This window comes from Panicum virgatum, chromosome 2N, assembly GCF_016808335.1.
Source record: "Panicum virgatum strain AP13 chromosome 2N, P.virgatum_v5, whole genome shotgun sequence".
Classification (NCBI taxonomy): domain Eukaryota; kingdom Viridiplantae; phylum Streptophyta; class Magnoliopsida; order Poales; family Poaceae; genus Panicum; species Panicum virgatum.
This window is the reverse complement of record NC_053146.1, coordinates 67,464,117-67,600,148: the sequence shown is the minus strand read 5'-3', so window position 1 is coordinate 67,600,148 and position 136,032 is coordinate 67,464,117. Positions and strand designations below refer to the sequence as shown.

At 45.3% G+C, this 136,032-nt stretch overlaps 18 protein-coding genes, 1 long non-coding RNA gene and 2 pseudogenes across 32 annotated transcripts in view; 11 read left to right on the top strand and 10 right to left on the bottom strand.

Annotated features, from left to right (window-relative positions):
- Positions 1 to 3,704, top strand: part of LOC120662038 (BTB/POZ and MATH domain-containing protein 1-like) — a 4,208-nt gene extending 504 nt beyond the window's left edge. The window contains exons 1-4 of the mRNA XM_039941101.1: positions 1 to 171; positions 1,089 to 1,437; positions 1,994 to 2,270; positions 3,054 to 3,704. The exon at positions 1 to 171 is cut by the window's left edge and continues 504 nt beyond it. Of these exons, the coding sequence (XP_039797035.1) occupies positions 1 to 171; positions 1,089 to 1,437; positions 1,994 to 2,270; positions 3,054 to 3,229 (973 nt within the window). The 3' untranslated portion in view covers positions 3,230 to 3,704. The remainder of the gene's footprint in view (positions 172 to 1,088; positions 1,438 to 1,993; positions 2,271 to 3,053) is intronic.
- Positions 3,705 to 3,993: 289 nt separating this feature from the next.
- On the top strand, positions 3,994 to 7,824 carry LOC120662039 (rhomboid-like protein 19). Of its 2 annotated transcripts, XM_039941102.1 has the most exons (8): positions 3,994 to 4,358; positions 4,661 to 4,785; positions 5,226 to 5,286; positions 5,941 to 6,107; positions 6,199 to 6,310; positions 6,395 to 6,597; positions 6,681 to 6,815; positions 7,258 to 7,824. In XM_039941102.1, the coding sequence occupies exons 1-8, from the start codon at positions 4,314 to 4,316 to the stop codon at positions 7,355 to 7,357; spliced, it is 948 nt and encodes a 315-aa protein (XP_039797036.1). In that variant the 5' UTR covers positions 3,994 to 4,313; the 3' UTR covers positions 7,358 to 7,824. The 2 variants fall into 2 exon arrangements, with proteins under 2 accessions (XP_039797036.1, XP_039797037.1); XM_039941103.1 differs by lacking the exons at positions 3,994 to 4,358; positions 4,661 to 4,785 and adding an exon at positions 4,823 to 4,910 and having other exon boundaries at positions 7,258 to 7,809.
- Positions 7,825 to 11,547: 3,723 nt separating this feature from the next.
- LOC120662037 (protein HUA2-LIKE 3-like) lies at positions 11,548 to 23,126 on the top strand. Of its 5 annotated transcripts, XM_039941098.1 has the most exons (14): positions 11,604 to 11,948; positions 14,247 to 14,329; positions 15,216 to 15,883; positions 15,935 to 17,363; positions 18,011 to 18,476; positions 19,000 to 19,108; positions 19,191 to 19,303; positions 19,390 to 19,571; positions 20,422 to 20,887; positions 20,977 to 21,646; positions 21,913 to 22,077; positions 22,221 to 22,270; positions 22,401 to 22,485; positions 22,596 to 23,126. In XM_039941098.1, exons 1-12 carry the CDS (start codon positions 11,817 to 11,819, stop codon positions 22,262 to 22,264), a joined length of 4,527 nt encoding a protein of 1,508 aa, XP_039797032.1. In that variant the 5' UTR covers positions 11,604 to 11,816; the 3' UTR covers positions 22,265 to 22,270; positions 22,401 to 22,485; positions 22,596 to 23,126. The 5 variants fall into 5 exon arrangements, with proteins under 5 accessions (XP_039797030.1, XP_039797031.1, XP_039797032.1 ...); XM_039941096.1 differs by having other exon boundaries at positions 11,548 to 11,948; positions 15,216 to 17,363; XM_039941097.1 differs by having other exon boundaries at positions 11,603 to 11,948; positions 15,216 to 17,363; positions 21,928 to 22,077; positions 22,596 to 23,083.
- Positions 23,127 to 23,509: 383 nt separating this feature from the next.
- On the top strand, positions 23,510 to 24,218 carry LOC120662956 (annotated as a pseudogene).
- Positions 24,219 to 24,670: 452 nt separating this feature from the next.
- On the top strand, positions 24,671 to 26,274 carry LOC120662036 (golgin subfamily A member 6-like protein 2). Its single transcript, XM_039941095.1, has one exon. It carries the CDS (start codon positions 24,972 to 24,974, stop codon positions 25,935 to 25,937), a length of 966 nt encoding a protein of 321 aa, XP_039797029.1. The 5' UTR covers positions 24,671 to 24,971; the 3' UTR covers positions 25,938 to 26,274.
- A 4,256-nt stretch (positions 26,275 to 30,530) lies between these two features.
- On the top strand, positions 30,531 to 35,867 carry LOC120662034 (TVP38/TMEM64 family membrane protein slr0305-like). The gene is made up of 9 exons (XM_039941094.1): positions 30,531 to 31,076; positions 31,366 to 31,427; positions 31,683 to 31,737; positions 31,840 to 31,938; positions 32,289 to 32,375; positions 32,527 to 32,643; positions 33,095 to 33,187; positions 33,994 to 34,024; positions 35,434 to 35,867. Exons 1-9 carry the CDS (start codon positions 30,981 to 30,983, stop codon positions 35,607 to 35,609), a joined length of 816 nt encoding a protein of 271 aa, XP_039797028.1. The 5' UTR covers positions 30,531 to 30,980; the 3' UTR covers positions 35,610 to 35,867.
- A 2,438-nt stretch (positions 35,868 to 38,305) lies between these two features.
- LOC120662955 (protein trichome birefringence-like 11) lies at positions 38,306 to 38,868 on the top strand. The gene is made up of 2 exons (XM_039941998.1): positions 38,306 to 38,424; positions 38,532 to 38,868. Exons 1-2 carry the CDS (start codon positions 38,306 to 38,308, stop codon positions 38,866 to 38,868), a joined length of 456 nt encoding a protein of 151 aa, XP_039797932.1.
- Positions 38,869 to 39,214: 346 nt separating this feature from the next.
- On the bottom strand, positions 39,215 to 39,971 carry LOC120662954. Its single transcript, XM_039941997.1, has 2 exons — positions 39,783 to 39,971; positions 39,215 to 39,679 (listed from the first exon to the last, which is right to left on the bottom strand). Exons 1-2 carry the CDS (start codon positions 39,969 to 39,971, stop codon positions 39,215 to 39,217), a joined length of 654 nt encoding a protein of 217 aa, XP_039797931.1.
- Positions 39,972 to 46,753: 6,782 nt separating this feature from the next.
- Positions 46,754 to 51,887, bottom strand: LOC120662953. The gene is made up of 5 exons (XM_039941996.1): positions 51,610 to 51,887; positions 51,308 to 51,395; positions 50,326 to 51,223; positions 47,987 to 49,149; positions 46,754 to 47,494 (listed from the first exon to the last, which is right to left on the bottom strand). Exons 1-5 carry the CDS (start codon positions 51,831 to 51,833, stop codon positions 47,066 to 47,068), a joined length of 2,802 nt encoding a protein of 933 aa, XP_039797930.1. The 5' UTR covers positions 51,834 to 51,887; the 3' UTR covers positions 46,754 to 47,065.
- A 5,743-nt stretch (positions 51,888 to 57,630) lies between these two features.
- LOC120662033 lies at positions 57,631 to 61,556 on the bottom strand. Its single transcript, XM_039941093.1, has 3 exons — positions 61,209 to 61,556; positions 58,740 to 60,999; positions 57,631 to 58,267 (listed from the first exon to the last, which is right to left on the bottom strand). The coding sequence occupies exons 1-3, from the start codon at positions 61,526 to 61,528 to the stop codon at positions 57,839 to 57,841; spliced, it is 3,009 nt and encodes a 1,002-aa protein (XP_039797027.1). The 5' UTR covers positions 61,529 to 61,556; the 3' UTR covers positions 57,631 to 57,838.
- A 1,512-nt stretch (positions 61,557 to 63,068) lies between these two features.
- LOC120662031 (DEAD-box ATP-dependent RNA helicase 57-like) lies at positions 63,069 to 67,322 on the bottom strand. Its single transcript, XM_039941090.1, has 11 exons — positions 67,030 to 67,322; positions 66,796 to 66,932; positions 66,409 to 66,500; positions 66,231 to 66,327; positions 66,051 to 66,131; positions 65,745 to 65,977; positions 64,845 to 65,039; positions 64,672 to 64,762; positions 64,194 to 64,316; positions 63,921 to 64,071; positions 63,069 to 63,504 (listed from the first exon to the last, which is right to left on the bottom strand). Exons 1-11 carry the CDS (start codon positions 67,247 to 67,249, stop codon positions 63,302 to 63,304), a joined length of 1,623 nt encoding a protein of 540 aa, XP_039797024.1. The 5' UTR covers positions 67,250 to 67,322; the 3' UTR covers positions 63,069 to 63,301.
- A 192-nt stretch (positions 67,323 to 67,514) lies between these two features.
- LOC120662032 (E3 ubiquitin-protein ligase SP1-like) lies at positions 67,515 to 72,607 on the top strand. Of its 2 annotated transcripts, none has more exons than XM_039941091.1 (11): positions 67,515 to 67,741; positions 67,834 to 67,886; positions 68,583 to 68,707; positions 68,802 to 68,897; positions 69,335 to 69,472; positions 69,547 to 69,612; positions 69,726 to 69,838; positions 69,909 to 70,019; positions 71,523 to 71,566; positions 71,652 to 71,757; positions 72,138 to 72,607. In XM_039941091.1, exons 1-11 carry the CDS (start codon positions 67,665 to 67,667, stop codon positions 72,238 to 72,240), a joined length of 1,032 nt encoding a protein of 343 aa, XP_039797025.1. In that variant the 5' UTR covers positions 67,515 to 67,664; the 3' UTR covers positions 72,241 to 72,607. The 2 variants fall into 2 exon arrangements, with proteins under 2 accessions (XP_039797025.1, XP_039797026.1); XM_039941092.1 differs by having other exon boundaries at positions 67,524 to 67,741; positions 68,625 to 68,707.
- Positions 72,608 to 75,376: 2,769 nt separating this feature from the next.
- On the top strand, positions 75,377 to 79,738 carry LOC120662028. 6 transcript variants are annotated; one of them, XM_039941081.1, is made up of 5 exons: positions 75,377 to 75,642; positions 75,748 to 76,158; positions 76,377 to 76,735; positions 76,816 to 77,602; positions 77,703 to 78,910. In XM_039941081.1, exons 3-5 carry the CDS (start codon positions 76,379 to 76,381, stop codon positions 77,738 to 77,740), a joined length of 1,182 nt encoding a protein of 393 aa, XP_039797015.1. In that variant the 5' UTR covers positions 75,377 to 75,642; positions 75,748 to 76,158; positions 76,377 to 76,378; the 3' UTR covers positions 77,741 to 78,910. The 6 variants fall into 6 exon arrangements, with proteins under 6 accessions (XP_039797015.1, XP_039797017.1, XP_039797016.1 ...); XM_039941084.1 differs by lacking the exon at positions 77,703 to 78,910 and adding an exon at positions 79,422 to 79,738 and having other exon boundaries at positions 75,379 to 75,642; XM_039941085.1 differs by having other exon boundaries at positions 75,379 to 75,642; positions 78,068 to 78,910.
- A 584-nt stretch (positions 79,739 to 80,322) lies between these two features.
- Positions 80,323 to 82,277, bottom strand: LOC120662030. Its single transcript, XM_039941089.1, has 3 exons — positions 82,131 to 82,277; positions 80,754 to 80,910; positions 80,323 to 80,642 (listed from the first exon to the last, which is right to left on the bottom strand). Exons 2-3 carry the CDS (start codon positions 80,907 to 80,909, stop codon positions 80,595 to 80,597), a joined length of 204 nt encoding a protein of 67 aa, XP_039797023.1. The 5' UTR covers position 80,910; positions 82,131 to 82,277; the 3' UTR covers positions 80,323 to 80,594.
- Positions 82,278 to 83,312: 1,035 nt separating this feature from the next.
- LOC120662027 (BSD domain-containing protein 1-like) lies at positions 83,313 to 85,200 on the bottom strand. The gene has a single exon (XM_039941079.1). The coding sequence runs from the start codon at positions 85,197 to 85,199 to the stop codon at positions 83,658 to 83,660; it is 1,542 nt and encodes a 513-aa protein (XP_039797013.1). The 5' UTR covers position 85,200; the 3' UTR covers positions 83,313 to 83,657.
- Positions 85,201 to 85,852: 652 nt separating this feature from the next.
- LOC120662029 (39S ribosomal protein L45, mitochondrial-like) lies at positions 85,853 to 92,050 on the top strand. Of its 2 annotated transcripts, none has more exons than XM_039941088.1 (12): positions 85,853 to 86,071; positions 86,176 to 86,237; positions 86,330 to 86,409; positions 86,490 to 86,582; positions 86,672 to 86,754; positions 87,562 to 87,613; positions 88,193 to 88,285; positions 89,299 to 89,367; positions 89,456 to 89,557; positions 89,725 to 89,793; positions 90,660 to 90,716; positions 91,623 to 92,050. In XM_039941088.1, the coding sequence occupies exons 1-12, from the start codon at positions 85,986 to 85,988 to the stop codon at positions 91,707 to 91,709; spliced, it is 933 nt and encodes a 310-aa protein (XP_039797022.1). In that variant the 5' UTR covers positions 85,853 to 85,985; the 3' UTR covers positions 91,710 to 92,050. The 2 variants fall into 2 exon arrangements, with proteins under 2 accessions (XP_039797022.1, XP_039797021.1); XM_039941087.1 differs by having other exon boundaries at positions 86,330 to 86,415.
- A 2,520-nt stretch (positions 92,051 to 94,570) lies between these two features.
- Positions 94,571 to 97,898, top strand: LOC120659025 (cytochrome P450 734A5-like). The gene is made up of 2 exons (XM_039937103.1): positions 94,571 to 94,982; positions 96,503 to 97,898. Exons 1-2 carry the CDS (start codon positions 94,679 to 94,681, stop codon positions 97,759 to 97,761), a joined length of 1,563 nt encoding a protein of 520 aa, XP_039793037.1. The 5' UTR covers positions 94,571 to 94,678; the 3' UTR covers positions 97,762 to 97,898.
- A 458-nt stretch (positions 97,899 to 98,356) lies between these two features.
- Positions 98,357 to 104,930, bottom strand: LOC120662026 (calcium-binding protein 39-like). Its single transcript, XM_039941078.1, has 11 exons — positions 104,559 to 104,930; positions 103,342 to 103,506; positions 103,148 to 103,266; positions 102,867 to 102,941; positions 100,553 to 100,646; positions 100,387 to 100,446; positions 100,120 to 100,185; positions 99,948 to 100,046; positions 99,128 to 99,172; positions 98,918 to 99,020; positions 98,357 to 98,732 (listed from the first exon to the last, which is right to left on the bottom strand). The coding sequence occupies exons 1-11, from the start codon at positions 104,664 to 104,666 to the stop codon at positions 98,656 to 98,658; spliced, it is 1,011 nt and encodes a 336-aa protein (XP_039797012.1). The 5' UTR covers positions 104,667 to 104,930; the 3' UTR covers positions 98,357 to 98,655.
- Positions 104,931 to 105,764: 834 nt separating this feature from the next.
- On the bottom strand, positions 105,765 to 107,439 carry LOC120662025 (probable galacturonosyltransferase-like 4). The gene has a single exon (XM_039941076.1). The coding sequence runs from the start codon at positions 107,277 to 107,279 to the stop codon at positions 106,236 to 106,238; it is 1,044 nt and encodes a 347-aa protein (XP_039797010.1). The 5' UTR covers positions 107,280 to 107,439; the 3' UTR covers positions 105,765 to 106,235.
- A 9,109-nt stretch (positions 107,440 to 116,548) lies between these two features.
- LOC120662024 lies at positions 116,549 to 118,143 on the bottom strand. The gene is made up of 2 exons (XR_005670168.1): positions 118,016 to 118,143; positions 116,549 to 116,782 (listed from the first exon to the last, which is right to left on the bottom strand). It is a non-coding gene; the product is annotated as an uncharacterized LOC120662024 (long non-coding RNA).
- A 653-nt stretch (positions 118,144 to 118,796) lies between these two features.
- On the bottom strand, positions 118,797 to 134,363 carry LOC120662023 (annotated as a pseudogene). Its single transcript, XR_005670167.1, has 2 exons — positions 133,274 to 134,363; positions 118,797 to 121,216 (listed from the first exon to the last, which is right to left on the bottom strand). The product of XR_005670167.1 is annotated as a disease resistance protein RGA5-like (transcript).
- Positions 134,364 to 136,032: the final 1,669 nt, after the last annotated feature.

Here is a 136,032-nt window from a genome sequence, read left to right as displayed (position 1 = left end):
CGCCTACGTCTCCCTCTTCATAGCCCTCGCCAGCGAGGGCACGGATGTGCGCGCGCTCTTCGAGCTCACGCTCGTCGACCAGAGCGGCAAGGGGCAGGACAAGGTGCACACCCACTTTGGGAGGTCGCTCGAGAGCGGCCCCTACACCCTCAAGTACCGCGGAAGCATGTGGTGAGTCTTCCGAAGCCTGTGCATTTGTTAGATGGGCTTGCACGTCTTAGATGGCTGTGCATGTGGCATGGTTCCTTCTCTTAAGTAGGAACTGCTATATGGGCTGTAAGATACATGATATGTTGGTGAAACTTTGTTGTATGCTGGAAACTTTAGAGATGCTGATGTACGTGGTAGGCTGGTAGCCCTTCTAAGTTTATCAGTTAATCTGTGTTTATAGGCACTAGTGCCTGGTAGACCTGCTAGGTTTATCACTCAATTTGTATTTGATGCATGTCCTTAGGTGAATTCTTCTTATTTTTAATCCCTCAAAGTTCAATTTGAAATCTAACTGCTCCAGATTCAAGGAGCTCTGTCACCATATTCATGGTTTTTCTCTGCAAATTTGGCAATTGTGTGTTATATTACCATAGTCCGATGGGGCTATATCTGTCATGAAGGGGTTGTTTTACCATCATGTTCTCATTGTTAACATGCAATTTTGATGTTACTTGTGCTAATGTGAACTTATTGTAATGTTTGTATCAGAATATGAGGGCTACTGTGTGAACATTTTGTTGAATGAGATTGTTTTGCATTTGTAGTTATGCAGTTTCATGTTTCTTAAATTGCTTGCACCTTCTGTCCTTATATCTGGCACTCGGATTTGTAATATTACTTTACTGGTGAGTTATAAGTTATTGCTAGTGTGCTACATATATTAGGCGATGATCAATTGAGATAGCACAGTAAGTATTACTTTTATTTTCAGTTTTTTATGTACGTATTGATCATTGGTCTCTAGTGATTCCCTGATTGCTCATTATTTCATCTGTTATCCTATTGAACTGGCTGTGTGGTTGTTTTGTGGCTTCTTTCCTGGATTATTCATTCTGTTCACTAGTTATTGGGAGTAACTTATCTTCCTGTGCATGCAGGGGCTACAAGCGTTTCTTCAAACGGTCTGCCCTGGAAACCTCAGACTATCTTAAAGATGATTGCCTTTTAGTGAACTGCACTGTTGGTGTTGTTCAATCACATACTGAAGGACCAAAGATATACACAATACCTGTACCGCCATCTAACATGGCTCAACATATTGGTCAGCTACTGACATGTGGAAAGAGAACTGACATTACATTCGAAGTTGATGGCGAGATGTTTCCTGCCCACAAGGTTATTCTTTCAGCCCGATCTCCAGTTTTCAGGGCACAACTTTTTGGTCCTATGAAGGATAAGAATATGAAGTGCATTAAGATTGAAGACATGGAGGCTCCAGTATTCAAGGTACCCCTCTGGCTCCCTGTTTCACTTTGTTACATCCTTTTTGTGCCACCCATTTTCTTCTGTTTTATTGCATTATATTTGGTTAAAAAAGCGCGTGCACATTGCTATGGACAGCATATATAATATAAACAACAAGAACATAAACATCATTTAACTATGCCCAACCTGTAAAATTCTTAAATCAGTACTCAAGCAAACAAAGGTTTTCCTTATATTGCTTTTAGAATGTTTGAGGAAGGAAATAAAGCAGAATATGCCATTGATGTTCTGTTTGATGGTTACTTACTGATGTTGCATGGTGTGCACCATTTTTAGGATATTTCAGTGATGCAATATATGCTACTAGCAAGCATTTCTCAGTTTCACTTAATAGCTATAGCGAAGGGGTCAAGTTCATCTAATTTTACAGGTTCCATTGTATGATACATTGTTTCTAGGTCCGTTGTATGTCCACTTAGCTTAGCAGTCCTTTGTTCCACAGAAGCATGTTGTACATGTTTTTCTTGATTGTCAACATCTAGCAACTTACTTGATCTAAACACATTGAATATTGCAGGCTTTGCTCCATTTCATGTACTGGGATGAGTTGCCAGATATTGAAGAACTTACTGGTGTAAATACAACTTGGGTGTCCACCTTGATGGCTCAGCATTTGCTTGCTGCTGCGGACCGTTATGCATTGGAGAGATTAAAGTTGCTCTGTGAACTTAAGCTGTGTGAAGATGTTGCAATAAACACAGTTGCAAACACTTTGGCGCTGGCTGAACAGCACCACTGTTATCAGCTAAAAACTGTTTGCTTGAAATTCGTAGCTCTGCCTGAGAATTTGAAAGGTAAGTAACAAATTTTTAAATCTTGACTTGATTTTATATTGATTTCTCATGGAAGCTTTAGCTCTAGAATATGAAATAGAGGATGTAGCTGTCTTGCATGCTAAAAAGTTTTATGAGTGTATGAATAGTCATCCTTACTCTAAGGTCACATTCATATGATCTGCTGGAAAACTAAAAAGTAACTGTAGATTGCAGTTTCTAAGCCATGTGCCACTGAAATTGGGCCCTAGGCTAGCATGTTGTAGACTTGTAGCTATTTGCAGGATAGTTACTGCTTATATCATTTGTCACAACTCACATGTGATACTTGCTGCAAAATAAATGGAGAGGGCTCTCCATTTAGTCTTAAACAAAGAACCCTCAAAACTTTCCTAAAATGGCAAATCTGATCCCACCGTATTTCTAAAGGAAAGTTTGTTTATTTGCAATCCTAAGAAAATTAACTTTGTACTCTGTGGAAGTTAAAGAAAAAGTAACTTTGCAGTATTAATGTAACTTTGTGATCCATGCCTGTATTAAGAATAATAGTATCTTTGTACTCCGCGAAAGTTAATAAAAAGTAACATATGTTAGAAAATTTAATAATAATTATAACTGTTTGGCCTGGATATGTTTCAATACCATCTTTTAAAAGTCAAATTGTAGTGCACGTTGTTGCTGTGAAGTGTGAACACAGTAATGGCATCATGGACTGTTTACTGGCATATCACTTCTATGGTGACCATTAATAGATACTTGATTCCATATATCAACATCTGATTAACCATGTTTTTTTTGTTGCAGCTGTCATGCAAACCGATGGGTTTGATTATTTGCAGCAAAGCTGCCCGTCCCTTCTAACCGAGCTTCTTGAGTATGTGGCAAAGGTAGGAGAGCACTCTGTCACTCCCTGCTTGTATTCAACCGAAGTTCTTGATGGCGGCGATGCCAATGGAAGACGCGTGAAACCAAGAATCTAACGGCTTCCCAGATGAGCCTAGAAGAGGAGATACTTATGTCTTTTTCATTGTAAAGTGTTTTCTTATATCGGTGCTTTTGTGGTGCCATATCAAGAATGTTGTAGCGAGTGTTTGTGTGTGCTGTGACTTCCACTCTCTCTTCCTAGCCTTATTGCTGCAACTGTGGAGCGAGTTATGGCTAATATATATCCTACTGACTAGTGTACTCCAATTGTATTGCTGCGAAGCATGGTTGCTTCGCAGCCTGTGGTCATAAGTGCAAACAGGTGGCACGGCAAAGGTGGTTTGGCGCAAGGTTTGATCAAGTGGGGATGACGACGCAGAATGTTATTTTTACTAAGTTTTCACCTTGTGCTAGGCCAGATTTGTCGATTCGTAGTCATCTGTATTTGACTCTATTTGACTGTATTCAATTGAAATGATGAAATGCAATGAAATATGTATCTGTGGAGTCATGCTTGGACTTTCACTGGCATACTCTGATCTTCTTTTGCCCTTGCGCCTGTGCTAGTCCGATATCTGACGAGTAGCTGTGTGGTGTGCGATATTCTCATATTCATGTGATCTGTGAGGAAATTAGATGCTGAATCTACAGGTGGCAAAAACACTGGCATCCCTGGCACGTTACTGTTGCAGCTGAACACTTTCGTGGTTTTCTGTCTAGCTTGTCATTCTTTTCTAGTCTACTAGTAAAAATTAGCTTCTGGGTACTTTTTTTTGTTACCCTTCTGATTCAAGCGCAAAACCAATGAGGCATTAACCATATGCAATTAAGCTCGCAGAGGGGGAATGGGAATCCAATCCATGCATTTGGCCCGGCCGACAGGCTCTGCAGTTCACATTGGGAAGCATCGATCTGAAATTCTGAATTCTGAACGTCTCCGAACCCCCAAGGCCCCAACCCAACCACCTGCTTTGCTTGCTCGGCACTCCGGCGCCGCCAATTCTCGACTGTAGAGTCTTCCACTGCGATCCCGAGCGAGAAATCCATCAGTCAGCTAGTCTCCCGAGTCGCCGGGGCGGCAAATCGCAGCAGCGGGTGCAGGAGCGGCGTTCCGGATCTCGTCGGGCAACGGCCGCCACCATGATGAGCGGCAGCTCCCCTCCCGCGCCCTCGCTTCCGGCTGGGGTACCTCAACCTCCCTCCCTCTCCCATGCCATCTCTCTTCTCTCTCTCTAGATCCGGTGACATGCCCGTCTGTTTCGGGCGCTTCGAGCCGGGCGCCTCCTTTGCCGTCTGATCTGATAATATTCTGTCATGTATAAGATCAATCCGATTCAAATTTCGAAGTGTGTTGGCGTTCTCTCCTCTACAGTTCAATAGATTTGTTTGCTACGTGATGTATAGCGACGGAATTGTATGGTAAAAAAAAATCACGGGATGTCTCTGCGTTTGCCACTGATTAGATGCGGCGTGTTTCACAAATGCAGGGTGGGAGCTTCTTCAGAGGATACACGAAGCTGTGCAAGGGCCTCGCCGTCATATTGCTTCTTGTACACCTTGTAGTCCAACTGTTCCCATCGGCTGTAACATATCTCGCGCTTATTCCCGCAAGGTAGAAGCTCAGAACCCACAAAAATCTTTAAGTAGTTGCTTGGTTCCGGGTTCGCCCTAGAGCTGTTTCGTGGCTACCACCATATTGAGTTTCCACTGGATGTCTTGTTTCATAGTAACTCTGAGGTAAAATCTTTTGCAGAAACTGACTGTTGAGGACATATACTAATATTGGTAACCAGCACGTCCATTTGGAATGCTGGATTAAAATGCTGAGTTATTGCAATGATATAATTAGTCAGTGTCTTAGATAAAAAAAAATACATGTTGGTCGGTCTCACCACTAGATTTTATTCAGCACTGCATCTGGTGCACATAGAAAAATGTTTTAACGTATGAAGCCAAATACCAGATATTTTCTAAAGAAAGAATCACAAAACCAAATGTGAACGTTGATTTTCAGCAGTTCCATTTTCAGAACTATCTGGTTTTTGTCTGCAGGACGATCCCTTTTGCCTGGAACCTGATAACTGCTGGCTATGTGGAGCAAACAATTCCGGGGGTAATTTTTTTCATCCTACCATTTATTCAGGGGCTAGAGAACCAAATTCTGAATCTATTTACCTCATAACCATCCTTACGCTATGTCCTTGTCTTTTTATCTAAAGATGACTAATGGGGCTACATTACCTGAAATATCATTGTTTCCATGGCCATATTTCACTTTCAAGTGAAAGGGGTGTACATCCAAAACACATAGATGGGCTAAGAACGTTTTCAGCTATCACCAGAAGCAGCTAGCCCTAAACTCTTGATGACCTGACTGCAATTCAGGCAGGGGTTAGACTACAGTACAGATTTCCGGTTTTTGCTTGTTTGGATGTAACCTTGTATCATTAAATCAGTTGAGTTCAAACTACAATTGTGGGCATATAGCATGGTTCTTGTTAGTTGTTACTGAGAATTCTTCTAGATGTGCATTGTAAACTTGAATGCCATCTTAGGGGATGGAAATACTGATGTTCTGTTTTATAACTGTTTTGCTTTGGTGTGTTTCTTCTGCCGTTTGCTGTTTGTGTGCTAAATATATCATGACATTTGTGGATTCAGCTACTGGTCACAATTTTCAAATATTATAGACTTTTTGACAACTATACTGTTTTTGTCAAGAACATATCATAGCTCCCTCAAACTCACAAGAGCAATACTCTTCCAGGTGATTGTCAGCACCATTGGTCTTCTTTTATTTGGGAAGTTGTTAGAGCCTTTATGGGGTTCAAAAGAATTATCAAAGTTCATATTTATTGTGAACTTTTCAACTTCTGCATGTGTCTTCATAACTGCTATTGTGCTGTACTATATAACTCAGCAAGAAATCTACCTGTAAGTACTGTTTCTCTAGAAGCTTATGAGCATGGTGTTTGACGTTTCATATTGAGTCCTACTTTGGTGTTCTTACTGTCTGATTTTTCAGCTATACTCCTCTTTCTGGATTCTATGGAGTTCTTTCAGGATTGTTGGTGGGTATTAAACAGCTTTTACCAGATCAAGAGCTTAATCTTTTTGCGCTAAAGATCAAGGCAAAGGTCTGTTTCTTCAATCCTCAAGTTAAATAGCTAATTTTCATGCTATCATTATTGTTGGCTAACATTTTTTTTTCTGGGTATCAGTGGATTCCATCTCTTGTTGCACTCATCTCAATTGTTGTAAGCTTCTTCGTAAAGGATTTGATGTCTTATCTACCAGTTTTGCTGTTTGGCATTTATATGAGTTGGATTTACCTGCGCTACTTCCAAAAGAGACTTGAGACAGGCCTGAAAGGAGACCCAAGTGAGGAGTTCTCTTTCTCAAGTTTCTTCCCTGAATTTCTAAGGTAGTACATTTCCCTCTATACAAGATGTAAGCTATTTTGCATTTCACTGAAGTATCTTCTGACAAATTTACTGAAACATGCAGGCCAATTCTGGACCCAATAGCATCTATATTCCATAGGCTCCTTTGTGGAAGATCCGAAAGAGCTGACGCCAGGGGACAAACTTTAGATACCTCGCCATTGCCTGGTTCAGATTCCATTGAGGCAAACAGGAGGAGGTTAGCTTTTGTGGCTCTCTCTTCAATTTTATCAGTGCATACTTTTTACCACTCTCTCTCTTTAGTTTTTATCAGTGTGTAAGTTGATCCTGCTCTTACGATTTTGTCCATATACAATCCTTCGGTACAAACAACACCATCATATTCTTCCATTCCCCTGATTTTTTTTCACTAACTAGCATTTCTGGAGTATGTTAATATCACTCACATCTGGTTTCATGTCATGATACTGGATTCTACCTCATCGATTCTGCACACTACATACTACATAGTTGCAGTTGTCAAGTTTGGGAGCTAGAGTGGAGTCATCATTTGTTCCTGCTGACTTGTCATGTTTGTAGTTTCAGTTCTATTGCTGCTCTAGCTTGTAGCACTAATTGGTGGTTTAATATGACACAACTCTGTTACCAGTTCTGGCTAAATATTGTTTATCTCATTGCAGAGAGAGGGGTCAACGAGCACTGGAGCAAAGATTAGCTGAGAAGCTGGCTGCAGTCAGAAGTTCTGAGGGCACGTCGCTGGATGCCGCTGATAAAGTTTGAGTCCTTTATACAAAGAGCTTGTGCAGTTTGTGAATCCCTGGGAATGCTCCTCCATGTGATTTCCTGAAGGACAGAAAGAACGAAGAGCATGCATTTACCTTCAGCAGCCCATGCCTCACCTTGGTTTTTATCTTCAGTAATTGAGAGTATCGAAGCATTGCGCTCCATTTTTTCCCCAAGGTTCCTCAGTAATCAACTAATGAAGCACTAAGCAGTGTAAAGAGCATGGCGACTCGAGAATGTGATGTTCCGTAGGACAAGAACGCTTCAATGTTCCTTAGTTTGCTGTTTGTTTTGAAGCATTGATGAGGTTGATCACAGGAACAAAATTATGTACCGGTGTTTTCAGAGCTTTGTATCCCACTTTAGCTTTCACCTGTCATTTCCACCTTTGTAACATGGAAGGCGCACCGTGCCGGCTTGTCCACTGAGTAATTCGTTGTCCCTTTGTTTAGGGCCTGCACAAATTGACTACTAGGATTCCCCAACAAGGATCACGATCAAAAGTTTTCTGTATGATTCCCTAGAACCGCTATACTTAGCAGCTTGCGATTTAAAATCTTTATTTTTTAAAAGGTCCGTCCTTCGCAGCAAGATAAAGAAATAGTTAGAGTAGTGCGTAGTTTTGAACCATAATCACAATCCTATAGGCCATCGAGGAAAAATAAAATAAAATTATAAGTGTCTACGTGGCTATTGCTCTCTTTCTCGCCAAAAAATCAAGGGTTTTTTTGGATTCTTGCCATTATAATTTTTCGAGTTTGGAAGAATGCCATTAATATTCACGTTATTGGAAATTTGCCATTACAATTTTACATACCTCACACCCATGCCCTGATCTACACTTGCAGCGTACCTGGGCCCACTGTCAAGCCGCGTATTTCCGTATAGGACGGTATTGCCCCTCCTCTTTCTCTGTTATCCCGCACGCCACAGCCCCGAGTCGTCCCCTCCTTCCTTCTTCGCTTCCTCCCCTCCTTCCTTCTTCGCTTCCTCTTCTCTCGCACGCCATTGCTGTCGACGCCTGGTAGCCCTTGCCGCCGCCGCCCTTCAATAGTTGGCCCCTGGCTTGGCGACGATGAGTGGGAAGAAGATCTAGCGGGCGCCATGCTCTGGGTCGAGCTCAGCGCAGAGCCCGGCTCATAGTCCGCCGCTGCCCCAACTGGTGGATTGCCCTTTTTGCCGCATCGGGTTGGTTCGGATCATGAGCAAGCAACCCAAATCTTATGGCCAAAGCTTCGTGAAGTGTCCTAACAACATCAAAGTAAGGCGTTTTGCATCCAATTTGTGTGCAATTTGGGGTTCTTGTTTGTGTTCATGCGGCTAGGGTTCAATCCCATATGAAATGCAGGACGACCCAACTACATGTGGCATCATCATGTCCGAGGCGCAATATGCTGCTTACTTGCGCAACCCAGGGGAGCTTCCACACTGGAAGAAGGTGATCCCACCCAGCTGTGGAGACCATGGAGGCAGTTCTGATGACTGCATTTTGGAGATGAAGCAAGAGGTAGATGCATTGAAGCTGAAAATTGACAGTGCCGTGGATGGGTTGTGGGATCTGAAGGTGCAAGTACAGAGGTTGAAGTCGGAATCTATTGTGATAGCAGCAGTTTGTGTAGGTGTAGCTTTGGGTTGTATTGTGAGCAAAATCTGGTAGTCTGGAAGTAGTGAATTAGCTAGCCATGTGTGTTTGGGTTTCTGTCTTTGAAGTTGTATGAGACTGACTCCAATAACACAACGCAAAATAAGAGAGGCATTCGGGAGTTTGCATCGCGCACAGTGTTTGCATCGCGCACACAAAAAATCCGATCTCCAGCAGCGCGGACGCAAAATCCAGCCCCTCCGGCTATCTCCAACAGCACGAACCCAAAACCGAGACCCATTCCGGGATTTAACTGTTTAACTGTTTTTGCATCCAAATTTAAACACCCTGCTGCCCTTTTCCATGAGAGTAAATGGTACCTTTGCGAAGCCTAAACATCCAAGTTTCCATTTTGCAGCATCCAAGTTTCCGTTTTGCAGCTTTGTGGTTAAAGCTACACTAAAAATTGATGACCGATTTGTCCGGTCAATACTTGACCGATTTGTCCGGTCAAGTTGTTCGGACACCGAATTAAATTCAAATAGCTTGTTCACGTTTACAAGCAGCACACACAAACACACAAAAGCTTGTTCACGTTTACAAGCAGGACAAGCCATGATAGACACTAACACACAAAAGCTTGAAAATAACTTGTTCAAGTTTACAAACAGCACACACAAAAGTATTACAAACTTGTTCTAGTTTTCAAGCATTACAGGCCATGATAGACACCCACATCTCCAATTCACAGTTGCAAAATACATTGCCACATTGGATTGACATACACCATCAGGTTCAGTGTCCATCACCAGAAAGTAGGTCCAACAAGCTTCTGACTACCTTTGCTGGAGAAGCAGCAGCATCTCTTTTCTGTTTCTTCTTCGCAGGTGTTTTCTTCTTCTTAGGGGTTTTCTTCTTCTTTGATGCCTTCTTCTTCACATTTGATGGTCCTGCTGCAAGTGTGTCCTCTGTCCTGTACAAATTTGTTTTGGTAAATAACAATAAATGCATATAGTTTGGTCTTAAATAATTGATAGCAATGACTACCTTTTATTTGTCGGAGCAGTTTCACCATCCTCTCCAACCATGCCAAGTTTGCATGTCTTGGAGAAATGTACAAAACCTCCACACCGTCTACATTTCACTTTTTTGTGGCCCTTTTCTCTAGGCTTTCTCTTTGCCTTTAAACCTTTGGCCTTCCTGGTGCTCTTCCAAGCAAAGGTGGGTACACCTTGAAGCCAAGATCAACTTGTGGCCATTGTGATCTGTCTGGCATTGCCTCAACTCCACCTTCATAAGCATCATCCACCTCTGCCTCAACATGGACAAAATCAACATCAGGATCAGCAGTGGCATTAGAGTTAGCATTGTCAAATGGCTGTGGCTATGCAAACTCTGGTGCTTGTGGATTTTCAGCATACAAGGCCTCATCATCAATTACCACATATTTCTCTGCATTATCAAAAATATCTGGTTCTCTATCACACTCTGCCTCTAGATTTTCCTGAGCAACACTTGGACCGGCTTTAGGCTGACTGGGACCTCTAGTGGGTTCGTTAGGAATGTTAGCATCATGATTGTCTAAATCTGCTGCATCATCAGGTGCATCAACTGGTGCATCAACTGATGCAGGAGGAATGACACAAATAGGCTCCAGTTCATCAAACTCATGGTCCAGACAGGTAGATCTATCAAATACACCTACTTCAACCTGGCATGTCATCTCCTCCTTATACATTTCAAACAAATCAATCATTTGTATCTCATCAACTAGTCTGGTATCCTCGTTCAATCTTTTGTCATAAAACCAAATAGTGGGAGTCTGGTCAGTGCACAGATTCAATTCGGTTGACAGATGTTTCAACAGCAAATCTAATGTCAGTGACCCATACTCCACATTCCACTTCAGAACTCGGCCTTTTGTGTATGTTTTCCTACCACTCGCGTCTTTACAAAAGAAACTTTCCAATTTAAGCTCTAGCGCAAACATCACATCTCTACCAAAAGTCAATTTCATCCCCAAATCAAAAGTGTATACGTGCATAAAAGCAAATCCAACGCCTAAATCGACAATTGTTTGGTCAACAAGGACACCAAGGATGAAGATTGGGTACCTACTACCGCTGTCCCCCATAGCCGCAGCAGAAGTGGACGCGCAAGGCGGTGCGAAGCCTGCGCCTTCCACCATCAAGGTGCCTCCATCACTTCCGGTCGACGCAAGGTTAGGGTTCGTCTTCGTGGCCGCCACTCCTTGTCGGGGAAGCCTCCAATCGCCGCCGGCAATCACGCCGCCGCCGCCAATCGCCGGGGTTAGGGTTTGGTTTGCTCGAGAATGGGGAACGAGAGGAAGAACGGGAGGGGAGATGAATCTGGGCTGGCCCGAGCATGGCGTCCCCTTTACCCATGGAAAGGAGGGGCAATACGGTCCTATATGGAAATACGCGGCCTGACAGTGGGCCCAGGTACGCCGCAAGCGTAGATCAGGGCATGAGTGTGAGGTATGTAAAATTGTAATGGTAAATTTTCAATAACGTGAATAGTAATGACATTCTTCCAAACTCGAAAAATTATAATGGCAAGAATCCAAAAAACACAAAAATGAATCCTATGCTTTTGGTCTCTTTCTCGCCCAAAAATGGACGAAAAATTGGAAATGAGAGCCAGTAAAATCAAATCGGGAGGGAGAATTCTGGAAGGCTGACCGGACTCCGCATCCCCACTCCGGCGCCACATGCCTCCTCCCTCTCTCACCGCCGCCGCCACGAAGTCTGGACTCGCTTCCGCCCCAGCATCCGGCGGCGCTGCCGCCCCTGGCACTAGACGCAACGGAGGCGCCCTCTGACCGCCGTTGGAGGGTGGGCGGGAGGGTCAGCGATGCCGCCGGCCCGTAAGAAGCGCGGCGCGGCGGCGGCCGCCGCCGCCGCTGCAGCTGCCGCGGCGGCGCAGTGGAAGGTGGGCGACCTTGTGCTCGCTAAGATGAAGGGCTTCCCGGCATGGCCGGCCGTGGTGAGTTGCACTGGCCGCTTGTTCTCTCTGATCCGGCACCCCTCGCACTAGTTTAGGCATCACCATGTAGTTTGGGGATTCTAACTGTAGTTGGAGAGCTTGCCTAGGGTTCATTGTTTGATAGAAGTAATTTTTTTACTGTACTACTTTTATTCGTATTAAAAGTTAAGGTTTCTATGCGCTGCTCATTGTGATTTGGCAGCCTTTTATTAATCTGTGCTAGTTTTTGTCGTTTTGGTGGTGTGTTACTGTTAGTGAGGATTGGCATGTTTAGGGTTTTCTCGGCATATGAGATTTGTGGTGAGTAACTCGCTAATGAATAGAACTTCTGAACAATTAGTAAGTTTCTGCTACTTCCATGCCCTGGCTATGATTTCTCTCTGCAATGTGTTGGGCTAATGAATATTGATTGCATTTCTGGCAAACGGGTCGTGGAATTAAATTGAGTGGTATATATGAGCTTGTTTAACTTTGGTATTAATGAAGATTTAGTAAACCAATGATGTTTGTTGGAGTAAATGTTGGTTCCTCACGCAGGATGCTCGCAACCTTAAGGATTCTGTACTATATTTTAGGTAATTCTTGGTCCTTTAGGTGAATGCGGAGATATTATTTTTGTGCTTATTAGTACCAACATATGGGCTTCAATGGTTTCTGGATGATTTAGGCTGCGTACTTTGGTGGAACATGGTGATTACCTGTTTGGTTCCATTTACTATGATCTTTTTAGAAGACTCTTCTCACATCGTAACCATTACAGTTACAGCAGATGGCATATATGCAATAAGCTTATGCAGATATCTTGTTCATATGAAACTATGAAGTTTCAAATGGCTCTTCGATAGTTGGCATTCTTATTTATAATGCTTGCATCCGATCTGTATCTCTTGACAGTTTGGTCCTCTAACAATTATATATGTACTTGAACTGTGAAGATTTGGAAGCAACCATTGATGTTTTCATTTATGGAACTGCCATAGTTTTGAAGATGAATTTTCATTGTGTCAATCCTTATACTCTCTCCGGTTGAAGATGGGGGCAACCTTGCACTACTCTCACTTGATTTGTTTGGACTACTCTCACTTGGTTTGGCCCCTTGGTAACTTTGGCTCATTAAGGTTGGTGGGCACCATGAATTGGTTTGATAAAATTCTTATTTGCTTTCTCATGATGGGGTTTAGAAATTTGATGATAACTCCCCAGTGAAGTAACACATGTATGTTTCTTTGTTCATTTGATGTAGCAGTTCATCAAAATATTTAGTCCATGCCAACATTTATAGATCTCAAGGCATAGGTGTGGTATAGGTGGTACTGTAAGGTCGTTTTCAGAGCTGGACAAGATGATATATAGTTAATTTGCCAATCGATTAGTATTCTGAACATTAACAAGTGAGTTAGGATATAGTCTTGACTTAATGCTGCTTCATTTACCTTTATTTTGGAGATGAGTCCATATGTGATGAGGAAATAAGCCCCATCAATAATGAAATGAGACATAGATGATATATCCCTCTAATATTAGACACATCTGTCTAGAATTTTATGCAGAGTGTCCCCCAATTAAAATTGGGGCTTCTGTTATGTATAGGAATTTCTCTATATATTTTCTTTTGCCAATAGCTTGCTTCTCATTTTCCTGTAGTTACATGTTCGTGGATTTTCTAATTTTTTCATGCTTTCTAGGATCTGGATTTTTGAGGTGCCCATAGTCATATATATTAATTTTTTCTCTCAAAAACACAGGAGAGCTACCCGTCATTTCATGCAGTTATATATAGTGATTAAGTGTTTATGTAGAAAGTATATCCTTCTCAACCATCACTGACTTTGATGTTAACCTATAGTCCTAGATTTGGCCATGAGATTTCATGGGTCATAAGTGATACAGTTACTTCCCATCAACTACAATGTATTTCTTTGCCTTTGCTCTCTAAAAATTTCTTTTAACAATGTCTCTATTCTTCCAGAAGTTTATTGGTGCTATTTCAGCAAACCATTTCTTTTCTTGTTTTTATGGCGTGTTAATGAGGCTAACTTCATAAGTCCTTGCCGCTAAGTTGGGATTTCCCAGGAAAAGCTTACTTTTATATTTTCCGCTTCTATTTATGCATTCCTACCTTCCCCAGACCCCGCACAGTGCGGGAAGCCTACGGCACTGGGTACGCCCTTTATTTATTTATTTATGCATTCCTAGTCTTGGTTTTGTCTACTCTTGATTATGTGCATTGTTATTGAGTTGAAATTGGAGAATATCTTCATCGAGTATCTCAGTTCATGACTACCCATACTGTTACAGATAAGTGAACCACAGAAATGGAACCTTCCTCCTCCTGCATCCAAAAAGAGGTTGCTGGTCTACTTTTATGGAACTAAACAAGTGTGAGTATCACATTGAATTTCAGATCTTCCTTTTCGATGTCTTATAAACATTGTTTGCTTGGATGAGATACCTCTTTTCTTAAGATGTATTATACAAAAATAATTTAACTGTCGATCCTGTCATTGCATGAAACTGGATGTACTGTTGTGCATGTTCCAATATATTTTCACATATTCCCTCATGCTGATGAACACAAGTAGCATCCCTATGTTTGCTTCTTTAGTTTGCAAGTTGACCATGTTTTTCCTGCATAATTCCATGATTTATTGAAGTATCTGTCAGGTATTCCTAGGCATAATGAGGATTTAAGTGGTTTTCACCTTGTGGTCACTCAAGGTCTTTGTAGTTGCCAGTTGGATTTACATATCCTTACCTCATAAAAAGCTTGTTTTGGATATTGTATATCACTATCGTAAAAAGCTGGGTTGAAAAGCTTGTTTGTCCTGGCTATGTAGTGCTGTCCACAACCTTAGCACAATTTTTTTATTACCTTAGTTCATTCTCTCTGGATCATGTACTTGCTCCAGTTCCATCATTTCTTAGATTAACGCCTCACCATGCAATGAGCTAGGTTCAGCTTTCGAGAATCTAGCAGCATTCTTAGTTCCTCTTTGAGGTTGTGCGTATGCCCTTAGGAATCTTGTATTAATTAATTAATATTATGAAAACTTCATGTAGTGATCTCTTTTCTTACTTAATGTTTAGTTCGATACTAGTTTCCCATCAATTTATGACATTGAAGTGAGTTAGCCTAAAGACAGGTAAATTCGCACCTGTTGCTCCTCACGGCAACTATGGGATTTGGATATTTACTTCTCAATTCACTGAATCCCAACCCTGGAAATTCATTTTTTTTCTGACATCAGTTCTTTTATTATATTGTAGTGCCTTTTGTAACTATACTGACCTTGAGGCACTCACTGAAGAGAAGAAAAAATCTCTACTTGTTAAGCGACATGGGAAAGGGGCAGATTTTGTCCGAGCAGTTAAGGAAATAGTTGAGATTTATGATTCTTTAAAGAAAGAGACTAATAATGAAAATAATAAGAGTGTCTTGATTGAAAATAATTTGAGGATGGATGTCGAAAGTCATGTCAATAACAGTAGCAGTTTGCATACTGGAGGTCTTGAGGATGGTTCTGATCTGGCCAATGACAACAAGATGGAGGATTGCCCCACCTCTTCCATGGATCACAACACTTCTCGATCTAATATCAATACAATGGTGGTTGAGCACTGTGTTGTAAATTCTGCACATGTTGACCCTACTGAAAAGTCACCTCTCCTTCATGAGAGTAGACATTCTCCTTTGCATGCCAGTTCATGTTCAAAGAAGAGTGACGAAGATCCACAGCAACAAGATTCCTGCACAAATGGTAATTTTGCATTAGCATGGAGATCAGGAAGTTCATTAGGTGCTGAATCAATAACAAGTCAGGACTCTGATGGCCCTATGGATGGTACCAATCAGCTTTCTGTTGATTTGATTCCTGGTGACAAGCAGGAAGATTCTGCTTGGCATAAGAGCATTGACGATGACAAACCTAGCTTGGGTTCCCCTTCTGCTTGGCATAAGAGCATTGACGATGACAAACCTAGCTTGGGTTCCCCTTCTGCGACAAAGGAAGCTGTCTTGTCACATTCAAGTCAAGAAACCAGCAGTCAACTTGCACCCTCTGGTGCTAGTAATGATGATAAACCGAGTACTGCAAAAGATAATGTACGATGTACTTGTAGTAATGAGGTATCCCAAAATGGAGTCAGGGACAAAGAAGACAAACTGAATGGAATGGTTGATCTTCCCATTAACACAACCCGAACTTTTAGAAGAAAAAGAAGGCCAAACACTAGTGTTAATTATCCTGTCAGTAGTGAGGTATCAAATATGGACAGGGAATTGCAGCCTAAGTCAAAAGGAGATACTGTATGTTCTCCAAATTCAAGGAGCGAAATTATCAAATCAGATGGAGATGAGCACTTACCGTTGGTCAAAAGGGCAAGAGTACGAATGGAAAGACCTACACTGGAGGATGCCACAGCGGATGAACCTGACCACTCTTCTGACAAAACAGAGCCAGCTAAACATGAAGATCCATGCTATAAGCATACAATGTCTGCAATATCTGGAAAGGATCAATCAGCCGATGACTTACCTCCTAGTGTAGATGCGTCACCCAACATAAACCTCTCTCTGCCATCAGGAGAAGTTGTGAATTCTTGTAATAATAATAATGAATTCCAACCAAAGGTTTTTACATTGGATGTAGAAGCTGCTTTACCTCCATCAAAACGCCTTCATCGTGCCTTAGAAGCTATGTCTGCTAATACATCTGAAACTTTTAGTAATCTGCCTGAAGCTACAAAGTCAAATGAAGTTAGTCTGAAAGGCTGCACTGCTTCAACAGAAAGGTCCCCTCTTAACAACTCTGCAGATGCACTTGTTAAAAGTCCAAAATCTGCAATGGCTAAAAGCCCGAAGGTGTCTTTGAGTGCACATTCTTCAGATGCCCCAACTGGCCAAAAGCATATCACACAAGTTGTCATGTTGAACAAGGATGCCCTCTCTCCTGTTTCTTTGGATTTGAGAAATGATGATCTCAGTGACAATATACAAAAAGACAGAGTTTCTGAAGAAGCCTGCATGGACAGTGAAAATGCACCTAATTTAGTTGTTCATACTGGGATTGATAGCGATAAGTGTGAAAAAACTCCACCCTGTTCCATGAAATTGGAAGAGCCAGGTGTTGTATCTGAGTTTGATCAACCACCTTCACACAAACTAAGTGGAAATGAGCCTAGGGAATCAGTTGAAGGCTCTAAAAATGCTTTCAGCATAACTATCGATGTATCTGCTGAGCCAATTAGCCAAGCAAATGGTGTTGTCTCATATACTAATGGCACTTGTGATCCTGTGCTGCATGATGACACTGTTTTAGCTGAATCAACAGTTAGTATTTGTGACACAAGGGCCACTTGTTTGGTTTCTAAAGTTTCGTGTATTCATTCTGACACAAGCAACAGGACAGTTGAAGCGTAAGTCTTCTATTTCGTCCAAAAGGGAAACTTTCAATTTGTTTGTTATTATATGGCCATATTTGTTTACCTGGAGCCCTGGACAGTGTACATTTTTGCATTATGTAACTTACTGCAAATCTTAGGAGCCATGTGTTTGTCCCCACATTTACATTTCAGCATTTACTTGCCTCTATGTTTTGCACAACAGTGTACAAATAGGATAAAAGAATAGGCAGTGGTGGAGTTAGAAGGTAACTGTAGGTGGGGCCAACCTTGGATAGTTTTATACTTTTATTAGCTACAAGGTGGTGATATTAATTATTAAGCTCTTGTTTAAGCAAAGCAAGCACAGTATAACAAAGATGGATTTGAATGCATTTGACTTGCATTTTTAATGTAAGTTCAGCTATTATCTTCCAACCGTCAAGTCTATCAATGGTCTAGAAGTATAAGATGGAAATACTTGAGTTATATACTTATATCTATAGCTAGAATACAACTGCTTATATTTCCTAGCAACTACAGATTGCATCCTTATTTGTTCAATTCTTTTCTGTCTACTCTCTAGTGCCGCTAAGAATATGTAACTTACTAACTCAGCTCTTCTCAAGTGTTCTTAACCATGTGGTTAGGGTTAATAATAGTTTCAATCTTTTATCTTGTAGGCATAGTTCATCAATTGCACCAGGAGACCCTGACCATGGATTAAACCTAAAAGATAAGAGCATATCTCCAGATTCAATGCCTACAAAAGAACTAGTTGCTGATGGACATGCCTGTGGATTTTCTCAGTCAAATTCATTCACGCACAGTTCTCTAGATTCAAAATTTGTTTCTGAACCTTTGCTGAATATACCTTCACTGAAGGAAGGATCAAGTGACCAGTGTTCACCTTCAAATCATACAATAAGGTCTGCATCAGATAGGGTTCATACTGAAGAAGATATTGGTATGATTCCTTTTGATAATCTTCAACCAAAGGGCTTGAACAAATTAGCAGGTCATCATGAAGCCAATTCAGCACGGAGGGCGTTTGAAGCTTTTGTTGGTACACTAACACGAACAAAGGAAAGTATATCTCGTGCAACACGTCTTGCGCTGGACTGTGCCAAGCATGGCATTGCTGGTGAGGTTAGGCCTTGCGAGCTCTTCGCCTTAATTTTAGAGGCCTGTTGTTTCATTGTGGATTTGTGGTTTATCTTGGTTCTATTTTTGTATAACTCCACATGCTTTTATTACTACCATTTACTTGCTTGTATTTGTATATTTAGTAGCTTCTCATCACTTCCCCCCAATTGTGATGATATTAACTCATGGCTACTTTCCCATATACAGATCAGTTTTCATTTGAATGGCTGATTTTGTCCGCCATAAGAATGTGTTCGCCAGTGTCCCACATATCATCTCATGGCCTTTGTACATTCTTCAATATTGTACAGCATGCTATTCACAAACTAGTAGTGGGCTCGCTGTGTTTCCTACTATGGCATAATCTCTCCACTGTTTAAAGGATTTTTGATCGAGCATAGTAACAGCTTTTGCTGCCTTCACCCTTCAAATGTTATTATAAAAAAGCCTTTATACCAGTCAATCGGTTTCAAGCTGTGTGATGTAGATGTGAGTTGATTCTGTTCTCTTTTGTTCAAAAATCTAGGTAATGGATATCATTATTGAACACCTGGAAAAGGAAACTAATTTATATAAAAGAGTCGATTTGTTCTTCCTTGTCGATTCAATAATCCGGTACTGTCGCAATCAGAAAGGTACATGCATAATCTTATATTTGTTGCGTAGTTTGGAATGGGCATATTTGAAGCTACTAAGCTACTGCCATGAACCTTGTAGGTGGACCTGGCGATGCCTATCCTTCTCTTATCCAGGCAGTGTTACCACGAATTATATATGCTTCTGCACCACCTGGAAATTCTGCTTGGGAGAATCGAAGGCAATGTCTTAAGGCAAGTGATTCCGTTAACTGATTGAAGCATATGTATTTAACACTCTTTCACATTTATTTCACAAGCTTCTGTTTCTTGATGATTAGGTTTTGAGGCTCTGGCTTGAGAGAAAAACCCTTTCAGAATACATCATTCGCCACCATATTAAAGAGCTTGAAGCTCTTAATGAGGCATCATTTGGAAGCTCTCACCGTCCTTCAGGTACAGAGAGAGCTCTGAATGACCCTTTGCGGGATAATGAGGCATTTCTTGTTGATGAGTATGGAAGGTAGGCCTCTACATTTTCAATAAGGACATTTCTAAGGTTTATTCCGCTTATTCCTATTACAAAATATTTTATGTAGTCTTTCATTGTTTTTGGATTGGTTTTGTTAATCTTTATACATACTATTAAAAGGAAAAAAATCATGAGTACATTACATGAGCTTGGTGCTGGTAGCATATCATTACCTTAGCTTCACCCTAGGTTCCATGAGGTTAGTATATACTTGCACCAGCAGACCCAAGGAATTTCTGCATGAGAAGCCTGGATATAATGCACCTAATTAATGCTGGCTGGTTTATAGAAAAATCTGTAAGTTTCACATGCAAGACTACCATGATACTTTTTCTTTTTCGAACACAGGAGAACTGCGCATCATTTCATTAAGGTAGTAGACTACCATGATACTTGGCTAGTATGTATGGGCTGGTACCACCAGTTAGTGCCTGTGGACAAATTGTTTATGTTTCTCTTCAATCCCAGATTGGCATTATTGAAATCGTCTGCTACGGATTTTGAGTGCTTGTTATATATGTTTGGAACCAGTTCAGATGTGTCAAGAAAATATCGAGTAGTTCAAAAAGTTTCAAGGACAAATTATAGTCATGACTGATGATGGCACTGACTAAATGTAATGTACCTTTCAATTAAACTTCTCTATCTGGCTACTGTCTAGTGATGGTACCTAGGACACCGAACAACAATATGAAAACATCAATTTCAAACATTACTTTTGTATATCAGGCGTGCTCTTATTTTTTTATTATATATAACACACTGTGTTTATGCATGTTGAACTGCTGTATCATCTTTTTGTACTAAATACTATCTGTTCATCATGCTCCATTCTTCACAGCAATGCTGGTTTTCATCTTCAAAATCTAATTTGCACGAAACTACTTGAAGATGAGGATGGAAGGTCCTCTGAGGAGAGGAGCTTTGGTGGTCTTACTCCTGAACACGAAGTTACTGGTGCTAGTGAGCAAGAGGTGTGCCATTTTCATGTGACAAAGCATCAACTCATCTTGGAAGAAGTGGATGGTGAACTTGAGATGGAGGATGCAGCCCCGTCAACTGGAGCTGAAGCCAGCTCCAGATGCCAAGAAGGTCTAAATAGTAACTCAAGCTGTACAAGAACTTCTCAACAGCTCAGTTCCATTCCACCCCTACCTGATGACAAAGCCCCATCTCCTCCCCCATTGCCATCATCACCGCCACCTCAACCGCGCCCACCCTGTCCTGTCTCTCAAGGTTCACAGGTGCAAGGAGCATTGCTTGCGGCAGCTGATTGTGTTGAGCAGCAGCATCCAGGAGCCAACTATGTATGTAACTGCTCTTTTGTTTGTGCAGAAAGACTGCTCTGGAATTTAATTTTTCAGTGACTTTAATTATTCATTGATGTTCTTTGCAGAATGTTGAAGGCCAACACCCTTATTCTGTTGCAAACAGCCGAGGAAACATGGATGCATGTGTAGCTTCTTCACAGCCTCCAGTACACTACAATTCTGGATATGCAGGGCATACTAATCAGATATTTCAACCACCACAGCCTCCAGTACACTACAATTCTGGATATGCAGGGCATACTAATCAGATATTTCAACCACCACCGCCACCGCCACTGCAACCGCCTCCGCCACCACAGCCTATTGCAGCATTCCATCCTTCTGGACCCCATGGCAGCTTATGTGGGCCCTCAGTACCGCATCATGGAAATAATTATCACCAACCCCCATCAGCACCACTACCTAATAGCGCATACCATCCACAAGGTTCGAATCAGTTCTCATATCCACCTGAACCAGAACAGAGAACACAACCATGGAATTATGGTCCTCCCTATCCTGAGAGTTGTCAGTATGGTGGACATGACAGAGGACACCATGGATACAATAGGGGACCTCATTTTGATGATAGAGGGCATCACTTTGATGATAGGGGTCATCGCTTTGATGGTGGAGGGCATTACTTTGATGATGGGATGCATCGCTTCGATGATAGATGGCACCACTTTCATGATAGGGGGCAAATGCACCATGAAGTTATGGATGGTGGAAGGTTTCCTCCATTCTTTCCACCAGGTATTTTCCTTTTTTCCCTATCCATCATTGAAGTTTTGCATCCAACTGTTTTGATTGGTTTTGCTGGAATACAATATTAGTTGAGTGCTTTTTCATGAATTGAACTTTTATACTTCGCCAGTTCTGTTGTCATCAATATCCAGTTGACACTATTTTTTGAATGATCATCCGGTTGGCATTTTTTTTCCATACGATGTCTAGTTTTTTCTAGCGATGTCCAGTTTGCAGTATTATCACTGACTGCACTAACATTTACAATCATTCAGGTCCTCCATTTCCAGATCACTTTGAAGCGCCACCCAACCAATTTCATTGTGGACGACCACTGGAGCCTCCACAAGGTCCATGTTCTGGGTGGTCTATGCCTCATAGGAGATCCAAGTACCCTACCGATTCCAGGCAGACAATGGAGCCACATGTTTCCAATGGAGGTATGCTCTTTCATATTTCCCTCTGCCCATATGGTGTCATTGTTTTGCACTTTTGCATGTACATATTCACATTATGTTGTGAGTCACTGTTTTTTGTTCTCGGTGCACTTCAAGCTGAATGTTAGTCCCCATTGTGAAATCAGGTTGGAGGCGGCATGGAAGGCACGATCATGATAGATATAATTGATGACTGGTATTTGAACTACTGTTCTTACATGTTACGTTTACAAAGTTACATGATTATTTTGGGATAAGGTACTTGTAAAGTGTGGAATAAGAGGATTTCCCACTGATGAAGTTTTTCATTTTTTTCATTATTGTAGAATGCCGACTCAACTCTGATCATAGCTGGCAGTGCTTGCTTGGTTATCGAGGACGAGGATGGGTAATTTTTGACAATATTTAACGGTACGCATTTACTTTTTTTAAAAACCATATTTAAAGGTAATTTCTTCCGTGGCACCCTGTTTTCGTTGTGTTTTTTATCTGATTCATTTTTCTGCTTGTATTTTTTCAAGGCATTCCCTTTCATTGGCGAATTGTGAAGCATTCGTCGATGCCTCCATTCGCTGGTTTGTTTAACGTGAAATATCCTGAAATAAGAATGGGACCCACCCCCACTGTACATATGTAGTTGTAGCAGTGTTCAGCAAATGCAGAAACGGAGCTAGGCCAATCCTGTGAAGAGTGAATCCATAGATTTTTTTTTGTTAGCCCAACACTTCATCTTGTTGAAGTCTGTATTTCGTTCATGTAACCCTATTTCTATGCAGCTCTTTTCTAAGATAACGTAGTGTGTAGTTTGACAGCAAAGCATAGCCAAAATTCAAATGTTTTTGAACTTGTAGACTATTGGGCATCTTGTTTTGATTCCACGCGTATGGCTCAACACTCTTGTGCAGAATGTTGCCCAGACGATACACTCCCAATCATTTTGCTTGTCTTTGGGTTACTTGAGTCATTTGATTTGAAAGTAAGCAGCTGCCCATGAGTGATTGGGCTTTAAGTCGAAGGGATCTTCCATTCGAATATAATGATGATTATATTTATGACACGCTTCCTCTATTCTTTATTTTTAATTTATATATGGTCAAGCCCTCGACATTCATTAGCAAAGCCATTGCATTGCCATAAGTTCTGCATGGCGTGTGAACGAGCAAAGTTGTCCAACGAACAAACCGAAGCCAAGACAGATTCCACCATAGTTACTAGTCACGCTGTCACTGATTTACTTCGTGGTTTCTGCAAAGACACCAAAATTCAATTCCAAAACATGGTGCATCTGAACTTCACCAAAATTCAATTGAAGAACAAAAAAAAATTGTGTTGGGGGGGGGGGGGGGGTGTCTTTTAGCATTTTTTGGTGGAATAGTCATGCAGGAAAATAAATTGGGTGCGTTCCGGGCGCACGGAGGGCCCTCCGTGCACCCCCATGCATGATCATGAGCAAGGAGAACCAGGCGGCGGTGGCGGCGACAAGAGCGCGTTCTACGGCTGCGAGTTCCACGGCTCCAGGACACGCTCTGCGACTTCCGGGGGTGGCACTACTTCCGCCGCTGCCTCGTCCGTGGTGGCATCGACTTCGTCTTCGGCTACGGCCAGTCCATCTACGTGGACTGCGCGCTCGTGTCGGCCATGCCGCCGGGGCCGCAGCCCGGGTGGCTGACCGCGCACGCGCGCGGCTCGACGCCGGGAGCCCCGGCGGGCTAGTGTTCAAGGGCCGCGCCGTGACGGGCACGGGCTGCATCTACCTCGGCCGCTCCTGGAACGGATGCGCCACCGTTCGTCTTCTACGGGACGTGCATGGACAACGTCGTCGTGCCGCTGGGGTGGAAGTCCTGGAATGCCGGCAATGGCGTGTAAGCAGTTGCCAACATATTGCCATGCACAAGACAAGCAGAGATCTATGCTAGTAAGTATTTGCTTAAGAGGAAATTTGTGTGTTTAATTAAGATGGAATTTAAAATTTCGTTTTCTGGTCACATGTCACGTTTCACGTTTGCAGAAGTTGGATGCACCGGGCCAGGATCGGATATGAGTAGAAGAGAGAGGGTTGGGAGAAACATTTGACTCACGAGGCGGTGAAAAGATTTGTGGACAGAAAATTCATTGATGACGGCTGGCTGTCAACACAGCCATAGCTGCTAGCTTAGCTGATACTAGTTGCTGGAATAATATAATGGCATGCAAAGATTTAGAGGTGCTTAGGTGAAATAAACTGCGAACAGTCATCAAATATACTCAACCTACGATTCAAAAAAAAAATACTCAAACCTATTTCTACTACATATGTGAATCTCAAAGTTATTTAATGGAAAATAGCATGAGGTCGCTTAAACAAGGCGTGCGTGTGCGCCTTTGGCAACCATGTGGCCCCACACACTTGCTTGGGCGTCCAGATTGCCGACACAAATCGATCAAAAAACCCTTGTCTGGCCAAGGTCGTCCAACCCGGAGGCGAAATGGGGTCCTCCTCGTCAGGCTCAAGCTCAACAGGGAGAGGCAGATCATCGCACAGAGCCAAAAAGGCCCGGAGCAGGTGTCAATTAAACTAAGCAAGTCACACAAAGATCATCGACCTGACGAACTCGTCGTGCTCACAGCACGAGTAAACAAAGTAGCGGACAAGACCGATGGAGAGCCATGGTGGTCACACGGCGAGCATGGGGCACCTACAACTCATCAACCTTCCCCTCTACTCCCATTCCCGCACGAATCCAGCAACCATGCAAAGAGAGACATTCTCCGTGGCAGCTCGATCGCAACCACAACGGCATCGATGAGGTCGATCGATCCATATATATATAAAGCCGCGGCACGCATCTACCATCATCGAACACCAACTAGATTTCTTGGAGCATTAATTAATACGTACTCCCCCCTCTCGCTCCGCCATGCGCCGGCGGCCGGCCGGTTCAGCCATGGCTGCCCCGGCGCTCCACGTGGCGATCCTCGCCGCCGTCCTGCTGCTGCCGTTCCTCAGCGTGCCGGCGGAGGCGCAGACCAAGAAGTTCTGCCTCACCCAGTTCGCCATCGCCAGCCAGGCCTGCGCCATCCTGCCGCCCACCAGCCCGGAGCACCGTCACCACGATCACGACGACGACGAGGATGAGGATGAGGACGAGGATGAGGATGAGGACGAGGACGAGGATGAGGACGAGGACGAGGACGACGACAGTGGCGGAGGCGGAGGCGGCGGCGGCGGCGGCGGCGGTGGTGATGACGCTGGTGGTGGCGGTGATAGCGGTGGTGGCGGTGGTGGCGGCGGCGGCGATGGTGGTGGTGGCGGCGGCGAGCGCAATCAGAACAAGAAGAGTGGCGTCGTCAGCAAGCCGGCGGCGTCGAGCGGCGTCACCAGCAAACCCGCGTCGTCGATGATCACCGTCGAGGCGGAGGTGGACGCCGCCGACGAAGACGTCGCGGTCGCGCGCCGCAACGGCACCAGGCGCTCCGTGGGGAACCACACCCGAAGCGGCACTGGCGGCGTCACCCGCCGCCGACGCCGACGCTCCAGCAGGCGCCGCCGCCGACGCCACCGCCGTGGGCGTCTGCGCGACGGCGAGGACGGCGGCGACGAGGATGAGGATGAAGACGAGGACGAGGACGCAGACGAAGACGAGGATGAGGACGAGGACGAGGACGAGGACGACGACGATGACGGTGACGACGACGACGACGAGGACGAGGACAACGACCACCGCGCGTACAGGGACTGCTGCCGGTGGCTGAAGGAGGTGGAGCCCGACTGCGTGTGCGAGGCGCTGCTCCGCCTGCCGCCCTTCCTGGTGAAGCCGCAGCACAAGTACACCGTCAAGGTCGGGGACTCGTGCAAGTTCACCTACAGGTGCGGCGGAACTTGAGGGAAATGAGAGCGATCGATCAAGGTCTGGCATTTTCCTGTGCGCTACACTGCTACTGCTACGTATATAGGTAATATATATAATATCCATGACTCATAATCTGATCAACATCATCATCATCATCAAGTTTGTGTTCTTATCAAGACTGCAAAGTGCAAAGATTTGACAGAAACAATTGTGTCAGTAATGTGTCAGTCAGTGACTAGCATCGGCTGGCGTTTCAAAGAAAATTGTGTCTGTACCCGGAAACAATTGTGTGTTTAGTAGAGCAAGTGCAAAGATTTGACAGAAACAAAAAAAAAAGAAGCAAGAATAATGTGCCTTGTACTGGTATAAACATCGTGTGCTCATCAATTAGGATGTTTAATGGCAAGATATACATGTACAATTCAGTTGGTCGTCGGTTCTTAGTTGGAGTAAGATTGATCGGCCAACTGGTAGTTCAAACATGCTGGCCGGTTCGACTCCGCCTTAGCTTGTTCAGTACAATCTCTCGATGGCGCCAGCGACGGGGAGGAAGAGCCTGGGCGAGCTGTCCGCCGTGGTTTCAATTCAGAGAGGAACCCCGTTGAAGCAGTTCCAATTCAGATGGTGGACGGGGCACGAGGCCCCGATCGCGCCGCCGCGACCGTCATCGATCGTCGTCGAGGCCGCCAGGCAGTGGAGGAGAGGGACTCTGGCGAGACCCCGATCGCACCGCCGCGGCCATCGTCGGCGAGGCCGCCGACGGTGGAGGAGGGGTGGGTGGACTGGCGAGGTGACAGCAATGGCCGGCCCGCGCACATCACTGGACTCACGAGCCACAGCCCACGTTGATTAATGGGCTGCTATTTGGGCTTTCAAGCCCATGCGACGCACTAGCCCGACCTCCTCCGCTCGAATCCTACCGCTCGCTTCCGATCCGACGGCTGGAACGACCCCAAGAAATACCGTCCACCCCCTGGTCGGGGGACAAGCCACCGACCGGACCCATCCGCGGTCACCGCCCCCGCTCGCCGGGCGTCAGAGCTCGCCGAGGACGCGATTGCTCCACCGCACGGATGGTTCGCACCGAGGACGGCCATAGAACGACTGCCTGGCGCCGCCGCCCTCATCGTCGTCCCGCAGACAACGCGCCGCGCATCGGCCTGCGCGGCTGCGCCACGGCGGCGAAGCGCCAGGGCCACGCGCTCTTCGAAGCAAAAGTGCTTCTATTTGTCAAGCCATGGCGGCGAGGTGCAGTAATTGGTGAACATTTGGTCATTAGTGTAGAAGTGACAAGTGAGTGATCCGCAGATTGAGTTTGCGGAATCCCGACCATGCAGAAGAAGTGCCTTCAGGGCTTCAGCCCTGACAGGTACGAAATATAAACTGAATGTTCATGTTTATTTATGAGTGAACTGCTAATATGCCATTATCAACTGGTTTCAGTCGGTGCAGTAATGTGCCTCGAAATGCGATTGAGGAAATGCCAGCATGGAGAAACAGTGGTTTTAGCCATCAAGCAAGTGCACAAGTGAATGCCAGATCGAGCTAAATTCATCAGGCGTCGATGCATGCAGTGGACGCGAAACAGAAGAAGCCAACATCATAAGCTCGGAGCTTTCACCCAGTTAACAGCAGCGTACACGGATGGAGAGCACGCAGCTGTTGGGTTGGGTGGCATGCAGTGAGTCTGACGGCTGAGAACGGCGAGCTGTAAGCTTGTAACAACGACGCATCTGTAGAGCATGGAGCAACTCGTCGGTCGTGCGACAGCTGAACACGATGTCGAGGCCGGCCGGCGACAGGAAAGAAGAGCCCTGGCGAGCTGTTCGTTGGAGTTGTCGTCGCCGTTGGAGCGAAGCCCAGCGCATCAAACCCATATGAAGCACCAGCTAAACTCCCTCCCTGCTCGGATCTTGCAGATCGTTTGCCGATCCAACGGCTCCGTGCCCCCAGGGCTGGGGCACGAGACGCCGACCGCCCCCTCGCCGCGGTGACAGTGGCGCTCCCGCCTCCGTCCGCCGGCTGTTGGAGTGCGGCGCAGGTCAGAGGGCGCTGCTGACGACTCCTGCAGAACACGTGCCTGGAACGGCTGCTTGCCGGGCGCGCATCATCAACAGACGGCAGCCGGCGGATCAACGCGCCGCGTGTCGGCCTGCGTCACGGTGGCGACGCGCAACGGTCACGCGCTCTGGACTCCGAAACTGAAAGCCTCTCTTCCCTCGGACGTGTCTCCTGCAGTCAGCAGTCCTGCTCCGGCACCGGCAGCTCCAGCCGTGGCGGATAAGCGAGCTCTGATGCCCATTGCCCTGCTCCTCAAATTTGTTCGGAAGAAAAATGCCCATTGCCCAACGTCGTCACTGAAATCGTGGGATTGCTTCTCTGATTCCAAGCACAGATGCAAATAAAAATACAATTTCATCAGCCTTTGATCCGGAAAGCAGCACAGGAACGCAAAGCTAGGCGCAGCTGTAATCATGCATCTGCAGAGAATGGAGATGGAGAGCACCTCTCCTGTCGTGCTGGAGGCTGGAGCTGACCAGCGGATGCTGGCGACGGGGAGGAACCCGGGCGAGCTATCCGTCAGTTTCAGTTTTTTTTTTTTTTTTTTTGCGATCAATCAGTTTCAGGTCAATCCGCGGTGTAGCAACTTCCTGCTGAGCCTTTGTTTCGTAGCGATCGGCAAAATGGGCTTGGGCCTTCGAGGCCCCTCTGCACAACTTCACTGGGCTTCTTATTGGGCCTTTCAATCCCCTACTACGCACCGCTCGGATCCTGCCGTTCGTTGCCGATCCGACGGCCTCCGCGACGCCAGGGGTGGACGGTAAATGAAATACCGTCCACCCCTCAGCCCTCACCCCTGGGCGGGGACGGCGAAACACCGACCTTTTTGCTTCGCCGTGGCCCGTGGTCACCGCCGCTCCCTCCACTGTCCGCCGGCAGTTGGAGCGGAGCGCGTCGCAGACCGCGGTTGCTCCTCCGCGCCGTTCGCCACCGGAACGGCTGCCTGCCAGGGCGCCTGTGCGCCGCCCGCCATCGCACGGACGGAGGCCCGCGGATCATCGCAGGCAGGCATACGGAGCACTCTGCGACGTGGAGTTTCACAGGCGCGGTCATCGCCTTCCCCCTGCTGCTCCGCCGCAGGCTGATTGTTGAAGCTCAGGAAAGGGTCCGGGGAACGGCGTGATGTGATGGGCATAAACTCTTCTGCATCGCTGCCGACGTGCTCCGATCCGTTGTGCCTTCTTCAACCTTGCTGGCTGCGATGGAGTCGCTGGAAGCACAGTATGCAATCGGAAGAGAAGTCAGCAGGGCCAACTAGTCCAACTCAAATGGTCTCCGATCCGAGAGGCATGTCCTTTGCCTGCAGCAACAGGAGAATTGCATGCCAGATTATATACAGACCAAGAGCAAGAGATGATACGGATCGCCGGATCCGGGACCTTATTCATGACAAATCCAGGCTTTTGAACGGCACCAGGAAGGCGGCCATGGTCTGATACGCTGCGGTTTAGTCCCCGCTGCCCGCTACATGCTCTGTTATGGTTCCAGGCCTCCAGCGACCAGCGCCTGCCTCGCCGTCACCGCGCGCGTCGTTGAACACCACCATCAGCCGAAGAAGGTGCCGTTGACGGACACCGATAGACCTGCTCAGCAGACAGCAGAGCCGCGTCGGCTGCGCCGTGATCGCCGCCGTCGCGTTGGCTGTGTTCAGGCACGGCTCGTCGTTGTGGCTGGAGACGAGCTAAGCCTCCGACGGCCATAGGCGATGCCGGAATCAGTCCGAGCAGCAAGCAAGATGCATGCGTAGAGGATGAAAGTCGATCGAATCAGTATTATTCGGTGATGTTGATTTTATACCATTACGTTGATAATATAACGTAAGAGAAATATTTCATTAAACAAACGTAAGAGAAATAAATTGTCAAACACTACTTTTCAGGACTTTCTCATTCTTGAACAAGCCTTACAATTATGGACAGAGGGGATAATTGCACCCAGCATTTATGGTCAACTGGTTCTTAATTAAACCACGTACTACCCGTTTCTTCATTTTTCTCCCTCTCTCCTTGTGCATGTGACACCCTTTCTTCATTTTTTCCCCTTCTCTCCTGGTTAACTCTTATGCTACCTCATCTTTTTGTTTATGTGGCACCATATTTAATTCTATAGACACCATTTTACTAGGAGCATTGGGACTGGTCCAACCTGGCTTGAGGAGCTCTTTGCAGGTGATTACATTGCTTCTGAAACAAAGGAGATGAAAAAAATGCATGATCAGGCTGTGATTTTTTTTTAGATTTGACTTAAGTGTTCAATTCAACTTCACAACAATCCAAAAGGGAGTAGGTGCAAAATACTACAATTAAACTATTTCCCTCGTGAATATGATGATATATCAATCTTAATCTCATATTTTTGACCAAAGTTCAAAAAATTCTACATCTATAGAGATGCCGATAGTGATAGCCAAATTGTTTTCTCTCCCTCTCTTAGTAAACGTACTTTATTAATCAACCGATAGCAACTACATTATCCACGGGTTTGCTTAAGGACCCACCGGCCAGACTCCACCCGGTCACAGCTAGGGCCGGCCGGATCACGCCGCTTCACATCTGTCGGTGCTCGCCGGGGAAGGCGGCACGGTAGGTGAAAGCTAGGCGCGGCGTGCCAGCGAGCAAACTGCGAAGCGAAGGCTCGCTCTCCTCCCCCTCCCTCCGTCCTCCCCACCGGGAAAAAACGGAGGAAAAATCGAACCCGCACGCAAACGCAACGCCAACGCGTGCTGGACGCGAAGGGACGGGGCGCCTCCACCCGCCCTCCAGATCCAGCGCCACATCCACCATGAGCTGCGGCGGCGGGCGCGCGTGCTAGCCAGCGACCGAGCGGTGCGGAAGCGGAGGGTGAAGGGAGGGGGGGGGGGAGTGCAGATCCCCGGGGTTGTCAAATCTGGCAGGCGCCGCGGTGGGGCTGCGGGCGCGGGGGAGGGCGGGGGGCTGGGCGGACGGCGCGGAGGGCGGGGAGGGAGGGGAGGACTGCGGCAGGCTCAGGCCCTGGCGCAGGAGGCTGCTCGCGTCCATGGCGCTCTCGTGGCCCTCGGCCATCCGCCTCGCCGTCGCAGCCACCCTGCTCGTCGCCGTCGGAGTCGCGCTCTTCACGCTCCCCGTCGAGAAGGTGCGGGTCACTCCCCTCCTGTCACTGCGAATCGCCTCGTTTGGGATTCGGTGTCCGCCCTCTGCCGTATCGGGGTTGGCAACCTCCTGATGTGTGCGATCATGGGACGCGCACTTGGTAATCTGTTTAGCTTAACCTGGCTGTGTGGTTGATCATCCGATTGCTGAAATGTACCTTTGCTTACCCACTTGATTGGTTGAAACCTCAGGAGCATGAAGCTTAGAAGTTGGAATGTAGATTAATTTAAGCTTTGCATCAGATACTTATTTGTTTAAGTTTACACTGACAGATTTTAAAGGATTTTCTGGTTTGGATCAAGGAGAACTTGGGTCCATGGGGTCCTTTGGTGCTGTAAGTATCGAACTCCTTTGGTCATAATTAGATTAGTCTTGCATTTGCAACCAGACTGTAGGAGCACATGAGTGCTACACTCCACTACAAAGCTTTCCATTGACCACACATCCCAGTATCTATCCACCCCTTAAATAAACCCCACATAGAAGATATGCAGTAGAGTTTATTTTTCATGTCTGGTGTTTGGTTTGCACTTATTATCACCCTTATTCCTTTCTAAATTCCAACTATTCATGATGTGTATTATTACAGGGCCCTTGCTTACATCCCTCTGACGGTCTTAGCTGTTCCAGCATCAATTCTTACAGTACGTGCAATTTCCATTTCCTATTGTTACGAGCCTTGCCTTTTTTTAATAGCCTTCAGTTGTTAAATCACCCTTTTAAGTTGCTACAATTTTATTTCCCAGCTTGGAGGGGGCTATCTTTTCGGCTTGCCTGTTGGGTTTGTTGCTGATTCCATTGGAGCAACAATTGGTGCAACTGCTGCATTTCTTCTAGGCAGGACGGTATGATTTTTTTAAATGTTGCTCTAACTTGCCAACCACATATTGCACAGATAGATTATAGATAAAACATGCCAAGTGCTAAAGCAATTCATTGCATCTGTGTAGTCATCCAGCCACTGGTTTCATTCATGTTATCAAGTGTGTATTTGTCGTGTGCATGCCTTTTTTTTGTCTTGAGTTTCAACTGCAGGCACATTAAATATAATTTGGTACAACTTATGCACCTTATTTTGGTGAATAAATGTATGTTGGGTAGATCATCGATTCATCGTGCACTATTAAGTTCAATACCACTGTATAGTTGCACTATTACATTTCTGATAGCTTAGTAGTTTATACTATTGCTGCAGATTGGGAGGCCTTATGTTCTGTCCAAATGCGAAGATTATCCCAAGTTTCAAGCAGTAGCTATTGCAATCCAAAGGTCTGGCTTCAAGGTAACTTCTTGCAGTCAGTAGGTTTTGGACATGGCATTCGCTGAAAAGTAACAGTTGACTGACATTCACTATTTGGTTTGCCATGTAACCATATTGTGAACTTGTTTGATTCATATACACAATTTCACTAAGGCTTCTAAGATATGTGCAGATCGTGTTGCTACTGAGGCTTGTACCTTTACTTCCGTTCAACATGTTGAACTACTTGTTGTCTGTCACTCCTGTTGGCATTGGAGAATACATGCTGGCTTCTTGGCTAGGAATGATGGTATGCTTCAGCTTTTTACCTTTATACGTACTCTTTACTGGTGGTTACTGTCGCATTTCATCTCTAGACAAATGATTAAGACAAAAAAAGGTTTCATTGCTGTATTATCGCACCAGGCTACTTGCACATATTAGCTATGTCATTGAGAGCTCTTCTCTTTGTAACCATCTGCTACATTCTTTGCATAATTACAACCATTTGTGTTCTATCAGGCTTTTGCATATTTTGCTGTATTAAACTTTCCTATCACGAATGTACTATTGTCCTTTGGTGTTTCTTATCGGTACTTTACTTCTTATTTTATTGACATATTGACACAGAAAACTTTGCAGCTAATAACAAGATAATTGGCTAATTTGCAGCATTAAATCACCTTTTTCATTTCTGTACTGATCTTAGCCCAGAAAGGCAATGTTACTGTTCATCTTTGCTAACTATTCTTGTTTTGCAGCCAATCACCCTCGCTTTGGTATATGTTGGAACAACACTGAAAGATCTATCAGATGTGACACATGGGTGGAGTGAGATCTCAACTACTCGATGGGTGAGTAATATACATTATTTCAGATGGCTGCATTGTGCTGTGACATGTCACACATTTGGCTTGTGTTTTGTAACTACTAGTTCATACGAATTTTCTGAATATGGAATAAATAACTTTTCATCAAGAAAGAAGAATATCATTAGGCTATTCATTGTGTTTTTTTATCTATCTTTGGTTCCTCCATGAATATGATTCATTAAATACGTTTGTTCGCATACTCTATTTGTTGTTTATCAGACATAATTAGATGATGACCGAGACCTATTGATAAAGCTTGTCCATCCACGCTTGCTGTGCATCTGATTTAATAAGTTCTTTCATCAAAGAACCTCTGGGAAATATATGCAGTTATCTTGTTCATTTTCACTTGTACTCTTCAATGAGTAATTTCATCATGGGATGTGTGATTTGAAGTTGAGGTGAAACTTTTGACGGTGACTGACTGCCCCATTCTTAAATGTTGCAGTGGTTCTATGTTAATTGGTTGATTAGTCTGCATTTGATTTTGTGGGGTTGCACACTTGCACTGGAAGTACATGGAACTGTTATGTCTAGAATTCTGTCTTAGTTTTTAGCGGAGATATGTAAGGAAAACATTGAGCATCCAATATGGACAAGCAGACAAGTGCTACAGGAAAAGAAAAGTTCTGTTCTTGAGTGTATGAACAGAGTTAGGAAAACATCTGATCACCCACAAATCAAATATTGCCCATAAAGTTATTCCTCATTTGCATCTCAGAATTAGATTATTTTTGTACATGACTTCCTGGTAACTTATGCTGACACCTATTCTTGTTTCTTTTCAGATTCTGATAATATCTGGATTTGTATTCTCTGGTAAGTGCCATTTTCTTCCTTGCAGATTCTGATTATATCTGGTTTTAATTGTCCTTTAGTCTATACTATACTATATCTAAAAGCTCCAAGAATTGGAGCTCCCTCATGAATTGAGGCCCCACGTGGGACCCGCGTGCTGTTTAGGTGGGCCCCAAATGGGACCCGCGTGCTATTCACGTGGCCCCGCGCACATTTAGTGGGACCCACACTTTGGGGCCCACTTAGTGGGACCCACATCATTTGGGACCCATGCACATTTAGTGTGGCCCACTTAGTGGACCCACGGTACTATTAAGTACCTCCATCATTTGAAAAAAAATTATCGATGGTGATTTCGTATAGAAAATATAAAATAAATTTATCTTTTTTTATATATGAAAATAATAACTTTGTACACCACGTTCATCTATGATAGCTCTAATACTTTTTTGTAATTTGTTTCCCGTACATAAATTCAAAAAATAGGATCGTACTATTCTTTCATCACTAATTTTATCTTTATATAGTACGTTAATCTGTCAGCTATTTTTACTAACACCTAGAAGTCAACGAATTTCTAAGAAAAAAGTTATACAGTGCTTAGATGACCATTATGATAGCATAAAATATCTAAATTTAATATTGGATTGAGTACAACAAGATAATAAATTTATGTTTCATCATTTTTCAAGTTAATATCTTTCGGATAGATGCGCATCACGCGTCAACCTGCCTAGTTATATCTAATATGTAAACGAAAACTAACATTATAATTTCAATCAAAATTTTTGTTGTCCTGAAAATTATCAAGCCAGTTGACTTAAAGTCGTTTTTTTTTAATCTTAGCTTTCCAATGCATCAGCATTTTGTGAGTTTTTTGGGTCATTCTCCTTCCGGAGTTGTACATAGTTCAAGAATATGTCTTTGATCTTATTCTCATCCTAGAAACTATAAGTCCTAGGATATTGAAAACATACTTGGTATTGATTTCTGAATCTGTATATAAGGAACATAACACATGCTGAATTCTGAGACAGGATTCTCTGTATTGTCTGATTATGGATGGATGACCAACCAAATCTGATTTTGGTGATGTTGGTATAGCTTCAGGCCTTGAGGAGCAGATAAAATTGATATACTAACTGACTTTAATTGGAATTCTAGAAGGTCGTTGGGACTTGATAATCCAATTCTATTAATACATGCCCCTTAGGTAGCCAGATAACAAACAGAGCTGCCCTCAACTCTAGTCCTTCCGTTCAGCTTAATGGATTTTATGTCAGGGTTTGCAGCATTCTGTGTCCAATACCTTTTTTTTAAAGCAAATTTGAAGAATTTCTGTTAAATTCCATTGCAAAGTATTGCTTTTGTATTACCTCAACTGCAAGGCTCTCCTTTATATGCTGACCGTTTGCACTGTGATCATGCAGTTGTCTTGATTATCTGCGTCACGAAAGTTGCAAAATCATCTCTGGAGAAAGCATTGGCTGAGAATGGAGAGGTTGACGTTGGAACCTCGCAGCTTCCTGTGGTAGCCTCTCCATCGGATCTACAGCAACCTCTTGTAATCAAGATTGACACATCAAATGAAGATCATGAAAAGTAAAAGTGTTGTTTGCTACTTCAGATGTACATTCTTTGGCTGTTGAATCTGTAGCACCAAATATAACCATAGCTCTTGTTGGAGGCCAATTGGGGCCGTGAAAGGGTAAAAAAAGCAACCCAAAAAGTGAGAAAACCAGGATGCGTTTGACTGATAGGTAATAGTATTACAGTATACACTGTTTAAATCCACGTGCTACCTTACCTTTGATGGAAAAACAATTGTAGTCTTAAGTGATTTTTGTTCCCTGACTGACAAGCTTCTCAGGTGTGACGTTTGCATTCGATGTCTGAATTAACTTGTTAGACATACAACGTTGGTGGGATTGTGCGAATAGAGAAATTTCCAGCTGATTACATATGCTTCGTACAATCAGGATGCTTCGCAGAAATGTGCTAGTACCTAATCTCTCCATACTTGAAAAGAATATCGTTTTTGGACAGCGATACGGTCTCCAAAGCTTAATTTTGACTTCTTATTTTTATAAAAATATTTATCGCAAAGTGATATATTTATATTTTTATGAAAATATTTTCAAGACAAATCTATTCATATGATTTTTGTATTTTGAAACTCAACAATTTAAAAGTTATTCATGATTTATGTTTCCAATATTTGACTCATTTTGTCCAAAACGATATTCTTTTCGAGTACGGAGGAAGTACCTGTCTCTCCGACGATGACGACGAGCCGGTCCCTGTTAATCGCGTTTGCCGTTTGCCCAGGTCTTGGCGGAAAACTGGCTCGGGCACCAGGTGCTGCCTCTGCTTGTGTAATTGAGTGAGTTTGGCGAACTGCGTTGCACTTGCAGTACGCCACATCTTTTGTCCGAACTGTGATAATAAAGGCAAGAAAGATCGGCCTAGTGTCAAACAGTGCGGGGGGGGGGGGGGGGGGGGGGGGGGAGTACACAGGTTCATTCAAACCTGCCCGACTTCGAAAAGGATGCCGGCCCGGCCCAGTCGCATCCCAGGTTTAGTGGGGCGAAAATCGTGAAGGGGATAACCGTCGTACAATCACGCACGCACTAGGCCAATAACATATGGGCCAGCCCGTTACACCTAAGGCCCAAGACTGCGACAACCCTTGAGAATTTTGACAAATTGCTTTGAGACTTGTCCCCCATCGCTCGCGCGAACTGAACTAAACGTGATAATAAACCGCCGTCCACGGTCTCTCCTACACCTCATGGTAAGCGGGGTTAGCAATCCAAACTCATACATGCAAAAATTCCTGGATTCCTAGTGCACTACATGTTGCGCTTAGCTCTTATTTTTTTTAAAAAAAACTTCCATTTTCCTTTTTGTGCGCGCAGCAGCAGAGCAGCAGGCAGGACGCTGCCAAATGCCTCGACGCCTTGCAGGGGTTCCAAGCCGGCCGGACCGCCAAGTATGCAGACTGCTCTTTACCTTTAAAGCCCACCCGCCGCCGTCGCTGTCTTCCCTCGGGCTCACCGGAGTGGATTTCCCACGCACCAATCCGCCGCGCCGATTCTTCCCCCGATCCGTCTCCGGCATCGTCCCTTCTGCGTAATCAACTACCCAAGGACGAGGGAACAAAAACAGCCGTGTCCCTCGGACACAAGAACGGAAACAACGAGGACGAAGGGAACAACAAGTTAGCGCCGCGCGCCATCTGCCATGGCACCCCACTGCCGCCGGTGAAGGCCTGCGGCAAGTTGGGGGGAGATGGAGATGGCGAGCGCGCGGAGGAGGGCGAACAACAAGCCGCAGGGCGGCGGCGGCGGCGACCAGCAGATCGCGCTGTGGGGCGCCTGCGTGCTCCTCTCCTCCATCTCGCTGCTCGTCGCCGCCGCCTCCTCGGGGCTCAGCGCCGCGAGTCTCACAGGCCGGGAGGTCGGCGCGCTCGTCAGGGCCGCGACCACGACCACGACCACGAGCGGCGCTTCCGTCGTTCACGGCGCGGGTGGGGACGGCGGCGGCGGCGGCGGCAGGTACTGCAGCAACGATGACGACCTGCTCCGCAGCATGTCCGTGGACGGGGAGTGGGTGCGCGACGCCGACGCGCTGTACGAGCCCGGGCAGTGCCCGTTCGTCGACGTGGGGTTCCGGTGCAGCGAGAACGGCCGGCCGGACGGCGAGTACGCCAAGTGGAGGTGGCGGCCGACGCGCTGCACGCTGCCACGGTTCGACGCCGGACATCCTGGTGTTCAACACGGGCCACTGGTGGAACCAGGAAAGGCTGCAGCGACTGTAAGTACTGTCACGGCCGCCTAAACTGCATTCCTTCCGTCTACAGATTGCGATCATTCCCTTTCTATTAAAACCGTAAATTGCCCACATGATTGCACAAGTTCTCTTCAAAATTATTCATCTACTCCTAGTATCACTTGGTACTTCAGTTTACCTGGCAAGAATTGTGATTGACCTCTGATCCACTGTTAATTGTTGTTTATTTATAATATTTTTTGACAGTAATAATAGGAAAAAGAAAGCAATTAATGCCTAAGGATAAATAGGAAACCATTAATAACGCAGTTAATGTTTTTAAAACTTAGCTAATGATAGGGTTCGGGTCACCTACGGCAGAAAGGTAGTATCATCCATTTTGAAATTTGGAGCACCCTAGCTAAAATCTTCCAGCACGTCAAACTTGTGTGCCAGACATTTCATACACGTTTGTTTCCTGTGCTGTAAAGAGGATGCTACTTCCAGGACGGCAAGAAGCTGCGGCTGAACATGAGCGTCGAGGAGGCCTACCAAAGGGCGATGGGCACACTGCAGAAATGGGTCCAGAAGGAAGTGAACGCCGCCAAAACACTGGCGGTGCTCCGGACGTACTCGCCGGCACACGTAAGGTCAGCACGCAGCTTCTGCAGTTCTGCACGGCACCAACAACTTTAATTTGTTCGACCAACAATTTGAAGGTTGTGACATCCGGCCGAGCTCTATCCATGCCCAACAGGTTGACGGACCGTACTGGATGGTGTGCCGCGGAGACGCTGCCGGAGCTGAACGCTTCCAGGATCGCCCTGCACCGGTGGCCGGGCGTTCTGAACCCGGCCTTTGAGGCGTCGAGGAAGAAGCAGCAGCACGCCGCGGCGGAGCTGCACGTGCTGAACGTCACCCTGATGACGGCGCAGAGGAGGGACGGCCACCCGTCGGTGTACAACGTCGCGCCGCCGTCGAGGGCGCCGGCGGCGGGGCAGAGGGCGGACTGCAGCCACTGGTGCCTGCCCGGCGTGCCGGACGCGTGGAACGAGCTCCTCTACGCTCTGATCGTCAGGAGATTCTCGTCGTGACGGTGACCTTAACTTGTGGCAAGTGCGAGCGAGACCATTCGCATTTGCAAACTCCGTCAAGTGGTCTGCTTAGAAAGATTTAAAATTTTTGCATGTACATATTGTTCACAAAAAGTTCAACGTAAAGCCATCGTGCAGGATAATTCAATGACGATCGCAACTGAACGACGAAGTCCTAGATACAGAACAGTTTCAAGTCTGAAGACAAGAACCACATTGTTTGATCACCAGCAAATAAAAGGCTTATTACAAGCCAGATGAAGAATAATAGTATGCTAATGATTTACAGTTTGCTTCTGAAAGTAATGCCATTGGTGTGCTTACAAGTCACAAAAGTACTAGTTACTTACAACCCTTGTCGATTGACATTGCTGAGGCCTCTGACCCATTGGCGGCACAACAGTTGTTTTGCTGCAGCCACAAGATCGGCGAGAGGTTCCTTGTGCTCCATGATTCCTGTATTCCCCAAGAAGATCCTGTACCTTTCAACCCTTGAGGGTGTCCGCTCTACCATCAACAGTGCTTCCATCATGCAGTATTGGTTGAAAGCATCGGCATAGTGAGAACTACAGGCCATCAGCTGTATGGCTTGCTCAATTACAACCCTCCTGATTCCAGGGCAATGGACAGCTGGGTTCATGTTTGCTCTCAGCGCATCGACAAGCCTCTTCACGAATATTTCCTTACGGTGACCATTCTCTAGTTCTCGGGCAAAATCTTCAGGAATGACTTTACAAATTTGTGCACTAAGGCCAATGAGGACCTCGAGTTCAGCACCTTCTGTTTCTGCATCCACTATTGCATCAAGAATCTGGTATTAAAGTAAGAAAATGTAGGTTAATAATGAGCTAGTAGTTAACATGGAAAGACTGCTTCTAGTTTGTAAATTTGTAGCTTGAATAAGAATGTCTCACCTTACGCAAAGTTTCACATAGTTTTCTCAGTTCCGAGCTGCTGAGCTCTGGTTGCATGTGCTGGAACACATTCTGCAACAGTCTAGCTGCCACACATCTATTATTATTTCCACAGATCATACTTGCCAGTTCTCCAATGGCATTGCCTGCTTCCATCAGCATAGCTGCACAGTTATCGGCACTCTCCATTGCCAGCAATGCAAGTGCTTGCCCGGCAACCTTTTGCAGCAACCGATTTGCATTCTTACATGAGGTTGCAGATGGTTTGAGAAATGCGTCCATCAATCTGCCAATGATCACTTGGATGCGCCCGATCTCCTTGCTTGTGTTTGCATCAAGGGCAAGGTTCCTGAGGATTCCTATCACCAGCTTCCTGACTCCTTGGCTGCTGAATCTGTCCTCCAAGATATCCGCGAGATTTCTCAGTAGTAAAGGATGTTCAGAGATCTTGTGGCGTAGTGTTATGCCAACCTCCCCGCCAGTTTTTGAGAGCCTTTTCAACAATTTAAGAGATGATCGCATCAGTATCTTCTGCTGCACCTCATTGGTGTTCTTTGCGTAACTTTTGTAGGATGTGAACCCAATGATCTTGGGGATGAGGCCTGCTACTCTGGTCATCTCCACACAGTTGTCCTGATCGCAACAAAGGCCGTCAAGAATTGACAGTCCCAGAGCAGGGAGGTGATCATGGTCGACATCTGGCTCTTCCTGGGCAGTTGACCAGAGCCCTGTAATCCGTTGCCAGCATCGGAGGAAGCAGGAGTTCTGCTCTTTCATGCCAACTTGCTGGGTCGAATGGGATTCTGTCTCCATTAAGCCACTTGGGTCGTCCCAAAGTGGGTTTTGCCTTTGCCCTGGGTTACCATCTTCCATAGCCAACCCATGATTTTGCTCATGGATATGCATCAAATCCATAGCTATATCTTGCGTTTTGTCCTGCTCATCATCTGTGTCCAGAAGTGTGTTTTCTCTTTCCGATTCTCCGTCAACATCCAGAAGTGAAGATACAAACTGTATAGTTCCAGGGACACTGACTGTTCGGAGGCTCTTTGCAAGCTCAGCAACGACTCTCGCTGCAGACAATCTGACAGCTCTATCCGCGGGGCTTGTCCAGTCCAACATTTCGATTAATCTGGCCACCGTATTCATGGATGCTTTGAGTTTCAAAACTAGCAGTGTCCTCGTCGGTTCCATCCGTAGAAGACTTTGCATCACCCCAATCCCATGGAGCTGCCTCTTGGGTGAGTCCGAGTTTATGGAGTCCATGGCAAAGCTGGTGAGGCTGATCTTTTTCGGAGCTAGCACATCTTTCTCCATGCATTTCTCCAAGGCGTATGCGTAGTACAAACTTATACATTCCTCTCCACATCGACCTCTAAATCCACCATGACGGGCAAGGGCTCTCCGTGGGATGAAGGAGAAGATCTCGAGCAAGCATGCTACAAAGTAGAGCATTCCCTGGAGAAACACCATCCAGTAGAAGATACTTAGTGATGGTCCAAGGTTTGTCTTGTCAGGATCATCTGGATTATCTCCATAGTAGTCATGTGGTACAATGCGCACCAGTGAGAGCACTATCCGTGCAACTGCTGCTGGAATCTGAAAGCTGCCGATTGACACGAGCACTAAAGCATATACTTCGTACAGAAACTCCACTAGCTGAATTCTTGGGTGGCTGGGCATGAACACCAACATCACCAGCTCAACAAACATGCACATGTTCAGAAGTACTCGACGCCAAAATACGTGCTTGCTGCCCAGAGCATGTTCTGCCAGTTTGATGATTCTTGGGAAACGTAGCCTGCTGATGGTAAGCAGCAGCACTACTAGAAATAACAACAGTGTGAGCACGATCCACTTTCTGGTGTGAGTGTAAGTCATGAACTTGAGTGATAAGGGAACCAGCAACATGACTGCAACTAAGGGGGCACAAAGAGAGATGGCGCGGCGTAGCGGTTTGGAGAGCAATTTTAGAGCTCCTGAAGACTGAAATAGGCCAACTAAAGATGGACCAATCATAATCGTAAGCATGCAGTATTCCAAAGGTAACTGTAGTAGGCAGACCAACATGTAGTTGTAAACATTGGAAAGGTACACGACGACAACCAGCCAATTCCAGCCAAGAGGTCTAACCGCGCCTTTGGTATGGAAGAACAGTTGGTAATCCAGTCTGTTGTTGCGGCTGAACATCCTGAAACAGCCATTGTGATAAAAAATGAAGATGACATGATGGTATTGATGGTAATGGATGCACAAAGTCCGGTTTGCACCCTCAAACTATCGCAAAACTTTGATTTTAACTCTAAAAAAAGCTTGATTTTCAATCTTCAGCTACAAAATTGGATAACAAAGGCCATCCACTTGTCGTCACCGGACAAGTTTAGCCCTTAGGATGGTTTCAAAGGTGATTCGCATTCTTTTTTAAAAAATTAAAAATTCTAATTAGATCTAAAAATCAAAACTAATTTATTTTGAATCAGAAAAATATGAAACTATTACCAAATTTTTTCTACAAATATAACCTATCTATTACTTCTCTATTTGAATCTTATTTACTCAAAAATTATTGGCGTAGCTATAAGCAACCAAGTACTATTAACATGAAAAAACTGGATCAAGTAGAGTGCCAATAGACAGGTTACATTTTTTAAAAAACTTTTGATATCCATTTCATATTTTTTAAAATTAATTACTTATCAATTTTTTAAATTTGAATATTTTAATTTTATAAAATAAAAATTCACCTTTGAAACCACTAAAAGGTAAAATTTGTCCGGTTTTAACAGTTAGATGATTTCTATTATCTGACTTTATAGATAAATGTTGAAAATCAAACTTCTGTGATAGTTTGGGCTGTCAACTGGACTTTTTTCCTTTTTGGCGGGGGGGGGGGGGGTGTTCCAATTTCACCATCGAACTAGCACAATAGTCTAATTTTTAACCTTCAAATACAAAATCGGATAATGGAGGCTGTTCAACTGCTGAAACCAGACAAATTTGATCCTTTGGACAGTTTCAAAGGTTGTTTTGTATTTTTTAGAAAATTAAAAAATTCTGGATAGATCTATAGAAAATCAAATATAATTAATTAATTAATTTAAATTAGAAAAAAATTGGTGATATTTTTTAAGCTTTTTTATTAAATAATAATAGAACTATACCAAAATAAATACTAGATCAAAAAATGGATTTGAATAATTGACAAGTAGAGTGCCAACAAATAGGTTACACTTTGAATAAAAAGTTGGCACATGTTTTGTATTTTCTAATTTAAACTGATTTTTTGTTTAAACTTGAATATTTTATTTTTCTACAAAATGGAAAAACAACTTTGAACCATTTAAGGGGCCAAATTTGACTGGTTTCAACAGTTGAATATTCTCGTCATCCGGTTTTATAGTTCCAGGTCAAATTTAAAATCAAACTTTTGTGATAGTGGTGTAAACTGATTTTTTTAATAAAAAAAACTCAGCACATAGTTCTGCATCTGCTACCTACCCATCAATCATCACTAATATAAAGCAATCAATCTACCTCCATCTGAAATTTAGTTGCCAAGTTCAGAATATTATGACCATGGTCTGAGAAGTTTGTAGTATTTATGACGACGCACCTTGCTGCTTCTAGGAAAACTATGGCGGTTGCGAACCAAAAGTCGTTGTCTGTCCGTAGCACCGTGGGATAGCCCCCCAGCAGGACGACGGTTGCCCAGGTGAAGGCGAGCGTGCCGAAGGCGTTGCCCAGCCGCTCGATCAGCGCGACCGCGCGAACGAAGCCGTTCAGCTGCTTCTCCGGCTTCGCACCCTCGCCAGCTCGGCCGTCGCCGCCCTTCGCCGGCATTCGCACGCGGTGCTCTCCGCCGGTGCCGGTGCCGGTGCCGCCGCCCTTCGCCATCGCACCTCAGCTCCGGTCCGATCCTCAAGACACTCGACCTTGGCAAGTTGGCAGGCTGCCTCGGGCGTCTATCCGGCCTCGCGCTGTAATAGAAATGCGCAGCCAGTTACACTGCTGGCCAAGGCAGCCGGCCACGAGTTGGATCTTTCCGGCCGGCCTGCAGATTGAGTAAAGAAGGCGTAACCCATATATCCATCCGCCGGCCGGGTCCCAGTGGAAAGATGTACGTCGCGTAGAATGTAGATAGTGAACGTCGTTTGCTCTTGTTCCTTGGCCGTCGCGCACACGTAAATAAGCACAAGGAGTGCACACAGCAGAAATTTCTTTTTTCTTTATGACAAGAAACAATGAAACTAGTGAAGTGATCCGCGCATTTGTGCGGCTAGTATTGATATTCTAAATATATCTTGCATTTTTATCTAATTATTAGTCATAAACTTCAATCTTTCTCATCACATGCTACTTGTTTCAGTAATCAAGAGTGCTTCTCTGCTGCTAGTGCAGTGGTGCATCCTTTTGCCTCGGGCTGGGCATTCCCACATAACTTCGGTTCTCAAATAATAGGTACCGACCGGTTCTTTTTATCGGCAGGAACCGAGCAATTTCGGTTTCGGTAAGTTCGGTTCGGTTCGAGTACTAACCGAAGGAACCGAACTTTCAGGCAATAGAGCACTGAGTTGTCGGAGCTGGCACGGGGTAAGGGGGTCGGAGCTAGCCGGAGCACTGGGGCAAGGGCGGCCGGAGTTGGGCGGGGCACTGGGCAGGGGCGACGCCGGGGACTGTGGCGGCAAGGGCTACCAAGCCGCGCACGTGTTGCCGTTGCTCGCCGCGTGCATGCGAAGGCCGCCCGGGTGACCATCCCATTGCTAGGGACACCGTCCCGTTGGCCATCCGCCGCTCGGCGCTCGCCTCGGCGGCCGCACCGCGGCACCCGCACCTCCGACTGCGGCGGCGCACACCAGGGAGGGGATAATAGCGACGGCGGGCACCGGCGCGGGTCGGGCGGTCGGCAGCTGCGGGCGGGCGTTCCGGCGCGGGCCGGAGGTGGGGCAGGACGCAGGGCGGCCGGCGGCGACGGTGCTGGGCGCCAGGGCAGGGGGCGGGGGCCAGGGGGCGGCGGTTCTTCGGGTAACCGAACTTAGGAACCGAATTAACCAAGTAATTTCGGTTCCTGAGAAATAGGAACCGAACTTAGAACCGAAATTCTCAGTTTCGGTTCTTTCGGTTCCGGTTCTCGTTTACTTCGGTTCGGTTCTCGGATAAATTTGCCCAGCCCGACTTTTGCCTGCATCTTTGTCAGTGGTGTGGTCGGATGGCAAGCGCACGGCTGTAATCTTGTCACGGTTGTCTTATCTTCTCGATCTTAACTACTACCATTCGGTAGTAGTATTAGTAACATGTTTCTTATCTGCCAGCCCTTGCAATAATACTGTTCACTGCTCAGTTCAACTGACTTAGTTGTTTTTTTGCTAGTTTCCCTACTTTATGATCCTCTTGGTTGTCTGTTGCTACTATGTTTAATTCTATCATCTGTTGCATGGAGTCATGCCTCCATGGCCTAGTTTCTGTTGGGAAACAATCGATCCAAGTTTCTTAGTTTTTGGAAGCCAACAAATCTCCATAGTGCAGAGCACAAGATTATGTTCAAAATTTTAGCAATCTATGTTCATGTTCAAGCCTGATAAGCTTACTATACCAATCTTGGTCTGATCGATATTGTCCTAGTTCCTGATTTGCTTCTGGTGTTAATTTTTTTGAGCCAGTAGATGATGGACAATCTTCAGACTTCGTGGCTCTTAATATAATTAATCAGACAAATCACTCCACCAACTAAGAAAGGCCATGCACCACCACCCATAAAATCTAGAAAGAGCTATCTGTCAATCCTTGCCTCAAACTTCCGTGGCCTAAACGGCCATAGTCCCTCTAAGAAGTTAGGTGCGGAGGGATGGCTCCGCATAGCTAGTTAGTAGGCTGATGTCTCATTTGTTAACAGAATTAACCAGACAAATTGCTCCACCAACTAAGAACGCCATGCACCACCACCCATAGAATCAAGAAAGAGCTCTCACTCTGTCAATACTTGCCTCAAACTTCTGTGGCCTAAACTACCATAGTCCCTCTAAGAAGCTAGCTGCGGAGGGATGGCTCCGCATAGCTAGTTAGCAGACTGAGGTCTCGTTTGTTAATAGATAATCAGACAAATCGCTCCACCAACCAAGAACGGTCATGCACCACCATCCATAGAATCAAGAAAGAACTTGCGGCGCGACACTTAACCTTGCTCTTAGCCTCCAACTCTGTGATCCTCATCGCTGGCCCAACTTTGACCACCCTCTCATCATGATCACTGCAGGCCAGGTGGTAGTCTAATATAGTGCAAAGCCTAGAATTATTTTATTTAATTTGACTAATAATAATATAGTCGTGAATGTGCATTTGGGATTTTGGTAATATAATAAGATATATGTATGGTAAAACATGTTAATTGTTTGTGTAGCTAGTATCCTATAGATATATATGATATGTAGCTTGATATTTAAAATAAATATTTATAAATAGAAATATATTTTAATGGCACTGGCGGGTAATTTATAAACATGTATATGGGTATTTTAGGCAAATTTTTTCATAATGGTAGTGGTTGGTAATTTTAATTTTTTATTTTCTCCGATTAATATGGAAAATTTTAGACCTTGAGAGCGAACGTGGCGGCTCCGTTTGTTGGCCAAATAATAAGATAACAGATTACAAAACATAGTACCGAACTGGAGAACAAAACTGAACGTTTTTTAAATATCTACATGCCTACTTTTGAGGCCAAAAATTTAGATCAAGTCGTCAATTTCAAAGAAGGGGTATCATCACTCAAATCTGAGGCCGAAAATTCAGATCCAAACATCAAATACATGATCAGGCCTGTTTGACCTCGCCGCCGGTTCCTTCTCGAATCACTACCACGCCAAACTTGGATTATGGAGCGATTTAGCTCATGAGCCGTCCAACTGTCTATCTGAAGTCAACAAGCTTTGCAACAGGGGGGGGGGGGGACAGCAAGGTAGTGGAAGTTTTGGACAATCCATTAATCACACAAATAATTATAATAGCGATAAGAGAATCTCTTCGGAGTGCACAAGAATACATGGGATCCGCCGATCCAGTACTCACTTTCACTCCAACAACTCTAGACTACAATTGGAGTGGTAAAGGGTCTTAATTTTTAGACTAGATAATCTACAGGCCGGACCTTAAAAGATCAGACTTTAATTTTATTAATTTTAAACTAAAAATATTAAGCATCAAGTTGAATTGTGAAAAAATCATGACCCATTACCACCTCTAACCACAACACAACACAGCTACAATCTGTATCCAAGATAGGGTACTTGTTAGCTTCGACGGACGGCCAGCAGCTGTTCGGCGGTCGTCACGAGGGAGGACAAAGGCACGCGGGCCTCCATCAGCCCTACATCACCTAGGAAGAGGCTGTAGTTCTCGGCCTCCGAGGCCGTCTCTTCCACCATGGCCAGTGCTTCCTCCATGCGGCGGTCGATGAAGCACCTCGCGTAGCGAGAGTCATGTTCCATCATGTTTATGGCTTGCTCGAGTATCACCCTCCTGATCCCGGGGCAGTGAGCGCTGGGTTCCATGTTTGCGTTCAGGGCGTCTACGAGCCGCTTCACGAATCTGTCCTTGAGATGGCCGTCTTCAAGTTCTCGGGCGAAGTCTCCTGGAATGACTTTGCATATCTGTGAACTAAGGCCAATGAAAATCTCTAGTTCTGCCTCCTCGTCTGCAACCAATATTATTTCCAACGCCTGCGATGAAACACTAAGTCACCATTATAATGCAACTTATTGCATTTAACTCATGATCATTATTCAAACATCTCCCCTAGCTAAGAATTTCAACCGAACATATTTGAATGACTATAGCTATACCGTACCTGTCCACTTTGCTTCCAATAATGTAAAATGTTCACATGCATTTCCTCAGTTTTGCTACTATAAACTTTGATATGAGTCAGCATCATTATGGTATCATTGAGAGCTAACTGTATGCCTCAAAGAAAAACAAAAGGCTAACTATGCTTTCCTAAATCCGAATAACCACCGAATGCGGAAACTTGTCTAATATTTTCTTAGCCAGACTGATAGACATAATTCACAAGCAGCACTATAGGCCACCCAAGTAAAATCAAGTATCAGTTGGAGAAACATCACAGCTAACAAAGGTAAAGAAAAAGAGTTCAAATGGAGCACATACAGGCAGGCTAATGGTACCACTTAGCTTTGATTAGTAGACCTCACCTGTCTCAAGCAATAAGATAGTTCCTTCAGGTCCGGCTCTTTAAGCTCAGGTCGAGCGTGCTGGCAAATATTCCGCAACAGACTTGCTGCCACGCATCTGTACCTATCCATATGGATCATACTTGTGAGTACCTCAATGAACTCATGCCCTGCTTCCCCTAACATGGCTAGACAATTGTTGACATTGTCCATTGCCAACATTGCCAGTGCCTGCCCGGCCACCTCCCTTAGCAACTTATCAGCATCCATACTGGAGGGTCTGTCTGGTTTGAGAAATGCCTGCATCAACAAGGTAATAATCACTTGGATGCGCCCAATCACTTGCCTTGTGTTCTCATCAATGGCAAGGTTTCTGATGATTCCTTCCGCCAACGTTCTTACTTCTTGGCTGCTCGTACCGTCTCCCAGGATCTCCGCAAGGTTTCTCAGTAGAAAGGGATATTTAGATACCTTGTACCGCAACGTTATGCCAATTTCCCCTTCAACACTGGTGAGCCTGTGCAACAACTTCACTGATGACTTCACTAGGACCTTCCGTTGTGCGTCCGTATATGTGGTCCCACTTGTTCTGCAGCTTGTGAATGCTATGATCTTGGGGATGAGGCTGCTTGCCCTGCTGATTTCCGTACAATTTTCTTCATCAAAGCTAGCAAGGCCATCGAGAATTAACATGGCTAGTGCAGGTAGAAGATCTTGCTCTGTCAATGGTTCCTCCTGAGGAATTGACCATAACTTGGAGATCACTTGACAACATCTGAATATCCTGGACTTTTGTTCGGTAGTCCCTTGGGTTGAGCGGTCTTGTGTTTCCATCTGGCTGCCAATGTCTGGAACTGCATCAAGTCTTTCCTCTTGGTTATTGTCGGCATCCGGAACTGAATCATGTATTTTCTCATGGCCAACTTTGCTGTCCAATAGTGGGTTTCCTCTTTTCTGTTGGTTTCCGCATCCCAGAAGCGCTGATACAACCTGAATTGTCCCTGGTATAGTTACAACTCGGATACTTGTTGCAAGCTCAGCGGTGACTTTTGCAGCAAACAGTCTAACAATTGTATCCTCTGGGATTGTCCAGACTAGCATGTTGATTAACCTGGCCATCGTTTCCATAGATCTGTTGAGTTTCAGAATGAACCTTCTCCTAGTTGGCTGCTTCTGCAGAAGACAGTGTTAGATATCTAGGCAATTTTCGGTATATTTTAATTCCAAAATTAAATGTATAAACTAACAATATTTCTATGACTTTAAGGAGTAAAATAAAACATGTGAACATGTTTATACTTATCACACATATAAGCATAAACAATATAAATAACCAAAGTTTCAGGGAGTACCCTGAAGCGGGGCCGTTGCCGGAGGCATTGGCTGCGCTGTTACCAACTGGAGTAGACATCTACTCGGTTGGCCTCAGTCGAAGTAGTCGAACTAAATCGGTGCAGGAAGAAGTTCGCAGTGCAGTCCCGCGAACGGTCACCAAGATGTAGTCGACGTAGTCGTTCGGCCACCAGAATGTAGTCGACGTAGTCGTTCGGCTCGTCCACCAGGAAGTAGTCGTACAATCGGGCAAAGCCTTAGTATTTTTGAGCAGTCACGCTAAAGCGTTACCCAAAAACCTGATTGCCCGCCTATCCCGTGCAGGATCTCAAGGCGAGCAAGGTTTCGGAGGCCTGCTCACGCTAATTCTGTGCGCGCAGAAATTAGCGTTGGGGAACTCAGTTGTTGCAACTGGAGAGGGAGAAGAGAGGAGCCGAGTTGCCTCAGTGCTCTGGTGCAGAATGGATGAGGGGAATGGCACTCCTTATATAGTGACTCAGGTGCTCAGGATCGTTGAACCTGGACACCATCAGAGTCATTTAGGTGATGCGGTTATGGCCATTAATTACAGATTTAATTGCACGTTTAATCGCACGATTAATTGCTGTCAACGGCAAAATAGCCATCACATCGCACCGCGCCACGCCGCGCCGCACCGCACCGCCCGCCCGGCCGGCCGGCCGCGGTGCACCTGCACGTCACGTCCGGCCGCGCACGCGCACGCGCACGCGCACCGCACCGCCCGCCCGGCCGCGCCGCGCCGCGCCGCGCCTCGTCTCGGCCTCGGCCACGGCCACGGCCCGGCCCGGCCCGGCTCGGCGAGGCGAGCGAGCGCGCGCGCGTGTGGTTCACCGTCCTCCTCTTACCGGCTTCACAAGTGGTGTACACGAAGTCCACCTTTTAAGTCGGTTGAGATCCTCCTCAATTCCCGGTACGAAATTAAACATTGATTCCCTAGCATTAATAGTGGGCTTTAAATTCTTTTAATGTTTTAGAATGAATGGGCCAAGCCCATTACTCCAACAGACAGTGCATCATTCGAATCCCATGAAACTGCACCTTAGGCGTTTCTGAGTTTATTGAATCGACAGCAAAGTCGTTGAGGTTGATGTTCTTTGGAGCAAGCACATCCCCTTGCATGTATTTCTCAAAGGCATATGCGTAGTAAAGGTTGACAGACTCTACTCCCCACCGCCCTCCAAAGCCACCACGACGAGCAAGGGATCTTCGAGGGATGAAAGAAAACAACTCGAGTATGCAGGCCGCACTGTAGAGTGTTCCTTGACCAAGCACCATCCCGTAGAATATATTTAGGGATGGTGCAAGGTTTATCTTGCCCCCATTCCCAGGGTCACTTTTGTCAATCTTCCTGACATTATCACCATAGTAGTCATGTGGTATAAGACGTATTAGTGCGAGCACCACGCGCACAATTGCTGCTGGAATCTGCAAATTGCCCAAGCACACTGTCGCTACAGCAAATAATAATTGAATTACGAAAGTAATGGCAAAAGAAGAAGGGCCAAACGACGCAAACGCCAATATCACTCCTGTAGTAAGCATGCACGAGTTCAGAATGATTCGATGCCAAAACTCTTGCTTGCTGCCTAGAGCACGATCAACTAGTTTGATGATACTTGAAAACCGCAGCCTACTGATCGTCAAAAGGAGCAGAACCAGAAACAGTAGCACGAACGCTACCAATTCGGCCATTTGACTGGTGCCAATTCCTTTGTTCTTTTTCTGAGGAGAAGTGCCAATTCCTTGATTAGTGATTACACGGTGTAGAATGAGGCCGAGAAATAAAATTGGAATGAAGGGGCTCAATAACGATATGGCACGGCGTAACAGATTGGCTCTGATGAGTAACCTTGCAAGTACTGGGGACACAAACCGGAGTAGTGCAAGTGTAACTAGCGCTGCCACCTGTAGAACCAAGTGTAACCAAGGCACTCTTGGCAGATGCAAGGTGAGGGATAATACGAAAACGCTGGTGAAAATTACAGCTACAGTCAGCCCATTCCATCCAAGAGGCTTAAAAGCGCCTCTTGTGTAAAAGAACAATTGGTAATCCAATTTGTTATTGCGGCTGAACATCCTGCAGTACATATTGTGCCATTAAATAAGAAAGCTATATATGTATGTAAATAGATAAAAAAATTAAAAGCACCTAAATCATATTGTTTTCATGGAACTTGCATTGGTGTAACGACATAACTATGAACTATCAATCGGCAACAGGATTACATGTAGTTTATAATTTGTATATATCGTTGTCGTCGAAAAATCCTAGTGCATGATGATTTGCTTACCTTGAGGCTTCTAGAAAGACTATGGTGGTTGCGAACCAAAAGTCGCTGCCTTGGCGGAGCACCGTGGGGTAGCCCCCCAGCAGGACGACGGTCGCCCAGGTGAACGCGAGCGTGCCGAGGGCGTTGCCCAGCCGCTCCATCAACGCAACCGCGCGAACGAAGCCGTTCAGCTGCCTCTCCAGCGTGTCTCCGGTGCCCGCCCGCCCGCCGCCGTGAGCCGGCATGGGGACGTGGTGCTCCCCTCCGGTGCTCTGAGCCCTGGCTTGTGCGCGCGGGAGAGGCTTGCAGCTCGCACCCCGTCGTCTGGGAGTCGCGACCATTCGATGCGACCACTCATATAAGCCAGGGCCAAGCCGGCCGCTGCCAATTCAAGTCAATCGACGTACTATGAGATTTCCGCGTATGTGCTCCTATTATTATTTTTTTCAATAAAAGAGAATCCCGATCTCGACCACTCGTAGGTGAAGCGCATCTAGACCGATAGATGCTAATGGTAAGTTTCGGTGATTAATGACAACCGTATGCGACTAACATGTATTTTGAAGAAAAAATCAATGATTAGATTAGTCTCATATGAAATATGAAATGAGACCCCTCAATTCAAAACAATCATACGTGCCAAGGACTCAATTTCAAAGATTAAGAACATTTCTAGTCTCATGTGTCACAAGAAGATGAAGGACACTTGATTTAGCTAGGTTTTATAGTTTCTAGTTCTTGACCGTACTATTAAGAGGGGTTCGTGAGTTAGTAGCTTGACCAAAATTGAGTTGGCCTTAGAAATTTTGCACACTCGCTCAAAAACAGCCCAAGATAGTCAAAAGAAGTCGACACAACACTTGGAAGAAGAAACAATCGAAGTTACTTTCAACTCCAAGTCAATTCAGCTGAAAATTAAGAAAAACTGCAGCACCGGTTTAACCGATGCCTTAGCATCGGTGCATCCGACGCTTGGCGGAAGTTCCGACGCCTCTGTCGGTCTAACTTCTCTGGATACAAGGGGAAATCAAGTCAACAATCTCTATAGCACCGATTGAACCGATGGTCACAATCAAAGCACCGGTGCATTAGATGTACTTTGTTCCTGAGAGCATTTTGTTTGCATTTACAGTTCCGGTTGTCTCGTGTCCTTCGCATTTACATTCAAGCATTAAATTTCTTTTATTGTGATCTTGCTTTTGTTTGCTTATTTGTTTGACTAGGACAATGGCATGATAGTTTGATCTCTTGACTAGAATTTGTTCTTGCTAGTGTGGCTCTTCCTAGGAAAGATGATCATGTTAGTATGTTCTCCTACCTAAGGACCCTTTGCTAGTGTGCTCTAGTCAGTAGGTTTCAAATTTGTAGATTGGGCAATATTAGTTTAGGTTAAGGACTATCTAGAAATTTTAAAAAATCCCAATTCAACCCCTTCTTAGACCTCGTAGGTCAGCGCCTATAGCCAAATTGACTCCTATTATTTATTGATGATTCCGTTGCTACACAATAATTAAGTGGATTCAGCCAACGCCACAAGTTATCGGGTAAGGATCTAAACGGCCAACCAGAGAAAGGTGGACGAGACCTTAGAGATTTTTTTTTCCAATCCGAGAGTAAAATGTATATTCTGATTGTTATCTTAAAATATACCGTCAAAATGACACGAGTCAACTAGTAATAGACTCATTGTAATAACGATTTGAAAATATCAATATAAAGCGGAAGCAAGGCTATCGCCAAAATTTCACTTAACCAAGCATGCGAATATCCAATATTAGCAAGAACAAATATTTAAGAAAAAAGTCCGGTTTACACTCTTGAATTATCGCAAAAGCCTGATTTTTCAACCTTAAACTACAAAACCAGATAAGTTAGGCCATTCAACTGTCGAAACCAGGCAAATTTTGCCCTTATGGTGATTTCAAAGGTAGTTTTGCATTTTTAAGAAAAATTGAAAAATTCTAATGAGATCTATAAAATCAAAACTAATTTATTTTAAAATAAAAAATATGAAACTAGCACCAAAATTTTTCAATAAATGTAATCTATTTACTATTGCTCTATTTGAATCTTATTTATTAAAAATAATAGTCATAATTACAAGCAACCGAATATTATGAACATAAAAAAATGGATTCGAATAAATGACAAGTACAGTGCCAATAAATAGGTTACAGTTTTAGAAAAATTTTGATACCCATTATGTATTTTTGATTTAAAAAATTACTTATGCATTTTTAGTTTAAATTTAAATATTTTAAATTTCATAAAATGGAAAATCACCTTAAAAAATCAACTAAAGGGCCAAATTTGACCGGTTTCGCTACTTTGATGGTCTATCTTATCCGGTTTTATAATTTAAGGTTGAAAATTAAATTTTTGCGATAGTTCAAGGGTGTAAAACGGACTTTTCCTAGTATTAACTAACTTGATCACAAGTGTTGATTAACCAAGCAGCAAAGATTAAATAAACAAAGCAGCACCGAAGGAATAAGTAATAATTTCAGTTTCTTATCGCCGAAGAAAAAGGAGGCCAACTAGACCATCAGGTTACTGTGCGCATGCGTTTCAAAAATAAAATAAAAAAATTGCACGGCGCTTCCACTCGGTGAAGATCAGATCGGCTGTACTAATGCTCCGTCAACACGTGGCATATCAGAATTCTCTGGTGCACTTCACGCTGTGGAAAATAAGCGCTCGGCCAGCAGTCTGGGGAGCCATGGCGGCCGCCAGACCTGCTCCGCTCCCAGGTGCAAGCTCCGTCCTCTATTCCGCTCGCCACAATTAGAATTCGATCCTGGCTACGCCACTGCAGCTAAGAGCGTCATCCTTGCATAGCGAAGAAATCAAGCTTTCCGCGTGCAGCTCCAGATCCTTGGTGCTTAATTTAAGAAGAAATTATTGACCAGGAAGGAGGATAAAATATAGCTAGATGATTATTTGCAAAATTACTACTACCTGATCCAAAATAGAACAAGTTTTAGACTTAATCAAAGTTAAATGTTTTCATCTATCATCAATAATAACTTCATAAATAATTAATTTAAATAGAAAAGCTACGTGTTACTCCCTCCATTCAGTTTTGATAGATATATTTCCATATGACACAATGACCAAGGGCACCACAAGTGTGCTTATCAATCTAATAAATGTCATAGACTTTTTTGTCGGTCCTCCAATGTTTTAACTAGGAACTCCTTGTAACTAGTGCTATTTATTGCCAATACCCATGCTAATAGTAAATATAGCTATCATTTTTGAACATTTAAGTTTTTGAAATATAGCTATCAAAAGTGAATAGAGGGAGTATAATAGTTGATTTCATTACGAACAAACAAACATCACTTTTATGCTGTCCATTTTTTCATTGTTTATCGTATACTCCCTCCGTACTGAAATATAAGGCATTACATGGTTTGAAAAAATTTGTACCCAAATATAAGATATTCTAAATTCTTATAAAAGCTCCGGTTAGCTTTATCCCTTATCCCCCAATCTCCCTCTCTGTCGTTCTGCTGCTCCAATGCAGTACTTAATTCCGGTGGGCGCATGAAGCAGGGGTGGTAAAGGGTCTTAATTTTTTGCCAAGATAATCTAATGGTCGAGCTTTAATTTTATATAATTTTAATCTAAAAATATTAAAAGCCAAGTTAGATTGTGAAGAAAATATTGGAACATGACTCATTACTACCCCTAGCGAGAAGTAATAAAAGAAATGGAGACCACCTGGGTTTTGGTGCGGCAACCAATAGATGGCCAATAGTCTTGCAATTAATCAAGCAAACAGGGGACTAAGTGACTAACGAGGGATACATACGTCTTTTTTTCATTTTTATTTTATAGGCAAAAATCTACAATGCCCATATAACTAGATGGAGGGAGTATAGTCAAATCAAAGTTTAAATATCTAACTTGGAGAAAATAAAAAAATAAATATATGCTAGGACGAAGGTAGTGGTCTTGTTTGGATACTCGCTAGAAGATCATAGGATAGACTTTGACCGTCCATTAAGGATGTCAAACAAAGACAGTTTACAAAATCAACTTCAGAACCCTTGCGCTAGGAACCCTGAAGAATCTAATGAGATCTTTGACCACGTGATTAGAGGATGGTTATCGTAACATCATTGTATCCAATCATCGATTAATTACCGTTATTAGATTCATCGCGAAAAGTTATATCCATCCCTGAAAAGATTTTGCAAATAGACTTTATTTACTACTTCATGTGGGTAAGATTCTTTTATCGAAAAACGTATTCTAGGATTTCTAGACCGAACCAAACACTGCCAGTATATTAAAGCAGGAGCGTCATCCTCTCCAGGTCCTTAGCACTTAGGCCTCGTTCAGTTCGTGAAATTTTTCGGATTTCGGAACTGTAGCACTTTCGTTGTTATTTGGCAATTAATGTCCAATCATGGACTAATTAGACTTAAAAGATTCGTCTCGTCATTACAATTAAACTGTATAATTAGTTATTTTTTCAACTGCATTTAATGCTCCATGCATGTGTTCGAAGATTCGATGTGATAGATACTGTAGGAAAATTTTTGCGAACTAAACAGGGCCTTAATTTACGCAGAAATTAGCGATAAGGGAGGAGGATAACATACAGATAGGGGATTACTTGCGAATGAAATTACTATGAAGATGCTCCAGTTTTGGCAGGCAAATAGAGATTGAAGCATTTCTTTTTTTTTAATACGCAGGAGAAATGCATATCTTTATATTAAGATAGAAGAATATAGTTTACATATCATGCTACATCTTCGTGCGTTTGCCCGCCTTAAGCTAGATTACACGTTGTAGCCCGGATCAAGAATTATTACATAAGCGATTACTCACTAACTAAACAGCCTAGTTTTATTGCTCCTGCATCAATCCACAACCCAGCTTCTCTCTTGATGACTGCGAGCAGTTGTTGGACCGTCCCTGACGCCTCTGAAAACTCTTGCATTCCTCTCCTTCCAAGTTTGCCAGGAGACTAGAGCAAACAGTGCGTCAGTTTACACATCGAAGCATCAAATTCAGAGACGAATTTTTCGGGTACCAAATGGTAAACATTGCATCCAGGCAACCACCAATGTCTAAGCCAATTGCAGCTGCATAAACACAATTACACAAGTTGGCACAGGACTAATAATCCAGATGAATTAAATCAAGGCATCAGATTTGGGCTGAACCCCTGGAGGAAGATGAACACAAAGCAATACTAGTGCTATAGTTGTTCATGCAGCCCGCAGCCCGACAGCCCGTCCGATAGCCCAGTTTTTTGGCCCGGCCCAAACCCGGCCCGGCCCGCTCCCCGTCGTGCCTGGGCTGGCCCGGCCCATTAATCGTGCCCGGGCTTGGGCCATCACCCCAGCCCGTGGGCTGGCACGGCCCGGCACGGATTAACAGGCCGGCCCGTTGGCAGTCCGCTACCTCGGCCCATCAGGCACCACCGCCTCCCTCCGCCTCTTCCACTCCTCCTCCCCCCTCCTCTCCTTAGTCATTCCCCCGAGACCCCGACACCCGCGCCTCTAACGCCTCCCTCCCAGCCTCTCTCCACCTCCGACGCCTCCCTCCCTCCACCCTCCCCTCCAGGCAACCTTAGCGCCTCAGCCGCTTGGGGCTCGCCCGCTCCGGCGCTCCCATCCCTCCCTGAGCTCCCTCCATCCTCCCTTCGTCTCCGCGCATCCGCGGGCTGCGGCTCCGCCCCCTCCCTCTGGCGGAGCAGCAGATCCGGCCGGCGGAGCTGCAGATCCGGCCGGCGGAGCTGCAGATCTGGGCATCCGGCTGGCTCTTTGGCTCTTTGACCTCGCCGCCGGTTCCTTCTCGAATCACTACCACGCCAAGCTTGGATCATGAAGCGGGAAGCAGAAACACAATGAACTGACGGACATGATGGGCAGGAGGCTAGACGCGCGTGGGGTTGAGCATTCGTGGTCGCGAGCAAGAGCCTGATTTAGCTCATCAGGCGTCCAACTGTCTATCTGAAGTCTACAAGCCTTGCAACAGGGTCTTTCGAAAAAAAAAAGCCAATCTTTGCAAACAGCAAGCTAGTGGAAGTTTTGGACAATCCATTAATCACAAAAATCATTATAATAACAATAAGAATCTCTTTCACACAGTGCACAAGAATACATGGGATCCGGGACTCACCTCCACTCCAACTCTGGACCAATAGACCTAGCAACTCAAGTAAAAGAAAAGGACACCACACAACACAACTACAATACAATCTGTATCCATGATGATGATGGGGTTGTCAGCTTCGACGGATGGCCAGCAGCTGTTTGGCCGTCGCCACAAGGGAGGACAAAGGCACGCGGGCCTCCATCAGCCCTACATCGCCCAGGAAGAGGCTGTAGTTCTCGGCCTCCGAGGCCGTCTCTTCCACCATGGACAGTGCTTCAGCCATGCGGCGGCCGATGAAGCAGTTTGCGTAGCGGGAGTCATGTTCGATCATGTTTATGGCTTGCTCGAGTATCACCCTCCTGATCCCGGGGCAGTGAGCGCTGGGTTCCAAGTTTGCGTTCAGGGCGTCTACTAGCCGCTTCACGAATCTGTCCTTGAGATGGCCGTCTTCTAGTTCTCGGGCGAAGTCTCCTGGAATGACTTTGCATATCTGTGAAGTAAGGCCAATGAAAATCTCTAGTTCTGCCTCATCATCTGCAACCAGTATTATTTCCAATGCCTGCAAAGAAGGGAACATCAATGCAACTTATTGTTATTGTGTAATTAACTCATGATCATTCAAACATCTCCTCCTAGCTAAGAATTTCAACTGAACATATTTGAAAGACTATAGCTATACCTGTCCACGTAGCTGCTAATGTAAAATGTTCACATGCATTTGCTAAGTTTTGCAATTACAAACTTTTATATGAGTCAGCATCATTATGGTATCATTGAGAGCTAACTCTATGCTTTAAAGAAAAACAAAAGGCTAACTCTATATGCTTTCCTAAATCCTAATAACCACCAAATGTAGAAACTTGTTTAATATTTTTCTCAGCCAGACTGATAGACACAATTCACGAGCAAATAAAATCAAGTATCAGTTGAAGAGAAATCATAGCTAACAAAGGTAAAGAAAAGGAGTTCAAAGAGAGCACATACAGTCTAATGCTAAATCGCACAACTTAGCTTTGTTTAGTAGAACTCACCTGTCTCAAGCAGTAAGATAGTTCCTTCAGGTCCGGCTCTTTAAGCTCAGGTCGAGCGTGCTGGCAAATATTCCGCAACAAACTTGCTGCCACGCATCTGTACCTATCCATATGGATCATACTTGTGAGTACCTCAATGAACTCATGCCCTGCTTCCCCTAACATGGCCAGACAGTTGTTTACATTATCCATTGCCAACATTGCCAGTGCCTGCCCGGCCACCTCCCTTAGCAACTTATCAGCATCCGTACTGGAGGGTCTGTCTGGTTTGAGAAATGCCTGCATCAACAAGGTAGTAATCACTTGGATGCGCCCAATCACTTGCCTTGTGTTCTCATCAATGGCAAGGTTTCTGATGATTCCTTCCGCCAACGTTCTTACTTCTTGGCTGCTCGTACCGTCTCTCAGGATCTCCACAAGGTTTCTCAGTAGAAAGGGATATTTAGATACCTTATGCCGCAACGTTATGCCAATTTCCCCTTCAACACTGGTGAGCCTGTGCAACAACTTCACTGATGACTTCACTAGGACCTTCCGTTGTGCATCTGTATATGTGGTCCCACTTGTTCTGCAGCTTGTGAATGATATGATCTTGGGGATGAGGCCGCTTGCCCTGCTGATTTCCATACAATTTCCTTGATCAAAGCTAGCAAGGCCATCGAGAATTAACATGGCTAGTGCAGGTAGAAGATCTTGCTCTGTCAATGGTTCCTCCTGAGGAATTGACCATAACTTGGTGATCCCTTGACAACATCTGAATATCCTGGAATTTTGTTCGGCAGTCCCAACTTGCTGGGTTGAGCGGTCTTGTGTTTCCATTAGGCTGCCAGTGTCTGGAACTGCATCAAGTCTATCCTCTTGGTTATCATCGGCATTCAGAACTGAATCATGTATTTTCTCATGGCCAACTTTGCTGCCCAATAGTGGGCTTCCTCTTTTCTGTTGGTTGCCGCATCCCAGAAGCGCTGATACAACCTGAATTGTCCCTGGTATAGTTACAACTCGGATGCTTGTTGCAAGCTCAGCGGTGACTTTTGCAGCAAACAGTCTAACAATTGTATCCTCTGGGCTTGTCCAGACTAGCATGTTGATTAACCTGGCCATCGTTTCCATAGATCTGTTGAGTTTCAGAATGAACCTTCTCCTAGTTGGCTGCTTCTGCAGAAGACAGTGCATCATTCGAATCCCATGAAGCTGCACCTTAGGCGTTTCTGAGTTTATTGAATCGACAGCAAAGTCGTTGAGGTTGATGTTCTTTGGAGCAAGCACATCCCCTTGCATGTATTGCTCAAAGGCATATGCGTAGTAAAGGTTGACAGACTCTACTCCCCACCGCCCTCCAAAGCCACCACGACGAGCAAGGGATCTTCGAGGAATGAAAGAAAACAACTCGAGTATGCAGGCCGCACTGTAGAGTGTTCCTTGACCAAGCACCATCCCGTAGAATATATTTAGGGATGGTGCAAGGTTTATCTTGCCCCCATTCCCAGGGTCACTTTTGTCAATCTTCCTGACATTATCACCATAGTAGTCATGTGGTATAAGACGTATTAGTGCGAGCACCACGCGCACAATTGCTGCTGGAATCTGCAAATTGCCCAAGCACACTATCGCTACAGCAAATAATTCAATTATGAAGATAATGACAGAAGAAGAAGGGCCAAACGCAAACGCCAACAGCACTCCTGTAGTAAGCATGCACGAGTTCAGAATGATTCGATGCCAAAAATCTTGTTTGCTGCCCAGAGCACGATCAACTAGTTTGATGATACTTGGAAACCGCAGCCTACTGATCGTCAAAAGGAGCGCGACTAGAAACAGCAGTACGAGCGCTACCATTTGGGCAATTTGACTGGTGTCAATTATTCCTTTCACACGGTGTAGAATGAGGCCGACAAATAAAATTGGAATGAAGGGGCTCAGTAACGATATGGCACGGCGTATCAGATTGCCTCTGATGAGTAACCTTGCAAGTACTGGGGACACAAACCGGAGTAGTGCAAGTGTAACCAGCGCTGCCACCAGTAGAACCACCCCATCCCCTCGTGTAACCAGTAGAACATCCCCATCCCCTGGTGTAACCAGCGCTGCCACCAGTATAACCACCCCATCCCCTATTGCAAGATCCAAGGTGAGGGATAACACGAAAACGCTGGTAAAAATTACGACGACAGTGAGCCCGTTCCATCCAAGAGGCTTAAAAGCACCTCTTGTGTAAAAGAACAATTGGTAATCCAGTTTGTTATTGCGGCTGAACATCCTGCAGTACATATTGTGCCATTAAATAAGAAAGCTGTATATGTAAATAGATAAAAAATTAAAAGCACCTAAATCATATTGTTTTCAAGGAACTTGCATTGGTGTAACGACATAACTATGAACTATCAATCGGCAACAGGATTACATGTAGTTTATAATTTGTATATATCGTTGTCGTCGAAAAATCCTAGTGCATGATGATTTGCTTACCTTGAGGCTTCTAGAAAGACTATGGTGGTTGCGAACCAAAAGTCGCTGCCTTGGCGGAGCACCGTGGGGTAGCCCCCCAGCAGGACGACGGTCGCCCAGGTGAACGCGAGCGTGCCGAGGGCGTTGCCCAGCCGCTCGATCAGCGCAACCGCGCGAACGAAGCCGTTCAGCGGCTTCTCCAGCGTGTCTCCGGTGCCCGCCCGCCCGCCGCCGCGAGCCGGCATGGGGACGTGGTGCTCCCCTCCGGTGCTCTGAGCCATGGCTTGTGCGCGCGGGAGAGGCTTGCAGCTCGCACCCCGTCGTCTGGGAGTCGCGACCATTCGATGCGACCACTCATATAAGCCAGGGCCAAGCCGGCGGCTGCCAATTCAAGTCAATCGACGTACTATGAGATTTCCGCGTAAGTACTCCTATTATTATTTTTTCGATAAAAGAGAATCCCGATCTCGACCACTCGTAGGTGAGCGCCTATAGCCAAATGTACTCCTATTATTTATTGATGATTCCGCTGCTACACAATAATTAAGTGCCGCCTGCCCGCCGCCGTGAGCCGGCATGCGGACATGGTGCTCTCCTCCGGTGCTCTGAGCCATGGCCGCCAGGCCAGAAGGCCCATGTGCAGCCTATAGTCCCGGAATGGGTCAACCAGTAGTCAATACGGGATTGTTTGAAAACTCTGCAATACGGGCATACCGACCCACTTGCATACCACTGTCCTTCCGGCCGGCTTCCGCACATGGCTGTTGACAATTCCACTTACCGCACATACCAACCATTGCTCTATTATATAAAAAAACCCAATGTTCTTTTTTGAATATAAAAAACCCCCAATGTTGTGAAGCTCATTTCAGTTATTCCCTTTCTCTCCATACCTGCGGCTGTGGGTCATACATAAACACCCTTACACCCTTAAACCAGCTCACTACTCACCATATTAATTATTTTTTATTAATCAGATGTCACCAAGCAAATATAAATGCAAAACAGTGAGTAATACAATAAGATAAAACAACAAGTATTAAGGAAGAAACAAAGTAGGCAAAAGCTAGACCAAGGATGGTATGTATATCTACTGAATTTTGATGAAGTTACTCTTGGGTACATTGAACATAGTTCTTTGTTCTAAATCATTTAAAATTAAAAAAACAGTGAACCTTGAAATGATAACGATAGAAGTCCATAAAAGATGTACATGGATTAACCTTTGTCTCCTTGGAAATCTAATTTCATAGTATGTAAGCTTGTAGTAGCATCACTTAGAACTTCACTTGGCACACATCTTTGATGAATGATGATCCTCTTGAGCAGGGAATACAAGGTATAGTTCCTTCAGGGATGGATTGACACCAAATGACAGGGGGGCCGAAGTATCCCACTCTGAGATGCTCCAGTTTTGGCAGGCAAACTACCTCAAGTCTTCCGTGCAGGCAAAAGTCGAGAGGAAAACTGTCTTCTGAGTTTTCTTGCATCTATTTTCTGTACCCCATTCGATTCTGAATCACAGTTGCTGATACAAGTGGTAAAGCAGCTGGCAGCAGCCAAAACAGTCTAATATGCTGGACCGTGATCCGGTATTTTTTTTATAAACCCGTCTGCCACACTCATTTGGTCACTGTGCCGGCGACCTGTCGCCGTCGTGCTAGAGGCCGGTGCTGAGACTGCAGCAACCCAGACACAGATTAGGATCAGATTCAGACCTCCAAAAATTCAAAACACGGAGGAATCATGCTGACCATGCACGTCTTTGCTATCTGAATCTGACGATGTGTAGAATGACTGCTTGGGTATGGGGTTAAGAATCTGAATGACGGGGAGATGACAACCAAATATGAAATGTTTGCTGACAGATGATTGATCCAATTGGCAAACAGAATAGGTCTACTTGACGATTCATTAATCAATCACAAAACTTGCGAATAACAAAAGATATGCATGTGCTCCTCTGGGGTTGCAGTTAGTAGACGAATTGATACACGGGGCATTCAAACAGGGAAAACTGAAGCCAACGTGCCATCTCAAGGTGCTAATGTGCTTATGGTTACAATACCACTCTGGGCAACTGGAGCCAATGTATTGCCTCAAAAATGCTATTCTCAATCTTCATCTGGTATGGTCAAGATCGGGTCCCTATCCACCCTGTGTTTCTTTCGCTTGAGCTTCGGCAACGCCATTATCCAGGAAGGAACTTCACAACCTGAAGATACCAGCACATTCGCGATATTCCTCAAGAATGGCTTGTCCTCCTCTGTGAAGAATGTGATGGCCTCCCCAGATCTGCCGGCTCTTCCAGATCGTCCTACAATAGATACATATATAAGTTTTTTCAGTATCAAGGTGCCTCCACCAGATGCTATGCAGACATATTAAAGAGTAAATTCCCTCAGTGCCATCAAAATTTTGATGCCTTCCCTTAGTGCCATAGTATATGGCAGAGGGAAGGCATCAAAATATATGGCACTAAGGGAAGGCATCAAAATTTTGATGGCACTGAGGGAATTTACTCCACATTAAAGGATCACTTAAACTTATTAACAGATCAGAATTCAATTAAGAAGGAACCTAACAGGCAAGATGATGAGGTAGATGTGAAAGGAAGCTAATCTTAAAATTCAATATCATAAATTCATAATCTTGAATCCATAGGGAGCCAATCAAATGTCCATCAGAGCTCAGACAGCTACATTGTGGTGTGCACATCAGCCAAAGCCTTACCTATCCTGTGAATATAGGCAGCAGCTGACTCCGGAAAATCGTAGTTTATCACGCAGTTTACACCTTTGAAATCCATTCCCCGAGCAATGACTTCTGTTGCTATCAGTATCCAGGTCCTTCCAGCTCTCAAGTTGTCAACAGCATCCTGACGCTGCAGTAAAGGATATATAAATTGACAGCATGTGAGCCTTGATGTAGAAAAACATCATTACAGCTATAAACAAAAGAGCACTGACATTTATGCACTAGCAACAACATTATGCAAAGCAATACCTGCTGCTCATTGAGGTCTGCATGAATCACATCAGCCCTAACGTCTTCAAATGCCAGTTCTTTGTAAAGCTCTTTTGCCCTCTCTTTGCTTTGAACAAAGATCAATACTGGTGGATTGAGAGACTACAATTCAATAAAAGGTTGATCAACGATAAGTAACAAATTTGGAAATGTGTAATAAAGGGAACTTTGTATTTTATTCAAATGATTACTACAAGCAGCAGACTAGGTCCAAGCCTGGCTTTTTATTCATATGTGTGTTGTTAGTGCATAAATGGTACATAGAGCTGTGGTGGGTTAGTTCAGTATTAACAACAAAATCTGTGCAGCATCAGTACTTTATACTTCCAATAACTGCAACCTATTTGTGAAATTTATGCAAATACAATTCCACATTTCAATAACTCATTTGGAACTCAAGTATATAGGATATCTGGAGACAACAGACACAACCAGATAAGGAATATTAATACAATACCTCTTGAAAGCTTTGGCGAAGAGCTAACAATTTCCCCCTCTCAGTTCCAGCAAAAATCAACTTTTGCTTAATCAGTGAGGAGGCTGAATTTCTGTTAAGTTGAACAAACAGTGATGAAAATAACAAATCAAACAGGCCTGATTTAGGTTCAAACATTAGAGGAAGGTACTCACTTTCTTCCAACAATGATTCGAATGGCATCATGCATTATAGTGCGTGCAAGAGCCTCAATTGAATCAGGCAATGTGGCACTGAACAGAGACCGAATTACTGAAGGATTGGAACAGACTTCAACAACTGAATCAATCACTTCAACAAATCCAAGCTCAAAAAGTTTATCAGATTCATCCAAGACAAGGTATTCCACGCTGCAAAACAAAGTAATCTGTTATTTAGATTTTAGACTACGCTTTACAATACTGAAAGAAAAAATTAACAGTTCATCCTTAAATAATAAGAAAACACAGATGAGTTGGAAACCAGCATAACATTAGCTTAACTGATATTATAAAATTTTGATTCCTAAATACTCCCTCCGTCCCAAAAAATAAGTCATCTTAGAGATTGTAGGACAAATTAACAAGAAGGTAAAATGACCATGTTTGCACCTATTTATTACACATATTTGGCACAAACTGATTCTTGCATGCACATGCACTTTCTAAATAGGGTAAGATGACTAGTTTTTAGGACAAATTTTGAATCTCAAAGTGGCTTGTTTTTTGGGACGGAGGGAGTAGATTAAAATATAAGAATACAGGAAACACAGGCTTTGTAATATTTCTAAAAATAGAAAAATAACTGGTAAATTTTCTGAATAACACATGAAGCACTGTAGTCGCCTACAAGCTATCATTTTTGCATGAAATGCTTTGAGCTGCACAACTATGCTAGCTTTAAGTGTTTAGGGGGGAAAAAGTTAGAAAAAGGAACTGCAAGTTAAAAGACATGATCAAACATAAACCAAAACCCCAACTTCTGAGAAGTGGCCATCAACAAATTGCTTATGGAAACCAATTGTGGTGGGAAACAAAACAATAATTGAACAAAACATCCAAGCTATGATCACAGACCTACTTAAATCAAGGTCTCTTTTCTTTACAGCATGGTCCAAACGAAGTGGGGTGGAAACAAGGATATCACAGTGCGTATCTTTGAAATTCCCTGATTTGGAGAGATCTTTGGTCATCAATTTAATATAGTACTTTCTTCCTTTAGCTAACTTCTTGCATTCTCTCACAGTTTGTGCGGCTAATTCCCTCGTTGGGCAAAGAATCACAGCTTTAACACCACCTTTAGACCCTGGCTATTAGAACAATACTCATCAAGTGGCATATCAACCAAAATCAACAGCATAATGCAATACTATAAAGACATACCTTAATTTTCATAAGAAGTGGAAACAAGAAAGCTAGTGTCTTGCCAGAACCAGTAGGTGCACAAGCAAAGCATTCCCTCCCCTAGGCAAGGAATGCATGTTAAATCACCTTAACAGCTAAAACAAGTAAGGGTTTACAAGGCAAGAGGACTAAATCCAAACAGAGTTCAAACCCACTCACTGAAAGAAGAATAGGAATGGCCTGCCTTTGTATCGGTGTAGGTTCATGAAACCCAAGTTTTGACAAGTTCCCAACCAGATAGGAATCACAACCATACCTAGTGCAAAAATGAAATCAACCTAACCACCTTAAATAATTCCACTATAACCTGAAGTATACTGTGGTTGAAAACACTAACCTTGAAATCAGTTCTTCAAAGCTCTCAAGTGGTGCTGGAACATTTTGTCCAGCAATGTGAATGTCAAACCTCTTCCTAAGAACTGCAGCCCTCTGCAAAGTGAAAAATAAAAAATCAGACTATAAAACTCCAGCCATCCAGATGACTCAGTGGTAAGAAACTTTGGAAATCGCAATTGCAAATATAATGCATCTAAGCTCCAAGCTTCTTTGGCACTACTGTCAATTCAAGTAGGATAATGAAGGGGTCGTAACAAATTTTAGCATATGGCAATCTTTTAACAATTAATTCTTCATTCAGTCGAACAAAAATTGGCCACATGCTTACATATATGGGACAAGCATGGCAGAATACACCAACACCAGTGCATTACAATACTTCAATTACCTCGATTTCCCTCTCAATCTCCTTCCGCCGCCTCACAGCCACTGAATCCTCATCCCTCCCTGTCTCCACCTTCTCAGAACGCAGCTCATCATTTCTACCCGTCAATCCCTTGAACACATTGAACCCCTCCACAGCATCTGCAAAGTACAGCACACGCGGCAGAACGAAATTAGCAACACAATCAGTACCCAAGCGGCAACCACCCGAGGCGAACCAACCGGAACCGAGCCTCACCCGACGACGAGGCGATAGCCGCTTCCGCTCGCTTCTTCTGATTCTTCTTCGCCTTCGCCTTGCCGCTCTTGCGCTTCCGCTTCTTCTCCGGGGACGGGGCGCAGGGGGCGGCGGGTGAGGGAGTCGGGCCCTGATGGAACCGCGCAAAGTCGGCGGCGAAGCGCTTGCGGTTGAAGTGGGTGCCCGCGAAGAGCGCCGACGAGAGCTTCGAGTTCTCCATGGCTCGCCGTCGCCGCCGCGGAGAACCCCTTCGCTTGTAAAACCCTAGGCACCACTGCGTCTCTCTGTTATAGATGCGGGACCCATCTGCAGTGAGTGGCCAAGTAGAATTGGCCGGGCCCGTTCCGCAGAGACAGAGACAGTGCTCGCCCTCCCCATTCCGTGGGACCAACGCACGTGTGACTGGCTGGCTGCAGAGGCGGTCACTGTGGGACCCCACAGGTCAGCTATCTGACAGCCGGGGGCTACCTTTCCGATGACGTCGCGTCCGTTTCCGCTTCTGGTATCCAGTTCTTTGCTTGGCCCCCTCCCTGCCCTTCCCATAGCGCTGCCGTAGAAGGGAGGAAGAAATAATTCGGCGAGGCAAATCTCCGCCTCCATTCGCGCGCCACAATTCTCGTGCTCGATTCGCCGCGATGATGATCCCGTGGGGCGGGGTCGGGTGCTGCCTCAGCGCCGCGGCGCTGTATCTGCTCGGGAGGAGCAGCGGAAGGTGCCGATCCCTCGCATGTTGTTTTTTCTTTCCTTTCTCGGCGCGATTTCGGTGGGATCCCTGTGATTTTGATTTGTTCGTTTGGTGCTCAGGGATGCGGAGGTGCTGCGCTCGGTGGCAAGGGCTGGCAGCATGAAGGATTTAGGTCAGTAAGTAACGGGTTAGGGTTTGGTTACTGTATTTGTGGTTGATGTATTCAGCCTTTTGGAAGGCTCGTTGTTTGATTTAGACTAGTCCTGTTTTTGTGTTTCCTACCGAAGGATAGTGAAACCGAAGTGTGTATATGTGCGAAAAAAGATTGGCCGAAGCTTATAGTTGCACAGTTTGATTATACCTGTTGCGATGAGTTTAGATTAGTACTCCTGCTACTTAGGTTAGCATCCGGGGTTTTTTATATGGTTTTGTTTGCTGGTAGAATTGTATCAGGTTTAAAGTTTTTTACACTGAACTAACTTTATTGTGTTTGTATGATTTACACAATTGTGAACTGTTGACTTTGATATGCTTGCTCAAATTGTTTCTTCTGAAATTTCACTCTCTTTTTCGGCATAAATGTTGATTTTAGTGTGGTATTGTCCAGGAACCAGAACAGTAATATGCTCTTGGCAAAAATGCTTAAATGCAAGTGGGATAAGTTTATCAACTTGGGCTCAGATTTGGCAGTTAGAGCTTGTTTGCAGATTTTCTCAGTATATAATCAATATAAATAACTTTAACTTTATCGTGTTTTGATTGGTTAAATAAATAAAAGAACTTTAGATTATGTGTATGTTTTGAGAACTTACCAAACAGTTTGGTTATTTAAATGATATTTATGACATGTCTACACCATCTTGGATAGCTGCTATCTTGGACACTGCAAGTAAAGTCCTACCACTTGTAGTTGCTGTTTCTGGAAGAGTTGGTTCAGACACGCCACTTATATGCCAACAAAGTGGCATGAGAGGTGTAATCGTTGAGGAAACGGTAACTACGGAATTCATTTGTTCTCTTGTTTGTGGTGACAAGTACACGGGCTGCAATAAATATACTATTTCTTCTTAAACTTTATATTTTGTAGGCAGAGCAACACTTTCTGAAGCACAACGATGCTGGATCCTGGATTCAAGATTCTGCAGTGATGCTTTCTGTTAGCAAAGAGGTTCCATGGTATCTGGTAATTGACTGTTATAGCTCTCTCAAATATGATTTTCAATTCAGCCTGGGATCAAACTACCACATTATGTCCCCGAATTTGGGCTCAGACTTGGGTTTATAGTAGGGAACCAACTAAGCTCATGGTCTCTGCTTGGATTACCTTAGCTTTTCTTGTGAGCTTATTGTTTTAGCTTGCTGATAAGCTCCAAAGCCCAGCCTTGTTATCCCTGGCTTCTTGTTAGAGGCCAGACTCAAGCCCAAAATTAGACCCTAGCTTTGGCATTTTTGAACTTCTTGTCCAAAATAAATGATAACTCTGAGCCTAATATATACCCAAAAGGATGAAAATGAAAATGGCTATTCCATATTCACTATATGGATCCTTAAGGCAAAATAAAAAATAACTTATCCACAATTTGCAAGTGGGATGTTTATCTAACCTTTAAATATCATTAGGATGATGGAACTGGACGTGTCTATGTAGTTGGTGCTCGTGCTGCAGCTGGTTTAATTTTAACTGTTGCCAGTGAGGTTTTTGAGGAATCAGGGCGGACACTTGTACGTGGAACTCTAGATTATTTACAAGGATTGAAGGTTTGTCTAATCACATCTTCAACAGTGACAATGCTTAGACAAACATGATTGATGGTTAAATAGTAATCCTATAGATGCTCGGAGTAAAGCGGACTGAAAGGGTTCTGCCAACTGGAACCTCTTTGACGGTTGTTGGTGAGGTAGTATTTGCATCACAAATTGGTCTATGTTCTGTTGCATTACTTCTTGTTGACATGTCTAATGTATTATTTTTTGTCTTTTCCATTTGTTTATTCTTATTTTATATGAACAGGCCATTAAAGATGATGTTGGAACTATTCGAATTCAACGACCACACAAAGGACCATTTTATGTGTCACCGAAAAGCATTGATCAACTTATCTTGAATCTTGGAAAATGGGCCAAGTAGGAAAATTCATTAGAACAATCTTTGTCTTGGTTATGGTCTCGTGGTGCTAATAGCATGTTGTGACAGGTTATACCGGCTTGCTTCCATGGGCTTTGCAACATTTGGTGTCTTCCTTCTTGCAAAGCGTGCAATACAGCATTTTCTAGAAAGAAAGCGCCGGCATGAACTGCAGAAAAGGTGCCTAACTCCTAACATCAGTTCCTTTTAGGACATTCAAATGAACAGATCATCAGAAAACGTAGTGGCATTATTTAAATGTTTAGAATCTTTTAATAGGTTTGTCTTTCTTTTCTGGCTATGGCTTGGGACTTGCATCGTTTTACATCGTTCTTTTTATTGTGTGAGAACTGCATGGGGGATGCTGTGAGTGGTCTTGTAATTTATGCCTTTCTATTGAAATAAACCCCACATGTGCAACCTGTAGCTAATGTAAACATAAAACTTTTGTAGAGGTTACATGAAATTGAAAAGGACATTACTAATACAATAATTCCTCTGATCATAAATATGAAGTCCATTTAGGTTTTTCCTAAGTCTACCCCTTCAACTTTGTGAGTGGTCTTGTAATTTATGCCTTTCTATTGACATAAACCCCACATGTGCAACCTGTAGCTAACAACAACAAACAACAACATAGCCTTTTGTCCCAAGCGAGTTGGGGTAGGCTAGAGATGAAACCCAAAAGACACAAAGGTCATAGTTCAGGCACGTTGATAGCTAGTCTACAAGCGCTCCTATCCAAAGCTAACTCCTCAGAGATATCCCAATCTTTAAGGTCTGATCTCTCTTAACCGACTCGTCCCAAGTTAGTTTAGGTCTACCTCCAGTGTTTTAAAGGCGGTAAGGCGAGGCGAGGCGAGCTGGGTACGCCTGGACGCCTAGGCGACAAGGCGCCACTGTAACCCAAGGTGAGCTGGGTGCGCCTGGACGCAACGCCTAGGCGACGCCTTTAAAACACTGTCTACCTCTACCCCTCTTTATCTTATCAATACGCTTTAGCACCCCACTACGCACCGGCGCCTCCGGAGGCCTCCGTTGGACATGTCCAAACCATCTCAACCGATGTTGGGTAAGTTTCTCCTCAATTGGTGCCACCCCTACCCTTTCCCGAATAGCTTCGTTCCGGACTCATGTAAACATAAAACTTTTGTAGAGGTTACATGAAATTGAAAAGGACATTACTAATACAATAATTCCTCTGATCATAAATATGAAGTCCATTTAGGTTTTTCTTAAGCCTACCCCTTCAACTTTGACCATCATTATCTAATTTGTATAGATTGGAAGCATAAGCTTGACATTATTATATTCATTATGAAATATACTTTCATGATATATGACATTGTTATATTCATTATGAAATATACTTCCATAATATATAACTCTGTTCATTTGAGATGATATATTTCAATAGATATTGCAAATCAAAATTAAAAAGGTTTGACTTAGGATATATTTTAATGGACTTATATTTGTGATTGGACGAAGTACTTAAGTGTGAGTAAACTGTATCTTCTTAACCCTGCAACTAGTGTTTTGCTTGGTTAAAATGCAACCAAAATCTAAAACAAAATATTCTATTTGTATAGTAGTGTTACCACAAACCAACACTCATGCACATGAATCCATACTAAGGTTTTATTGGGCACAGAAGATTCTGATACTATTTTATTTGTATAGGGTTTTTAATGCAGCAGCACAAAGGCAAGCTAGAGAAGCTGAAGGTGATTTTATTTTTGTTATAGATTGATTGTGCTATTTGATTAGTAATGGCCATGTTTAATTAGTATCTTGTATTATTTTGTTCAGGGGGCAATGGTACATCGGACACAGAACCTAACAGTAAAAAAGATCAGTTAGTACTGGATATATGTGTTATATGCCTTGAGCAAGAGTACAATGCTGTTTTTGTGCCGTAAGTATCATACATCTTCCAGAGCATGACGGTTCATTGTTGAGAATGAACAACCTGATTTTGTCTTTTTCCTCTTACCTTTTCTTTTCCATAATCCCAAATATACTACGCACCATTATGGTTTTCCTGTTTCATGTCAACTAGTTTTTCAATTTCTCAACAGCTTGCCTCATAACTTGACAACCACTTGAATTTTGCTAAAAGGGTTAAACAACTCAATAAGCAGTGTTATGTGCGATGCTTCATCTTTTGGGTTGGAGCCTGAGCGGCCTGAGCAAAGAGTGGAAGTGCAGAAATACATTACTAGTTCTGCTATGATTATTTGCACCACTAAAAATTTTCACTTGAAGGAACTCAGCAATTAATAATTTGTGATACAGGTGCGGCCATATGTGTTGCTGTATAGCGTGCTCTTCACATTTAACAAATTGCCCACTTTGCCGGAGAAGAATAGACCAAGCTGTCAGAACTTTCCGCCATTGACAGCTATGTATGATGCTAAAACTGGCATGGGACCACCACGTTGAACTGCTTCTTTTGAAACGAGTTGGTCAACCAAGGACATTAACTGCAATACTGGGTTGAAGTTTCTTCAAGGAGTTTGCTTGCAAAACAGTGTTGCAAGCTCATAGTTAATGGGTGCTCTTGCCTGTAATACTACAATTGTGTACAGAACGTTCTTGTGGAAATGCACATAGGCTAGCAGCGAGTTTATTGATAATGTGGATGCTTGTAACATTTATCGCTGCCCAATGGGCATTTGTGCATAGGAATAACAAAGCTGTTCGCGTTACATTAATCATTTTTTTCTGATGAATGAGTGAAAAACCAGTGATGATTCTTTTGTGCCTGGTTTGCTTGGCAGGGTCATTAGAAACAGAAAAGATTTGTACTATGTTGTAGTATTTTTTTTCTGCTCATTTGTAACATGTGTAAGTGAAAACTCCTTGTTGGCACATTATTTTTCGGTCCATATATGCTTGTTCCTCGTTAACTTGGAGACGTGCAACCATCAATTTGCAAGATTGTTGCTCTTTCCAAAATTGAAAATCGTTAGGCTAATCTGTGCAAAAGGAATACTAGGAAGTTATAATAAAAAATTACATAAAGGATATTTTATTAGACTTAATTTATAAGGAAAAGTTAGAATTTCATTATTGTAGAAGTTCGGTTTTCAATCTTTAACTACAAAATCGGATAACATAGATCACCCAACTATCGAAACCGGGCAAATTTGGATCTTGATGTGGTTTTCAAGGTGATTTTGTATTTTTTTAAAAATAAAATTCTAATTAGATCTAAATCAAATCTAATTTATTCTAAATTAAAAAACATAAACTAGTACCAAAATTTTTCTAAAAATGTGAACTATCTATTATTGCTCTATTTGAAGCATAGTTATTAAAAAATAATAGACATAACTACAAGCAACCAAATATTATGAAAATAGAAAATTTTGATCTGAATTATTAAAATGTATCATGCCAATAGATAGGTTACATTTATAGAAAACTTCCGATATCCTTTCCTATTTTTTTGTCTAAAATAAATTACTTCTGAATTTTTTAGTTTAAATTTGAATATTTTTAATTCTCACAAAATACAAAATTTGTACAGTTTTAACAGTTGGATGGCCTATATTATCGAATTTTTTGGTTAAAAAGATGAAAATCGGACTTATGCGATAGTTCGAAGATGTAAACCGAACATATAGTATTTATAATAGTCCAATTAATTTTAGCACACTTACAATACAGTCGATGTTGAATGAACAGGTTACCTCCAAAAAAATTTAATGGTCATGCCACCAACAAGGTTTAGCGTTTGACGGTACGTGATTAAATAGAAGGCTATTATCTGAAGATAGAACCTAATGACGGACATGCATTGGATACCACCGATATTCGCTGTGTTCGTCTGATTTGTCAGCTAACCAGCCAGTAGTACTGTTCTCTCAGACTAAATCATCACTAGCCACCAGCTACCAGCCAGTCAGCAGTACTGTTCTCTCATAACAAATCAACATCAGCCATCAGCCATAGCCAAGCGAATACAGCGAGACTCAAAATCAACAAAGATAACACAAGAATTAAAGACCATATTTTAAATTGTGGGCTAGAGTGGTTTCGTGAATCGCTGCCCTGAAAATTGCATCATACTCTCTCCATCCACTTTTGATAGCTATATTCATCTTGACACAATGACCAAGAAAAATAATATTACTCATATCATATAATAAATGTAACATGTACTTTTTTATTAGTCTTTCAATATTTTAACTGGGAACTTCTCGTTACTAGTGTTATTTATTGACATAGACCATGTCAATTGCAAATATAGCTATTATTTTTGAACATTTGAGTTTTTGAAATATAGCTATAAAAAATGGATGGAGTATAGTATTATTAGATTAGATGGTGATTGGTTACTTAGCTTAGTTCAAGCCTGGTTGGAGGTTAGACATGGCCATCCTTGACCTGGCTGCAGTAATACTAGATCTCTCTGTTAGGTTGTTGTTAAGCTTAGTTTGGCATGTAAAATTTGTATTTGGTTGGCTGGTTTGTGTTGTATATAGTCACCTCTTTCTTTCAAAAAAAATAGTCACCTCTTCTTCTACATGATGAATTTACCGTGCCATATATTATCAGGTTAATGCTGACCGCACCGCATACGCTACCGCATGCGCTACGGCGTGCTACAGGAGGTTTTAGTGGACGAGACAGCTGCAGCGAGGTACTGCATGTCATGCGCTAAGGTGACGGATGGGAGCGGATCCGGAATATACAGCGTTGTACGAACCATACTGCAAACAACGCGCAGAGAGAGAGAGAGGAGGGTAGGTGGAGAGGATAGTGGAACGTGGGTCCTACTTATCAGTTAGAAGAATTGAGATGTAGAATATGAGATATAAAGTATGACGGGTGTGGAAGAACTGAGTGTAGAGATGATAATATTGATGATTACAATAGAATATATTTTTAGAAGATAGATTTAGAGTATGATAAGTGTGGATAGCCTAAGTGATACGTCCTTGTAGAAATTACATCCAACATCTTTTGAGTGCTGCATCTATCAAACACGTAGCTCTGCTACTCCCTCGTTAACAAGCCTATCTAAAAGAGGCATGCGGCACTGCAACACGATGCCTGCACCATTGTTAATATTCTTCTCACAGCCGCCGATTTACTCAAAGGATAGAATAGATAGAGAAATTCCATTACATTCGATTCGGGCGGGGAGTGTTGATAATTACCAAAAATATTTTGCTATTGGAGATAGAATTGATAATTTGTTGGAGCATCCCCTACTACTAAAATGATAGTTTTTGTATTCAGAGAGGTAAAAGTAGTCCGATAGAACGTTCCCAATAGTTTTTAGCAGAATTCCAAAACTATTTTTTTAAAAAAATCCTCAATCTCTCGGAGATACTTATAAAAGCAGAGTTATGCGCGTGGATGAGTATATATGCTTTTGTCTGCGTCTATACAATATTTTGCAGAAAAAACTAACTTTTGAAACTTTATTTTTTAAACACCGAGAAATGTAACATACCGTAACGACACCCTTGGCCTTACATCTTCGGCTGCCTGGTGATTGGTGAGGTTGTGATTTTCTACCCGCCCGGACTGTCACCCGGGAAGTCCAAGTCCTAATCCTAATCCTAATCCTAATCCTAATCCTAATCCATACCCATTCCCTGATACGAAGGCTGAGCCGCTGAGGCCTGAGGTCCGCTCCACTGGGAATCGCAATCTCAGGATCCAGCCGAGCTCCCGCAGAAACCCTAATCCGTTAATCCCCTCCGGCACGGGATTCCCATTCCCAATCCTGCCACTCCCAGCTCGCCGCCGACGTCCTCCGGCCTTGGCCTCCGCCGCTCGTGGGGTGAGGCTCCGTGCGCTCCTCCGTGTTCTACGTAGCGACTAGCGACAACTAACTGTTCAGATTCAGACGAGGTTTTTACCTTTTTTTCTTCTTCTTTACTTTCAGTTGCTCAAGCGCCAATTGTCTCATCACGAGGCCCAAAGTGTCAAAAAAAAAAAAACTCAGCCGGTTGGGGAAAGATCGCCCCACCGGTATTAAGCTAAGAAGAAGGCTCGGCTTCTCCGATCGAGAAAATCCCCGAACCCCAGCCCCGCTTTGACACTGGGAACCGTAACCTCTGGGAATTGCTTGGGCCATACACGGTGCTCTGGCCGACCTGGGCCGGTTCTTAACCAGTGCTTTGGCACACGAGACCGGCGAGAGGATTTTTTTAACCACAGCCTGAAATTCGCTCCCACGGGGATTCGAACTCAGGACCTGTGGAGTGCCGCTCGAGTGTCTTAACCGCTAGGCTAAGCACCCTTTGGCCAAAGTGTCAGACAACTGCAGTTGCGGGGCGAAGTTTTGCCGTCGCAGGTCTGTTTTATTGCTCTCTCAATTCGTAATGTCATATGCTTTGTATTAGGTTCTCTACTCTGTCATCTTCTGTCGGCACAATATTTTGTTGCGAGGCATTGTTCGGGTCTGAAGTAATTCAGTAATGTCATGTGCTAATCTACTCGTGGTACGAAGTATTATGCACCCAGTCTCAACTGATTTTTGTTGATTTGCTTTGCTTTGCTTTTTGGTTCCAGGGATGAATCATACTCAAAGCCCCAGAATTGTTCGTGGAAGAGGTAGAAATAAAAGGAAGTGGACAGTAGAAGAAGACGAGGAGCTTGTCAAAGCCTTATGCCAGGTATCTGCTGATCCTAGATATAAGGTTGAAGGAGGGGGCTTTAAGAACTGTTACTCTCAAGGCATACAGAGCATTCTTGCGCAAAAGCTACCTGGCCATGGTATTAAAGCGAGCCCTCATGTTGATTCTCGGTTGAAAGTGATGAAGCAGAAGTATTATTCAATCAAGGATATGTTAGCATCACCAGGCTTCTCTTGGGATGACACAAGAAAGATGATCCAATGTGAAAAACAACGATATGATGAATATTGCAGAGTGCGTTATTCTGAATATTTTGGCACTTGTATATTTTTCATCGTGATATCTTTCTGTTTTGACTTGTTTATTTTCTGCAGGATCATCCTAGAGCCAAGGGTCTGTATGGCGTCCCATTTGTATATTTTGATTCATTTGATGCAATATATGGCAAGGACAGATACGCCAGAGAAGGGTTGGAAGGGTCTGAAGAAGCAATTGCTATCATGGAGAATGATGAAAATACAAATGAAGTTGGAGATGACGAAGATGAAGATGAAGACGGGATGTCCACAGGAGTATCTGGTCGCTCCTTGGCTGCAACATTAAGCTCTAAGAGTCAGAAGAAATACAAGCATGATAGGAAAAGGAATATGACTGAATTTAATTGTCCGTCTCTGGACAAGTTCAAAGATGTACATCATCAGTTTCAGAGTATCATTCAGCATGTTAGTACGATGGCAGCAGCAATGGAGTTGTTCAAGGATGTACATGATCACTTTCAAAGTGTTGTCCAACATGCTGGTGCAATGGCCACAGCAATGGAGCAGTTCAAGGATGCACATGATCACTTTCAGAGTGTTGTTCAGCATGTCAGCACCACAACAGCAGCGATGGAACATTTCAAGGATGCTCTTGATCATTTCCAGAGTATTACTCAGAATGGCAGGGCAGCAGTGGGTATTGATATACAAGAGAAGTCAATGTGTGAAGAGCCCCAAAGGAAGGCCAAAGTAACAGCCATTTCTGAAGTACAAAAGCTTGGCTTTACTGGATTTGAAGTGGTAACTGCCGCAAGCATTTTTGCAAAAGAACCAAACCAAATGGACATGTTTTTAGCACTTCCAGAAATCTATAAGAAGGATTACATACTCCAGATGCTCAATGGTATGCCATGCGATTCTCTGATCCTATACTTGGTTTGAACTTTTGGCTTTAAAATTTCATTTAGCATATTTGTTTTTATTTACATTGGCATTTGCTGCAGGTTTCAACTTTCTGAGATATATCCGTATATGTATATGATTGTTAAGCTATTTGCACTAGTTCCCGTTGTTATCAATTTGAATTTATGCATGTGAGCTGTCGGATTGCTTCTCCTAAAGTGCAACATGCGCAAACTATAGGGGTTTGGAGCATTAAAGGATGGTTCTGCATATGTCATCTTTAGTTTGCTCAAGTGATAAGTAGTCGGTTGCTGCTTGCTTCTGACAGATAACTGTCAAGACATGTGCACGTGAGAATAGATAATTATTTGCTTGTTGATAGTTTTATGAGCACTGAACCATCCTTGCTTCCTTGGAAACACTGGTACCTTAACCACACCTCCATGGATGGCTCCTTTCTGAACAGGCTGATTGCAGTCGAGCTGCCGCGCTATCGCTCCCTCACGTCGGTGCAGATTGGTAACGGCCAACTCACCTCTTTTTGGCATGACAAATGGCTCCTCGGCACCACCCTCTCCCAGGCTTTCCCGGCTCTCTTCTCGCATTGCACACAGACCACAGGTTCTGTCCGTGCTGTCGTCGCTGAGGGAGTCACTAGACACCTTAAGCCTAGGTTAACTCAGGTGGCTCGTGAGGAGCTTATGCTTCTCCAGAATTGCATTCAACTCTCCCATCTTACTGACCGAGCCGATCACCGCTACCTGGATCTCTCGCAGCGCTCCCCATTCAGTTCACGCGGTGCTTATCACTCCCTCCATGCTGATGATGAACAAAACCCGGATGCAGCCAGGATCTGGGCCACAAAACTACCCAGTAAAGTGAAGTTCTTCGGCTGGCTACTCCTCCTTGGGTGCCTCAACTCTAGAGCAAACCTCTATCACAAAAACATCCGCGCGCGCGATGAGGCTAATTGTGAGTTCTGTCCAGGCATCCTAGAAACCGATGAACACATCTTTGTCCTTTGTAGTCGAGCCCGTGCTGTTTGGTCTCGGCTGGGAATCAATCTACTCCCCGGTCACCACAAAACTCCATGTCTGATCTGCTGCCATCTCCCCCTTCCTGATCAAACCCGGGTAGATGCCACACTTGTTCTCCTTTGGCACCTATGGAAAGCTAGGAATGCTAAGATCTTTGATCAATTGGATTTTCCACCTCAGGAAGTTATTCGCAGGGCCGGGCATGATCTAGATGTGTGGCGATTCGGATACAAGCAATCGGCTCATTCCATTGAAGCCTGGCGTGTTTTCTTCTCCTCTTGCTGTTAACTCCTTTTTTTTCGCTCCCCCTCTCTGTAATCTCGTCCTGGTATGCCAGGAATGTGCTGTGTAAAACTCACTTCGATCAATGAAAAGTAGGTGGGGATCTCCCCCCCACCCCCGATTTTGTTCGAAAAAAAAAGTTTTATGAGCACCCCTGTGATGCATTGAATGACAATTATCAACAATTGCTGACATTGCTGGTTTGTTAGTTCACGGTATAACATTATAAGGATATTCCTATATGCAAGAACATTGTATTTAATGTTTTTGTTTATCTTATCCTTCTTATGGTAAAATTTGAACCTTGTTTGCCAGTCTTTATGTTCGTGTTGAAGTGGTTGCAAATCAATGCAATGCTTTATCTCTGATCGAAAGCCAATACATTTATCCTGCGGAGAAGTATTTGGGGCGATTGGTTTGTTGTTGCTGCGTAGACGGGTACCAAAAATGATCTGAACTTCCTGTGAAAGCTAACTTGTATGGCATTTTCTTTTGTTTCAGGTGGACAATCTATCCAATATTCAGTTGGTTAGTCGGTATTCCAGATAACAAGATGGCTAGGAATTTGTCAACAGTTAACATGTGACATTCTTCTAGTACTCCATGTATGTGCTTCAAATACTGATGTGGTGTTTTGGCATGTGTCAAGATTTCAAATACCCTTCCATGTGTTTTCACTTTCTGATGTAGTCTGTCCGCATGTCAAGATTATTCTAACTTAGCTTCTTAGTGATGCAAGAATAATCTGTACGGGGAAAAAGTACATGTACCTTTCTTGCGAAAAGAAAATTTTCATCTAACTCCTTTCCTCCAACCAACCTCCCAGTCCATTCTTTGATTGAAGCATTCCTATGTATTACTGCCATTTCCGTTCTAGTTAAGAGTAAATTAGCCTGCAGTTCTTTGTGGTTTCTATATCACTGGCATTTATTGATCCGAAAGATGATCTCTCCAGATAGATAGGAGGGTAAATTTCTTATATGGCCCTGAAAGAAAGATGACAACCACCCTAGCCAAGAGCTGGAACTGAAAGATGAAGCGTCTGACAACCTGATTGATACCAAGAGTCCAAGACTAACAGTCCAAACGAAATGGTGTGGTCCTCTGCATATGTGATATGTAAGCCGTGGTAGATAGCAATTCGCCATATTTTTTCTGCTAGGCCGTTCCCATTCACATGCAGATCAGGAATTCGAGTTCGAATGACATATGACAAACTCAACCAGATATAAATTACGCAAAAATATATTAACCAGGTATCAAGCTCTCCCAAACACGCAAAATAATGAACAGATGCACGATGGCCCTTATATTAGCCAATCTCTTGGCGTGCAGGCTTCAACGAGATTTGTGCATGAGATGGAGCGGCTGGGCTGCTGTTAAGCCACATTAACACCAAGCATAAGTGCATAACATGATTTCACCTCAAAAATATAAGCCAGGTTCAATTGAAATGACACAACGGAGGAAAGGAATGGGGCAATTAACTGAAACAGCGATATCGCTGATCTTCAAGTAGCTGGCAGTTGATATCCACAAATACAAACAGAAAATGAAGCGGAAATGTAGTTGAATTGTTCTTTGACAGTATTATTTTGCAATCAAAGAAGACTTCATAGCCTGGATGGTATTACTTCCATGCCCAATTAGAGACACTAGTTAACACGCTGAAGTTCACTCCTTTTTCCCAATCCCGTGAGACATGTTGTAAACTCCACGGCCCTGTTTAGGAAACAGAGAAACAAATCACCAGGTGAGTGCTGAGTGGGGCGAGAAAAAAAGAAAAGGATAAAATAATAAGTAATAATAGCATTAGGGAATGCTGAAACTTACAATCATGAACATGCTGGAGGCAGCAAGTGCAAGGGGGATGGCAACGGAGGTGATCACATCGTAGCGCCCTTTCAGGTAGGTGTGCTTGGTCAAGTTCTGGAAGTAATTCTGCTGCTTGAAGAGCCTCTCACGCGGCAGAAATGGTGCTTCTGTCATCCTGCATTAAAAGCAAAGAAATCTACACAACTTAAATAACACTGACAAAAGAATAGCCTCTGTTTTGCCAATCCTCATATTGTAGAGTACATCTAATGACAGTTATAGTGTGTAGTCACTGATTGTAGCAACTGTAAGAAAAAACATAATTGGCCTTAAATCCTCCTAAAATATTTAGTCCACAGATGCTTTATTAGTTGTTTGGCTATTCCTATTAGCGCCTATCAGAACAGAAAAGAAATATCAATTCATCTTTACTAATTTTAGTAAGTTCTTTTCAACATCAAAGTACAATTTAGTGGGGGAATAAAACACAACATATCCCATTGGTGATGATTTATTTGTGCTACAATAAAACAACTAGTGCAAGTGATCACTCAAGACTAACATGTAGAATGTAGGCTGCAACAAGAAAAAACAACTTATTCTGGGAAACTCCTTGGTCAACACTCATGGTTGGTCGTGACCAGAAAAGTGTTGGCAAGCACTATACACTAAACTTATTTGAATTTTGTAACCAGACCAAGTTCCAAAGCATGATATGTATGATTTCATATCTAAGAAAAATCCCATGGCGCACGCACACATGCAACATTTGAAAGAACCTGCAAGCATATTATGCACCTCCCGTGTACCATTTGATCAATGTCAATGACAATGTTGTTCCTATCCATAAACACACCCATTTGATCAATGTCAATGACAATGTTGTTCCTATCCATAAACACAGTATCAAACAACTCTATGGGAAAAAAAGCTATATTTTACATCACTTTCACATTCAGTAATGCAATAAACCAAAGAAACGTATTGACACCGTAAGGTAGCAGCAATCCCCCGACACCTAGCTAACCATTGACACCCCATGGCACAATTCCAGAAGCAAGAACTGGAACCGCTAATCCAATCGTACAAGTAGCTAAGGTAGACAACAGATCGAACATGCCAGATCGCGGGAACAGAGGCCGCCGAGGTGCCGCCACCTCCAACCGATAAAAGCATCACGTTAACAGCGATGGAATTAAGGGAAAAAACACAGGCGCGCCAACTTAGATCGGACGCCGGAAGCACACAAACGACGCAGGAGATCCATTCGGCGCGATCCCATCACAGGAATGAAATTACGCGTCCTTCGCCCGCTCCCAGTTCGGGGACCCATCGGCGGGACGTGACGCAGGATACGTTCAGGGGGGATGGAAGGAGGGAGAGATCGACGCGTACCTGGCGGTCGAGGGTCGCGACGCGGTGGCCGGCGGCGGAGAGGGTGGGGGATCTGCGAGAGGCTGGGATGACGGGGAGGCTGACCTGACCGAGGAATGGAAAGAGTCAGGGAGGCCGCGGGTTTTGTTGTTTTCCTCGTGGGCTGAATGGGCTAGCCATTTATGGGCTCTTACCAGGCCGACCTAGTAGAGGCCTAATTTCCCGGGAAAGGAAATGATACTAGGATCGGTCGCTCTTCCTATCCTATTTAAAAAATATCTAAACTTTTTTAAAACTTTTTCACCAATTCGATTAGCAATCCCTGTTCTTTACACAATCATCACACTATGAATAATTTCAATGTCCGAACCCAATCGTTGCATAAAAGTTTGTGCGTGGTCCCGGGCATCTAGCATTCTACCCGCAACAATGCAGCGAGGGTGTCAAAAAAATGGTATGGGGTGTATGTGTGTAATACTACACAATCATCGCATCATGTCAAAAAAAAAAGGAAGACAGCGTATGGGTGTAATGCTACACATTCAAGGCTCACAGCGTTATGAATTTTTATCAAAGCCGTTGGTGCCCCCGTTAGTGTCCAATGGTTTCAAATGTTGTTCCATTAGTATCAGAAGGCTAATCAGAATATGACACGGTGCAAACCGCTGCAGAACTTCCTGTGGCATCGTCTGATAGGATCTGCAAATCAAGATACACAGCGAAGGGACCGTTTGCTCTGCTGAGAAATTCAGATAAGATTCCATTGCGGGGCATTGCGGGGCACGGACATACTGGAGCGCTCAAGATCAGATTACCTTCTCTGCTTCTTTTTTCCACAGACCACAGATACCACTCAATCAAATCAACTAGACGGTGACAGAGTCGGAACTTGTAGTAGTGCAGTAGAGGGCTAGAGGCAGAAGACAAAGATGACAGACATACACAGGTCTTATGCTGCCTGCAGTCAAAATCCTGGCAAATATGATGGCAGGCCTCCCAATTCGGTGCGGCGAAAAGCAAGCTCAGTGTTAAAAGGCAATATGATACTACTTCACAGCTTTGTAAATGAATCAGTACGAAGATATCAGTTTTGTAAAAGGCAGTCATTATTTATGTCCAGAATCTACAGCTACTGGATAAAAGTTTGTTGACTTATGCATGAACCAACATCAGGAAAAGGTTGTCTCCTATGAACATCACATATTCACATTACTGCCTTACCGGTAGTTCTTTCTGAAAGAAATTGTACAAAGCCCATTCCAAATTCTGGCATGGACAGTGTACGTTTCCAAACAACAATATAACACAACAGTCAAATAAACTTAACATATTTACAACACCACAGAGACAACAGAGTAGATTGACACTTCTAGCCAACTGCCACTTGACATCATCGAACTAGAGAGTTTACTGTTTACACACGTATCCATAGCATAAACATAGCAATTAACCAATATTTATTGGCTGAATCAAAGTATCTTCGTGAGTAATGAAAGGTAAGAAATGTAGAAATACAATTGACACTTCCTTACCAGCATTCATGAGTATTCAAGACTTATCATCATCATCCTCGATATCCCAACTCAAATCCTCATCATCTTCAGCTACACTCAGCCTCTTTCTCAACTCCTTCAGAGCAGGGCTTGGGTCGTGGGTGCTACCCTTCTTTTCTTCATGCTCTCCAAGATCCTCAATCTCATCCCATTCAAGATCCTCTTCCTCCATTGTTCGTTGTCTAGACACTATGGAGTAATCACTATCCTTGCTTGAATCACTGGCCTCATGCTTTGCCGCTTCTTTCTTGTCACCTGATTCTTCAACTTTTGACTTGGAGTGCCCTTCCTTCTCTTCCTCATCCACCACCACCAGAGAGCTGCCAAAAACCACAGGTTGTGGCTCATCGGTGTTCTTCTGTTCCTCCTCGTCCACTACCACCAAAGAGCTACCTAAAACCACTGGCTGGGGCTCATCAGCATTCTTCTGTTGCCCCTCCAAAGCAGCCGGTTCTTCCAGCACTCTCTCAATTTCCTTTGCTTCCACTTCATGCTTCACTTCTTCTTTGGTCGCCTCTTGTTGCCTTGCTACTGGTTCTTTTGCATCCTCTTTCTGCTGCTCTTCCTCCTCATCCTCATCATCCACTTCCCAGCTCAAATCCTCATCTTCCTCCTGAGCGATCACACGCTGCACGAGCTTCGCCCTTGCGTCCTCCTGCTGCTTCAGCTTAAGGACACGGTAGAAGTACCTCGCCCAGAACACCTCGCTCTCCACGGTGTCTGGCACTAGCCTGTCGACCATGGCTTCCAGCGCGTCGCTATCGTAGCACAAGGCCTCGATCTCGTCCTTCCTCTCATCCAAACTAAACCCTTTACTCCAAGCCGCGAAGTCCTCAGCGTCCTCGGGATCGGCGGTGAAGGTGGCCGGATCCGCCTGGAGCGCCCGCAGCTGCGCCTCGAAGCGGCTGTACCGGACTTGGGCCCCGGCGGCGGAGCTTTGCTCGGACTCAACGCCGTCGGAGTGCGCGGAGACTGGGGCGGTCGCGGCGGCGGCGACCTGGGAGAGCGCGTCCTTGCCCTGCGCGACGATGTCCGCGAGCCCGTCGAGCGCGTGCGCGGAGGACGGGAGGTCCCGCGCGGCGCGGGCGGCGGCCTCGCGGAGCACCTTGGTCTCGCGGCGCAGGCCGGTGCCGAACTCGGCGAGGTCGCGGCGGTAGGTCTCGAGCACGGTCTCGGACTGCGAGGTGAGCGTCTTGAGCAGCCCGCCGAAGCCCCATCCGCCGCCGCCGCCAGCGGGAGCGGAAGCGGCGGGCGCGGAGGAGGCGGATCCGGCGGGCGCGGACTCAGGCTCCCGCTCCGGCGGCGGGGAGGGCGGGTCCGGATCGGGCTCGGCGAGGATGGACTTGCAAAAATCCATGGGGGTTTGGATCGGATCGGATTGGAGAGACGGGGAGGGAGGTCGTGGTGGATTTGGCCGCGGAGAGCAGTCTCGGGAAAGGCAGCAAGTCGCTTCGATTTCGTTCGTGGGGAGGGCTTCGCTTCGCTTTCGCTTGCTGTGCACGGGTCGGATGATTGCCGGAGCCCGGAACGGACGCATTCGGCATTCCTGCCGTGTGCGGTGTGCCGTTCCGCTGAGCGGCTCGTGCAGAGCTACAGTACTCTTCTTCCCATTTTCCCTTTTGTTCACGCAAAATTTCAATGTTGTCGTCACTGCGTATATTCACTAGTTTTTGTTTGTATTTGGATATTTGGAAAGATCGTTTCAAAGCACACCACACAAGATGTTTACTGATAAAATATGCTCATAATATAGACATATACATAAATGTGCAATGTTATTGTCTTTTAATGTTTTCAACCAAGTGCTGACAAGATGATATATAAAAAAGAGTTAAATGAATTCGCTAAAATTCCAGTAACTATTGCCAACCGACTGAGGGATGATAAAAACATAAGAGTTTGGCAGGTAAGTTTATGTCATCTAATTTTCCTTTAGACAAGATTAATGTGACATGTTTTTGATAAATATAAAAGTTTTGTGTAGTTTTAATGCTATAATCAAGATAAAATCATCGATATATAAATTGTGACTAACCACCAATCAAATATTAGTTTAAAAATACTCCAGCTATGAGTTTGTTAATCATACAATATAAAATTATATTTATATGGATTGCAAAGACGAAGGAAGGTTCTAGACTCCATTAATATTATAATTGGATCTCACCCGTCCAATGAGAAATCTAAGGGCCGAAATCAATGGAGACCATCACAAGTGATTTTGGTCTGTTCATTTCCTCCGTCTCCTGCGTCTCCCTAAAACCCTCGCCGTCGAGCTCCCGGCTCCCACCTCCGTCGCCATCGCCGGGAAGACACTTAAGTGATGGCTTTGGCTCGCCTCGGGCAGTCTCTTGCCCGCCTCCTCCACCGCCCTCTCTACCTCCCTCCGACGTCGCCGCCGCCGCTCAAGTAACCCCCTCTTGCTCGATCCTCATCGACTCGTTCTAGATCTCGATTGATTTCTGCAACGCGGATGCGATGATTCTTACACCCGTTTTCATTTCTGTTTTCAGAGATTACCATGCCTCCGTTGTCCGATCCTTCGCCCCGACCCACACAGGCGCATGCTTAAGAGGTGATCCGGTGATGGCTTGCTTCATTGCTTGTCGGTTCCTGTTTCAGTCCTTCATTTCAATCAGTCTATCTGATGGATGATTTGGTAATTAGGTTTTGCAAGCCTGACATACAATGCCAGCAGCATGATTGCCCACAAGCTTGGCGGGCCATTGCCGGTCCACATTGTGAACGTTCCAGTTATTGGGTGTTCTGCATTTAGGAATTTTAATAATTCTTACTCAATTTCGGTTACAAGTTTGTGTTTCTGCAGGTTCTGGATCTTGTTATCCATCTGGATCATACTAGACTGATGTCAACAGCAGCAGCGTCGAAGCCAAACTCGCCGTCTGCTGGTGCCCGAAGGGTGTGAGGACATTCTGATTTACTTCCGTTGTTCTCTCCACTTGGAAGAGTACCATATTAAGTGTAGTTACGTTTGTTTCATTTGTGCAGGTTAATTTGAAGATTGTCATGACGAGTCCTGGTTTTATATATGAGCCGTACAGCCCTCGGGAACGCATTCCCTTCTGGAAAAGGTTATTTTTTCAATACGTTTTGACCATGTGTTTTTCTCCTTAGAGAAATCAGTGTACTCAATGCATATTCCTACTCATCTGGTTGTGTGGGAAACATCTGCCATTGTACATAGCTACCATTAAGCCAGTAATAGTTCAACCTGCCTCAAAAATTTGGAACTATGTTTTATAGTTTCTGCTAGTGAGCAGGGGTATTGGAACAACATAAATTTGCTACATCCATGGGGCATGTAATGTATTGCAAATTAATGAGTTTTTGGACATTAGCAAGAGCTTCAACACTCGAGTATGACCTGCAACTTGTATTGCAATGTATTTCAGAATCCATTAAAATTGTAATATTTCTGCTTGGGACCAGAAGGTTTTGTCGTGGTTTTTGTATTAAAATTGTAATATGATTGCGAAAATATCTACTATCACAAATATACACGTTCCATTTTATATGTTTGATTAAGCATTTATAAAGCATTGTAGGATACGGTTTAGTTTTTACTGGAGGGAACATAAAAAGTAACATTCTTTGACAAACAAACTCAGGACATCTGCAATGAGCAGGGGTATTCTAGACACTTTCTTTCTACGCTTTCAAATGTCATATTAATATGGGGGGATAACAAAAAGTGTGAGTAGAGTTATTTTTCTGGCTATTCCAGCATTAAATACTCAATATCGCTGCCTTAGTTCCAAAAATTTCAGACCTTTTGGTGTGATATGATCTTACAGCCGCGGTTGTTTCTTAAAATAATTTCTATTGTATGATACAACATAACTTCTTCATCATTTTAACTTTGATTTGTTCTGAATTAGATGGTTCACATTAAGTGGCTGGAGAAGGACAAAGGAGGACATCATTTCTGAGGTACCAACTCGTCTTTAGAAAAACTGCTGGTGCTAAAGCTCTTTTCTTCATTAGTTACCTTTTGTTTTTCTGGTAATCAGGTTTGATTTTAATTTGTTCTTTCATCTTTTTTCAACCATTTAGTTTGGAGTTTGAAACTCAAACCCTTAATTTTCTCATCCTTGGTAGGACATTGCTCCTGTGTGCCACTGATCAAATCAACCTAGTATATACTGTGAATAGTATTGCATGGTTATTCAACAGGCATAACAATGTTCGTTTACATTAAGATAAAAAGGTATAATATATTATCAGAAACCTATAGCTGTTTGGATGTACTGATTTAGGCTCATAAAACTTTGAGTTCTTTTGACTTGTGAAATTCGCATGCTACATTGGTTTATGCTGTATATGACAAAGTGTTGTGATTGAATGTCTTAATTTTGATCCAATCCTATCGCCACTCAACTTTCCATGATTTATTTTTCATGTGTTTAGATGTGAGGATGTCAGATATTTGATTTGATTGGTGTTTAGCTATTTTTCTTTACCCTATTCTCTTTCACCAAATATGTGCTTAGTAGTTGGGTGCCTTGACAGATGAAGAACGCATATGCTGTTTCAAGGCTGAGGAAGAAAACTGGGTATACCAAAAAGCAATTCTATGGTGAAGCATTAAACATATACAAGGAGGTATATCTTATTTATCAGTTGGAAACAGCTCATATATTTAATATTTTAAGCAGTTAGACTGCATTGGTGTGAGTTTCAGATTTCCTTTCTTGTATGTTGATCTGATTCTAGGTTTATGCAGTGTTTAAATCCTTGGAATAAGAAACAATCCCTAACTTGTGCAGGCCAGTATAGTTTCATGAATAAGTCAATTTCAATGTAACTAGATAGGTTTATTGGGTATTTAGCAGATCAACTGTCCAAATTATTGATCTAAGTGCATTATGGATTTATGGTTATGACTACTTATTTACTAGTTCTAATAAAGTTATGACTTTTTATTTGCTACTTCTGATTATAGTAATAACTAGTGATGAATTAGACACTGTCCTTATTACATTGTTTGGATGACTTGCAGGGCCTTTGCAGCCTTTTTTTACCATGTTCCATTTAACATTTCTTCCAATGTTGTCCTTAATCGGTTGTCGGCTGGTGTATTTTTTCATCTTTTAGATTGCAATAGTTGCAAATTATAATTTTTATTCTCGTGTTATTTTACAGCATGATCTTTCATCTGTTGAACACATAGCATATGTGACTTGAATTGACACAGTCTATTCATTCCTAAACATGAAACTATATAATTTTAACCTTCCAACTATTGAAAGAAACGGTGTCCTCCATGAATGATGTTTATATGATGACACAGTTACACATATTGAAGTGATTACTGGATTTCTCCTACTCTCGTTTTTTTACTAAACATGTGCCAATTCTCATTTTACCATTGCAATTTATACATCCCGCCCTGGCACCCTCATTTATTGAAATATGTCTTTCTAGAGATAATAGTACCTCTTAGCACAGAAAATACATAATATGGTCATCAAGCAACACTATCATCGCATCATTTCCATTTCTCTCGTGCTCATGCAAGAACCCAGCATAATATTTACTAAAAGCAGAGTTCAAATTGCATAATAGAAAATATTCCACATGGAATCTAATGACGTTGTTCAATCTACTTGATTCAGGTTAACACTCTGATGGCCCATGGAGACACTTCGGCACTCCGAAAAATTCTGACAGATAGGATGCATTCTGTAAGTTTTCAACATTTCATCAATCCATGCTAGATAATGTTCAAGGACTTTCCTGTTTATTGTTTCCTCTCTCTCTTTTTGGCTGAAGACTATAAAAAATGAGCTAAAGAGAAGGCAATCCAAGTGGAGTTCTGTACATTGGGAACTGGTGAAGCCCGCCGTGAGTATCAGAACTTTGAGGGCTCGCATGGTAAGCTAATTCTGTTACACTGTACATCCGTAGGTTCCATAGACAAAGCACCATACCATGTATGTATGTATTTTTTTTTAACTCATAGTTTCTGTCTGGTAACTTTGTAGTTGTTATACTATGTTTCCTGATTGGATCATGCAGTTGAAGTTTTATTTGCCTTGCAGATTGGCCTCGATAAGAAGGACCTGGATAAAGGTTTTGTACAGCTTACACTTGAGTTCGTCACCAAACAGGTTTCATTCTCTCAGACTTTTAAGTCCTTGTGTGTAAAGTGCAGTTCATATACCTATCTTAGAAGAAGTCTACATCCCCCCCCCCCACCCCCCCAACTATTGGGGTCGGACCACATCACTGGATATTTTAGTTGGGGGGTTATGTGGACTTCTTTCTAGCTATCTTTTGTCTGTTGAACTATTAGCTCGATGCTGAACATGATTCACTGACTTCTTTATTTTATCTATATCCATCCTTTTCGAATTTATTTCCCTGTACTTGTAAGGACTTGTATTTTTTCATCAATTTCCCTGTACTTTTAGTACTGATATTTATCTTTAAAATAGATATATATCTTGTCTACAAAGAATAAGCATGAGAGCTGTGCCTTTGCAATATCCATGTTTTATTTTTACCTGTACAATCCGTTACTGTTTTGGTGTTGATTTTTTGTTTGTTTTTTTTGTTCTTGACTTTAAGATCTACTGTGGACACCTCATTGGTACCCAACATGTTGCTTTCATGTTGCACTTGTATGCATCATTCAATTGTTTGCCAGTGTTTGCATCCTGACTCTGCAGTTTACATTGGTCTGAGTGCCTGCAGTACCTTTTCTTTTTTTGAACCGAATTCTGACCTTCATTCTTTATGTGTGTATCGTTAAAGTAACGCGTCGAAGTTCACATCCCTATAATAACTAATAAGCATCAAAATTCGAATATCTAGAACTACATTGAGAACACAATGGCAATAGCGAGTTTGTTTTCTTGGATACTCCCCTCTGTTGTGCTATCAGTGCCAGTGGATATCTCAAAACTGTGGAAATCTGTTGTTTCATGCACTTCATTCACATCTTCTGACCAATGTTTATTATTAATTTTTTTAGAAATTTGAAGCCTATAATTCAAAGGGTGATGTTGTGTCTGGAGACAAGTCAAAGGAGGTAAATTATATATGCCAAAACATTTGAAACAGTAGTCTCAAACAAGTTAGAATGAGATTTTCTAGTGTATGAACAAAATTTAAGAGTTCCCTGATTAGTTTTTTCTCAGGATGTCTTTCTCGCTGACCTACATATTTTACTGGCTGATACACGTCATGTACGCTAGCATTACATTAATGTCAACTTGTCAAGCTACACTTGGTCAAGTGTTGAACGTATTTCCTGTTGTGCTGGTTCTTTGTCAGTGGTGATGGATATAACTATAACCCAACTTTTTTTTCCACCTGTTGGTCCATCATCCTCATCTAGGCAGTTGCCTTGCTGGCAGTAACATATAGTTAGTTGCAGGAAGCCATAGCTAAGAAAAGGAGCTGAACAAAAATTATCATTTTACCCAAATACCAGCTAAGAACTGGTTGATACTTTTTAGGTGTATTCTGTGTAACAATTAACTAAACAATACCAGATTGACCTAAGCCATCAGATGATTTGTTTGTGCAACTATGATTCAACAGTACAGTGGACAATCAGTTTTTGTTTAGTTAGATGGCTGGTTTACCCTGACCAATTCTATCCAACTGGTTACCATCGCTTATCAGGAAGTCAAATATCAAGTGGATGGTTTAACAAGGTGATGTTACAGTGATTAGGGGCCATAATAGATGTAATATGGCTATTGATCAATCTGATCCATTAGATGAAGTAAATTTGAATGGATAGGATAGCCATGGTATAAAATGGTTGGTTGATGTAGGAGAGAAAGCTAGGTGGTTTCTATATTAGTCTACATATAAATTTTATAATTCAAAGTTAGGCTTTTGTAATTGAAAGTTAATTAAATGCTACAATCAGTTTTACAGAATAAAATTCTCATGACGTATCCTGATATCTGCATATATTCTGTAGGTACTCGTGAAAGACATATGGGTGTTTGAGAGATCACTTTTTCATCCTGGAGCATATTGGCGTGTATGCGGAAGGATTACTCTGTAACAATATTTGTTTGGCAAGGACATTTCCGTTCTGAATGAACTGAACAGAGCCTTTTGGTTGCGCAAAGGGTTCTCAATAAATTTTTGCCCTGAGCTATTGTTTCGCTCCAGTCTAACTGATGTCTAACAGGATCGTCAGACACACAGATATAGTGGTAGTCTTATATTTTGTTCTCTTTCTTTATGATTTTATTAGCATCTTTTGTTAGAGAACTACCTTGGGGGCGCACTGAGCCCTTAGAAAGTTTTTCATATCTTCACCAGATACCAGGACCATCTAATGTAGCAACAAAGTTCGTGCACATATGAGGTGACGCTGTCACAAGGAAACACTTTTTCCAACCCCTCTCCCGCTGTTGTAGACGTTTGCCAACTGCTTTGTACGCCACAGTTGATCAGATGGTGATGCTACCGTCAGCTTTTGTTTCGTCATGGGACTATGATCATGGTAATCATGTGCAGTTGCGTTCCTGCAGGCTGCATGTTTGCTTCACTTTGTGGCCCACTTGGTTGTAGCGAAGCTAGGGGAAGTCTACCTCACTTCTGTGTAACTGTCCTGTGATTTGGTTGTCGTTTTGCTGAACATTCCTCTTGCTTGTGGGCAGCAAGTTTCACCATTCTCATTGCACGGCTGCCGTTTCTTCTGCCGCAACCGCAAGGATTGTTTTGGTTTCTTCCCTGGATTTAATTTATAGAGCGCTGTTACTTGAGTAACGTCTTGTGCACCCAGGTCTTTGCAGAGTGGTTGCCTTTCGGAAATGCCGTCTGTGGTGTCAGACAATTTAGAATACTTTTTTGACGCGAGGTAAACTAGAATACTAGATAGCGACAATCTAATTGTCTGCTAAACCATCATATCCGCAAAGTATTGTGGATGAGATTTGCTTACATCTTATATAGAGCAGTATAATCCTTTCAAAAATATCATCGAACTCCCGTGTTCCTCGAGGCTGACCGTCAGGAACACTCGGTCACAGGCCAGTGGTTCAGCACAGTAAGCAATTGCCATGGCTGGGGGCCAGTCCATTGATCTATATATTCCTCCACGTCGTCTCCCTCCTTCAATAAGAAACCCAAGAACTCTAGGCAACAGGCTCAGCTCCTCCACCTGCCCCCCTGACGCAGTGTAGCTAGGTGAAGCACACCCGTTGACCTGGGCACCTGACGTACAGCTCGGTTACACGAAAACAAGGCCTCCGTCCCTATCAGCCTCGCAGTGTCAACGGCTTGCTAAACTACTACGGCTGCGGGCTGCGGCTGCTGCCCGGCGCACAGCTGGCTGATGTCCTGCCTGCACGGCAGCGCGCGGCCGGTGGCGTCCGGGCCGGGACGACGACAGCGCGTGGCGACGACGGCGCCGCGCTCCATTGGCCCGTGAGGCAGGGGCGGAGCCAGGATGGTGATTTTTTCATTGTTAGAGGAGCAATCATATAAATTTATATAAAAATTTAATCAAAATTTAAATTTGTAGTGTAAATTTGGGGTTGATAGGGGGCCAGGCCCCTGCCCGCCCCCCGTCTCCACCCCTGCCGTGAGGGATTGCTAACGTGGGCGATCGCCGCCGCTCCTGATTAACATAAGCGCGGGGGGAGCATCACGCGCGCCGACCCGGCGGATTATTGTTAACGACTCGAGTGACAGCGGGCGGATCGCGGCAGGATCGGGAGCGATGAACGCGCGCGGTGCCGCCGGAGGGAGACCAAGACGACGACCTCCCGCACCAATCGATGGGTTCCTCAACGGACAACGGCCACGGGATGAAGGAAGCGAAGGGACGACTTTGGGAGGGCGACGGTTATGGCAACAACCAGTGGCGATGGTGAGCTGAAAGATGACTCAGCAGGCAACGAATCGATGCCAATAGAACATCGTCTCGATGATCCAAATGACAGCGCTGCTGTGGCGAAACGAAAGCTCACGTGTGCTACAGGACTAGCCAGCATGCAGCGAGCAGCCGCCCCTAGCTCCGGAGCGGCTGCCGAGCTGGGCATGCAGCTACCGACCGGTGCGGGGGCGGCCAGGCTGTGGCGAGCCAACTGTGCCCGGCTGGCTGCGACAGGGCCCCGACCGCGGCAACCCCCGCGCCACGCTTTTCCCGGAGGGACAGCAACACAACAAGGGCGCGGGGCGGCAGCCCATAGCATGGCGCAACGCGCAAGTGCGCGGCAGCACCCTCCCCCTCCGTCGGCTTGCTGCCTGTTCCGCCGCTGCGCCCCCCCAGGGTGCCTCAAAAAACATTTATATATATACATATATATAAACATGGACAGCCAAAAGGGGTGCCGATTTTCAAAGGGATGCTAGACTACTAGCTAGTGCTTCAACACACACACACACCATGTCTTTTAGGGAGAAAAGAGAAAGATGATCCAACACCGTGTCTTGGTCTCTCTCGCTCTCCTTTCTCACAAGATTTCCAGGATCAATGCGGTTCGGTAAATCAAGGACACGTATATATCTCTCGTGCTCTGCTTTTCCAGGCACCCGCATTTCAAACGGGGCCTGAGCGCGTCGACTCGTCTCGATTCAGCAAGTATGAACGCTTTTCTCCCCCGGGATTCAACCATGTTTGATTCTTAGGATGGTGTAAAGCGCATTGACCAATTTGCCCGGCTTTCGATTCAAACTTTTTGGCCATCGCCTCACCAACCCATGAATGTTCTCCGAAATTTAAAGAAAAGAATAAAAGGCGACACAAATGGTACCAACCTGGAGGGCAGTATGGTACGTACCCTATATTCAAATACGAAAAGCTCGCAGCCTGCCAAGAATTCCTCCTCTGTTGCCAAGCACGCAGCTATATATATAAGCCTGGGGACGGCGGCGACATATGCCATTGCGGCCTCCTGCCACCACGAAAAGGCGGCCGGGGCCGGGGCAGGTGCCTTCTCTTCTACTACGTCGTCGTCGCCGCCGCCGCCGTGCTGCCACCGCCGGAGCGCACGCACGAAGAAGCCCGGCCGGGCCGTCATGTGGTGGCCGTGGCCATGGCCGTGGTCGTGGCAAGGGACCGCGCTCACCGCGGCGGCGTGGCTGTGCCTGCACGTGGCGGTGGCGCGGCTCATGGAGGCGCTGTGGTGGCGGCCGCGGCGGCTGGAGCGCCACTTCGCGCGCCACGGCGTGCGCGGCCCGGGCTACCGATTCTTCTTCGGCAGCTCCATCGAGCTCATCCGGCTCATAGGCGACGCGTCCTCCCGCCCCGCGCCGCCCGAGGCGCCCCACGACGTGCTCCCCAGGGTGCTCGCCTTCTACCACCATTGGAGGAAGCTCTACGGTAACTCTCCGACCAGCAACACACATGCTTTAATTGATCAATTCCTTGCATTGCTCCAGCCATCATCATATCTCTCGTAGGAACTTAACAGATTGATCATCAAACAAACTCATAGCTTAATAAATGGTCAAATTTTTGTTCCATTACGCTGTTTGTTGGTGTATCCATACCTATTTTTCCCTCCTAATCTTGGAAATGGTGAAAATTTTCAAATAACTAATGGTGCCATCATCTTAAAAAAATGATGAATGGTGCAACTTTACACTGTTTGCTTATTCCAACTTCACATGAAACATAAAGAAGAAGAAGAAAAAAGCGCGCATTTGCTACGCGTATATATACAAAATATTATAGTAGTAGAGGGATTAAAGAGTAGACGCTCACGCGTAAACCGCAGGAAAGGAGGGGACATGCTTCCATGCTTTTGCAAATAGAAACAAGAGGACAAACTCTAAACTATGATTGATTAGGTGAGCTTCATTTCATTCTATTTCATCACTTTGGTACTATAATCCTACCACCACTAGCTGCCTCCATCACTTTAGTCGTCATGACAGCAAGCTCTGCGGGCTAACAAATTCATCTGAAACCTCCCAAGTCAAACCTTCCGGTATTGCCTCCATAATCCATCGATCCCTCCACCAGGCTGTCAATGCAGGTCAATGATAATCAAGCGATTAACAACAGGGTAGCAGCTTCAGATTGGCTATGCATATATAGCTAGCTAGCTCACACACAGACAGCATGTAGATCTACACCCATCCATACATCCATCCGGTTCCGGCAATTCAGAGCTAGAGCACATGCCTTCATGCTTGCTTTGTGCTTCAGTTGCTCTGCACATTGGGCAGCATGCATGGCACTGCCAGAGCATTTCAGTTCAGGATCCAAACCAGTTGGTTACTGGCTGTTGAGATTAGTTTATGCTAACCGTTTGCGGCGATCGATGATAATTCCGCTGTTTTTCAACGGCTTGTGGAGTATAATATGTACAGCCCTAGCTACCTATACAGGGCATCTGCGTTTGATCCAAGTGACGAATCTTGTTGTTGGTCAGTTAAGGAATTATGTGATTTGCCCACATGAAAACACTGAAGCTAAGTGCTGGCTTAGCTTAGCTCTACGGCAACCCGGTAGATCATGGCCTTGGTATCACATGCATTAATGCTTGATTCGTTGCATAATTTCATAGTACATCAGCTTATTTATTTGATGAAAAAAATAATCCATGCCAGCTCGAAGCGTGTCTGATTTTGTCAAAACGACGGCGCATCTATACACAGTAAACATGTGCTTTCTTTTTCTTTTTTTGATCTCAACATGTGGTTTCTACTGGCGCCAATCTCGACCATCCAATTTTCTATCGGACGGTTATCTGACTAATTAAAATGGCATGAAATGCATGACAATGCTAATTAATATTTTCTGTGTTTCCCTGGAAATTAAAATAACGTTGATATATCTTTGGATAATTTTTACTACTTATTTTGTTCTAGTAATAATGTGGGTTTTGCATGCAGGTCCAATGCACCTGATTTGGTTTGGGAGAACGCCGCGGCTGATCGTCAGCGAGCCGGAGCTGATCCGGGAGGTGCTGCTGTCGCGGGCGGAGCACTTCGACCGGTACGAGGCGCAACCGCTCATCCGCCAGTTCGAGGGCCTCGGCCTCAGCAACCTCCACGGCGACGAGTGGGCGCGCCGCCGCAAGATCCTCACGCCCGCCTTCCACGTCGAGAACCTCAAGCTGCTCGTGCCCTTCGTCGCCGAGACGGTGCAGCGGATGCTGGAGGAGCGCGTGCTGTCCGCGGCGGCGGGCAGCGAGGTGGAGGTGGACGTCGCCGAGTGGTACCAGCGGCTGCCGCAGGAGGCCATCACGCTCGCCACGTTCGGCCGGAACTACGACGAGGGCAGCGTCGTGTTCCGGCTGCAGGGCGAGCACGCCAGCCACGCCACCGAGGCGCACAGCAAGGTCTTCATCCCCGGCTACAGGTTCCTCCCGACGAGGAAGAACAGGCGCGTGTGGCAGCTGGACAGGGAGATCAGGAGGCTCCTGCGCAAGTTCGTGACCGGCCTGCAGAGCGGCGACCACCGGGGCGGGGGACGGGACCACGGGCGCGCCGGCGGCATGAAGGACTTCATGAGCTTCATGGCGCCGGCCATGACGGCGGACGAGATCATCGAGGAGTCCAAGAACTTCTTCTTCGCCGGGAAGGAGACGCTCACCAGCCTCCTCACCTGGGCGACCGTCGCGCTCGCCATGCACCCGAAGTGGCAGGACCGCGCTCGCCGGGAGGTCGTCGACGTCTGCGGCCGCCGGGGCCTTCCCACAAAGGACCACCTCCCCAGGCTCAATATCCTGGGGATGATCGTGAACGAGACGCTGAGGCTTTACCCGCCGGCGGTGGCGATGATCCGTAAGGCGAAGCGGGACGTGGATCTCGGCGGGTGCGTGGTCCCGGCGGGCACGGAGATCATGATGCCGATCATGGCCGTGCACCACGACGCCGAGGTGTGGGGCGCCGACGCCACGGAGTTCAACCCCGAGCGATTCGCGGACGACGGCGACCGGCCGCGGCAGCAGATGGCGTTCATGCCGTTCGGCGGCGGCGGGCGGGTGTGCATCGGCCAGAACCTGGCGCTGATCGAGGCCAAGGTGGCGCTGGCACTCGTGCTGCAGCGGTGCGAGTTCAGGCTGTCGCCGGCGTACGTGCACGCGCCCAGGGTGCTCATGATACTCAACCCACAGCACGGCGCGCCGGTCATCTTCCGGCCGTTGTGACCCGCCATACTCTCACGGCAGCTCAGAAATCCCAATAGGATTCAATTGATTCCTTCCTGTAAATTATCCCCTTTGCCAATTGCAAATATATAAAGTATACCATACCTGATAGGTATCAGATATATAAAGAAGATCGATAGCAAAAATGAAAAGAAACTGTTCGAGCTCTTATTGTTCGCACTTATGCAGAATTTGAATCGGTTAATGTTTAAGCAGCTCAATATTCAGTATGTGGCCTGAATTTCATGCAAACGGTTGTGAGAATTTGCAAACATGAGAGATCAAATATAACAAGCGCGCCCCATTTCAAATCATCAAATGCCAAATGGAAATTATTCCGGACATGGAATCTGTTGCGATTTCCATTTACCAGTCTGTCATATCTATTAAAAAGTTGAAACAATTAAAATTCTTTCTCACCAAGATTATACCCACCGCGTACCCCTCACGGAGATCCCACTTGTCAGTTCAAAAAGGTGGAGATTGGTTTTGTCTACCAGAAACCATTAAAAGCTAAAACTTTTTCACCAAAACCTTCTACATACCCACCTCTTGTACCCACATATTACTTTCCTTTAGCACACACTTACTTTCCTTTGCACATGCATTCACACATAATTCATGTCATTATTTGTTGCGGATGACATCGTTGCTTAATGGAAGGTAAATTAAATACGTGCATCTCCACTAGTATAATATCATGTCCACAAATTCAGATAGGAATGCTAAGTCTTCTTTCGTAGAATGAAATTCCTGGCCAAACTCATTTCCCAAAAAAGACAACCTCTATAGTCTATTCAGGGGCATATTACACAGGATGTCTTCAAAATATCAAGGGGAGAAAGGGGTTGCCTTGTCCTGACACACAAGGACATATTTGAGTTTACTGAGGGTTTATACTGATAAGCGCACAAGCTTCTCGATTTCTTTGATAATTAAATCTCTCTCCTCATCAAGTTGTTCATCTTCACCTGTGAAACGGAATGCATTGTTAGTTTCCCATTTTGCATCTATCAGCAATCTAACAAGAAAAATCCATTAGCATTGAGATTCAGCTATGATGTTTGGTTACTCTATTGCTGGCATCAATTGTGTTGCCAGAGAATAGAGCTAGGGTTAAGTATAGGAAGTAGGCAATATACTACAACATTAGTACCTTTGCTTGTGGGGAGATTGTGGAGTAGCTTCAACAATTCTCTGTGATTATCAACCAAAACTTGAACAATCTCACGAGGCTTGTTTGGATTGGCAACAAATACCTGCTTCCAAGCAACAAAAATGAACCTCGGAAAAATGGTAAAAGGCTGAGTATGTGAAGCCACTGTAAGGCTAAACATATGAAGCTTTGAAGCATAAAACTTATTACCTTAAAAATGTGGAAGGCACATATCCTGATATTTTTGCTTGAATCCTACAAAAACATCAGTCAATAGAGGCAATTACCGAGGATGTGTATAGGTATGAAAAGGTGGCCACTAGTTATGAAGAACAAAGAAAAAAACTATCTATAGCTAATCTGTGTTGCTTTCATCACTCAGTTATCTTAATGGGTTAAATGTGTATCACTGTTTATTGGAAGTGTGTATATTTGAACCCCTTTTGTATTAGAACCTCACTTTAGAGACAGTCCAAACTGGCATGGCATCCAAACAGTACATAAATGGCTGGGAGAAAAGCTGATAGTTACAGTGTTGGGCATGAATAATGGTGCTATGCATTTTAGGCTTTTAGCTATAAACTGAAAGACATTCAGTGGATGGCTGGATCTCTGGTAGCCACCAGAGACAATTGCAAGAGTATTGTTATACTTTTGTAGATAAAACCTTTGCTTGGCAAGATATTAAATATCCGAAAGCCAGTACAAGAAAGCAGGATTTCTCATGTATATTTGCTTGGCAAGATATTAGATATCCAAAAGCCAGTAAAAGAAAGAAGGATTTCTCATGTATTGTACTAACACAGTATCCACCATTGTTTTCACTTGATAATGGCACTAGAAACTTGTATGTCATAACTACTTGTTTGGAAAATAGAGTAGCAATTATATGTCCCTAATACTAGAGATCATTAAGGAAAAGTAGTAACTAGTCTAGATAAAGTGGAACAGAGGAAATGAGAATGATGATCAATATCGTTGCTGATTCCTTTGAATAGAAGCAGGACATCTATACATAATATTGTAATACCTTCAACAGACCAATCATAATGTTTAAGTAATGAACTTCCAAAATGTACCGCTTCATTATTTGAGCATTTGGGGCCTCCAACAGAAACTCCGAAAGAAACTGGCACGCAGCAAAGCACTTTTGAGTATTCTATTTTAGTAATCTACAAAAATTGCAATGTAAATAGTCTAACCTTCACTGATTGTCTTCTTGTCACATAATTAGTTGAAGATAAAAGCCTTGTGTAGAGTCCAAAAAACTGCAGATGTTTACATGGATCAGTGTTTAAAGCTTTACCAACACAAAAACAAATTTTCATTAAAAAATAATGAACAATTGCAAAAGATGGCATGGAAGAAAATACAAGGAACAGGGTGGACAAAAACTATTGATCCTCTTATTCTGTTGGCATAAAATTGTAGATTTCAATAATTCCATAGAAACATATCGCTCAGCTGACCTGTTCATAATGGGAGCTCAGAAATTCGGAGACTGCATCTTCATGTTTGGTTAGCAAATCCTGCAAACATCTTGTCAACAGCAAAAATCAATCCTGAACAAGCAAACATAAAGCAATTTTTCCTTTTTTTAGGGGGAAAAAAACAAATCGACAAGATCAAGTTTACCTTGAATGTGTTCAGAGCATCAGAAGCAATATCAAAGTTTGGCAATTCAACGTACTGGAAAAACAACTCGAAGCTACTTGACTCCAGTATATATCTGAAACAGCACTACAAAATCAAATGTATGAAAAAATTAATCAATTGCAAAAGTAATTAAATCAGCTATTTGAGCTATTTGCTTGTTTTCTTTTGTTTTAGTTAGCATGTTATGTATAGGCTGGCCCACGGGCCCTGGTTAGCCGGCCTAATGGCCATTAGGGGCTGGGCGCCCACTGTGTCTAGGTGCGCCCCCCCCCCCCCTCAGGATATCTCTGTTGATTAGGATAGGCTAGGATTCCCCTGATAGGGCTGTTTCCATCTACTGCGGCATCCTTGCCTATATGTACTTGTGCCGTGCTTTGCACCCTAATCAATCAATCATATTCCTGGCCATATTCGCTTTCATGGTATCAAGAGTCTAGGTTTCCCCTGTGATTCTCCTCCTTCCGCTGCCCTAGCTGTGCGCCTCCTTGGTTGCGCCATGGCCGGAACCATCCCTCCAGCCGCCGCCGACCAGGATGCTGCAGACGCCGCGGCCGCCAAGGCCGCGCGCGACGCCGCCCTGAAGGACGCCGAGGCCGCTGAACAGGAAGTGGCCGCCGCCGGGCAGAAGCATGACGCCGCCGCCGCTCGCGCACGCAACGCCCTTGCCCGTGCCGCCGCCGCCAGACAGAAGGCTGCCGCCGCCTTTCCTGATCCCGACGCCGATCGCGACGGCCACGACGTCGCCACGCACGTCTCCGATCCGGATCGCGCCGCCTTCGACAACGCCGTGCTGCTTCATGAAGCCGCGGCTCTTCTCAACCTTCACGCCCAAGCCGTCGCCGTCAACATCCGGAGCGTCATCCACGTCATCCTCGACGTCAACTCCGGCAGTTACGCACGGTGGCGCGAACAGTTTGTTCTTGCCGTCGGCAAGTACTCCCTCCAGGACCACATCATCTCCGACGCCGCCTCGCCCGGTAATCCCGACTGGGCGCGCATGGACTGCGTCGTCCGGTCCTGGATCGCCGGCACGATCTCCCACGATCTCGCCGATGCCGTCCTCGAGCGCAACTCCACTGTGCGCTCAGCATGGCTCGCCGTCGAGACCCAGTTCCTTGGGAACCGCGAGACTCGTGCCCTTCATCTCGACGCCGCGTTCCGCAACTTCGTGCAAGGTGATCTTTCTGTTACAGATTACTGCAAGAAGTTCAAGCAGATGGCGGCCGAACTTTGCGAGCTCGGCGAGCCCGTCACTGACCGCACACTGGTGCTCAACGTGCTGTGCGGCCTCAACGAACGCTACGCCGCCCTCGGGATGCATCTTCGCCGCGGCCGACCGTTCCCCTCCTTCCTGGAGGTCCGGAACGATCTTCTTCTGGAGGAACTCACCACCGCCAATCGCGTCACCGCGCCCTCCACCGCCCTCGTCGCCGCGACGCCCGCTACCTCCAGACCTCCTGCGCCGGCGCCTGCGCCCAAGTCGAGCTCCCGCTCTCGGGGCGGCTCCTCCAAGTCGAGCCGCAGCAAGCGCGACAAGAGCTCCGGTGGCAGCACCGGCGGTACCGGCGGCGCAGGCGGCGGTGCTCCTTCCAACGGCGGTGGCGACAACAAAGGGGCCCCTGCTTCCTCCACTGGGTCTCCAGCGCCGCTTGGGCCGTGGCCTTCTCTGCTGAACCCCTGGACCGGGTCCATTCACATGTGGCCCGGCCAGCAGGGGTCCGCGCTTCGCCCCAGCCCGCAGCCGCAGCAGGCCATGCTGGCCCAGCAAGCGCAAGCCCAGGCGCTGCAGGCCCAGCACGCCCAGCTGCAGGCGCAGGCCCTCCTCCAGGCGCAGGCCCAGGCGCAGCTTCAGCCGGCCTAATGGCCATTAGGGGCTGGGCGCCCACTGTATCTAGGTTTGCCCCCCCTCAGGATATCTCTGTTGATTAGGATAGGCTAGGATTCCCCTGATAGGGCTGTTTCCATCTACTGCGACATCCTTGCCTATATGTACTTGTGCCGTGCTTTGCACCCTAATCAATCAATCATATTCCTGGCCATATTCGCTTTCAGTTTTATTGCAAAGCCTGACAGATTAGTGCACATTTGCATGTCTGCTTGTATGTATTGGTCATGGTGTTATATACTTTATCTGTCCATGCATATATAGAGGTTCTAAAAAACAGACATGACAAACAAAGGCATATATGCTGCAAACTATATGCTATTGCAGACAGCAATTTCAAATAATGGCTCAGACCTAGTAGCCATAAGAAATAGGAAACATAGTTGAGCGAAGACTCCCGAACCTTAGTTTGCAAGTGTAGGATATTTTATGCATTCTCGCAACATGTTCCCACAGTTCAATGCAATTTCCAAGTTCTTGTAGCTGGTAGAAAAGAGTTAAATCAATCAAACACAAGAGTATTACAATGGTATATACTAGATAATGAAAGCATATGGTAAAAAATACATAACTACAGGAAGTAATATGACATCAACATATTTCTGCAATTGCATTGCCCCCAAGATACGAATCAGTATTTTCAGATTGGTTGTTGTTCCAATTCATAACTTGAGAAATACAGGCCTTACCAAACAACAAGGAAATCCAAAAGGTCAACATGATTTTCAATATACTGCACGCAGCAACAGCTTTCATCAACCTTCTGTCTCAACAAAACAGACCAGCAGTGAACAAGATCCTTTCTACCCTGCAATATAGAACCAATAAGGCTGATAAACTCAGTGAAAAAAGGTATCACATTGAATACGTGAATATATCATACCTCCCAACCCAAGGAAGGAAGATTCTGGACAAAGAGGGAAAGAACACCCTCCTTGCAAATCTCAATGGCTATCTGCAAAACCTGCTCTTGATTTGGTTCTACTTCTCCATCACCAGAAAGCGTATGCCTCAACGTAAGTATGTTTTTCTCAGCATCTTCGAGAGCCTAATAAGGGCACACGCAAATTCTTGAGCAATATGCCTTCTATACCAAGGTGTTTACTGTTCAGTGTGCACAAGAGTTGTAATATGGGGACATCACATCAATCAGACAACAACTAAAACTGTAAATAAAAGAAGCAAACATCCAATCGCTAATAGCAGGCTCAAAATGTACATCCACTTGTTCGTGAATAATTTTAAAAAGAACATGAACAGAACCGCATGTTTACAACTGATGTGGCCCTTGTAGTTCTTTTTTCGTAAAAACTACATGCAAATAGATACCAACTGCTAAGTTATCCATTCAATGGTGACAAGTGTTCTCTCAGTGTCATACTGTCATGATTATTGACTTGATACTTACATAACCTGAAATGCACACTCAATCTAAGTTGGTACAGTTAAAGAAGGAAACATTATTGTTTAACCTACGGAACCCATGAAACAATGAGCTATGTCCCGATTAGGTAGAGACCAACGTCATGTCAACTAACGTTTTTCAATTTAACTCGCCTTGACACAAATGCCTTTGCTGCCGCCAACATGGAGACCAATACGTGCAATCCAATGACCAATGGTAACCGCAACCTCATGAGACCCCATTACAATACAAAATTCAACAGTTTTCTGAAGCTTTGAGCGACAGGCTTAAGATAAAGACAAACCACTCTCACAAGTACTTTCCCTACCACGTTTCCTGTTTTGCAGAAATCTGGCAAATTATCAGCAGGCAATGCCCCAACTAATAGCAGAAAATCTTTACTTCTAGTTGCCTAGCAATATTCCTCAACAACAAAGAAACGGAGCAGTATGCCAGTATCAGTCTGTCTCTGTCGCCAAGATCCGGGAGTCTATACTCTATAGTCCATACAACTCTACAAACACAGCGACAGATCCAGCGATCCTGTACAACTCTAGAAACAAAGCAACTCAATCTAAAAAACAACACCCAAGAACACCCGGCTGGGGTGGGACAAGATGCTAGCAGAAAGCATGCGCGCGCGGATTGGCCGGGAGCGGATGGAAATGTGAAGCAAGACGCGGAGGATCGCATACCTTGGCGCCGGTCTTGGTGTCGAGGGCAACGAGAGAGTCCTTGATGGAGCGGACGATCTCCTGCGGCGACGGGCGCTGCCGCGACCCGCCTCGGAAGAGGAAGGACATCCCGCCGCTGGCCGGCGCAAATCCAAATGGATCGGGGAGCGCTTCCCTTGCTCCTTCTTCACTCCTGTAGTTCTGTCGCACTCGTAGCTTGACGAGGACTCGATGGCTAAAACCGTATTCCCGTCTCTAGAAGGGATCTCGCCGGGCAGGGGCAGGGCCCGGGGCGGAGCTCCGGCGGCTTTCCTGCAGGGGAGAAGTCGTTGCAGTATGAGCCTTCCCTCGTGTTTTGCCACTGCGCAAAGAAGGCGGTGTGATGGATATTCTAGAGCGATTGGCATCCGGGGAGAAGCACGGAAAAATTGCAATACTATGACTACAAACACTGACCACTCGTGAATTTGCGCAAGGATCCGAATAAACACTGATTTTGATCAATTCATGGCTTGTTTTAACTATATTTGTGGATCGATGTTGATGTGGTATTACGTGTTACTAAGCAATTATACCCGAGCGTTGCTACGGGCAAAGTTAATATAAGTATCGGATGCGTATAGTTGTCCATATGTTAATTTGTAGAGATCTACATGATCGAATCGTAGACGGAGAGCTGGTTCGACTCGTATACGGGATAGATTAAGGTCCATATGTCAATGATATACGACGGGCCAAACTAAAAATTTAGATGAAAATCTTACTCGCTTTAGAAATATATAGATATAGATATAGATGTGAATTTGGTTTGGTTAGTAAGGAAGATGCAAGCTTTATCAATGGCATAAGCATGACCAAGAGCAGAGGACCCATTTCTGACACGGATCCTAAAGGATTGCATAACTCAGCGTATGTATTGAATGCTTAAGGATGGAGTCTCTTCCTCTGCCCCAATAATTTTGGTAGCCCAAGATGATGAAGATTCTTCCGTTGAAATTGGAGGGAGATGTGTAGTGTTCCTCTTTTATTCGTATCTGCATTTGTGTTGGTGAATTGTCCAACTAAGGCGATTTGTCCTTTCAAGCATACAACACATGAATCATCGTTTGATTTAATTTCTCTGTGTGTTTTTTTGTGTGTGTGTGTGTTTGTGTGTGTGTGTGTGTGTTTAGTAGTACACGCAAACATACAACATGCTTTTGTTAGTATATTCTCCCATTGCACCACTCCTAATCTGTTTACAAACACCCCAGCCCCACTGACCACATGACCTATACAAACACGACGAGTAGTCCAAGGGCAGACCGATCGAATTGTGTCCGTACATGATGAGAACCCAAATAACAGGAGGCCTTGCTCATCGATCCCCTCCTACTCGGCGCTCGCATCGATCGATCATCACCCTCGGGTCGATCGGATCATCTTCTTCCTCCGGCCAACTCCCCCTTCTTCCATCCACACGCACCCCGACTCGGATATGATTTTGCCGCACTTGCATTGCATATTTGCATCGCACGCAACCACACCTCGATCGATCGAGACGAGACCCAAGTGTGCAGGAGTTCGTTGCATTGCATTGCATGCGCTAGCAGTCTGCTCATCATCTCTGCTAGCTTCCTCTCGATCGGCCGTCGTCTGCCCTCCGGATCGGACTCGCTCCCACATCTGCTCGATCGATCGATCCCTCGCAGGAATCGATCACTCCTCGAGCGCGGTCGCCGCAGCCTTGTAGAGGTCGTAGGGCGCCCAGAGGTAGTCGACGGTGCAGGGCTTCCTGGAGTCGAGCCGCAGCCATGGCTTGCCCTTGCCGCTCCAGTGCAGCAGGCTGATGGGCCCCGGGTGCAGGCTCCGGCACTTGCCCTCCATGTTGTCGCCGCCGAGCCCGTGCTGGTTCCACCGGTGGTCCACGGCCTTGATGTCGCCGGCGAGCACCAGCAGGAACGGCGGCAGCGAGCCCAGGTGGTAGATCCGCTTCCGCTTCTGCACCGCCATCCACTCCTCCACCCGGCGGGTGTAGCCGCCGAGGCGCCACTTGGCCACGTCCATGACCATGACGCCCGTGTTGAAGTAGCACGGGCGGCGGCCGCGGAAGGTGGCGCTGAGCTCCGGGTCCGACCAGAAGGCGTCGGTGAAGTACTTGGTGAAGTTGGCGTGGCAGTACTCGGGCGCCGCCACGACGTGGCTGGCCAGGTCGACGGACCAGAGCTTGCGGACGTCGTCGACGACCACGACGTCGGAGTCGAGGTAGATGACCCGGCGCACGTCGGCGGGCAGCGTGTCGGCGAGGTAGATGCGCGCGTAGTTGAGCGGCTGGTCCAGCGCGTGGCGCACGGAGCGGGAGATGCGGCCGCGCACCCGCGACGGGTCGAAGCGGTAGACGTTGGGGTCCAGGTACGGGAACGTGGCGCGGATCGCCGCCAGCGGGTCCCGGTCCCGGCGCGCGGCGAGGAAGTGGAACGCGACGCTCTCCGGGCACGCCGTGTGCTGCAGGATGGAGAAGACGGCGGCCATGGTGCCCCGCAGGTAGTTGGCGTCCAGCGTCATGGCGACGTCGACGCGGCCCTCCGGGGAGCCCCGCGGTGGGCACTCGTCCCCGTTCCGGAACGCGGGGGCCTCGCGGAACGCCGCCGGCGCCGAGGGGAGGCGGATGACGTCGACCCGGATGCCCGACGCCCCCGCCACGGCGACGAGCAGCAGCGCCAGCAGGAGGCACGGGGCCATCGTCGTCCAGGCCCTCGCCATGGGGACAGGACGCGGACGGGTGGTGGTGGTGGCAAGCGTGGGAAGGGTGCGCCACCACCACGCGCCGGAGGTGTTTGTGGGGCTGGGGGAGGGGAGGATAAAGTTGGGCAGGCGCGGGACGGACGCGCGCGCGCGGAGGGACGGACGGCGACGACGACGCCTGCCTGCCTGCTACGTGCACCAGCTACCTATACTTAGACGACCATCAGTTGATGCGCTAACCAACTCAACCAATCATCCCTCCCAATCATTTCCACATGCCTGCCAATATCCCTCCCAAATGGAACGAAGAAGAAATGGGCGGCCCTCGCCTGATGACTGGAGCTGCTGGATCGACGGAGGAGCCGCCGTGACAAGAATGTTGGAGGGTGGCCGGAGTTTATATATATATATAGGATCCATTGGTGGACGACGTGCTGGCTGGTTGTCCAGCTTGCATGCGCGTCGAGACGAGATGGTCAACACTGCCAGCGTGGCATGCGCGCATGTTCTGCTGGTTGCATGCATGTATTGTTGGAGGGTGCTGCCATTCTTCTCCATCAAGTCATCAACGGTGGTTGGAGGGTCGTCGTGACGAACGACCTTCTGGGATCTCTTCGATCAGACTTCACAAGTTCAGATGGAATGGAATATCGTTGCAGAAATCATTCAGAAGAAGAGACAACTGAATGTACTAGTATACGTGTAACACCCCGATATTTGCCGGGGTCACCAAGGCCAAATTGGCCACGGTGCCGCTCGCGCGTGGGCGCGCCGCACGTCCTCGCCAGTGCCGTCCGCTTCCCTCTCGCTCACTCTCTCGTCTCTCTCTCCCACGCGCACCGCCTGCCACTCGCCGTGCGCGCCCGAGCCACGCCGTTGCCGCCATGGCCGTCGTGGCCGCGAGCCGAACTCTCCGTGTGCCACTCCGCCCTGCACGCCCCGCCTTCCAACGCCGATCCTTGGCCGCTGCGGCCACGGGCCGAGCTCGCCGCCGCCGCCAGCTACCGCCGCCACCCGCCATAGTCGCCGCCAAGCGGAGCTCGCCATGGAGCCCCTACCTACGGCCTCCTTCCTCCCCAAACGACCACCCAGCCGCGTTCCCTACCTCCCAAGGAAGCTCATCGACCAAGCCGCCCTCTCCACACCTCGCCGGAGCGCCGCCGCTGGCCCGCCGCTCGTCGTGGCGCCACCACTACAGACCACACCGAGCCCCCAAACCACCACCCACAGGTGCGCACGAGCCCCCTCACACTTTCCCCCAACTTCCCCCTCACCGCCGGGGCCGGACCTCGCCAGAAACGGCGCCGTCAGGCCCTCCCCTGCTCTCAGTTCGTCCAGGGACCTCTAGTTAAAAGAACCAAAAGTTCCAGGGGTAGAACGGAGATGTTACATGAACTATGGAATAAAAATTAGTGAATTTTGAAAATACCTAGAAATTCGTAGAAAAATCATAAAAATACAAATCCTAATGTTTTGGAATCCTTGCAACAATATCTACAAAGTTTGTTGCATTCACATCTTCAGAATCTATACATATTTTAATCTAGGAAAAAGATTAGATTAAGTGGGCTATGTTTGTTCTAGGAGTTGTGCTCATCAACTATGGCGATTTTTGGCTAAAATGTGTCTTGTACTGTTTCTAGAGTCTGGTAAAAATTTGAACCCTAAGGGACATCATTTACTAACTCAAAACCCCAAGATTCCTAGATCTACTACTTTGGTTCATGTATTAATTCTGGTAAAAATATTAGGAATTTGTGTATGAAACTTTTTCCCTGCATGCATGTCACTAAATACCTACTGTTGCGCACGTTGAAGAAATTTTAGCTCTGGTTTACTATATATTGGATTTAATGCTTGAGAAATAGATTTATTTCATGATAAATAGTTACTTTGCTTAGAAAAATCTGAGTTTATTTGTGGAACTCTGTTTTAGTCATATGTTCATGTCTGTAAAGTTTGAACTCTAGTTCATGAGCATAACTGTAGATATAAATCATGCATGCTATACATTGGATAGTTTTGTTATTTTTGTCCTAGATAGAATCTTGCAGGTATGATCATGATTTTTGACTCCATGCCTGTTCAGTATGACTAGATGTTTTAGAAAAAGTTTGACATGCTATACTGCTCGTTTTATTTTTCGAATCGTTATACAAGCTCATGCATAGTTTTATTCATAAGTAAATGTATTGCTGGATTTAGTGCTTTATATTTTTACTGAAGCATTCTTAGATAGAAAAAAATCTCTGTTAAAATTTGCAGCACCAAATCATATCTACAGCTTCTGTAATAAATTTTGTAAATGTCTTTATGTTTCTAGTTTAGAAAATAAAAACTGCAACCCAGCTCCTTTTATGAAGGTGAATTTAAGAACTACTCTATAAACGATTGCCCAGAAAATAAAGTTAACTAAGATCACCACAACAAACACATGCTATGTTGGACTACAACTTTATAGTGAAGGAAAGAATAAATTATATCATGTTGTAACAATATCATTTCGGCATGCATGTAGAAACGGTAAATCTACTCGACGGTGATTACGAGTTGGTTCCCGTGAACACTGCCACTCCGGAGAGTGCCTCTCTTAATTATACTGACTTGAATCAAGACCTGGGCCAAGTCCCAGAAGATCCCAAGGCTAACAGTGCTCAAGAAGGCAAGCCCCGGTGCACATCCTATTATTTGAAATTATGACATCTATATATGTATTTATTACTTGTGCATTACGTTTCAGGAGTTGATTGGAACCCTAGTTGCATGATCCCTAGGTTTCCCTGAATTATACTAGCATGTATAGAACGATAGAAATGCTATGCTTAATACTTCTCGATAGAAGTCGAGTGACTTTTTGCGCTCGCGAGATATAGGATATTTAGAAGTTGAGTGATTTCCTGTCACTCGCGAGCTATAGAGCAAAAGTCGAGTAATTTCTGGTTACTCGCGAGATTTATAGTTATCTTTATATTCCAGTATATGAGATATGGAATACAATATGGAATGATTGGAAATTTGAGATCGGACGGGGGAATGATGATGAGATATAGGTATGGCAACAGGACAGGGTTCCTGGTGCCTTAGCCCCGTCCGAGTCGATTGAGAATCGTACCGTTGTTGGCCCTGCTGATCATGTTTGAACTGTACTAACCGCATGCCGGGAGTAGGAGGTAGTCGAAACCGGTAAGCCTAGTACTGCCTCGTTTCGAAAGTACAGAACTTCATCACCACCCCTTAGGCCAGTCGAGTGGCCGCGGAGAATTGAGATGCATATGTTTACTTTTGGCGGTCTCTCGTAGGGCTCGGCTGACTATATGTAGGTGGGGCGGTTCTGTAGTTCGAGGCGGGGAGGGGGATGGTTGGTTCGTATTGTCCGACGAGGCAAATACGTGTCGTGTTGGTTAGGTCCACCTTGCAAGGTTAAATCGGATCGATTCGCCGTCAGTCGCTCTCGGACATGAGCACCTTGATCTCCGAGTCACATCGTAGTAAGGAAATGAAACGAAATGTTTTGATACATGTTGATGCTATTTAATCAATTATGTTTTCATATTGATTGTTATAGATATGCAAATCATAGATGTGTAGCAACTTTATAACTATAATTTGGAGCTAAAATTTTGAAATTAAGGATATACCCTTATATGCTTTTCTGCAAATGAATCCACCAGCCAGAAAGCTTTGCATGTCTAGATATGTGGGCTAAGTATACCCAAAAGTCGGGTAAGTCTTGCTGAGTATTAGTATACTCAGGGTTTGTTGTTTACCCTGTTTCAGGTATAGAAGCTAATCAGGATTCGCATCAGTGGGCTCGATGTGATGTCCTCACGTGTTCATAGTTATCGTTTTGTTTTATTGGTTCTCAATCAAATTTCCTTCTCTCAGATCATATTCTCTTCCGCTGCTGTCATTTATTTTATGTAAATTCTAAATTTAAAGTTGTTTTGTAAATATTTATGTTATTATTTATTTTTGTGAAATTATATTATGCTGGTATCGTCTGTGCTCGCTGTTGCGCGAGACTTCTGGTGTGTTTCGATTGGCCTGTGGGTTGGAAACAGGCTGTCATGTTACACTTAATTAAGCTAATGCAACTGATGCGTTCAAATGATGGCCATTATATTTAACTAAATCGTTTAACTTGACGGATCTGTCACAATACGTGAACGCGGCAGTTCGATGTGCTCGGCCAACAATCAGCTAGCTGTGCGCTTGTTAATTCGCCAGTCGAGATCTCGCCACGTTCACCAACCCATGACCCATCTGTTTTTTTTTTTTTTTTGCGAAGAACAACTGACCCATCAGCTAACGTATTAACGACCAGCTAGCGTAAAGCTTTTCCGAGCAAGATATCGTTGAGGGTTTATTGGATTGGTAAAAGAAAATGATTGGCGCGGATCACCAGTGGTACTGTATCAAACCTGGAGAAGGGCTCGAATCGCCGGATGTGAGACGAGAGTGGGAAAAAAAGAGAGAAGAATTTACATCGATTGATCCAAGCCAATGCGTGTGCGACAAGCGTAGCTGGATGCAGTGCAGAGAACCAATGGCATCCAACCGACACAAGACGCACAGTAACTGGATGCTGTTTTACACTGTAGACAGAAAAATGAATCCGTCAGAGAACCAAATCGATCACCTGTGGTCAAAGAAAGAACACCATTTTTGTTAAATAATAAAAGAGAGAGCGAAAGAACAGCCTTTTTTGAGGAATATCTGTTTTCTGATGCCCAAGGTGCTAGCCACAGTCATGACATTGCAGCTGTATGCAGCTTCCTGCGATTTATTTAACTACTGAACATCAGTGCCACTAACGTTGCCTGAGGGAAGGATTCAAGTTACGCTTGGAAGCTAGTAGTTTGTCTATAAAATCCTTCGGTCGTCTGGTCAAGCTGGATAAAGGGTGGAGTCATGCTCATGCACCCAGGCCAGCTACCATCAGGTTTCTTCAGAAAGATCTCGCTTTCTCATTCATTGTTTTTATGTCGAGCAGCAGCAGCTGGCCAATTCGATCGATCTACTCTCTTCTTTTTCTTGGACGCAATGTGGGGCTCTTGCGGCTGCCGTTCACGACGACGTTCTCTTGAGGCATCCCGCATTAGGTCCATCGATGTGTCCAATCCTACAACACTGAGCACGCGCCGGGATTCAGGCACGCGCACAATGCCGGGAATTGAAGAGCAGAGGCATATTGTGTTGTGTCAGTGCACGCCGATCACATGCGTGCAGTGTGAAGAACAGACGCTGCAAAATCTCGCCAACGCTGCAAGGCATCCCAGAGCCCGGAGCAAATCGCTCCTTGCAGGCAGCAAGGCGTCGGCCACTGCAAAAGTTAAAAAAATAAATACACAACGAGCACTGCTAGCTGATGCATCGCGATTGCCGATGATTTCTCGGCTCGTTCATTTCTTATATTGGCGTAGGCGTATATCACGAGCAGTGTCAGAGCTAGAGAACTGCTCGATCACCGTGTGCATCGGTCGGTTTAATCTCGTGAAGGACATGATAGAAATCCGATGGATGGATGATGGATCCAAGTCGATCAGTAAATGCGTGTGCCACAACCGTCAACAGCTGCAGCCAACCAATGTCCAATGGCATCCAACCGACAACCGCTCGGTAACTAACCTGAGCCACAGCCCACAGTGAAAAGATATAAGAGGAGTATTCACATTTCGTTTTACAGAAACCGAGCCTTCTCAGAGAAACAAAACTCTATTACTACCAGCAAGGAGAATATGCTTGTTTCCGATGCTCCGGAAGTAGGCAACGTATCTAGTGCAAACCAAGGACCTCGTGTAAACCCGTGCAAACCTACTAAACAAAGTTTCAAAAAATTCTGAAAAAATCATGAATGTGCTTCTCAGCTTACCTCATCTATATATAAAATTTCATGGTTAAATTCGTCTTACTCTAGAAGTTAAAAAAAAGACAAATTTTCTGACAACAATAATGGTTCAAATGCATCTTAAATTTGTCTTTTTTGTAACTTCTAGAGTAAGACGAATTTGACCATGAAATTTTATATATAGATGATGTAATCTGAGAAGCACATTCATGATTTTTTTCAGAATTTTTTGAAACTTTATTTAGTAGGTTTGCACGGGTTTGCACGAAGTCCTTGGTTTGCACTAGATATGTTCCCCCGGAAGTAAGCAAGCAGGTTGAACCCACAAATAGATTCGATTATTATTTTACGCGATTAAAAAGTAAATCAGTCATCTGCATTTTTTATTCAAATCTTGGCTTGCTGCCTATTAGCTCAGTAACGTAGTGTATTGACACCATTTTACAGCGATGATGTCATGCTGTCCAGCTCTCTGTCTTCAGATCAGCCTACAGGTGAAGACAGTGAGAATTCCTTCCAGGATAAAGGCATTGCCCAAGCTCGCGAAAGAAACAGACAGACTGAAGCTAAAAAGACCCTCTCCACTTTACCTTTGAAGAAGATTAAGAATAATATTATAATTTGTAACAGATGCATTGGCTTTAGTTTACCAAGTTTTAGGGTGTGTTTAGTTGGTGAAAAAGTTTGGGTTGTGGTACTGTAGCACATTTCGTTGTTACTTGACAAATAATGTCCAATTATGGACTAATTAGGCTTAAAAGATTCAGCTCGTGCTAATCAGTTAGACTGTGTAATTAGTTATTTTTTCAACTGTATTTAATGCTTCATGCATGTGTCCGAAGATTCGATGCGACGGGTACTGTGCAAATTTTTTTAAAACTAAACAGAACCTTAATATCTGAAGCATCCATCAGTTTCTTGGCTGAAATCTGAGACGCCATTCATTCAGATTCTTTTTGTGTGATGATTACTGAATCAACAAGTAAGATTGCTTCCGTTTGACAGTTGCATTCATCAATCTTCACATCACAATACACTCGCGCACAATACTCACTCAGTTTCAAACCTGGAGATCATCCACACAGCCACACTCTTACCCAGCAGGTCATTCAACACGGCTATTCCTGCTGAGCCCGATGCTTCAAAGACAACCTGAAACTTTGGAGCTTTGATCGATGCCATAACTCCTGAAGAACTAGGTGATCACAGTTGCCTCTCATCCATGGGACTTCACCTAGGAATGCATGTGTTCATGATCCCCACTGGCTTAGCAATTGTGTTGCCAGCCCTGTGAACACCTCATGGTCTCAGTCAGGCTCCTCTCAATCACACGATTGCTCTGAACACTTAGGTTGGAAAATGGACTATTTTCTCCATCTAGCTTATAACAGGAGTGCAGCAGAAGCAATGAGGATCCTGAGCAAGGGTGAGAACTGAGCTGCAAGAAATCCTCACCGCTGCTCCACCTAAGCAAGTTCAGCAAGATCCTGTGGTCTCTGGTCAACAACGACGACCGTTACGCTAGTCTGCACTCTGTAGGAACCCGCACCGTCGGTGCGCCAGCAAACGAGCGCCGTGGACCGGCGATGGGCGACATGGGAGCCGGTAAATCTCGTAGATCCGGTAGCTTGGCTGCACGGCGCGCACTGGATCTCCCGCGGAACGACGGAGGGAAGAGATGATCCTAGGGTTTGAGGCGGAGGGGTACGGCTGGGCATTGCGCTCGTACTGTGCGGGAGATGCGCGGCCGTCGGAGCCGGCGAGAACGGACACCGGGCAGGGGTGTTCAAAGACGCCGTTAAGGTCTCTGGCGCCTGGGCCACGACCCGCGGGTGCTACAGCTCCGAGATCGTCATGACCTTGGAGGCCATGGCGGCGGACGGCGTGGACGCGCTCTCGTCTCCGTAGGAGATGCGCCGATGCCCCGGCGTACAAGTAGAACAAGGACAGGGACAGAACGCTCATCCTGAAGGTCATCGCCATTTGGGGAGGTCTGAGTTTTTTTCAAGAAGTTTCAGCTTCTGAAACTGCAGAACTGCAATCGCGTGCTCTGTTACTTGAGGAGCTTCACGTTGCTGCGCAATTCGAGTGCCGGGATAAGCAGAACATCATAAATAATTGAGCCCAAGTATGCGACAGAACCGCCAAGGTAAACGGCTTAATTAAGCGTAATGGCCATCATTTGAACGCATCAGGCGCATTAGCTTAATTAAGTGTAATCTGACAGCCTGTTTCCAACCCACAGGCCGATCGAAACACACCAGAAGTCTCGCGCAACGGCGAGCACAGACGACACCAGCATAATATAAGTTCACAAAAATAGATAATAACAGAAATATTTACAAAACAGCTTTAAATTTAGAATTTACATAAAATAAATGACAGCAGCGGAAGAGAATATGACCTGAAAGAAGGAAATTTGATTGAGAACCAATAAAACAGAACGATAACTATGAACACGTGAGGACGTCACATCGAGCCCACTGATGCGAATCCTGGTTAGCATCTATACCTGAAACAGGGTAAACAACAAACCCTGAGTATACTAATACTCAACAAGACTTACCCGACTATGGGTATACATAGCCCATTATCTAGACATGCAAGGCTTTCTGGCTGTGGATTATTTGCAGAACAGCGTCTAAAGGTGGATCCTTACTTTCAATATTTTAGCTCACATTCTATATAAATTAATATCCTCTAGGCATTTGCAGAACCCTTTCTAAAACAAACATAATAGAAGATCAATTAGTAATCTCAACATTTCCTTCAACATATACATTAATAATCCATCTCATTACTACGATGCGGTGCTGTGATAAAGGTGCTCATATCCGAGATGCGACGTACGGCGGATCGATCCGATTTAACCTTGCAAGGTGGACCTAACCAACACGGCACGTATTTGCCCCGTCGGACTATACATGCCAACCATTCCCCTCCCCACCTCGAACTACAGAACCGCCCCACCTGCATATAGTCAGCCGAGCTCTACGAGAGACCACCAAAAGTAAACTTAAACATCTCATTTCTCCGCGGCCACTCGACTCGCCCTAAGGGGTGGGTAGAAGTTCTGTACTTTCGAAACAAGGCAGTACTCGGATTACCGGTTTCGACTACCTCCTACTCCCGGCATGCGGTTAGTACAATTCAAACTCGATCACAGGGCCAGGCAACGAACGGTTCTTAACTGACACAGGCGGGGCTAACCTTTCCCTGCCCGGTCTCCATTTTCTTTTCTTTCTCCAACCTATTCCATTATTCCATATACTCAAAATAACGAGATAACCTATATCTCGCGAGTGACCCGAAATCACTCGTCTTCTACCGAGTTCTATTAAACATAGCATTTCTATCGTCCTCTACATACTAGTATAACTCGAGGAGACCTAGGGATCATGCAACTAAGGTTTCATCCAACGCCTAGAAACTTAATGCATAAGCAAATAAATACATATATAACATTTCTTAAGTTAAAATAATAGGTTATGCTCCGGGGCTTGTCTGGGATTAACACTGAGTCAGTGTTAGTTAGATGATACTTGCTTGGCGAGCATCTGCCTTCGGTCATGCACATCGGGATCCATCCATCCATCTTCTAGATGTGTCCACCATTCACCGTCTTCTAGCTCGGCTTCAATGTCACATCCCTCACGTGGTTCATCTATCGTACCTAAATAAAATGCAACAATGCATAAGTATGAATGCACAGTTCTGAGTTGCTCAACAATATAGATGCTATTATTTTCCCTTCACGATAAAGTTGTAGTCTAACAAGTAACAAACAATCATATCACATGGGCAATCATTTATAGGGTAGTTAACTACATTTCTAACTACCCATGGCATCATGATCAACGGCACAAAAGAAGTTCACTATCTGCACAAACAAGCAATAGTTGATTCCTATAACATGCAGGTCATGGCTTGCTAATAATTAAATAACTCAGTACATAAATAACAACAATTTCAGCAAAAATTATTCTAAATAGAAGGTACAAAGAGAAATCTACTCGGTAAAAATCATGTCATTTCATGCATCCATTTAATCCGAATAATTCATTCATTCAGACAACTCCTAGAACAAGATTGAATTATACAGGTCAGACCAGAGCAAAACAGAAGCTGAAAATTTAACAGGAGGTCGACACAGGGATAAATTAGCTACTGTGAATTTTTCATGATTTTATCTACACATAATTAATTCTGAGAAAATAAACAAAACAGACATCAATCTAACAAGATTCATTTTTAACTTCTGTTCTAGTCATGAACTGGTGCTCAAACTTCATGGACAAGCTAAGATATTCAAGAAGAACACTCATAAATATTTTCATGATTTAAAAACAACATAAATTATTTATCATAATTAAAGTCTACTAAACAAGGATTAAATAAAAGAAATATATACACAAATATATAATTAATGAACTTTGGACAGTGGTGTTCATTTAGTATTGGAAACACACAGAAAAATTTTCATACATATATTTAAATCAGAACATCCAGAAATAAAAGAATATATTATTCTACTAGATCTAGCCAAGACTAGGGTTTCATCTAGTTAAAAGTATTAACTGGTGCTCAAATTTTTACACAAATCTAAGCATATCATGAAGTAGCTACCCACCAAAAATAACCCATAGATAGTGAGTAGAACTCCTAGAATAATTATAACCTATGTAATCTAATCTTTTTCCTAGATTAAAATACAGACAGAAAATAAATATGTGCATGTAATGAAAGTTGTAGATATTGTTGCAAGGATTCCAAAACATTTTAGTTTGCATTTTTCTGTTTTCTCTACGATTTTATATTGAATTTACAAATTTGCTGTTTTTGAAAATAAAAGAAAAAGGAAACGAACTTTTGCATCTAGGCCCCTGAACTTCTATCTCCTTCTCACCGTGGGTCCCTGGCCGGGTTGGGAAACAGAGGAGGGGCGGGTGGCCGGATTTCGGCGCCTAGGGTCGACGGCGGCGAGGGGGAACAGGGGGAATAGCACGAGGAGACTACGCTCTACCTCTAGGTGGGTTTGATTGGGGCTGGGGGTGACCGGAAGGGGCTCCTCCGCGGAGCAGTAGCTCCGACGGCGGCGGTTGGTGGCGGCGGCGGCGGTCCGGCGGACCTGGACGGCGGCAAGCGGGTCGGGGAGCACCGGTGGAGGCCAAGGAAGCTAGCTACGGAGTCGTTTGGGCGCGAGGAAGGGTGGAGAAGGGGTCTCCGCAGCGGCCTAGGAGGGGGCGGCGGCCATGGTGGCGGCGGCGGCCGTTCCCGGGCAACAGGGACAATGGAGCTCGGCGCTCGCGCTCAGGAAGGAAGGGAAGAAGGATGGGGACGCCTCGGAGCTCGCGGGAAAGGTCTAGGCGGTCAAGAACGCGAGAAGGGCGAGGTGCAGTCGTCCGGGTCGTCACGGCATCGCCGTGGCGGTTCGGCGGCCATCCTCGTCGAGTGTGCAGGGGATGACGACGCGTGGCGGGGTCCAGCAGCTTCGGGAGAGTCAAGGACGGGGAAGGACTGGGGCGTGGCGAGGGCGCGGCCCATGGCCGACGGCCTCGGCGTTCGGCCAACGCAGAACAGGGAGGGAGAGAGGGAAGAGAGAATGACATGTGGGGGCCACATGTAAGAATTTTTTTTATTTGAATTCAATTTTTTTGGATTGTTACAAAGTAATCCAAGAAACATACAATTCTGCACAAAAGCAGTGAGATTATCATTTGCCTGACATGCAGATTCTCGAAATGTGCTGAACCAACCAATTCATGAAGCAGTCTTTGAAGAGTAAATGACCCTACCAAACACAGCCTATGTGACAACAATTTCACTCTTCAACTCGCTATCTTTTTAATCAACTTGTCTACTAGTGGTTGTATGTTTTAATTTCTCTGCTAGGACAATGTCTCAGCTAACCTAAACGCAACACAATCTTCCCAGTTTGGCAACAAGCACAAACCACAGAAGCAACATAGACATAGTACAGTACACATACCACAAGACAGACACAGGCTGTAATTGCATCTTCTTCATGGCCTTTCTCTTCCTGCCGGCAGCCTTCGTCTACTAAATCCGATGTCAACCGTGGGACAGTTGGGAAGCATCTGCACTTGGCCATTGATGATAGATTTGACGGCCTTCTCCACCGGATCATTTTCACCTTGAGATATCATTCGGATGGTGAGACCGATACGTCTGACAGATGAGAGGTGCCCAATGCCAACCTCTAAACTGCCGTATGTTGATTGTGCTTTGTCTGCGTCGAATCCGAGCCTAAGCCATTCTAGCATTGGCATGCCTCCTTCAAATATCAAACCAGGTCCATCGATATTATAGAATTGGAAGCATGTTAGACATGGGAATGCACCGTGACTGATGAAGAGGCCATCATCTGAAACTTGCTTCACGTCAAGGTATAGGAAACGAATGGCAGGTAAATCTTCAAGAATACGTAGATATTCCTTCTCCATCTTTTGAACAAGTATATCCAAGTACGTTAGATCACAGAGGCAGGAATTAATCCACTTTGGAAACCTCAGGTATTTACTGATATGAATAAACTTTTGGAGGCGGCATGGAGGAGGGCACCATGAATCCACAAAACAATCTCCACCGCCAACGTTGTCATAAATGTAGACACAGCGAAGGCTGTTTCCTCCAAGTTTGCAGAGGGATGACAACAAAGATTCCCTTCTAGTTCTCAGATCAGTTGTGCTGCCCCACATGAACGTCACTCGGAGCACCCTTAACTTGCTCAAAAGTGCTAGATCTTCCCCAAAACTTATGGAACAGTTGCAGCCATCAAGATTCCCTAATTCCTGAAGGGATTCCATGTTACCAAAACCATCTGGCATGATGAGTTGGTACCCAACAAGACACATCAGCCGCTTGAGATGAACAATACTTCCTGGAAGTTTTGTTACTTTAGCTCCAGTTAAATCGAGGGTCTGCAGGTACTGTAGGTTCCCAATTTGGGCCGTTAGCATGGCACCACGTCCTCCACCGAACCTCAGATATCTTAGATGAAATAAACTTAAAATGCAATCAGGATCAAAAGTCCGATACCCGATTTGGGCCGGTAGCGTACCACCACTTGCCATGCTGAACATTAGATGCCTCAGATGAAATAAACTTAAAAAGCCATCATGATCAACAAGCCACGAATCATCATATTCCTATAGATCTAACACCCGAAGAACAGGTAGGTCCAAAACAGGAGGCATCGTCCAACCTCCAACATTGCATATACTAACTGAACGGAGATGAGACAGATTCATGGTTCCTCGAAAGACTGCTACAGCATGTACTGGATTGTACCAGACAGAGAGCCGACGAATCCTTCGATCTGAAGATGGAAGGCCCTGGTTATCCAACATAGTTACAAAATTTTCTTCAGCTGATCGAGAGATGAGGAAGTTCAGTACGATATCGTGGACTCGGCATCCTTCTTCTACTGCATTCATCCCATATCTTGGAACCAAGTTTATCGGCTGGATCAAATTCCTATTTATCAACTCATAAAAGTAACTCTCGGCAACTTGCTCCAAAGTAAAACCTTGTTTTTCAGTGATAAATCCTTCAGCTATCCATCTCCACACCAAGATATCTTTGTAAATCTCATGATCCTCTGGAAATGTACTGAGACAATAAGCAATTCCTCATATGACGAGGTAGATCGTTGTAACTAAGAGAAAGTATCGTATACATTTTGTCCAGCTCACTATCTTTTTCATGCATATAGCTGATAGAATTAAGTGTCCTCTCCCATTCTTCATTTGTTCTCGGTTTAGTAGCTAACAAGCTAGCTAGAGTAACAATAGCCAGTGGCAAACCATCACATGTTTCAAGTATCTGATTTTTAATCCCCTCCAGCTGAACAGGAAACTTATCTTCAGCACGGAATATCCTTTTGAGAAATAAATTTTCAGAATCGCTTCTGCTAAGAGGTTTCATTTCATAGACGAAACCCTCATCTGAAGTGCAGCAGAACTGACCTACACTGTTGTTGCGTGTTGTTATGATTATTCTACTTGTCCGCGCATTTTTTGGAAGAGCACATTGTATGGTTTCCCATGCTAACGTTGTCCAAACGTCATCAATCACAACAAGATACCTACAAGGAAGTTTGTTAGGAAGTGAGATTCACTTTTGCAATAAATACAGAACTTTGCATACATATGGTTACAAGAGTTTACAGCGTTGGAATTCTTTGAATTCTTTGAACAATCTGTAGCTTTTTTTACAGTAGCATATTTCCTGGCTTGTGTACCATAAAGAACGAGTGCATCACCGTGATGATTGATTAATTAAAATGGTCTTAGAATTTCAAAGTGAGAGGCAGTGGAAGCCTGCTCCTTGGTGTGATGAGTGATTGTCAACAAGTGGAGTGGACTAACAGTGTGTAGTCGCGACTCTGTGGAGATTGCGCCAGTTCTTGGTCTGTGGTGTGCAGGTACACGGATGGCGCGGTTGCAGCGAGATGGTTTGGACAAGAGCGTGGCGCGTGCCGATGCACCATGCGGCGGCGTTGCGGTGGCAGGGAGCTCGACGACCATACGAAGGCGGGAGACCTTGCGGTGGCGTTGGAGGCCCGACCGGATGACCGTGCGGTGGAGAAGGGCGGCCCAGATGCTTGGGCCACTGCTGGGACGCGTTGCGATCCATTCCTGGCGCCAAGGCGGGACGGCGTGGAGTTTGTTGGTACCTCGGGAAAAACCAACGGCGGGATGCGTCGACGTCGGCCAAGTCGAAGAGGTTTCGGCGGGAGGTCGGACACGTGGCGTCATCGGGCTTGGCGGGTGTGCCCGGAAACATCGCGCGGGAAGGGTTCGCGGTTCCCTCCAAAACCGCACACGAACTCGGTTTCGGCAGTTTTCCAAAAACTGCCCCCGGAAGATTCCAGAAGGACGCGTGGCGACATCAAGAGGATTGCGTCGAGTCGAAGCAAACTTCTCGGAGTTGTCGCGGCCATCGGATGTCTTCGATGTATCTTTTCCGGTTTTGCCCCTACGGGCTTTTAGTTTAATTTCAGCTGTAGGGGTATTCTAGTCTTTAGTAGTCGGAGGCTTGGATGGCAAGGAAGGGGAGCAGGTGGGAGTGGACGTGCTGGCTTGGGAACAAAAGGCAGGCACCCTCCCTGGGTTGAGGGGGCGCTGGACAGAAAAAGAAAAAGAGCTGCAAGCCAGGCGCCACCTCTCCTCCCTGTTCTTCTTCTCCCCTTCCATCTCTAGGATTCTAGCAATGGATTTTTGAAGAACTTGTAAGGAGATTTTGTGGGAAAGGAGGCCCATCCCTCCTTGTGCCTTCGGGGCTTTGAAATCAAGGTTCGTTTCATGTTCATCTGAGCTCTACATGCATGAATCATCCTAGTTCTTGATTTCCTTGTTCTGGTGTTTCGACTACTTGTTGTTGTGGTTCTTAAGGCTTTTCTTGGCGACTAGAATCATCCTAACCAAGTACTAGAATTCATCTGGATCGCAAGCCTTCAAGAACTCAGTTTTAGGAAAATTCTGAAAACCCCGTTCTTGCCTCGTTCTTCGTCGATTCCTCACAATCCATGGAGTGAATCGTCGATTCCTTTGGTGGGTAGGTTCACAAGGTCTTTGTGAGCGTGCCTGCGAAATTTGATTAGATTTCGACTTGATTTGGGCTTTCAAACGTCAAATCTCTCTCAGGTCGCGGGCTTGAAAAACTCTGCTCTGCTCGGGCAGATTTTTCCTTAACACCGGTTGAACCGATGCTAGCCTTCGCGTGCCTCGGATCAACCGGTGAGTGCTTTTGTCACGGGTTAGGGTTTTTGGGGTTTTGTGTGATTGCACCGGTGCTTTGATCTCCCCGACGTCGGTTTAACCGGCGTTACTAATTTGGTTTGCAGTTTTGGGCGTTTGACCGACGTATAGGGTTTTGCCTACGTCGGATCAACCGGCGTTCATTTACTTTGGTTTTGTTGTCTCTCTGGACGACTGCACCGACGCTCGAGGTTTTTGAGCATCGGTTTAACCGGTGTTCATTGCTTGGTTTGGTGCATTTTGTTGTTCCTCTGGACAACTGCACCGACGTGAGTTTGCGATTTTGTCGGTTTAACCGACGTTCGATCACCGGTTTAACCGACGAGGTTCAAAACCCAGCGTCGGTTCAACCAGTGCTCACTGGTTGTTTGCTGCAGGCTCTGTATCACCGGATTAACCGACGTAGTTCAAATGTGTGCGTCGGATCAACCGATGATATATACCTTGCTTGGTTCTTGCACTGCTTTCGTGCAATTGCTTCCGTGCTTGATCGCTTTGGTTCCTAGGCTTGTTTTGTGTTAGTGTAGCTCCCTTGTAGCTACTCTGCACATCGCCTAGAACTCTGGGGTTGGGGTGCACTCTAGAATTGTGAGCCGAAGTTTTTGATCGCGATTATTTTCGAAGGCTCCCATTCACCCCCCCTCTGGTCGCATTTCTCGGTCCTACAATTGGTATCAGAGCCGGGACGGTTTCTCTATAGCCTTCTCCGGTTCGAAACCGTTGTGCGATCATGGGTTCACCGGGCAAACCCCCGATCTTCGATGGATCCGATTACGACTATTGGAAGGTGCGCATGCGTGCCTATCTTTTGAGTCTAGGTTCCGAGGTCTGGGAGATTTGCGTGGACCCTGATTATGTGAACCTTGCGGTTCGCACGACCGAGCTTCAGGTTAGGAGACATGAGGTCAATAGCAAGGCGTACAACGCTCTCATAGCCTGTCTCTCTCGTCCTGAGTTCGATCGTGTCAGCGACCTTCTCACAGCTCGGGAGATCTGGACACGGTTGGCCAATTTCCATGAAGGAACCAACCATGTCAAGTCGAGGCTGTATGAGACTCACCGGCGGGAGTACGAGAACTTTTCTCAGTTGCCGGGTGAGAGCATCGACACCATGTTCAGTCGTTTTCAGTCGATTGTGAACAAGGTGCGTGCGAACCAGCCACAGGGCACCCAGGCCTACTCCGATCATGAGAAGGCTATGAAGCTTCTCTATGCTCTTGATCGCAAGGTCTGGGAGGTGAAGGTCCAGACTATCATAGAGTCTGCTAGCTATGAGACCCTCACTGTGGATGAGCTGTTCAGTAAGCTCAAGGCTTCGGAGGTGGAGAAGCTCTCTCGAGCTAAGATGGAAGGCAATCATGCTGATGCCTCCGCCTCCAAGTCTATGGCCCTAGTAGGCACCTCTGGAGCTAACTCTGACCCTTCTCTTGGAGGTTTTTGCTTGTCTTCTCTTGTGTCTGTGACAGATGAGCAGCTGGAGGTGCTGGGAAACGAGGAGCTTGCATTGATCATCCACAAGTTCCAGCGTGCCTTCAACAACAGACAAGCACGAGCGAAGACCTGCTCAATTGCGGCAAGACCGGCCACTTCGCCGCCGAGTGCCCCAGGAAGAAGAGTTCCAGGGATGATGACGGCCGCTCCAAGCACGAGGAGTACCGCGAGCACCGCCACAAGCACAAGAGTGGGCACTCCCACAAGAAGAATGGCGGACGTTCCAAGCGGCACCACGAGCGGAAGAAGAAGAACGTCGGCAAGTACAAGGACAAGCAGGCGTTCGTCGCCCAGAGCGAGGATCACTCCTCCACCAGCCAGAGTTCGACGTCTTCGTCCTCATCCAGCTCCAGTGACTCCGACTCACACCACCGCGGCGAAAAGAAGCGGAGCTCCAAGAAGAAGGCCACAGAGGGCTTCACTGGCCTTTGCCTCCATGCTGGGAAGGCGGCCGGTCTCTGCACCATGGCCATCGACTCCGACGCCGACGGAACTCCTTCCACTACCGCAGAGCTTGCACCTCAGCTAGAGTCAAGCTCTGAGGTATGTCCTGAGCACCCCACTCCTGAGGAGTTGGAGGATCTTTACACTGCTTTAGATAATCAGGATTTGATCATTAAGGATGCTAAGAGGCAGTTTAGGGCATTGAGACAGGAGCTGAAGGAAGCTAAGTTAGCTTTAGAGATTGCTCAGTCTGCCCCCGTAGTGGAGGATTGTGTTGAGGAGGATGAGTGCAGTCAGTGCATCGGTTTGATGTCTGACCTGTCCGAGCTCAGGAGCAAGTATGATGAGAACTTGCTCAAGCTCGAGGAGGGCAAGAAGGCCATGGATGAGCTCAAGTCCCGGCCTACCCTCTTGGGTGCTTGCAAGGAGTGCCCAGCACTTAGAGAAGAGCTTAAGGAGAAGAATGTTGCTTTAAGGAAGTTGGAGAAATCTGCAGTTCCTAGCTCTTGCTCTGCTGATTGTACTGTGTGCCCAAGCCTGATCTCTGAGCTTGAGGAGGCACGGAAGGACAAGACCCGGATGGAGGAGGAGAACTCCCACCTTCGGGAGATTCTCAGTTGGGTGTCCGCCCGCGAGCCTCAGTTGGGCATGATGGTTCAGCAGTTTAAGCGTCCTGATGGTGTTGGGGTTGGTTTTGCTTTTACTCCTGCTGACTTTGTCCAACCCTATGGTAAGATTGGTGAGATACTTGAGCCGAGTGTGAATGTACTCTCTTCCACAGCTTCACCAGTTCCTAAGCCAGCACCAGTTAAGGACGGAATCCTCACTGAGCCACCTAAAGCTCCACCTAAAAATCCAGTGTGGGTTCCCAAACCTAACCATCTCAAGAACCGACTGGATACACTCCCTCCTAGTGGTAAGCCAATTCCTAAGCCCAAGGTGAGGACTCAGCCCCCCAGAGTTCCTCAGAGAGCCCCAGCTTCTACACCACAGCCTACACACAAGAGAGAGCCTTACCTGTGTGAGTGGTGCGAAAGGGAGGGTCACTTGGCAGAATTTTGCTTCCGGAGGTTGAGGTTTGAGCGCAGGCAGTCTGAGAGGCGCGCTCCGGAAGTGTTCCACCAGCCTACAGGTGGACACACTCCAGCTCGACGTGGGCAGAGGCGGGATGCCAGGCCACATCGTGTAGGTGGAGGAGGGGGAGGCGGTGGTGGTTACCGCGCTCCTGTTGGTGGTTTCGCCGGCCCTGTTCCACACCGTGCTTTCGGTGATGGTCAGCGTGGCCGAAGCTTTGGTGGCGGAGGCGCACCACGTTTTCCTCAGCATGGTGGTCGCCAGCCACAGTTTTCGTTTGAGGATACTTACCCTGCTTTCGAGCAAATGGCACGACACTGGTTTGCTTCTTTCTGTGCTAACCCCAGTGTCGGGCCATTTGCCCGCTCTTTCTCTTCTTACTGAGCAGGACACTCGAGGCCTGGAGGACATATGGCTCATGGACTCCGGTTGTTCGCGCCACATGACCGGAAGTCACAGATGGTTCTCCAGCCTCACCCCGATGAAGGACAAAGAGTACATCACCTTCGGGGATAACAGCAGAGGAAAGGTACGTGGAGTTGGCGCTATTCGGATTTCTGATGACTTCACCTTGAGAGAGGTTGCCTTGGTTGACAAACTTGGTTTTAATTTGCTTTCTGTCTCGCAACTTCTTGATGATGGGTTTGAGGTGAGCTTTAAGAGAGGTTGCTCGCGTGTTCTTGATTCCAGAGGTGATTTTGTTTGCGGCATTGTTCCTTTTGGTCGTGTGTTTCGCATTGACTTTTCTGGATCTTCTTCGAGCACTTCTCACTGTCTTGTGACTGGTCAGTCCTCTGAGCTCTGGAGGTGGCATAGGAGACTCGGTCACTTGAGCTTTGATCTACTAGTTAGGCTCAGCTCACTTGGTCTGATCCGAGGATTGCCCAAGCTGAAGATGGACAAGGACCTTGTGTGTCACCCGTGTCGTCACGGGAAGATGGTTTCCCTTCCGCACCCACCTGTAAATCAGGTGATGACATCGCACCCTGGCGAGCTTCTTCACATGGACACTGTTGGTCCTGCTCGCGTGCGCTCTGTCGGTGGGAAGTGGTACATTCTTGTGATCGTTGACGACTTCTCTCGGTACTCTTGGGTTTTCTTCTTGGAGACTAAGGATGAGACTTTTCAGCACTTTCGTGATCTTGCTTTGAGGTTACAGAACGAGCTTCCACATGCCATGAGGGCTATCCGCAGTGATAATGGAACTGAATTTAAGAACGCTCATTTTGATGACTTCTGTCATGACTTTGGTCTTGATCACCAATACTCCTCTCCTTATGTTCCTCCACAGAATGGCGTGGTTGAACGCAAAAATCGGACCTTAGTGGAAATGGCCAGGACGATGCTCGATGAGCATAGGACTCCTAGGCGTTTTTGGGCCGAAGCGATCAACACCGCATGCTATGTTGCCAACCGCATCTTCCTTCGCTCATTCATGAAAAAGACTTCGTATGAGTTGCGGTTTGGTCGACAGCCCAGAGTGTCCCACCTGCGTGCTTTTGGTTGCAGATGCTTTGTTCTGAAGGAGGGAAATCTTGATAAGTTTGAGTCTAGGAGCTATGATGGCATTCTTCTTGGCTATGCTCTTCAATCCAGAGGCTATCGTGTTCTTATTCTTGAGACTAACCAGATCGTCGAAACTTGTAATGTAACCTTCGACGAGTCCACTCCTTCTTTGTCTGCTTCTTTGGAGTGTGCAGGTGATGAGGAGGTTGGCCAGGACATCTTTGAGGATGAGGATGAGCCAGAGGCCTTTGAGGATGATGGTGGTGTCCCTGCGCCGGCTGTAGGCCCACTTCCTGGAGATTCGAGTTCTGACGACGATGGCGGCCCGCTCCCCACAGCTTCGACTACGGCCGATCCACGTCCAGCTCAAGGTTCTTCCTCCGGGACCCATGTTGAGGGCGGTGGCGAGGCGACTTCGTCAAGAGAAGCACCACGACACATTCAGCGTCGTCATCCACCTCAACAAATGTTAGGTGACCTCAACGAACGAACCACGAGGTCCAAGGTAACAAGTATCGCTGGCTTTGCTCATTCAGCGTTTGTTGCCTCCTTTGAGCCCAAAGATATTGGACATGCTTTATCTGATTCTAACTGGGTCAATGCCATGCATGAGGAGCTAGAAAACTTTGAGCGAAACCAAGTCTGGGTCCTTGTAGAGCCTCCACCAGATTGCCACCCTATAGGTACCAAATGGGTTTTCAAGAACAAACAGGGTGAGGATGGGATGGTTGTGAGGAACAAGGCTAGGTTAGTAGCTCAGGGTTACAGCCAGCAGGAGGGGATAGATTATGAGGAGACCTTTGCACCTGTAGCTCGTTTAGAGGCCATCAGGATCTTTTTAGCCTTTGCAGCTTCGAAGGGGTTCAAGCTGTATCAGATGGATGTTAAGAGTGCCTTTTTGAACGGGTTTATAGAGGAGGAGGTCTATGTGAAGCAACCTCCTGGCTTTGAGAGTCCCAAGTTTCCAGACCGAGTCTTCAAGCTTCAGAAGGCTTTGTATGGTCTGAAGCAAGCCCCTAGAGCCTAGTATGCGAGATTGAGAGCCTTTTTGCTTAAACAGGGGTTTGTCATGGGATCGGTAGATAAGACTTTGTTTCTCCTCAGGCGTGGTGCTGATTTTCTGTTGGTTCAGATTTACGTGGATGACATTATCTTTGGTGGCTCCTCTCACTCTCTTGTTTCTAGTTTTTCTGATGACATGAGCAGGGAGTTTGAGATGTCTATGATGGGTGAGCTTCAGTTCTTCCTCGGGTTGCACATCAAGCAAACCCGGGATGGCACCTTCGTCCACCAGGCCAAGTACACCAAGGACATGCTCAAGAAGTTCGACTTCGGGGACCTCAGTCCCATGCCGACTCCCATGAGCACTTCTACGGCGCTGGATGAGGACACTGAAGGTGTTGCTGTGGACCAGAAGGAGTATAGGAGCATGATCGGCTCGCTCCTGTACTTGACAGCCACCAGACCCGACATCCAGTTCGCGGTCTGTCTCTGCGCGAGGTTCCAGGCTTCTCCGCGCACTTCTCACAGGAACGCTGTGAAGAGGATTTTCAGGTACCTTCGATACACTCCTGAGTTTGGCTTATGGTACTCTTCTTCCTCTTCTCTTGCGTTGGTTGGCTTCTCTGATGCTGATCATGGTGGGTGTCGGATTGATCGCAAGTCGACTTCAGGCACTTGCCAGTTTCTTGGAACTTCTCTTGTGTCTTGGTCTGCCCGCAAGCAAACTAGTGTAGCCCTTTCCACCACAGAAGCCGAATACATAGCTGCTGCTAGTTGTTGCTCCCAGATCCTTTGGATGAGACACACTCTCAGTGATTATGGCCTAACCTATGGCAGAGTTCCCATTTTCATTGACAGCACCTCAGCCATTAGCTTAGCCAAGAACCCCGTCCTACACTCTCGCTCCAAGCATATAGACGTGAGGTTCCACTTTCTGAGAGATCACTATGAGAAGGGTGATGTCGAGCTGTCCCATGTGTCCACTGAAAATCAAGTAGCCGACATCTTGACCAAGCCCCTAGAACAAGCCACCTATGCTCGCTTGCGGGGAGAGCTTGGCGTGTGCTACCCATTTTGAGTTGGGTAGTTGTTTTTGTAGTTTAGGTTTTGTTTTTCCTTCTTTTTGCTTTTTCTTGCATTTTGTCTACATACCATCTTGCATTGCATTTGCTCATATGCATTACACTTGCACTAAGCTTCTCATGTATGATATCTGCATTTGCTTGTGCCTTGTGCTATGCTATGAGTTGTATATATGCTTTGACCATGAGTAGCTAGCTCCTTTGAATATGTTGTATATTGGCTCTGAGCTTAGCTATTTTATTCTTTGAAAATCATAAAACATGGTCACCTTCTGGATCTGCTACTAGCATGTGTAGGTTTGTATGCTTATGCTATCTTGATCATGCTTAGTGGCTAGGTCCCTTACTCTCACATGCAACAAGATGCCCTCTTTTCTGTTGGAATAGTTTAATTGGTATCTAATTTCAAAAAGTCCAACAATTTGGTTTATCTTGGGTTGCTTTGAGTGAAAAGATCCAGGTGGGATTGCTTGCACCACTGTTCTTGTATCGAGACTGCTCCTCTGGAGAACTTGGACAAGGCTGTGGATGACTGAGAGTGGTGTCTTAAGCTTCTGATGGTCCTTGACCTAGGCTTGGCACATTCGTTAAGTTAAGCGCCTGCAAGCTTTCAACCCCTGGCACCGAAATTTGAAAGTTTTTAATTGGTATCAAGGCTACTTGAGTGGCAGTTGCTGTGATATGGTTTGGGTAGCTCACCTGTATGTTCTTGCTAGCTCTAGCATGCTTGCTTGCCTTCTAGTATGCTATGTCCTTAATGGTGATGCTTTTCTTTTACAAATGACAAATGCTTGCTCATGATCTGTATAGATATATTCTTATGAGCTTCTTCATGCATTGTCTTTGTATATGCACCCTCATATGCTGTGCTGATTTGACCCTTGCAAATGCTCTTGTTCTGTACCTGGAAGCTTTTAGGCACGCATGCACTTCATGGCATATTTCCAGGGGGAGCATCTAGGCAGGGGGAGTTTCCTTGACGTGTGCCTTGTCAACAAGGGGGAGAGAATGTTGTTTTTTGTCTCACCTTAGGGGTTAGGGTGAAATTTCTTGATCCTTGTCCAAAGGGGGAGAGTTTGGTTGTTTGATCTCAGGGAGAGATTCAGACTTTGAGTGTGCACACATCGGGGGAGAGTTGCATAGTGAGGGGGAGCTGCATTTCAGGGGGAGTTTTTGAGCTTTTTCATGCTCTTTGCTGGTTGCGTTGAGCTTAGCCTCTTTCTGGAGGAACCAGATTTGCGCATGCTTGGCTGTGTTGAGCCTTGCCTCCTTCTTGAGGGGTCAAGCATGTTTTGGAGTCAGTGCGTCAAGCCGTTGCCCTTGTCTTAGGGGCTGACTCTTTTCGCTTTGCTATCTTCAAGTGATCTTTTCTGGCTTTCATTCGCTTTTGATCACTTGAGTTAGCTCTCTTTGTTTTCTATTTCTTTTTGGTTACCCTTTTCTTTCACCAGTGCCCGTGTGGGGTATGGTGTTGACAATGCACTCATCAAGGGGGAGATTGAGAGGCAGTGGAAGCCTGCTCCTTGGTGTGATGAGTGATTGTCAACACGTGGAGTGGACTAACAGTGTGTAGTCGCGACTCTGTGGAGATTGCGCCAGTTCTTGGTCTGTGGTGTGCAGGTACACGGATGGCGCGGTTGCAGCGAGATGGTTTGGACAAGAGCGTGGCGCGTGCCGATGCACCATGCGGCGGCGTTGCGGTGGCAGGGAGCTCGACGACCATACGAAGGCGGGAGACCTTGCGGTGGCGTTGGAGGCCCGACCGGATGACCGTGCGGTGGAGAAGGGCGGCCCAGATGCTTGGGCCACTGCTGGGACGCGTTGCGATCCATTCCTGGCGCCAAGGCGGGACGGCGTGGAGTTTGTTGGTACCCTCGGGAAAAACCAACGGCGGGATGCGTCGACGTCGGCCAAGTCGAAGAGGTTTCGACGGGAGGTCGGACACGTGGCGTCATCGGGCTTGGCGGGTGTGCCCGGAAACATCGCGCGGGAAGGGTTCGCGGTTCCCTCCAAAACCGCACACGAACTCGGTTTCGGCAGTTTTCCAAAAACTGCCCCCGGAAGATTCCAGAAGGACGCGTGGCGACATCAAGAGGATTGTGTCGAGTCGAAGCAAACTTCTCGGAGTTGTCGCGGCCATCGGATGTCTTCGATGTATCTTTTCCGGTTTTGCCCCTACGGGCTTTTAGTTTAATTTCAGCTGTAGGGGTATTCTAGTCTTTAGTAGTCCGAGGCTTGGATGGCAAGGAAGGGGAGCAGGTGGGAGTGGACGTGCTGGCTTGGGAACAAAAGGCAGGCACCCTCCCTGGGTTGAGGGGGCGCTGGACAGAAAAAGAAAAAGAGCTGCAAGCCAGGCGCCACCTCTCCTCCCTGTTCTTCTTCTCCCCTTCCATCTCTAGGATTCTAGCAATGGATTTTTGAAGAACTTGTAAGGAGATTTTGTGGGAAAGGAGGCCCATCCCTCCTTGTGCCTTCGGGGCTTTGAAATCAAGGTTCGTTTCATGTTCATCTGAGCTCTACATGCATGAATCATCCTAGTTCTTGATTTCCTTGTTCTGGTGTTTCGACTACTTGTTGCTGTGGTTCTTAAGGCTTTTCTTGGCGACTAGAATCATCCTAACCAAGTACTAGAATTCATCTGGATCGCAAGCCTTCAAGAACTCAGTTTTAGGAAAATTCTGAAAACCCCGTTCTTGCCTCGTTCTTCGTCGATTCCTCACAATCCATGGAGTGAATCGTCGATTCCTTTGGTGGGTAGGTTCACAAGGTCTTTGTGAGCGTGCCTGCGAAATTTGATTAGATTTCGACTTGATTTGGGCTTTCAAACGTCAAATCTCTCTCAGGTCGCGGGCTTGAAAAACTCTGCTATGCTCGGGCAGATTTTTCCTTAACACCGGTTGAACCGATGCTAGCCTTCGCGTGCCTCGGATCAACCGGTGAGTGCTTTTGTCACGGGTTAGGGTTTTTGGGGTTTTGTGTGATTGCACCGGTGCTTTGATCTCCCCGACGTCGGTTTAACCGGCGTTACTAATTTGGTTTGCAGTTTTGGGCGTTTGACCGACGTATAGGGTTTTGCCTACGTCGGATCAACCGGCGTTCATTTACTTTGGTTTTGTTGTCTCTCTGGACGACTGCACCGACGCTCGAGGTTTTTGAGCATCGGTTTAACCGGTGTTCATTGCTTGGTTTGGTGCATTTTGTTGTTCCTCTGGACAACTGCACCGACGTGAGTTTGCGATTTTGTCGGTTTAACCGACGTTCGATCACCGGTTTAACCGACGAGGTTCAAAACCCAGCGTCGGTTCAACCAGTGCTCACTGGTTGTTTGCTGCAGGCTCTGTATCACCGGATTAACCGACGTAGTTCAAATGTGTGCGTCGGATCAACCGATGATATATACCTTGCTTGGTTCTTGCACTGCTTTCGTGCAATTGCTTCCGTGCTTGATCGCTTTGGTTCCTAGGCTTGTTTTGTGTTAGTGTAGCTCCCTTGTAGCTACTCTGCACATCGCCTAGAACTCTGGGGTTGGGGTGCACTCTAGAATTGTGAGCCGAAGTTTTTGATCGCGATTATTTTCGAAGGCTCCCATTCACCCCCCCTCTGGTCGCATTTCTCGGTCCTACACAAAATTTTAGTTATTGTCGTGTAAAAAACCAGAATAATTAATGGCTGGGCCGGCAGTGTTCTGACTTGCCCACAAATATGCACTACGATCCAAGGTCCTCAAATTTCTAAAAGAAGGCGTACGTACCGAACAAACCATAAAGAAAAAGGTAAACTAACCTTGTATTTTTAAGATATGATCTTAGCTGGTCGATGAGTAGTTGCTCGCTGCAAGATCCCATTGCCATCGACTTCGGAACTCCAGTTTGAACATGCAACTCCCGTAGAAGGTTATTTATGTTGGGCTTTTGCGATACCGATACAAAAGCTACACAAGAGAATTGACCTTTGATTTTCTCGTACACCTGTTTAGCAAGTGTAGTCTTGCCTGAACCTCCAGGTCCAACGATGGAGACAACCCTCCGTCGCTCCTTTGGGTTCTCGTCGACAAGCCGAACAATGATCTCCTGGCTTGGTTTTTCGACGCCCACGAGTTCTTCCACCTCCACATAGAGTGCCTGTAACCGAGGATCGATCTCCGTGTGCGAGATGCTAGAGCTGCCCTCTTCGATCTTGTATCTCTTTCTACGCTCCTCTGCTACTTTGACGTTAGCAAGGAGTTCTTTGATCTCCTCAGCAAACCTGTAGCGGTAGTGTAGTTTCTTGAGCTTCCGGATCTTCTTGTGGAAGAAGCTCTTGAGTCTGGTGGTGTCAGCCGGTTCATAGTCGACGCGGTGACTGAACAGATCGATGCTGTCTTCCATGTCGTAAGCCATCTCGCGCATCTCCGCCATCCAGGCCTTCACCTGCACACCCGGGCTCTCGACAGCCGCGTACTTCTCCAGCGCGAGGTTAATGGCCATCAGCTCCTCCCTGAGGTGCTCCAGCTTCTTCCTCAGGTTCTTGAGCTCGGTGTACTTCTTCTCTATAAGCTTAGTGAGCTTGCCGAGGACGGGGCTCATCACCCCTGTCAAGGCGCTCACCATGATATTTTCCCCAACTCCTCCCATCTTCGGATCTTTCTCCTTTTCAAGCGATTGATCGATCCTCCCCTCTCCTCCTCGGACTCACATTAACCAGCGGATCTTGGAATTTGAGACTAGATTTGGGTGATTGGATCCAACAACAAGTTGGAATGAAAGAAAAATGAAACGGAAAACGAGGATGGTGACAGGTGGAGAGAAGTACGAACCAGTGCCAGTGCCCCCCGCCCCGCCCCCCACCACCACGCAAACTCCGTTGACGACGGAGGCCTCTTTTGCGGTGGCCAAAGACTTGGTGAGATCTTCTGTCTTGCTCAATTATTGCTCCACCTCAAGCGAATCCAAGCCCGTCCAATCGATTTACACGGTTCCGGTTTATTTGGCTTTTACTTTTTTAGAAAGAGGACTCTACCAAGGGCCAAAAGGTGTCAGAAAGAATTTCATAATTACTCGTTTTTTTTCTTAATTTACATTGATTCGTTGATCAAATTACTCGTTTCCATGTGCGTTTTGTCTCCCGATGTCATGAAATATAAGGCTGTTGTGGTTCCGTTTTCCTGAAAGAGATTGATTCGAGAAGTTTCAGATTTTCAGGTTGATGCACGCAGACCTCTAACGAGAATTTGGCCCACAGAACAGCATCAAGCCATGAACTATTTTCAGAAATCGGAAGAGCATCCATCACTCATGATTCACGTTCCTGAGCTGCAAGGAATGCACATGTTCAGCAGTTTCCTAGATGAGCTGATCTGCGTTCTGGTTTGCAGGCTCGCTGCAGCGTCATGCCGTCAGCACCAACCCCTGGATTGCTGTCTCTTCGCAGTTTGCCTCGTTCTCATACAGAGCAAATGGTTTTCTGCAGAGGTTGGCATCGTCCCCATGCCACGGCGTACTACAAAATTGGGGCTAACGGACCAAGAAACAGGCAAGGCTTATTGTAATCCCATTTCTAGTGAAAACATGAGTTCTGTAGGATTCCGGATTGTACATTTGAGCAGCCATAAATTCATAGCATCATTAGGATGTACCGATTCAGGAGAGAGCGCCCAACAGGTTTCAGAACAATTGCGAAATCGACGCATATGGGTGTGAAACAAACATAAATCAACCAAAGGTTCAAATATCAGAACTGCAGTCAATCGCCAAAGAAAGACAAGGGTTTCTTATAGAAAGACGGAGCCTGATTTAGAATAGGTGATTCTTTTGATGATAAGATCTGGTATTGACAAAAACATAACTGTAGAACTGTCACACTCTGAAATTTTCAAATTTCAGGATGTGACTAAAATAATTAAATAAAGCAACATTTTCTCATAATTTTAAAATTTTCGCAATATTTTCTTTTGTTCACAGGGAATTTAGTAAAAATAAATAAAGTTTGTTTGAATTTCAAAAATTAAATGAAGTTGTTTGTGTGTTTGCACTCATGCAGCTTTGTATTATTTTATTGCCTGTTGTTCAGTTTGAATTGGAATTCGTTGAGTTTAAATTCAAATTGAATTTGTTTGAATCTTTTGCAAAAGAAAAGAAAAAGGAAACTCCTTTTCAACCCAGCAACCGGCTCAGCCCGTCCCGGCGCGCGGCCCACGTCGGCCCAGCTAGCGCCCCCCCTCTCCTTACGCAGCCCAGCCCCTCCGCGCATGCCTCCAGCACGACCGCGCCTTCCTCTCACCTGTCGGGACCTCATTCAAACTCCGCGCGAGCCTGTGCCGCTGCCCCGTGGCCCTCCCTCGCCGCTTGGCCCGCACGCCTAGGTACTCTGTGTTCCCTCCCCGCACGCCCGTCGGCCTAGACCCACACCCCTGCACGTACCCGAGCCGGTCTCGAGCTCGAGTCCGACCGAGGCCCGACCACCGAGTCCCGAGCGCGCACGTCGAGGTCCACCATCCCGTGCCCTATAAATACAACCCCCGCAGCCCTGGGATCCGCATCAACCCTAGACGTCGCCGCATCCCG

Coding starts and splice junctions, on each gene's coding strand:
- LOC120662039 (XM_039941102.1), top strand. CDS start 4,314: ATGATGAGCGGCAGCTCCCCTCCCGCGCCCTCGCTTCCGGCTGGG. Junction 6,108..6,198: donor ACTCAGCAAGAAATCTACCT/GTAAGTACTGTT, acceptor CTGATTTTTCAG/CTATACTCCTCTTTCTGGAT. Junction 6,598..6,680: donor TTCTTCCCTGAATTTCTAAG/GTAGTACATTTC, acceptor TGAAACATGCAG/GCCAATTCTGGACCCAATAG.
- LOC120662037 (XM_039941096.1), top strand. CDS start 11,817: ATGCCGCCGGCCCGTAAGAAGCGCGGCGCGGCGGCGGCCGCCGCCGCC. Junction 17,364..18,010: donor AGCAACAGGACAGTTGAAGC/GTAAGTCTTCTA, acceptor TTTATCTTGTAG/GCATAGTTCATCAATTGCAC. Junction 19,109..19,190: donor GTACTGTCGCAATCAGAAAG/GTACATGCATAA, acceptor TGAACCTTGTAG/GTGGACCTGGCGATGCCTAT.
- LOC120662036 (XM_039941095.1), top strand. CDS start 24,972: ATGCGCCGGCGGCCGGCCGGTTCAGCCATGGCTGCCCCGGCGCTCCAC.
- LOC120662034 (XM_039941094.1), top strand. CDS start 30,981: ATGGCGCTCTCGTGGCCCTCGGCCATCCGCCTCGCCGTCGCAGCCACC. Junction 31,077..31,365: donor TCACGCTCCCCGTCGAGAAG/GTGCGGGTCACT, acceptor TTACACTGACAG/ATTTTAAAGGATTTTCTGGT. Junction 34,025..35,433: donor ATCTGGATTTGTATTCTCTG/GTAAGTGCCATT, acceptor GTGATCATGCAG/TTGTCTTGATTATCTGCGTC.
- LOC120662955 (XM_039941998.1), top strand. CDS start 38,306: ATGAGCGTCGAGGAGGCCTACCAAAGGGCGATGGGCACACTGCAGAAA. Junction 38,425..38,531: donor TACTCGCCGGCACACGTAAG/GTCAGCACGCAG, acceptor CATGCCCAACAG/GTTGACGGACCGTACTGGAT.
- LOC120662954 (XM_039941997.1), bottom strand. CDS start 39,971: ATGGAGAGTGCCGATAACTGTGCAGCTATGCTGATGGAAGCAGGCAAT. Junction 39,680..39,782: donor TATGTGAAACTTTGCGTAAG/GTGAGACATTCT, acceptor CTTTAATACCAG/ATTCTTGATGCAATAGTGGA.
- LOC120662953 (XM_039941996.1), bottom strand. CDS start 51,833: ATGCCGGCTCACGGCGGCGGGCGGGCGGGCACCGGAGACACGCTGGAG. Junction 51,224..51,307: donor TTGGATGGAATGGGCTGACT/GTAGCTGTAATT, acceptor TTGGTTCTACAG/GTGGCAGCGCTAGTTACACT. Junction 49,150..50,325: donor TGGGATTCGAATGATGCACT/GTCTGTTGGAGT, acceptor ATATCTAACACT/GTCTTCTGCAGAAGCAGCCA.
- LOC120662033 (XM_039941093.1), bottom strand. CDS start 61,528: ATGGTCGCGACTCCCAGACGACGGGGTGCGAGCTGCAAGCCTCTCCCG. Junction 61,000..61,208: donor GTCTTTCTAGAAGCCTCAAG/GTAAGCAAATCA, acceptor TATGTACTGCAG/GATGTTCAGCCGCAATAACA. Junction 58,268..58,739: donor TATCTTACTGCTTGAGACAG/GTGAGTTCTACT, acceptor CCTTCTTTGCAG/GCATTGGAAATAATACTGGT.
- LOC120662031 (XM_039941090.1), bottom strand. CDS start 67,249: ATGGAGAACTCGAAGCTCTCGTCGGCGCTCTTCGCGGGCACCCACTTC. Junction 66,933..67,029: donor GGCTATCGCCTCGTCGTCGG/GTGAGGCTCGGT, acceptor TGTACTTTGCAG/ATGCTGTGGAGGGGTTCAAT. Junction 64,317..64,671: donor TTCGCCAAAGCTTTCAAGAG/GTATTGTATTAA, acceptor ATTGAATTGTAG/TCTCTCAATCCACCAGTATT.
- LOC120662032 (XM_039941091.1), top strand. CDS start 67,665: ATGATGATCCCGTGGGGCGGGGTCGGGTGCTGCCTCAGCGCCGCGGCG. Junction 68,898..69,334: donor AAGAGGTTCCATGGTATCTG/GTAATTGACTGT, acceptor AAATATCATTAG/GATGATGGAACTGGACGTGT. Junction 71,567..71,651: donor GCAAGCTAGAGAAGCTGAAG/GTGATTTTATTT, acceptor TATTTTGTTCAG/GGGGCAATGGTACATCGGAC.
- LOC120662028 (XM_039941083.1), top strand. CDS start 76,379: ATGAATCATACTCAAAGCCCCAGAATTGTTCGTGGAAGAGGTAGAAAT. Junction 76,736..76,815: donor GATATGATGAATATTGCAGA/GTGCGTTATTCT, acceptor TATTTTCTGCAG/GATCATCCTAGAGCCAAGGG.
- LOC120662030 (XM_039941089.1), bottom strand. CDS start 80,909: ATGACAGAAGCACCATTTCTGCCGCGTGAGAGGCTCTTCAAGCAGCAG. Junction 80,643..80,753: donor CCTCCAGCATGTTCATGATT/GTAAGTTTCAGC, acceptor TTTCCTAAACAG/GGCCGTGGAGTTTACAACAT.
- LOC120662027 (XM_039941079.1), bottom strand. CDS start 85,199: ATGCGTCCGTTCCGGGCTCCGGCAATCATCCGACCCGTGCACAGCAAG.
- LOC120662029 (XM_039941087.1), top strand. CDS start 85,986: ATGGCTTTGGCTCGCCTCGGGCAGTCTCTTGCCCGCCTCCTCCACCGC. Junction 86,238..86,329: donor CACAGGCGCATGCTTAAGAG/GTGATCCGGTGA, acceptor TTTGGTAATTAG/GTTTTGCAAGCCTGACATAC. Junction 89,794..90,659: donor TTGAGTTCGTCACCAAACAG/GTTTCATTCTCT, acceptor TAATTTTTTTAG/AAATTTGAAGCCTATAATTC.
- LOC120659025 (XM_039937103.1), top strand. CDS start 94,679: ATGTGGTGGCCGTGGCCATGGCCGTGGTCGTGGCAAGGGACCGCGCTC. Junction 94,983..96,502: donor CCATTGGAGGAAGCTCTACG/GTAACTCTCCGA, acceptor TTTTGCATGCAG/GTCCAATGCACCTGATTTGG.
- LOC120662026 (XM_039941078.1), bottom strand. CDS start 104,666: ATGTCCTTCCTCTTCCGAGGCGGGTCGCGGCAGCGCCCGTCGCCGCAG. Junction 100,647..102,866: donor AAATATCCTACACTTGCAAA/CTAAGGTTCGGG, acceptor GTGCTGTTTCAG/ATATATACTGGAGTCAAGTA. Junction 99,173..99,947: donor TTATGATTGGTCTGTTGAAG/GTATTACAATAT, acceptor ATGTTTTTGTAG/GATTCAAGCAAAAATATCAG.
- LOC120662025 (XM_039941076.1), bottom strand. CDS start 107,279: ATGGCGAGGGCCTGGACGACGATGGCCCCGTGCCTCCTGCTGGCGCTG.